Source organism: Dreissena polymorpha, chromosome 1 (assembly GCF_020536995.1).
Source record: "Dreissena polymorpha isolate Duluth1 chromosome 1, UMN_Dpol_1.0, whole genome shotgun sequence".
Taxonomy (NCBI): domain Eukaryota; kingdom Metazoa; phylum Mollusca; class Bivalvia; order Myida; family Dreissenidae; genus Dreissena; species Dreissena polymorpha.
This window is the reverse complement of record NC_068355.1, coordinates 166,993,158-167,126,988: the sequence shown is the minus strand read 5'-3', so window position 1 is coordinate 167,126,988 and position 133,831 is coordinate 166,993,158. Positions and strand designations below refer to the sequence as shown.

General features: G+C 34.1%; 6 protein-coding genes and 2 long non-coding RNA genes across 14 annotated transcripts; 6 read left to right on the top strand and 2 right to left on the bottom strand.

The window, feature by feature from the left end:
• Nucleotides 1-10,149: 10,149 nt before the first annotated feature.
• On the bottom strand, nt 10,150-14,886 carry LOC127859939 (complement C1q tumor necrosis factor-related protein 3-like). The gene is made up of 4 exons (XM_052397579.1): nt 14,608-14,886; nt 14,184-14,380; nt 10,776-10,869; nt 10,150-10,363 (listed from the first exon to the last, which is right to left on the bottom strand). The coding sequence occupies exons 1-4, from the start codon at nt 14,801-14,803 to the stop codon at nt 10,224-10,226; spliced, it is 627 nt and encodes a 208-aa protein (XP_052253539.1). The 5' UTR covers nt 14,804-14,886; the 3' UTR covers nt 10,150-10,223.
• Nucleotides 14,887-17,820: 2,934 nt separating this feature from the next.
• Nucleotides 17,821-44,428, top strand: LOC127859903 (uncharacterized). The gene is made up of 20 exons (XM_052397510.1): nt 17,821-17,899; nt 19,747-19,947; nt 20,415-20,487; nt 20,950-21,123; nt 26,137-26,190; nt 26,999-27,131; nt 28,642-28,820; nt 30,699-30,815; nt 31,465-31,611; nt 31,903-32,073; nt 35,747-35,941; nt 36,482-36,554; nt 36,904-37,077; nt 38,672-38,824; nt 39,653-39,782; nt 40,560-40,701; nt 41,175-41,254; nt 41,364-41,520; nt 43,075-43,154; nt 44,352-44,428. The coding sequence occupies exons 1-11, from the start codon at nt 17,846-17,848 to the stop codon at nt 35,914-35,916; spliced, it is 1,473 nt and encodes a 490-aa protein (XP_052253470.1). The 5' UTR covers nt 17,821-17,845; the 3' UTR covers nt 35,917-35,941; nt 36,482-36,554; nt 36,904-37,077; nt 38,672-38,824; nt 39,653-39,782; nt 40,560-40,701; nt 41,175-41,254; nt 41,364-41,520; nt 43,075-43,154; nt 44,352-44,428.
• LOC127859915 (semaphorin-5B-like) lies at nt 44,373-58,774 on the top strand. Of its 3 annotated transcripts, XM_052397516.1 has the most exons (9): nt 44,373-44,521; nt 46,720-46,890; nt 47,909-48,079; nt 48,360-48,528; nt 52,923-52,993; nt 54,970-55,080; nt 56,423-56,455; nt 57,287-57,419; nt 58,502-58,774. In XM_052397516.1, the coding sequence occupies exons 1-9, from the start codon at nt 44,485-44,487 to the stop codon at nt 58,689-58,691; spliced, it is 1,086 nt and encodes a 361-aa protein (XP_052253476.1). In that variant the 5' UTR covers nt 44,373-44,484; the 3' UTR covers nt 58,692-58,774. The 3 variants fall into 3 exon arrangements, with proteins under 3 accessions (XP_052253476.1, XP_052253496.1, XP_052253485.1); XM_052397536.1 differs by lacking the exons at nt 44,373-44,521; nt 46,720-46,890; nt 47,909-48,079 and adding an exon at nt 51,517-51,659 and having other exon boundaries at nt 48,389-48,528; XM_052397525.1 differs by lacking the exons at nt 44,373-44,521; nt 46,720-46,890; nt 47,909-48,079; nt 48,360-48,528 and adding an exon at nt 49,110-51,659.
• A 4,255-nt stretch (nt 58,775-63,029) lies between these two features.
• Nucleotides 63,030-72,277, top strand: LOC127859925 (thrombospondin-2-like). 3 transcript variants are annotated; one of them, XM_052397562.1, is made up of 9 exons: nt 63,030-63,185; nt 64,488-64,688; nt 65,004-65,076; nt 65,386-65,559; nt 66,917-68,069; nt 69,004-69,157; nt 69,321-69,447; nt 71,453-71,632; nt 71,874-72,277. In XM_052397562.1, the coding sequence occupies exons 5-9, from the start codon at nt 67,966-67,968 to the stop codon at nt 72,050-72,052; spliced, it is 744 nt and encodes a 247-aa protein (XP_052253522.1). In that variant the 5' UTR covers nt 63,030-63,185; nt 64,488-64,688; nt 65,004-65,076; nt 65,386-65,559; nt 66,917-67,965; the 3' UTR covers nt 72,053-72,277. The 3 variants fall into 3 exon arrangements, with proteins under 3 accessions (XP_052253522.1, XP_052253512.1, XP_052253526.1); XM_052397552.1 differs by having other exon boundaries at nt 65,386-68,069; XM_052397566.1 differs by lacking the exon at nt 65,004-65,076 and having other exon boundaries at nt 65,386-68,069.
• Nucleotides 72,278-74,316: 2,039 nt separating this feature from the next.
• LOC127864271 (uncharacterized) lies at nt 74,317-81,512 on the top strand. The gene is made up of 10 exons (XM_052403940.1): nt 74,317-74,385; nt 75,025-75,195; nt 76,314-76,472; nt 76,996-77,188; nt 77,373-77,468; nt 78,079-78,159; nt 78,515-78,625; nt 79,413-79,445; nt 80,305-80,437; nt 81,144-81,512. The coding sequence occupies exons 1-9, from the start codon at nt 74,317-74,319 to the stop codon at nt 80,424-80,426; spliced, it is 1,035 nt and encodes a 344-aa protein (XP_052259900.1). The 3' UTR covers nt 80,427-80,437; nt 81,144-81,512.
• A 10,423-nt stretch (nt 81,513-91,935) lies between these two features.
• LOC127859945 (uncharacterized) lies at nt 91,936-115,690 on the top strand. Its single transcript, XR_008039535.1, has 8 exons — nt 91,936-91,997; nt 93,822-93,953; nt 94,481-94,553; nt 94,874-95,047; nt 96,383-96,567; nt 107,813-107,924; nt 112,771-114,603; nt 115,459-115,690. It is a non-coding gene; the product is annotated as an uncharacterized LOC127859945 (long non-coding RNA).
• A 2,616-nt stretch (nt 115,691-118,306) lies between these two features.
• On the top strand, nt 118,307-133,455 carry LOC127859886 (uncharacterized). 2 transcript variants are annotated; one of them, XM_052397485.1, is made up of 8 exons: nt 118,307-118,640; nt 119,092-119,283; nt 121,431-121,587; nt 121,915-122,080; nt 122,688-122,738; nt 123,128-123,233; nt 123,844-124,235; nt 131,465-133,455. In XM_052397485.1, the coding sequence occupies exons 1-6, from the start codon at nt 118,608-118,610 to the stop codon at nt 123,153-123,155; spliced, it is 627 nt and encodes a 208-aa protein (XP_052253445.1). In that variant the 5' UTR covers nt 118,307-118,607; the 3' UTR covers nt 123,156-123,233; nt 123,844-124,235; nt 131,465-133,455. The 2 variants fall into 2 exon arrangements, with proteins under 2 accessions (XP_052253445.1, XP_052253435.1); XM_052397475.1 differs by lacking the exon at nt 131,465-133,455 and having other exon boundaries at nt 123,844-125,386.
• On the bottom strand, nt 127,213-130,193 carry LOC127859896 (uncharacterized). Of its 2 annotated transcripts, XR_008039517.1 has the most exons (3): nt 130,170-130,193; nt 129,949-130,090; nt 127,213-128,789 (listed from the first exon to the last, which is right to left on the bottom strand). It is a non-coding gene; the product is annotated as an uncharacterized LOC127859896 (long non-coding RNA). The 2 variants fall into 2 exon arrangements; XR_008039516.1 differs by lacking the exon at nt 130,170-130,193 and having other exon boundaries at nt 129,949-130,139.
• Nucleotides 133,456-133,831: the final 376 nt, after the last annotated feature.

The following is a 133,831-nucleotide window of genomic DNA, read 5'->3' as shown; positions in this document are numbered from 1 at the left end:
ACAAACCGGTCTGTACCCGCCGCCGTCTGAATTCGCGATTTAAAAATCTCCGCATTTTAGCATTTACTTTCAATTAATACTTGGATAAATGTAAGCCCCCTCTGACCGTTAAACCACCCTGCCCCACGCGATGGTGAATTAGACGCCTGAGCCGCTTAAAGCGCTAATATACTACGGGATTATCGTGATTAACATTGTTGCGACTTCTGAACCGAGGTCTTGTTGCGACGCGCCGATCTCTGGAGATGTCAGTAGGTCATTTCTTTGATGAACTCCGACAACAGCGTCTCGGATATGGAGAATCGTGGCGTATGGCGTTCTAACAACCAGCGCCTAAAATGTCCCAGATGTGATTTTTTTTAAATTATAGTCACGTATTTAAAGCATGTTAATTTCGTTGTGAATGATAGTAGTTTATTTATGATTGCCATTCATGATACTGATATCTGGTCAAAAGCAGGTAAGTTTTATCACGATTCATGCAAACACGATGCGTTGATTTGCATCACAAAATGTCGGTGAATGATGGGTGATAAAACCTTACATCTTTGTGATAAATCTTGACCATTCTTCCCTTCCGCAGTGACGCCGATGCAGTCCTTTCAGACTTCATTTATCTAGTGCTTTGATTATACCAATTAAATTATATGAACATTCGGAACAACATCTGTGTATAAGATTTCAGAAAAAGTATACAGAATTGCTTGTACTTCGATGGTGTGCTTTTCCTTGAAGGCAGTTAATACACACATCGGCGATTTAAACAAGGGCGTCGACAATGTTGCGACCGACGCCACACAATTTTAGCAAGTGATCTACTTGTACGAAATTCGCTTCCCCTTATCTGAAATGGAAATATTGGGTAGTTTAAAGTTGGTCGGCTTGCCGCACGATCAGTTTATTAATTATCTATCTTAAAGGCGTTTTAAAAAATAAATCGAAAATGTCTTTGGTTGCAAGTTTCAAGAACTAGAAAATTATGCGTTTGGGTAAAGATATTCTATTTTATTTTGTTTCTTGCCAGCATTGGCACTGGTAGGCTTATTTAAACAAGTGAAATCGACTGGGCACTTGGGATCTAGTAGGCAATAGGTCGACTAGGGGCCCGAAAAGTTTCACTGCCTATGGGCTACCACTGTGCTATTCCGGCACTGAAAACGCAATTGCAATATTTTAAAAAGCCTCAGAAGTCGGGGTTGTCATAACAGATACGAAGCTAACGTTAGAATGACATTGTGAGATACGCTATACTTCCTAATAATTCTAGCCAGCGCACACTTCAATGATTACTGAAACAGTTACTCACTAATTTAACATAATATCCGATACTTTGCGCGACAGGGGTTGGCTTTTTCGTTGAGCTATCTTTCGTTTAACATAAACTAACATTTGACAGCAAAATCTCTGCGATGAAATATCATTCACAGAAGCGGCGGAATACCAAAATCAACATCAATTTACTTTTCCCCACCCACGATAAACAGTGTTTAATGTGTTTATTTTGTATTAAAATATATATGCTTATATATAACGTGCGCTCGCAAAAGTGAATACGTGCTCTCTTTCACTATTTTGTGCGCACGTGAAAATAATTCGCGAGCCTGTGAAAGCATTTCTTGCGCACATGAAAGCAATACGTCCGCACGTGTATTCAACAAACTATTTTCTATGTCCCCTCTTTGCCACTGGAAATTTTAGTGTTACATTACAAATTATAATAACACATCACTAATTAGAAAATCAAATCTTAACATGCGTATTTTATTCGGTTTTCTTTTTTTGCGCTTGTATATGAAGTCTTCATTACTTTTTAATAATAATTATGAATCTACAGGATTTATACCGAAGTTAAATTGATATCGGTATATCATCCTGCGCGTAAGTATATTCGAATAAGTATGGTAAATGTACGAACTTTTCACAAGTTCGGACGAAAACATCGAAAAATCAGCCGTTTGCCGCCTTTTTTAACGCCAGTATAAATATTTTTGTCACTTACGTCACACCAGTAACTTGCGTATGATCTACCCCCTGCTCTTGGCTTAACAGTGTGACACAAAACGGACATCCAGCAGATATGTTACAGCAGCATTTAAACTTCTCGACATTTCACTGATTTAGTAAAAAAAACATGCTCGCGTTTTTTTTCCAGTTCTGTTTGTAGTAAACATTAAACATTAAACATTATGATTTACGTGTTGATGAGTGTTCATCTGAAGATGTTATCTTTTAATAACATGAAAACACAATTAAAAAACAACACCAATTTGACGCCGTATCGAAGTAGATATGGTGTACGCATATAGATAGACTTTTATTTTCCTCCATTCATGAAGAGAATTACATATAATACAGATTATAAATAATAACATACAATCGATTATATACACATACAAGAGATCAAAGTGAAGCAACTCAATACATTATTTACAAAGATAAGTAACATAATAGAGTATATATAATTATTTGGTCAATGACATAATAAAGTCAATGATACTGATTTTAGTTCATTAATTCAATAATACACACGCACGCATGCACGCGCGCACGCACGCACCCGCACATACGTACAGGCACCATACAACACATACAACCATAACAAGAGAAAACAGATAAGGACAACATATAAACATAACAATTCAAATATACACTAATGATATAAGAATACCTAGAATAATGCCGCATGATTAAACACCAATGCGCACGTTTATAAAGACCGAGTTTTAGTTTAAATACTATGATACTATGTATTCGCCTAGAATATGTCTTAACGCGAAAACGAAAATAAAGACATAAATAGCGAACATATGTGATTAGCAAATATATGGAATTTTGACACACGACCAACTAAACACAAATCACATGTATTGCCTCCCATAGAAGACTGTTATAGTGAAACGTTTACAGTCAAAGTAGTTCCTCATGGGAATATCATATGTGTCATACACTACATATATACAATCAAATACGCACACAGATATTTGCTATATTTGCAATATAGTAGAAAGATCACATTAAAAAAGAAGAACAACATAAAACATCTGGACATGTTTCTGATCATTGGCAGCACCATCATTGTATTAATGTAGCAATTTGCAAATTGAGACGGCAATATCAAGGTGCAAAAAATGCTTCTGAGATGTTTCAGAGCCCAACTTTAATATGCTCACACCTTGCTCAAAGGCACTGATCTGGATGAAGCGTTTAAAGTCATCAATCCCACAAGTCTCAAGAATACGTGTCCACACTTTCTCACGCTCGGCTTCAATAGCAGTACAATAACACAACTTGTGGATAATCATGCTTCCCGTTCTGAGGTTACACAGTTTGTAGATCAGCTTGAACTGATTTGATAATAATAAGCCGATGCCATTCATTAGGGTTTTGCACAAAGCTAAGAGTTTCTGGGACTGGGAGGTCACACGTTCAATTCCCAATATGGGAGCAGTCTTTAGATCTCCCTTAAAGTACTGTTACTCCACAGGAAACGTACTCGAGAGCGTTTCAAAATGGCTATCCACGCTATCGAGCTAAAAAGGGAAAAAACTAAGCTTGAAATAATTTTCAAACAACACAAACAAGTTCAAAACCAATGAATAGTCCCTTTATTCTTTCTATTTTTTATATTATCATACTATATGATATTTGTGTATCACATATATATAAACCGAAAGCATAGGTTTTACATGTATAATATCGTTAATCATGTATACATATATTAGTGTAGTATATATTTTTGCCATTTTACGTCAAATAACGTATCGTCTTTTTTTATTTTGTTGACTATTTAGCAAAGGGCAACAAAGCCAGAACGTTGATGAAGTTCATACTAAAATATATGTTTTTGTTGATGAAAGTATTATTTATTGGTCTAAATATGTACGGGCCATCAAAATGCAAGTCCAAACACAATTTACACTCAGCTTTTCCATTTCCATAATCCCTAAAATTTATTAAGCAAGTATTTTGTGTATTGCCGTATTAATTCGGGTCACATTACCGAATGTACCCTAACCCAGAGTTTAAGCCGTTTAACGCTAATCTATACAAAGGTCTGGAATTAACTTCGTCATTAGACTCTCAGCGGTGGTCAAAACTGTTGCTGCAAATCCGGTACTAATCTCACAAAGCGGCTCAGACATTGTTCTGAAAGGGCAATTCAGAATACGCTACAAACGTTATGGTCATTGTTTTATAATTGTCTTATATGAAATACGATAATAGAACGAAAGGGGATTTTTTTTAGATTAATCATAAATCGGATTTGAACAAGACTTTGCACGTATTTTAAGACGTTTTCATTGAATGGTGCCCTGTATAAAACCGAGGTCCCGTCGCCCAACGTTTCTAAATTGCTGGATGAGGAAGGAGAAAAGTCACTGTGCACGCCAATTAAGCGCTAGAATACGAGTATTAAAATTAATGTTTCACTTAAACAACTTGAAACTGATTTATGATTTTCACTAGAAAACTTTATTTACTTACTTTACGGAATTCTTCCAATGCCAAATACGAAAATTAATCGAAAAATATGTATCGAATGGGAATGAAATTTAATCGATTGTTCAAAGTGAATATTTCGGATCGGTTTGCTTATTTCTAGAATGACTTAAACTTTTATTGAAGCGACTAAAATAAAGCAAAGCGCTAGAGCGCTAGACCTTTCGGCAAGGTATTCGCGCGGATGCTGCTTTTCCGAGGAAACGGAACGGATGGAGTAGACTTGTGATCGATTTTTGCCGGACTTATACTCGTACCCTGATATTTCCCAAACTCCTTAATGCGTAGGCGTTGTGCACAGAGCTGAGATTCGAACCTGTGTATTTCGTCTAAGCACCACGGAGAGGGTTTTCTGCTGAAAACAACAAAACTCAACAGAAACACTGTTGCAGGAACATCGTAAGTACGATCGTATTGTCAAGAACTTATGTGTAACAAAATGCCTGTATTTTCTTATATTCCAAATGTTTACCAACGCCAATTAATAGTTTTTGTTTAAACAATACAGTTTTAATTAATAGTTGATGCTTTTTATATTTTTTAGCAAATATAACTTAGTCAGCAAAAAATATTAAAGATTAAGATCACAAAAATTGTTATTTTCATTCGTTTCCTTTTAAAAATCGCAAATCCAGTTTATTTAGCATACGAATGGCTTAACAACTATAGTCAGAATAATTATACGTAATCTCGATGTATTTTTACCTCATATTTATATGAGAAGAACAACTGCAGATTTTGTTTTTAAATTAGGGTGATATATATAATGTGTTTTCCCATACATACAACCGTTTGCCAAATTAAATCTCAATTTATTATAATCGCCAACTATTTAATCGCCTTTTTGCTCTTATCATATAAATATAACTAATCATTTTTTATTTATTATATGTTGTTGGTTGCATTGCTATACACATAAACGTGTTGTAAAGTCCGTAATTTACACAGCATAAAATTCGAGAAACACGTGCGTGCGTTTGTTTGTTTGAAAACAGTTACACGTTTGCTTAATTTATGTAAGTTGACGAAAGCGTTTATTTTAAAGATTGAGTATTTATTTTATCTGTTTCAAGCACGCGCTGATTTGTTTTTTAACAACATCCGGTCTGGACACAATCTCAGTTTTCGGCAATCTTCACGTAGAGTTGTCGTTCCATGCTCTCACATACAATCTCAATCTCCACGCAGAGTTGTCGTTCCTTGCTCTCACATACAATAACAGACATCACAAGAAAATAATACCAGATTTAGTAGTGTTTTTTTGTTTAAGTATTGTATTATAAAAGTAGTATAATTTTCTTTTATATTTTGAAAAAAGTGTTAAAGTCTAGGTTCATTATAAAAAACAATTACCTAAATAAAAAAAGTAAAAATAACTACGGTAAAATTATAGTACCACGTGTCTAGGCTATCATCACGTGTTTGATTATAAAGGAAGGGATTTGAACCATAGGTGGTTAGCGTGTGGCTATGCTATTAATTAGTGAAAACATTATTTTGAATGATAAATAATCATATTATAACGAAAAATAAACTTTTCTTAAAAAAAATTCACTATATATATATATATATATATATATATATATATATATATATATATATTTATATATATAAAACAAGGTATCCAACTCGAAATCACCCGAAAACGGGGTGGATCGCTTTGAACAGCCATTGCTTCATCAATTTTGCAGCGATTTTCACGATCTCGGCCTTATTCAACGCAAAAATGAATTTTCTTTCTGGAAATGTATATGTCTTGCAATATTTTCACAAATACTGGGTCAACTTTTAAGAAATAACACGATACACAACTCGTATGACCCACTTAACATCGATCAGACAGTATTCATGACTGAAATCTTCACGGAGTAAAGGGCATTTTCCCCGCAAAGTTCACGGACCTCGATACCATAATTCAATAAAACGTATGCAAAAAAACATTCCTACCGTGCTTGCCGTTGCATTATGCATCAAAACTAACTGTCCAGCGACGTTTGAAACCTTTGTTTACAATACATTTCAACTAACTGACATTTTAAACACACGAGTGATTTCGTTGGTCCAATACGAAGGCGTGTCTTTACAACTGGAGATTTCTTTCATGAATACTGTCTGATCATTGTCAAGTAGGTTAAGCGAATTGTGTATCGTGTTATTTCTTAAAATTTGACCCAGCATGTGTAGACATATAACACATATATACACTTCCAGAAAGGAAATTCATTTCATAAGACCGGGTTAATGAAAATCGCTGCAAAATTGATGAAGTAATGGCTGTTCAAAGCGATGCATCCAGATTTAGGGTGATTTCGAGTTGGATACCTTGTTATATATATATTACGTATATCAATTCCCTTATTATATGTACAATTGTATGATACACCATTATGATGGACAATGCACAGCAAATAGAGATTACTATTCATTATATACGTGTGAACAAACACATTTTATATAAAGCAAATATCAGTCAAAATACATTTCTAACAATCGCAATAGATCTCTTGAAACGAATGTAAAAGGACAAAACATGGAAAGAACATCGATTATCTAACGAAAAGCAAACAAACACAACAATTAACATCTATTACTCAACCATACACACAGGCCCATACAATCTACAACTCGAAGTCAACAATTCGCTCATACTTATTTCTTTCTCCCCGTAACTGTTCCACGTGTTACAATTTTCAGGGGGAAAGTTCATAACTTCACAACACAGTATATATACTTTACATTTTATATGTACCCTATGATAATAATTATATATACCAATTAATCAAATTTCTATATCATTCCATTTCTACGATCAATTCCACTCTCACCAGCCTCTCACTGAACCTGGCTTTTTATATGAATTTGCCCACCCTCCCATATTTGGATGTATATTGACACTGACAGGGCCTAACATTTAATTGATATTTATTATGGCAACTGTTGAAATATCTGACAAGCAGACTCTGCCGGTCAACAGAACAGTCCAGTGTTGCTAATGTATATTTTGCAATGATGACAACATGGTATCCTTTTTTGATAACTGAAGTTAACCATTCCCGGATGGCATCATTGAGATCATATACTCAAATTTACAACACAAGTCGCCCACAACGGTCCCTGTACGACCGGGATTTGTTTCGTTTGATGGAAACTTTTTTCTTTGATGAGCTTGCACATCGTTTTCTTCACACAACAGGGATATTATGAAGTAGCAGAGCCAATTTCCCAAAGTTATACGTGGGTGGCATTGGTATTCACTTCATCTTTTGAAAAATCCATTTAATCGCCATCGTATCGTAATGGCGACATCGCATGCATACAAAAAAAAAACATGTGTGCAAGATTTACTCGTCGCCATATAATTGTTCCGTAATCCCCGAATTTCCGCAACGGATATGATGCTACAAGCGTTGCTTGTCACAAATGTCAGCTCTTGAGGTGGAGTAAGTTCTCTTTCGACAGAATAAACATGGAGGTGTAGGCTTTTTTTTTCAAAGTTGGCAATGACCATGCCATTTCCTGATAGTAATTTTGGAATATACTCGTGGACCTTGAAGTATTTAGGAAGAACTGGTAAACGTATTATTTTATAAGAGTGCGAAAACTTATGCGATAATATTCTCACATGATTTATAAATGTTCCGTAATGCCGTAATTGCGAGAATCAAGTAATATTGATTCACTTCTAAACATTATCAAGTACTGCCCATGCACATATCATGATCTATGACAACACATGAAGTGTTTACACAATTATTAAAATGGCGTATGCAATATTATTGCACTCCTTGTTGGGCTCGGGTAGACTCTCACATTGTTCAAGTAAATATGCCTTACTCTGCATTTTACGTCCCATTTATGCAATATCTATATCACCAGAAAACATTTCAAACTACCGGAGACAGCAAGCACATTAGGCTCTGAAATAACATCTTAATAAACTGCCCAAAGATTACACATGAAAAACATCTTAAAAATTGTTTGCACATGGTACAATATTGCAGAAAACATTCCAGTTCTTTGCTTAAAGTAACACATAGCAAACATTTCCTACGCATGGTCACCTATTGCAGACGTTAAACCACTTGTTTGCATATAGTAAATCGTTGCAGAGGTCTTAGGTCTTATTTAAACAGTTTACATTGATTTGTATTTCAAAAAAGGATTATTAATTCAATAATTCAGACCGTTATATGCATGTTATTATTACTTTTTCATATTGCAATTTATCGTACCAATGCGTACACTATAATAAAAAGTGTGCATTGGCTATAGCTTCGTTTCTAAATTCCCTTAGTGAAACTTGGTGATATTTTAGTTGAAAATGTAATACAGCAGATGGTTAAAAAGTTCAGGTATAATTTATGCTTTATTTTAATATCAATGCTAACGGGATTTGTTCTCATTTCCGCAAAATGGCAATTTAAAAAATAGAACAAAAAAATGTTCGTTAGCATTTTCATCGATAATGTGGCAAAAACGTCCATCACCTCCATGGCGATTAAACTACCGTTTCAAATTTAAAAAAAAAAGGATGGTATACCAGTCGAACTTAAGGTTTTGTTCCCGGGTTCGATAACCAGGACATGCATATTTTGTACTTTATATTTTATTGAAATTCATTTTTTTAACTATTTTAAATATTACAGTTTTGTTAGTACATTAGGTTCATTACATTTAAAAAGGAGAATGGAAGGATGAGTTATAAAAATCAGCATCAAAATGAAATATGGGTCATGTGTGGTAGAAATCAAGGTCCCAGTGCCAAAAAGAAGGTCGGTTTATTAAATAATATGAAAAATGTAGATTTTAAGTTTCATTTTTGAATCTCATTACTTTATACCACAAACTGCATAACTACATTTATTTGGTCAACCTAGATTACAACACTACAACCCATATGCACCCATCACTCTCATTCTCAATGAAATCCATGCAATGTAGTATAAGGAATACATTAAAAGGGACCTTTTCACAGAATTTGGCATGTAGTGAAGAGTGTCATTAAATGCTTTATATTGATAAATGTAAACAGTGAATCTAAAAAGTGCCAATGTAATTTAAGTAAGAAAAAAGGTAACCCTCAACTGGACTCTAACCACCGACCCCTGGAGTAAAAGTCTATCGCTCAGACCACTCGGCCATCCGTGCTCATCCAATGAATGGTGTTTGGTATACCTGATATAAGCAATCATCGTAGTGTCAACAAAATTAAAACAACAAAACTCTCCAAATTATTAAATCGTTTCCCGCTGCAACGCTTTATAATTTTCAGGTTTTTAAATCGTCAAAAGATGCATGTCATGGATATTTTAGAGCATTATAAATGTTCAGTATTACTGTTTCCTCACAAATATCATAACTACAACGAACATTTGCGTATATGACGGAGATATTGCGCTCAAATTGTTGCGTAGCTACTTAACATGGAGACATAGCATGGGATGGAACAGTTAATTAAATTTCGGTAAATTCATTGGTAAAACGTTAAATATCTGTTGTGGTTGCACGATCTCATTACGTGTTATTATCTAGTGTTTGAAATTAGCATCATATAGGTTGCCGATTTTAAAAATTGTCATGGACTTGTACATGTTATGATCTGGAATGGAAAATGTGTTAAAATTTGTAAAATTAAGATGTACGTACATGCACTGAATAAGTTTTTATTTATTATTTCATGACAACAATACACCATAGACTATTGCAGTCAATAGAAAACTAATCTAATCGGCCGTCACAAGGTGTCCGGTGAACATCGTGTAGCCGCCATTTCGTGACATGATCATGTTCGAACCCTGATTGGTCGAGTGCTGAACCCAAACATCATCGCCTGCGTCGAGGTGGGTGTTGATTATGTTGGTTCCTGTTAAACAGTTTTTTGTATATTAAAATATTTGTAAGTCTAATTGAAATGTTTGTGGCATTTTGTTAAGCCAAATTTTGAAGAAGCGGGTGAACATTGTTATGACAGTTATTTGTAAGGAAAGGAAGACGCCTATCGATTTTGAAACCAGTTCAAAGGTCAAGGTCAAATTGTCTTGTTCAATTAGTGTTGGCATTATATTTTGAGACTGCTTTGAATTATTCAAATTGTGATAGTGAGTATACGACAGAAAAAGTAAATGCATATTGATATTGAAGTTGCCTAGTAGAACAGAAGAAGAGATATCAATATGTATGACCAAATATCTGAATAATACCAATTAACAAAATTTAATAGCAAATCAGTCTTTGTTCTTATTCCTATGTTAGAGCAATTATTCGTGTATTTTTACCTATTGCCCAGTAGCCATAGTCTCCAACTTTTACACGCCCAATTACTTTGCCGTTCTTCACTAGTTCGACCTGTATCCACATATTGTTGGTTCCCTGCAAGTTTAGTAGGTAATTTAAGTGGTGTCCCGTAACACAGGTGGTTAGCGTGTGGCTATGATATTAATTAGTGAAAACATCATTTTGAATGATAAATAATCATATTATAACGTGTATCGTGTTATTTCTTAAAAGTTGACCCAGCATTTGTAAAAATATTGCAAGACATATACATTTCCAGAAAGGAAATTCATTTCTGCGTTGAATAAGACCGAGATCGTGAAAATCGCTGCAAAATTGATGAAGATATGGCTGTTCAAAGCGATGCACCCCGTTTTGGGCTGATTTTGAGTTGCATACCTTGTTATATATATATTTGATAGTGAAATATTTTTTTTCAGAAAAGTTAATTTTTCGTTATAATATGATTATTTATCATTCAAAATGATGTTTTCACTAATTAATATCATAGCCACACGCTAACCACCTGTGTCCCGTAAGACTGAAAAATACCTTAGGTGGTTTCCAGTTAATTAAATATTTTTTACCCTCATTAAGTACAAATAATCATTGAGAGGGTAGCAACTATGAACATGAATTAAGCTGGTTCTCTGTATATAGGGACTTTTCAGCTGGTGCCTTTCATGACACAAGATCATTAAGCTTGTTCCCATAGGTTGATGAAGATGTAAGGATTTATAAGATGTTCAGTTAATTCAAGTTTCTTATACCTGCATCCCTTCACATAAACAATAGAGTCTCTAGGCGGCTTTTGCCTTGAGTAATTAATAAATGTGTAATTTTTGCTCCAGATCCCCTTCTCAAAAACGTGGCCAGATTAAAATATGAAAATAAACCCTGCTTTAGGTAAAACTAAAATGTCAGTTGTTTCCAATAAAATTGGTAAGGATAGTTCTGGCTACCATAACTTTGAATGCCGGTTTTTATGATTTTTGACTGGCGCGACAGGTATGTGAATACATGTACTATATAAACTGTACGCTGAAGTTTCTTTAGCTATGCGAAGGATTGGTAGTTTTTTTTATCATACCACCGCCTCATATAACGTTGCCTGACATAATTTTTTTTAAATCATGGTCAACAAGAAGTTCTTATATCAGTCACTGTTTTGAGTTACGTGGGATTTGCAATAAAGTCAACAATTTCTATCAACATGAATCAGGTTTAACAAAACAAACAATTTGATGCCAAGAACGTACATATTTTATTCTCGTTTAAAGTCATCACAAAAACGTTTATTTTTAAAAAATCACCACAGCCCGCACTACAGAAGTTTAACGACTTCATCAATCGGACAATTAATCTTAAATATCGATATAGTCATTGCACTCGCAAGTATTGCACAGAATGTCAAGACAAATGATAACTGTATGCTAATCCTCAACTATTTAAATACACGATTTAACAGGCTTTTTTAATGTAAATATTGACACCATGATCAAACTGTCAATTTCAATACACATCTCCAAAATGGACTCTCAAAACTATTTGGTGAAGTATGTTCCTCAATTAAATTTGTCGCTGCAGTCAATTGGTCTCCATTTCAAGACGTTTATTATTAAAGCGGTTGTACTCTTCCCATTCGTAGTGCAAACAACTTTTTTCTCTTTGCGATGTTTAAAATAAGCGATTATTCGTGTCGTCTTTTCGAACGCCGTTGCTACATGTATGTCAACGTGTAAAAGCCGGATCAGCAAAATCAGCGGGAATCCGTACATTTTAAATATAAAAAATGGATTGTTACGCAGATTTATAGGAAAATGTGGTATGATAATATAAAAACAGGTTACTGTCCCATCGTTTTCTAATATATCAGGCGAGGCTTAGACTAATATGACGGCGAGGCTTGCTGTTATTCTCTATATAGCTTTCTTATGCAACCCTTTGAAGAAGGCAGCATATAATTTTCGCTCAGTCAACCTGTGCGACCGGATGTCCATATGAAAATACCTGTCTTGGCCATAATTTTGCATATATTTTTAGATGTATTTAAATGTCTTTGATCAAATTTAAAACATCATCAGGCAAAGTCTGGCATGAAACACCCGGCTCCCTTCCTGAAAGATCGAAATCTGGCCACTAATTACTTTTAATAGTTGCGCCATTCATAACCTTACCATAAATTGAGGCATTTTAACACAACAAAGCAAAATTGTAAATCGTCAAAAGTAAATTTTCGTGTGTAATATACCGGTACGTATCCCTACATTGAAAACAAGGTCACAATTTGAGGTTAAAGGTCAAAATTTCCTTGAAACATGTTATAAATTCCTACTTCAACCTAACATTTTCCATAAATCGATGGATTTTAAATAATTTTGCACACGTGCTTAGCGCCATAAGACCATGTGATAAAGGAAACACATGTCTTCCAACCTCAAAGGTCATGGTTACAGTGGTAAACAGTTACATTTGATTAAACTACAGAATGCATGGACTGTAACTTTGTCATCCATTATGTAACTATACCACGCATATCCAAAAATGACCAACATTACGAAATGGCTTGTTGGGATAATCATCCGTATAACTACCTCAGAGCTATATTGAAGGTCACATGTAAAACTCTTTTTAAAACAGCTCAGTTTAAATTGACCTTCTTTTAGAAGGAATCCAACACCAATAGGAGTCATGCATGTTTGCGAACTTTTTTAAGATGCATATGTTTTTCATCCTTGAATAAGAATATGCCAAGAATATGCCAGGGCATGAATAAATCTTCAAAATCTAAATAATTTTATATTATTTGTTTAGTTAGTTTCTTTAGCGAATAGAATCGAATGTTAGAATCATAATGGCAAACTCAATTGTTATTATATTAATAAGTATAACGATCACAGGATTTGCATAAGCAAGTAGAGTCCGTTAAGATTTTGCAAACAAACACGTTTGTTTACGCCAAAGTTAACAACTAACAGAAGGGCAATAATAGCTCTTATCCATGTACTGGTGTGTATTTTCTTAAGACTGTCTAAACAAAATGCTTAGGCATTATATACCAATTGTACGTTTACAAAATTAATCAAGTCATGCATTTTTATTATAAACGTCCCATAATCAAGAAAAACAGTATATATTTCATTATTGATTCTATTGTCATTACAGTCTGTAATTATGCTATACAGTTATTATTAGAAGAAAAGAAGCTCTTATAAGTTTTTGTATAACTCAAAATAATATGAGACACCAGTTCATGCTGAACCACACCTATTTTCAAACATTATCAAATGCCTGATTTGTTCTCATTATAATATTTACCACTTTTAGAGTTTCATATTTCAAAGTACTAAAGCAAACTAACATTTGCAAGTATATTTATTACACAAATTTATTATTCATGCTTTGCAAACCTGCAATACGGAAAAGGTGAATTTGTAAGTCCCGCCCACTGGTGCTCGGAAGGTTCCGTGTCTTGAGTCATAAGCTCTGCCTACATTGGTGATGACCTTGTCATAGATTATTGGCTGGCTTTCTCCCAGATTACTGATGTCAACAGTCATAGTTGCGGAAAATGCAACGGCTTTGCTCGGTGGGCAGTTACATTGAGCTTTAAATGGAGAAATGAAAGACGTTAACAAGTGTCTCCAGAATGTTATTATAGTTAAAATATGAATGCATGCATATATTTTACTATGGCATTAAAAAGAACATTACTTCTATATTTGACAGATGTACGAATTCTAGTCAATTCTTTGAAAAAAAGAGATTTCATTTTCATAACTTAATATAATGTTTACTGCGCCAATTAATATAGCTTTAACCAGTAGTACATACATGCCGTGTGACGGGCCGTCAGGGATTTGACATCATTTCGTAGCGTTTCTACCTCACTTTGAAGAGCACTCCTAGCGATCTTTTCTTGCTGCAGGGCACCTAAAAGATTAGTTACTGAATTGTCGTCCAATAAGAATCCATGGCCAGTCAAAAATTGTGCAAAAACATATACCACCAATGTTAAAAATGTTGCCATCTTTGTTTTGTGAATATTAGTGTTTCTTGTGTTGACTGGTATCTTATAATTGATTTGTGTGTGGCTTTTCTCATGATAAGGATGACGTCCTGTCATATATGCTGCATGAAATAGGAACTTTGAGGGTTATTGTGAAACTGTTGTATCTGCTTATCATTTCTATATGAGATACAGTAGTTTTGTGCTCAATGTCTCAATGCGTCTGTGAAATGACCGTGGGCCAGGTTATTGGACAAACAGATAAGAGGGGTCTGTGCATTTACAAATTGCTGAAAGGGGTCGCTGTAGTAAAAAAATTAAAGGGGCACGCCACCAGTTAATCTTAACGCATTTTTTAAAGCGGTCAAAGTGACTGTGTACAAATTCCGAATGAGTATAAAATCATCAAATACTAAATCTTTGTATTGAAGATAACGTTATGATTGCCTATATTGAACAGTAGACTTGAACAATACTACTATTTTCATACATTCATTGTCTGTTCAATGGGCACAATCTGATTGATAAGAACTAACTTTTCTGTGCCACATTTTGGAAATGAAAGCATATCAGAAGTTGAAAGACACAGCTTAAAGTGGCAGATAACACTTTAAATGGTTTTGTTAAAATAAAAAAAATCAATATTCGATACTTCACAAAAGAATCACCTCTGCTTTGGCTGTAAATAATAATAACAAACAGTAAACATGTTTAAAATAAATACACATTACATAATAGTGTTGTTGGAGAAATAATACCCAAGGTCAGTTATTTGCAAATATACATAAATCTTCTGACAACGCCCTTTCATCTGTAAGTATGCATACAGATGAAAGCCGCTTAAATGCCCAAGGAAGTGTGCAGTAATTGCCCTTAATGATCCACAATTGTACATTTTCTCGTCTTAATCCTTCTGCCTTTAAAGGACAAATCATTATAGTCGATTATGTATAGTATTGATTGTTAAGAATTGTCATCATAATTGTTGTATATGTCTCTTCGGGTAACTTTGTCATTGAAACCAAATATGTGTGTGCTCTGAAAACACCTGTAATTATTTTGAATTTGACATCATGGTTTATTTACGTATTGAACGTGACTTCCCGGCTCATATCAAAGCCTGGTTGATAAGACGTGTTCTAGTATTTCTGTTTTTCTCTGTGATTTAATTGTGTAGTCGACATACCATGCCCGTAGCAAGGGTTTTGAAAAGGGGGGTGCGAATTTTTGCCATCGACGATTGTTATTGAGCAATAAAGTGGCGAAGGGGCAATGTGCGGGAGGGGATGTCCCCCTCCTGAATTCGGGGGCTTTGGAGTTCCTCCCCCTAGACAATTTTGAAAATGAAACGTAAACTACTACATTCTGGTCACTTTTTAACTGTATTTAGAGACTGAAGTTATAGAGCATTTTTATATGAAATTTCACTTTCATTGACCATACTCAGTGACTTATCGACATGAATATGATATAACATACATGTATTCCCCCCACGTTTTCAATAACCACCTTTTGTATCAGTCACGGATATACATAATTTTATATGGTGTTTAACCCGACACTAGTATGCGCGCACACACTTTGTTTACATATGCAACAACACATTTATAGAATGTTAAATCAAACAATAATAACTGTATAAAATATCATTATTTATTGGAATCTTGGAATCTTGATAAAATTGGTGTGTTTCACCATTCCAACATTCTACCATTCATAAATCAAGCAAATTAAATGTAAATATTTGAAATTTTTCAAAATAATTGTTTGTCTGCTACTATGGATAGTACCAGAGGGTTAGCATTGCTCTAAAAGTGCTAATAGTGTATTGTACAACACACACTGATTTACAAAACTGGGTCTTCTCTAATCTGCATCAATACTAAACAGAAATTAAAATGGTATGACTGGTTACTTTAATTTTTTAAAACTATTTTTAACAAATAAGTTACCTTTTTCTAAACGAATTTCAGAAAAATATAACACTTAAGGCTTCATTAAGACACTATAACCACAAACTACTGGCCCTATGGTATCAAAGTCCTTAACAATGTATACCAGGACTTCGAAGAAAAAAAATGTACTCATTTGCCCATTATATGCTCAAGGTCCGTCACAGTTGATGAACATTAAACGTTAACGTCCACCTGATCATATGTTATAACGTTTTAAATTCATTATAGCAACTGTTTGAGAGTAGGACATTCCTAGTGTAAAGTTTGACATAATTAAAACATTGTGGAGAGTTATGTATGTGAAGCAGAACAAATGCCATTAAGTGTTTTTAAACTACAAAAAAGCTACATTGCTTTGTAGAAATGATTTGTTTTCTTGTCATTCGACAACAAAATTAGCTTGTCTTGAGCATAGCTGACATTTTTGTTGATGGAAAACCATTAAGGAGATCCGTAAATGGTTGCACGGGGATATAACAAAAAGACAACGCAGTCTGTCGAAAATGCTGTGCACAATGTGTAATTGTTATAAGTCGAGGCTTCATAAATTTGTTATGATATCTATTAAAGTTATTGCTTTAACAGACATTTATAACGATGACAAAAGTTACAAAACAATCATTTAGTATCAAATATCTATACATAAGTATCGATTTTATACGGATTAGAGTGCCAGGTTAATACTTATGCATTATACAGAAAACAAATATCCATTTATAACAAAGATTCCAATTCCATTTTGCGGGGACCAGCTTCCTAGATCTTCTCAAATTTTGCTGTCAAAACTTCTGTTGATTTCAACAATTCTACGGTTAAAATTGTAAATACAAATCACGCGCTATCTTGGGAATGACTTAATCGAGAAATTAATTATATGGTGACCTGTCGTTTGCATATTGAATACAACATTATTTTAACGCTTAAATACGAAGACTCACTGGGTTCCTGGAAAAAATGAATAAACGTTTTTGCGTCAAATACAGTTGGTTGCAACTTATAGTACATTTTTTACTCGTCAAAAAAGATTGGGTGCGAACGCACCCAACGCACCCAACGCACCCCCTGGCTACGGGTATGCATACATATCACAAAGTTGCATAGTGCTGTCATGATTTATCATAATTCAAGAAAGACTAGACATCTGATTGCAAAGATGGAATTGGTATTGTATTTGGAGTAATTTTCTTAGTGCTTTGAACGTTTGTATAAAATGAGCACATGAAGCTTCCTGTATTTGTAATGTGTTGTGGTTAAACAAATAATTTTATCAAGTGATTTTATATTAATAATAATCCATGATTGACAAAGTTTAAAAAGGGTTGACGTAATACAAGTACTTGCAAAAGCAGTTACAGTATTACCAAAAGCATTTGAAGCAGTGACCGTTGAAAGTGCAACATGATGATAGCCTAGCAACGCGGTCCAACAATTAAACCGTTGTTATTTTTACTTTTTTTAATTTAGGTAATTTATTTGTTATCATGAATTTAAACTTATACTATTTTTTAATATAAATGAAAATGAGACTACTTTTCATAATATAATGCTTTAACCAAAAAAAAATCCTACGAAATCTGGTACGATTTTCGTGTGATTTATAGCTTATGTGAGAGAAAGGAACGACAACTCTGCATGGATATTGTTAAAAGAGGTGTTGAGGCAGTTACTTTTGAATGTGGTGTTGAAGCAGTTATTTTTAAATGTTATGTGATGTAAGTACATGTAGGTGTTGTAGATGTGGTTCTTTTGATAATGGTTCATGGCAGTGGTAAATTGTTTAGTGGATGTCTTTCAATTCAAGGGTTTAGACAATTGCCTGACAATCTTGTCTGAAACAGGTTATTTTACTACCGAAAATTTTAACGATTCCTCTTTTCCAAGGACAAGAAAACAAATTTGGCAATCGAAATGATGTTGAATTCTGTAGCTACATGTTTTATATATGGGAACAAAAAATCTGTAAACGCGGGAAGTGTCTTCCCGTATTGCATTTTACGGACTGCTTGATAAATTGTTACTCACATTTAGAGCAACTCAACGAAAACTGAGTGCATCATACGAAGTTGGTTATTGTAATACAACCTCTTTTCGTAAATTCTGACTTGAATGAGCTGTTGTAAACGCAGAAAGGACATAATTGTGGATTTTGTTGATTGAATGGTACGCAATTAGTTGTTGTTCATTCTTTACATCTAAAAAGGTGAATAAGTTGTTCGCCACGTGCAAATCCCAGCAAATCATAGCATATGGATTCAGATACCTATATTGGACAATGCGCACACTTGTTTCGAGAGACCGTTTGAGTAAGTGGCGTTAGTTTTTTATGGAAAAGTGGCGGCATCGTAAACTGACCTAAGCGTGCAGCCTAGAGGTAAAGGTATGGTAAGTTAGAGTTTAAACTCCCTGGTTCTCAGGTTTGTGTACACAAATTGAGAAGTTAAATTGTAATTTAATTGCATTGTTTTCTTTTTTGATTCGAATTATATTGCTTTTGTAGGCTCATTTCATTACACATATTTTGTGAATAATTATGTGCCATGTGCGACATTTGGAACCTCATTAAAAAAAATCAAACCAAAATGAATTTACAGGTGATGTTGGTTGTTTGAATGCAGTATACTTGTGTCTTGTCGAGTAAATTTGTTATGGTTCCTTACTGGATTTGGTTCTCTACTGTAAATAAAGGACCATATGATATTATAAGGTTTCTCTCCTGTTGATACAGTTTAAGGTTCAGTTTGTGTATATTTGAATTTTGTTAGAACTTTCAGTATTAACCAATAACTGCCAATACAATTTCACTCTGAAATTATAGGAAACTATTACAAATAGTGATTGATTTTCTTACGTCTTTTGATACCTTTTGCGTACGAGACATTCTTTTTTTTCTAGAGAAAAAGTCACCCAGATCTATCAAACCAATTGTTATTGGTCGCAATTATACATTGCTTATTTATTGTTTAGTGTCTGTAATTCTTAAATAAGTAAATCATGGTTCCTTTTCTCCAGACCAAACAAGTTTCACTGTTGTTGATGCTGCTACTACAGCTACGCCATGTCAGTGCATCCACTTGTCATTGCACATTCAATGCAAAGACCCCAGTACGGACGGAAACCAACACAAAAGCACATATTGTACAGTATGTTGGGAGTGGTACATGCTTCAATGGAAACATCAACAATGACTGGTTTATTGTCTCTGGACATCAGGTTAGTTAATACAAGTGGAAACATTTTTCATACAGAACCAGCATGTTTTCATCAATAATGTTTACAACCAAGTAAGATTTTTCGGACAAAATTGATGCGTCACTGTTTATAAAAGTGTAGGAACTTTTCCACCAAGTTTATATGGACGTATTAAGCTACAATTGTGTGCATTGGATGTTTTCGTGAAGACCTAGAGTGCAGTCAAGAAATCAAACACATTCAAGAAATAAATTAATGAAATGCTTAATACTGATGTATTGGCTGTCGTGGCATTGCCAGGTTTCTTGTTTTAGGTTTCCATAGGAAATGTACCTTGGTAACATAAGACGCAAAGAAAGGATTTGTCTCCATTTAATTTTCAGAAAATTAACCTTTATATACCAATCTCTAAGGTATTGCTGTAATTGACATGTATATACTGTAAAAGCAAGTGACAGACTAGATAACTGCCTCTTTTGATCTTCTAGGATATGAACATTCAAGAAGACCATCTGTTGGCATATGATAACTGCATACTGCTTGATGCCCGTGAATGGTTGGGTATGCCATTTAGTTCTTAGTGTACATTTACGCCGGCTAGTCCATCCGTCTATTCACCAATCTTAACGTCTGATTGACTGAAAAATCTTGATTCTGCATTAAATCAAAGATAACGTAAGCTAGGTTAATTCAACTCGACACACATAAAGAGGGCCTTGAGGAGAATATGCATTATGACATACATGTGTAAGTTGAAAAACAGGTTCTTTCAGTTTGTTACTTTAACATTCATATGGAGACCCTGATCTTACACCGAGGTCCTGTTCTAACACCAAGATCCTGTTCTTATAACGGCTGGAGACTGGTATTTTGTCTGTTACTGTATTGAGCATAATTCACACACAAACATATTCATATTAAATTATTTGTTAAGTATATTTTTCAAAAGAACAGGCTATCTCAATACCGTAGGTCGATCTTTGGACTTAAAATCAGTTGCTAAGACTTGAGTATGATTTTCAGCTGAAATACCAGCTCTCAGAACTGGCAGTTTCCTTGGATACGATGGTTGGATGCCTTGCCTCGTGGATGGACAGATTCATGCTTGCTTCGCTGCCTCCTTTGAAGCTTGTTTGAAGAATTCTTCCTTTGACGGTTGTCCACCCGTGAAGATTCCGGATAAACGATTTCTGCTTGGTTCGCTAAAAATTTATCTTTGAAGTTTTTTAAAACCACAGGCATGCTGGTTTGCGAGAAGAAATCATTAGCTAACAGTATCCATGATTTGTATATAATTGTGTGTAAAAGTTGAACTGTATGGTCAAAATTGTTTATATATATATATATAACCTAGCAACTGTATCTAACGATGATTTCAAAAGTAGTTCTAAAGATTCTTTTTAATGTCATCAAAAAAAGTGAAAAATATCGAATATACATGCGCATTTCTTTGTTCATTCGCATAAATATATATAGGATCTGGCACGAGTTGTCATATCATACCCTGTTTTATTAAACGAGTTCTTGAATTTTGTTAGTAAGCGGGCCTTTGGCGAGCTTACTAACGCATTTCCTGGACGAGTTTAAAGGCTCATACAAGGTGACAAATCCAATTATTATGCATACAAACTGGTAACTCTTGCATAAAAAGTGAAAATAACACAGCTTAGGTGCAACGTTATCAAGAATTATGGAAGATATACCCGTTTCATAAATGGAAGAAATGTTTACAACTTTGCAACTAACGTGGTATGTAGCCTCAACGCGAAGACGTATGCTAAAAATAGCCGAAAGTAAATTCAATTTAAATTCTATTTTAAACAACTTTTTACCAGCAGAAAGTAACTTATTAGATCGATACACTCGTTTTAACCATTTAGAAGAGACCTACTTTGTGAGTGATACCGGAAAACATTGAAAATCAACGATATATTTTGGTGACCTCAGTCACCGGAGCGCTTGAGCAAACAGCGATGTAAATAAACTGATTGTTTATAAACACAATTGATTTGGAGGACACTTTATTTTGAGCTCAAAACATGTTGTATTGCTCTTTGTTATATGGAAATGTTCACTAGAATATATATATATATATATATATATATATATATATACACACACAGACATACAAATAGAGATACATATTCCCATTTGAGACTTCGGCGTGTGCGCCTAGCTACGGTGCAGAACGAGGCATACATACTATGAAATCCCCATCCCCCAAAAAGGATGGTTCATTCACAGCTATATACCCTGTACTTACACCGCAACACATCTCGACGTGGGAACAATTTTTACATACACAGAATGGACCATGTTACATACATAAACACTTATTTACTAACATGAAACCATAGTTGTATTAGGGCAGGATCCGATAAGGATTCTAAACTACCCTCACACTATGTTAGAGACACCGCGGAATATGTATATATATATATATTGTTTGTTAATAACCTTTATAAATAAAATTCGCCCAAAATATTTAAAAATCGGTAATAATTACGGATTGTCACCTTTTATGAGCCTTTAATAAAATATGGCATGAAATGACAACGAGTGTCAGATCTTTTTTATCACATGATTTTAAATGAGCAACTTAAAAAAAATATTTACGCAAACTTAATGTTAAATCCCGAATGTTGTTTATCTTTCGTGACGTCATTTGACGTTGCAACGTCATTTCAGCAAAAAATAACAAAATGCGATTGGTCAATCGAACGAAAATAAGCCAATGAAAACGCTTAAAAAGTATATTACACATGTGTAAGACATAGAGAATAATAGGTTAGTGTTGCTTATAGATCAGGTTTATCATGCGAGGCTTAGAAAACAAAAAGCACGAGCCTTGGCGAGTGCTTTTTCGTTTCCGTGCCGAGTATGATAAATCTGATCTATAATCAACACTAACCTATTATTCTATTTATGCCACTTTTTATTCAGTAAACTTTTTTTATTTAAACAAAATTAGTTTTCATGAGTGTTTGTCGTACTTTGATAATGACTGTAGTGTAACCAAGGTCAGTGTATTACTCCGCATTCCAAAAATAACCGCTGATCAAATAATCCTTTTTTTTACACAGAATTTAGTTCTGTAACAAAGAGTCGAGCGTTATTAATTACAATTTCAATCACATTTAATTGCAAATCTTAAAGTTTTATAATATCTATATGACATTAAGTTGTTATATACAAGGATCTACATTTGTTTACAACGTAGCCTAACACCACACACAATTCACTTTCGATATCAAACTATCAAGTCGATCACGAGGTGCATAATTTTTGCTTCTTTGTTATAAAACGTGGTTATTTCGTGACGAAATAACAAAGATAACTTGGATTTAAGCTAATTATATACATTAACATTTTGAATGTGGAAAGTGGCACCAAGTTGTGAGGCAAAGTTGTTCGAACTAGAGAAAGACATTTGCTGGTGAAGTGACTGGGTGGGGTGAACATCAAGATCAACTTGTTCGACGGTTGACAATGGTTGTCTAGGCTGCATTTCGGTCAAAGTTTCGGTGGATGAAGGTGAACAAGAGGAATCTGTATGATTGTTACATTTACTGAACTGAGCAAGAATAATTGAACACTTTTGCTGCTGTTCAACAGATATGTTGGAATAATTGGTTATGGACTGGCCATTTTTATGCCCTGTTATGGCCATGGTTTCAGTGGGTGGAATGTTTGCATTTCGAAGTTTTTGGACCAGGAATTTGCGAACTGAGTGTGGTTCGTTATTCTCTTGTGCTTGAGAAAGCCGGCGTCTTTTGCCATGGCCTTCAGCATCTGACCTAGCTTGTTGAAACCCAATTGTTGACGCAAGAACCACTGGGATGCAGTGTCATTTGTGCGTATTGCCAGGTAGAAAAAAAAAGCTAACTTGAAGAAAAATCAGATGGACACATATCCGAGTACAGCTTGTAAATTAACACAGGATTTCTTGGTCGAGACGATTGTTTTCTACGGTCAAAGGGGAGCAACTCGAACTGACTTCTTCAAAGGGGAGCAGCAACAAAAGAACCTATATGCAACATAGTGTTAAATTTACCTAATACTAGAGGTTTTAATGACAATAAATGACAACAAACACGTTTTTTACTACTTTTCTTTGTTTTAAGGTCATTAAGATTGACAAACATTTGAGATTGTTTTTATTATTGATGCACTTGGCAAATACAGACGACGAGGTGCGTGAAAAAAAGTAGTCCCGGTTCGGCAGTTGATGACGTCATTTCGTGCCGTTGATTATAGCTGTGCCATTGATTATATATGATATTTAATCAATGAGGCTTTAATCAACCGAATTCGCTGTAAAAGTTGGATAACAAAATATTCGTAATGGTTATATTACATGGGAAACAGGGTATGGCATGTGATAAATAATTGTATGCTATTGTTAAGGCCCCTGTCGATATCTCAGGAAGGGTCTTAAGGTTAACCAAGGGTCCGTGTAGGGATGTGTGCATTTATCCTGTTCTAAATACGTTATCATTTACCGGGTAAATATACTGTGAATGTTTTTTTTATAAAAAAGCTCCCAGAGGGGGTAATCACGTGATAGTCAAGATAGCGACGTCCATACCGAGTCGGTTATTTTTCGCCTTTTTATACCATTTATTACTTCTGTTTATTTTTTAAATGACGCTAACTTTCCAGCCATATATGTCAAAAGGTGATAAGCGTTTTTTCGTATTTAAATTCGCTTTATATCTCGACTTTACTCCCAGCAAATTTTCTTTGTGGAGACCTAATTAGGTCATCCCGCTAAGAAATTTCGCACCGAGTAAAGTCGAGATATAGAGCGAATATTACTATGAAATAACAGCCAGTAACTTTCTTCCTAATATGTCTGGAAAGTGAGCGGAATAAATGATCATACAAGTAATACAGGGTGTAAACGACGAAAAATACCTGCCTTGGCATGGACGTCGCCATCTTGTTTGTCACGTGATTACCCCCTCTGGCTCCTGGTCTATTTATCTTCCCTATTTCCCTATTTTTATTCAACCACACATGAATTATATACTATTGTCAAAGAACAGCAATTTGATTTCGCAAATTTGCCATAATTAACGTGCATTTTATTTGTATAAACATTTCTAATTGTTGATATTGTTTTATTAAACAGTATATTGAAATACGTAGGGGAGAGACTTCAATATAACTGAAAGTTTGAAACATAATTAATTTCAGTCGCGTAAGCAACACTTATCTCACATTAATACTCATGATATCGAAACGTAAGTGTGATTCGCATATGTTTAGGGGAAATACATTTTCAGCAGAAAAGAACACTCACGTGTACTATAAGCTTACCTGCCGTTGTAATGTAAACTGCCCCGACCCCTTTTGTCACTTTGATTGACAATCAATATGGCATTATGACATGTTATTATTATTGTAAACATCAGAAAGAAAAGCTTTACGTTGAAATGCAAATACACATGTAACATGTTGTAAATATCATTCTTGCAATTAAAATTATTAAAAAATAACACAAAGGGGAGAAAGGTTCATTGATCAAAAGAAGCAGTAAGATATAATCTGCACCTGACAAGTACACGACTAGTAAAATTGTTTAACTATCCACGGACTCAAACAATTCCCTATGCCTTGACGGAATTCATAAACAAAAATCAGCAAAAAAAATGGTATAGTTATTTATGCTTTAGTTTGTGCTACCGTGACGGTTGCAAATCTACATAGATAACTGTAAGATCAATGTCATCCTTAAGCGTCAAAATAATAAATAAATAAATAATAAATAAATAAATACACAAATAAATATATAGCTTGTGCACTCTCTACACCCGTTTGTTTAATGATTTTAGATTCAGTTGACACAATATTACCTATTTAAATATCAGGCTCAATTACCACGCTGTTACCTAGCTCATGGTCATGGGCACATACGTGAACAAAATTTTTACAAATGGGGTATAAAACTGTACCCTATAGAAGTATGGACCTACACAATAGCCCCAGTAGCTTGCAACTGCGCCTTATTTACCTGCTAGCATTATCAACTTATAGCATGTAACTGTGTTTTATTTACTCGTTAACAACAATTGCCCCAGTAGAATGGTTCGGCGTTATGTTAGTTCGTTATCATTATAACATTAGTATCACAAAACTGTACGTTGTTTACTCACCGAATACTTTTTAATCGAGCACTCATTACAATTTGTTCTTTATGTTTTATAGACACTGTTGTCTCCACAACATCGGCTCCACATCGTATATCAACGGCTCCACATCGTACGTTTCAACGTTTTGTTGCATTTTTTAAATGAAATATTGCATTCATTATAAGGTGGATAGAGAGGCCAAAGACAAAAAGTTCCTTGCTCAGCAGAAAAGATTTTAGACCTATAAAAGCAATATCTCATAATACGATAAACGATTGTCTGCCAACCCACATGTCTTAATACCAGACTAATGCCGTTGTATCTTACATTACGGATGCTTTTCAACTATCGATCGTAGTATTCTGTTTAATATATATATATATATATATATATATATATATATATATATATATATATATATATATATATATATATATATATATATATATTCTCTGCTAAAGGACATCAAAACTTTTTTATGAACGATCAATTAAAACTTTTTTCTTAACTTTCGTAATATATCGATTAATGGTTTGAAAATTTAAATTTAAACAATAGCATTACATGTATCACTAAACAGAAATGATTTTATAGCGAGTAGAGTTATACATGTAGCAACGCATCAGAAGAGCGACATATACATTAAAAAAATACTTCGATGGTAAATTGATTTGACTGATCTTTCTGCAATTAAAAGGAGAACTATAGTAAGCTATATTGTTCTCATGTGTGGTACCACTTTATGTATTTCGTACGAGAAGCAGTACAACACAAATGAAGTGTTATCGGTGCTTAACGAAAATCAACGAGTGTTATGTTATAATTATAAATTAATCGATTTATGTATCGATATTTAAGCGTATATACATGTGTAAATGATTCCAACAATTGTGTGCATTATGGCTATTTATGCAACAGTTGTATTATTTATGTTTCAGCTATCCATTGCACAGTGTGTAAGGTCAACCCACAGCTGTGCTTTGTCCTCACCAAGGTAGAGATGTGTCCCGACTCCTACTGTATCAATGAAGTCACAAACAAAGAAGACGGCTCCAAATGGGTTGACAGAAGGCAAGTCATAAAACGCTCTGCTATATCTAGTTCTTATTGTGGATTCCAGCTTACTGTATCATTGAAGTCACACATAGAGCAGTCGGCTCAAAGGGGTTCACTGATTGCAATTAATGTAAAACTATTCTAGAACGCATTGTAGATTTTTTTCTACCATACTTTATAAATGGTTTCTTAAACTCCCCTCTGATATAAACGAGCCCAATACTTTTTTCCCTGCATCATGAATAAAATCACAAATTCTACAGAAGGCTAAAACAGAGTTTGTAGAATGTATCTTATAAAATCCTTTGCTTTAACCTAGTGACATGATGTTTGTGAGAATTAGGTTTCAGATGACATAATCCCAATATAATATAAATGGCTTAACTGTAGCCGTCTTGGATAATGTTTGTTTAATATTTGCTCTTTAAAATTCTTCAATGCTTTTTTAATTTACATGCAGTTGTTCTTGTTTTATATTTTAAAGGACTTGAAGGGCATGTCATACTCTTTTGCCATATTTTATATTCGCATTTTAGAGAATCTGCAAAATGTCTCTTAAAGTTAACACACTTGACTGAAATAATCTTGACACTGTGTGATATAAAACTTTCTTAAAAACAGTTCAATATTGCTAACAGATGGCCATCTTGGATGTTTTAGCCATCTGGAAGCCTTTATGTACCTTTTATTTTCGGCGGTCGACTTGCAAAAACATCTTATGCAGTGTATGAACATAAGGATTTTGAAGTGCCTGACATGATATTTTCTTTGCTAAGTTGAAAATAGCCGTGACCGTCTCGGATTTTATTTGGGTGATTTATTTATACTGTTAATCTATATGATGACGACCACTGAGTGAAATTTAAGTTATTAAGGTGGGTTTTCGATGGTTGTGAAGATTCATTGGTTGTGTGTTGTCCGCCTGCCAGATTGCAATGGAATTTATCTCTCAAAGTTAGTTTACGCCAATTAAATAAATGAAATCAAACCTTGCCATTCAAAGAGCCTAATTTCATTAAGTAAATGTATCGTGCAAAATATATCATTTACTGACGTATTAACGAGACTCGAATGAAACTTCATATACTGATACAATACGTTGAGATCGAGTGCTGAGAACAATAATTAACTATTGTACTTTGTATTGCCATTTGTTTAATTTCTTTGTGCAAAGCAGACATAATAGTGTATACATCATTGTAATGAAAATCTGATATATATTTAGAGAGATTTTTTTTTAAAGACATAAAACTTGTATGTTTTCCACCATTTTGACGATTCAGAACACTAGTGCGTCAAAACAATAGCGTTAGTACTCAGTTTTCGAACACTCTAAAGTTATTTATTTAGTGTGTCCGAAATTTAAGTTTTCACAAATCGAAGTATTCGCAATATATAGTAGACGCGATCATCAAGCAAGACTTAAGTATGTAGCCCAAAGGTCAATGTCAGCACTCAAGTATGCGAATCCTATTCAAATTTTGATGTCCGTCGGTGTTCACAGTCATCTTGAATTTCTAAAAAGGTGTGGAACATTCGACGAGTGTGAACACGACTGGTGGCACAGCACAAGTGATGATACAGACTGTCAGGACTACAAACCAGACCAGAACACGATGAAGGACATCCACTGTACCTACTGTTGCACCACGGAAAACTGTAACCGGGACATCAAGCCCGCTCAAGACACCCTGTACGTGCGTGGTAAGTTTGACAAACATCAATCGTCAGAGAATAATGTACGATGCCCTTTAATGGGAAATGAAGGCTGGTAAGCTTACTTTTTAGAGTGCTAGACCAATTCGTCTAAGGATCGCAAATTCAATTCTAAACGCACAACATACGCTGTGTTGGGAATGGTCAGAAATCATTTTCACGTATTCTCAAGCTTTCTCTGATTTAAGTACAGTCTAACCTGCCCCAGCGACTACCAAAACGACCCCATAACGACCACATCGATTTCCTCCGACCGATTTCACAATGTATTATACATGCGAATAACATCGCCCAGCAAACAACAATCAGCAACCGCCATTTGATATCGAATAATAAATTATGATAATTTACTCTTTATGTTTTATAGACACTGTAGATCACAATGACCACTTTAATCATTACAACGGTTTTACAACTTTCAATAAAACAATGGCCACCATGATACTGAGATAGTCAAGTGTTCAACATCTTACCAGTTCAAGCGTCGGTCGCCATGGAAATTTGGCAAGTTACAGTTTACTGAACTCGATAGCAGTCTATTTGGTTATTTAACACTCATTGCTAATTTGAGGCCGTATGCTTCTTGTATGCATTTGAGAGTTCGTTTTAAATGTGAGAAATTGCATTTTTTATCCAGTGACTCGCGATTAATGTACTTATTTGCCAAACATCAAAGAATAATTTGGGGCTTACATCAACTTATTAAAATTCATTACAATTACGATATCAACTAAACACATACATCTTGATACCCATTCCTTGCTTAAATTGCTCCGTTTAAAACGTACATAGATTACAGATAAATAATTGTCTGACACAATTAGCCGTTATGGCTCTCAAACGTAAGTTCTTGACGTTGGAAGCACGAGTTTAGGTGATTAGTATGTTAGGCAAAGGACACAGTTTTATAAGAGTGACTAGTGTACTTGGTGTAGGCAAAACTCTAATCCAGAACATTCTGAAGCGTAAACATGTATTCGATTGTTAAAATAAGTAATACAAAACAATAAAAAAATCGAAATAATTAATTTAAAATACAAACTGTGTTGTCAATCCTTTATTTCAATATACATGCATTAGTTCTCAAACATTTAAACAATAGAGCACTTACATAGATAAGGTACTTGTTAAAAGCCCACTAGCATATTTTGTAAAAGTTTCAATCGATCATGCGAATAAGGATTACCTGTGAACAAAGACCACAACGACCAAATCCCTTGAGTTGTCTCTATTGGAAGCTTGCATCGTAGTTAATGTGGGCTTGACTGAACTTTACCGGTACGCAGTTGTTTATCACTATCAGAAAACGCGTGGGTTTGGAGGCGGTAGCCCCCGATACTTAGGAAATATATAGGATAAAACGGATTATTAGGTGTTGCGTTAGATGATAGGTGTTGTGCGCTTAGCTACAATGCAATTATACGTTTTTCCATTCTTGTTTACGTACCGGTAAAGTTCAATCGTCCCGTGAATGTGTAAGCTACTGGCATAAGTATGTTAACTTGGTACTAGTAGATCAACTTATCCAGAACTATTGTGTGTAAAACGACCATAATAATATCAATGAAATACTGTTGAAAACGGTGATAAATCTCAACAAACAAACCGACTTTGAAGATGTTTCTACACTTTTCTATATTGTCTTATCTTTTAAACCAGGGCTGATAAATTATATACAATAATATTGGCCCTTTTTAATGTTCTCTTTATTTCTGCAAAGACTCAGTAACATGTGTGAAACTGAGACTTTCATGTAAAGACATGCGTTTCTTTGATTGCTGAGTGTAAAACTCTTTATAGTGTTTCCAATGTATCATACTCCATTGTTTATTACTTGGAACGCTGTTTGACTTTAATATTTTACAGAAGACTCTACATCGACTAGTCCACCCAACAGTCCAACAGCACAAACAACCACTCGTTTGACAGGTCAAACAACAGTGACTGCTGACCCAAATGTCCACACATCAATCACAACTTCAGGTGATCCCGACAAAATGTTTGTTAACCAGATCTCTACGACTTAAGAAAAACACTAATCTTATCCTTATGTTCAAACAATGGTGATCCATATCATGCACCATTGATAGTTGTATTCTTAGAAATCCAGTTAATGCAATCTATTATTTTTAAAGATTTTTCAATGGATCAGCTTGATGTGTAACCACATATAAGTTTATGTGATTTTGTCCCATATTCTAGCACCTGATGACTTACTTGTTCAAGCCCAAATATTTGGATTGTGAAGCTTATAGAGGTCCTCCACACAGTTTGTTCACTTAATTTCTTAGGGATAAATGGAGGAATTTACATGTGAATTTTTTCCATAGAATCGATAGGTCCAGATGCATATATGGTTTGTATGTAACTTAAAGTGACCGTGTATTACAGTATTAATATTTCAATAAGCGTCATTGGGGTAAAAATTGACCACGCACGTAGGGTCAAATGTCTTTAAAAAAACTAACTTTAAATATTAATCTCATCAAAACATCATATCTCGGGTGAGTAACGACATCTCGGGCGTCGTGTTTAAATATAATGTAAATACGTATGGCAAAAACACTTTTCATGTGAGCTGTATAATGTCACCTTAGTCGTCTTCTATACATGAAGTTTCAAACCGATATAGCCTGGTCTACGTGGTTCAATGGCCAGTGTTCTGTGACATGTGGGAACGGGTCTCTTACACGTATACGTCACTGCTCCACGGGACACGCCGAGGATTGTGTGGGTAACAGCAAAGAAGTGATTGACTGTCAGAAAACTCCTTGCAGAGGTAAACAGCTATCTGGTTTGCCCGCTAATAAATCTACATGCACAGATAGCGTATACAAATATCATTTGTGCAATATGTTACTAAGATGAAAATACTTTTACTAAGAAAATGTCTAACCATAAAGAAGTATTTCAATGACAAAGTGTTTGTGTATATTTTTCATTATATATTACTCAATATTTATTTTGATACTTTAAAAACAAAATTGATCGACATTTGCATTCTTAGATTGTATCGACGTACATAAGAATCATAAGATGCAAATGAGTGTATATAGATCTTTTTGGTCAGTGGACGGTGTCTGGTCCTCTTGGTCGCCATGGTCACAGTGTGACGTAACATGCGAAGACGGTCACATATATCGAACAAAGACGTGTACAAATCCATCTCCCGCCTTCGGAGGTTTGAACTGTTCTGGTGCGAGTCTTGAAACCAGCACGTGCAAGCTTGCACAATGTCCAAGTATGACTATTAATTTGTTTCTTGGATGTTCTTTTAAATTATTAACAAGTAAATATCAAACTGGTCGACACAATACAGGAGATATAATAGCAATAATACATACGTGTTTTATTTCCGGTGAGTTGTGTTGCTCGCTCGATTGTTTGGTGTATGGAATACGATATTACATACGCCATTAAGATGAACTATAATTAAAATCACAGTCGTGTAAAATCCAAATAGAACTTTGTCAGATAGATTCAACCTTTAAAAAATAAACAAAACTATGATTGACAAAAATCTTGAGATCGTTTTATTTACACAAATTCCCTATTCTCAATTCTCTATTCTATTCAAGGTAATTTTTAGAATTGTATTAATCATCTTTACAGAAATAACACACACTGAGATAGGGTAGCACATTCTAAAGCCAGGTCACAAGCTAAATGAAATAAATAGAGTGTTTGGTTATTCTTTTCTGTAAGAAGGATTTTATGAGTGTATTTTTCATGTGCTCGGTTGTTTAGTGTTTTGGGCTGAATACGTGTTGACCTCTAACACACCATTAAACCCATGCTATTGAAGAGAGCATTGTTAAACTTAAGCTCACCTGATTGATCCTGGTAGGGTAGAATGTACTTTATAACATATCAAAAGTTTAACGAAATCGAACTCCGGAAAGTTGCTCTTTCAAGATGGCCGCAAAAACCTTTTTCTGATCATTTCTATATAACTATCCACTCCAATGTGACGATTATGGTGTCTATACCTAGGTTTAAGGGGTTAAATAACACTTCAATATCATCAGACATAGCATAAGTGTATTATGTTTCACAAAATCCATCATGGCGTCCAAAAAAGCAACTACTACAATATGAAGTACCACAAGTCCATCACATTTGACTAAATGGTGATGCTTTTTATGTAAAACGCCATAGTTTTGAAGACAATGAATGCTTTCATTGAATTGTTGACATCACTAAGTACATGTTGTTGGATAACCAACATAATTCCATTTAAGACATTTAGCTGTCTACATTCACCTGATACACAATCACCATGGTCCATAACATGTGTCTTAGAGCGTTAAACTCTCGGTTTCGTCATCCTCGTCTTCAGTACAGACCTCTTGTGAATTGTTTGGATTGTAACAGTTTTTAATTTAGCAAGGGCCACATACAGCAGTGCAGGGTAGTCCGTATCGTCTTCAGCTGCATTACGAGGATTTTCATCATACAGATCATTTACAATCGATGATTTTTAATAGTTCTTTTGGTGCAGCATTGCTTTGGGTCATGATTGAAATTAATAGGTCGTTTACCTGACCCATCCCCATTCAGAGGGTTTCATAGTATTTGGCATCTCCATCCATACCATGATTTGATAGTATACGCGTTGGCGATGACATATTGTTGCATGTGATGTTTGGGGCAGTCGCTGAAGAGTTACGAATGTTTGGTTGCAGCCATTTTTCTGTGAACATATTATGGCGCAGTGATTCAAAGGAATTATTAGACTGGCTGCAAACACATTCTCCAAATGAAAAGCGCAAAATTTATGAAAATTAAAAAATGTTGTTTATATCGTTATTCCATGATTCAAATTTTAAGCAACTGATAACAAATAGTAAACACTTGTATAATTAACAAAAATTATTAACGATTTTGTGTATAACATTTGTCAACGACGAGATGTGCTGTTGTGGCCCTTTAATAACAATTGTACATTTTGCGTCTTATTTATGCAGCTTTTAAACCAGCTTTAAAAGTTTATATAACTTATTGTGAAAATTTTTCATCATCATTGTTGTATTTTTTTATTCAGGTAACTTTGTGAATGAAACCAAATAATATTATATAAAGTTGGTCATCACGATTTATGTACTTTCAAAAGAACGCCCGGTCTGTAAATCAAAGCTTGGCTGATAAGACAGTGTTCTAGTATTTTACTTTGGTTCAGCGTTTAAGTCCATCTTTATATTTCGCAAAAGGATCTAGAGCTGACATGATCGTAAATTTCAGGAAAAACTAGACATCTTATTGTAAAGATGAAATTGGTATTGTATTTGAATTAATTTGTGATTTTTTGTTTAATTGTAAGTTCTTTGAATGTTTGTATGTGATAGTCACTTAAACATTCTTGTTCTATTTATAGTTACGTGTGTGTTTTTAAATCATATTTTAACTATTATAAATGGATTTTAAATTAAAGTATTTGGTGGCTAAAATTGTATATGTATGATAGACGTAGTATAAGTTCGTTAAATAGAAGAGTCAGTAGACGAACAACCTGTTAAAGCAGCTAGTTTTTGATGTGACATTACCACAGTTACGTTTTAATTGTGTGTGATATAAGCAGATGTTGTAGTAGTTATTGGGGATGGTAGTAATGTTTGGTGGTCGTGGTCAATTTTTGTGCATGTCTTTCAAGTATTGGTATTATGAAATCGCACATCGGGCATGTACGATACATGTCATTTCACTCTATGACAATTATTTCTGTCTACTTTTCCAAGGACATGTACACATTTGGGGCATGAACTGATGTAAATGTTGGATTTGTTTATTTCTAAACGTATAGATTATAATAACAAAACATGTATGATTTTTAATAAACAATTTATCAAGGAAAGCAAGAAGAAATATTTATATTTATATGATTGACTACTATTTGAAAACCGTTTGATTTTCCTATCATGGTTGTCCATAGACAAGTACAGAACATGCTTAAATATGTTCAAATCCTTGCAGTCCTGAAGGGCTCATAATAGAGTCATAAGTGTTCATCTAAAGATTGAACATAAGAATGTCTGTATAGGATATGGTTTATACGTGTTTTTGTCATGTCAAAGATAGTCAATTCTATGAATCAATACATACCCTGATTTGAACATATTTTCTACTTTTCCCTTGTGTTATACTGATCTGAGTTAGAAATCAGGTGTAAAAAAATTCAGACATTTAGCAATCGTTGAAATGTCCCTTTAGAGAACTGAACTGGAAACAGAAAAAAACATTACTTTGTAGGCTCGAAAAGTGTTTTCCCATAAAACAAAGAACCAAACTATGAAAGGGAAGCCAACCTATTTATAATAAAGTCATATATTGCAATTTGGCTACAGGAAAAAACATCATAAAATATATATACACTTTGCATCATTGTAAATGTATCTTAAAGTTCAAAATTTCCGGTTTTACGCACGACAGTTTTTAGTTACAAGTCCCTGATCATGTGATCTGATTTTAAACATTGAGTAGTTTAAGGGGGCATTTTATTGCTTTCAAAATACCGTTATAATGTTTTTGCCCAATTGATTCTTTTTTGTGGAAGTGTTGTTTAGTTGTGTATTGCCGTATTTTGCTATTGCTCATTGATTCCTTAACATAAATAAAATACCACATGGTATTGTTAGGTTTCTCTTCTGCTGGTAGAGCTAAAGGTTAACTTTGCGTTAACTTGAATTTTGTTTAAGACAGTCTGAATCTATTGAGAACGGTGGCAGACATTTCAGTCTTTAATTACAGTAAAATATGAAACCAGAAACAGAAATGTTGATATTTTTAACGTCTCTTGATAATGTATGCATGAATCCAATGAGACATTCGTTCATGTTATTTTAGAGCAACCGTTTCAAATGTTAAGCATCCCCTTACATCAACTGTTATTAATCGCAAATCATTATTAATTACCTCAGCAAGTTCCACTGCTGTTGCTGATGCTACTACAGCTGCGCCTTGCAAATGCAGCCACTTGTCAGTGCACTTTCACTGCCAACACCCCAGTACGGACGGAAACCAACTCAAAGTCACATGTTGTGCAGTATCTTGGGAATGCCACATGCTTCCATGGAAACATAACAAATGACTGGTTTATGGTCTCGGGTCAACCGGTAAGTTAACAGGGGTCGACAAACATTATCATATAAAACTAGTCAGTTTTCGTCACTTTTTAACTATGTTTTCACAGGTTTTCGACGAAGTAGTTTGCCAAGTTGATTGTTTATAAAAGTGTAAGAACTTTTTTCCAACAAGTTAAGATGGTCGAATATGATAAAATTTCGGGCATTTGCTACTTACATGCAGACCTAGTATGCACCCGAACGATAAAAATAAATTAAAGTGATAAATAAATAAAATGTTGAACATACTGCTGTCTTGACATTGTCATGTTTCTTGTTGTTGGTTTTCCATAGAAAATGTACATTGGTAACATAAGCCAAACTGAAATTATTTTTCTACCTTAAAGTTTATATACAGATTCTTCATTCTGTGTGCAGGGATTTAACTTTGCATTCCATTTGCTCATAATTATTGCTTTACATGCCCTCATATAGGCATAAGTATGCGCACAAAACTGGTTAACTGACCTGTTTAAAGGCTGTCAAAAGCAAAGTTATAAACTTAAACATCTTCCTGTTTTGCCCTCCCAGGATATGTATATTCATGAGGACCAGCTTATGCCATATGATAACTGCATACTGCTGGATGCCAGTGAATGGTTAGGTATGGAATTGCACTTTATTGTTAGTATACATTTACCCCCGGCTAGTCATTCCGTATTTCCATTCATCGTATCGTCTGTTTGAGTGAAAATAATCTATATCCTGTACTAAATCAAAAGGCACGTAAGCTATGTTTATGCAACTCGACTTACAAAAAGAGGGTCTTAACGAGAACATGTATAATGACCTGCAATTGTAAGTCGAAAACCAGGTTCCTTCAGTGTGTTACTTTAACATTCATATGGAGATTTTATGGTTAATCAATATTAACAATATATCAGGCTAGCTCAGTACCGTATGTCGATCTTTGGACTTAAAATCTTGTGCTAAGACTTGGGTATGATTTGCAGCTGAAATACCAGGTCTTAGAACTGTCAATTCCTTTGACTCCAATGTTTGGATGCCTTGCCTCGTGGATGGACACACCATGGCTTGCTTTGCTGACTCCTTTGAAACTTGTGTGAGGCATTCTTCCTTGGATGGCTGTCCCCCAGTGACGATTGAGGAGAAAAGATTTCTTCTAGGTTTGTTACAAATATATCTTTAAAATATTTCAAAACCACAGGCATGCCGGTAAGCGAGTATAAATAATAAGCTAGAAGTATCCATGATTTGTACATTTTTTTTGTAAAAGTTAATTCGAATGGACAAGATTATTTTTATAGATAACCAAGCAAGTGTTTCAAATGCTGAATCCATAGTTACATATTTTGTATAAAGATATTTGATTTGTGTATTAGTCTACACAAAACAAGTGAAAATCTCTCGAAACTTTCACGCGCATTTCGTTGTGGATGCGAAAAAATATTTGAGTGTTAAGGCCCCTGCCGATTTCTCAGGAAGGGGCTTTAGGTTTACCCGGGGTCAATGTAGGGATGTGAAGATTAATCCTGTTCTTAATCCGTTAACATTATTGATAGGGGCTTTGTTTTGTTTTCTAACAAAGGTCTTTGCATATGCCTCTTCCCTATTATCCCTATTTTCATTTCAACACAAATAAATTGTACTTGTATAAAGATTTCCAATTGTTGATTTTTTTCTCCAAACATGAAATAAGAATTAAACTTAAAAATGTCAAGATGAAATGCTCACGGGTAGGATGTTTTAAACAGAATGTTCAAATATGTAGGGGGTCGATTTCTATATACCCGGACATTTTGAACATGATAAATTCCAGTCGTGTAATCAACCAAATGCCACATTAATACTCATAGTATTAAAGCTTAGAAGTAAGAGTAATTAATAAATAAATAAATGGATTTGTTTAGGGAAAACGCGCATTTTAGTAGAAAAGAAAACTCCCAACTACTATTAGCATAACTGCCGCAGTCATCTAAAATTTCCCCACCTCTTTGGGGCACCTTGATAGACAATCGATATGACATCATGACATTATATTTGCATTATTGTAAACAGCAGAAAGAACCTTTACGCTGTAATGCCAATAACATGTTTGAAAAATCGCTATTGCAATTACAATTCTTGTAAAAAAACATTTAATACTTTCTAACCAGTACCTTGACATGTGGGGGAAGGACGGCAGCAAATGGTGGGCATGGTCTTGAAAACCAGAAGCAATGTGATACAATCTGTCACAGACAAATACATGACTATTAAGACGGTTTTAACTTTGCACTGACACAAGCAATTCCGTAAGCTACCACGGAGTGAAAATTCATTAAGCATTTAATTTTCATACAAAATCAATTTTGGTTTAGATATTTCTGTTCTTCATTTTTTGGTTTTCAGATTAACTTCTAACACAGTTTTATTTTATTTAAATGTCAGGCTCAATAACTACGTGGCTACTTAGGTCAAGGTCATGCTTTTAAAGCCAAATACGTGAATATAGCACTGTATTGTTGTAAAGTATTTTCCATTTATAACCTTTACAATTAAATTAATTTTAAATTAACTTGGCACTAATACTTATTTATATGAGTTGCTCTATAATGCACAAGCACATAGCTTTATATAACTTTAAAAAACTTTATTTTGAAAATAAATGAAATACAAACTTCATTATTTAGTGGCTCATGATTTGGTGAGAAAAACACCACATACTAGTTTTTAATTAATATGCGCTCAGACATTTTTAACAGCAATATTTTCTTGCAGACCACACAAACATGTGTGACTTTGAAGCAGACAGCCTATGCTCATAGCAGAATGTTCAGCAAGGTGACGACTTTGACTGGATTCGTTACCGGTCATCAACGCCAACAGATGACACCGGTCCGGATTTTGACCATACCCTCAAAAATGATAAAGGTGCAAGGATGTTTTAGGATACATAACATTGAATGAATTTTGTCATACATTTAACCAAAAAACACGTTTTAAATGAATGTGCTTTAAATATATGAACATATAACCGGTTTCACCAATATAAATTAATATTCATGTAAAGTTATAATTCTTCTTTGTTAATATTATGATTTTTTAAGGGGAAGTACTTTTTAGTCAATGTGCATGTCTTTTTGAAATGGCTGTTTGCTAAGTACTTTGGACTGACAGTTCAGAAGGGGTATATATGCATATATTCGGGCAATGGCTTTTTAGAAGCAGGTAAGCGTAACAGGGCAAGTAGTTTTAAAACTTAGTATGATATTTAAAAAGTGGGTATTTTGTTATGGTGCTTTCGAATACGGTGCTTACAGAAGTTATTTGGGGATGGTTTTTAAGAAATGGCTATTATTTTTACGCAGGCTATGTGGTATGAGGTTAAGAATTGGGTAATATAAATGTAAAATTTTAATTTTAAGAGTGGGTGGTGAACCAACTATAACTGCCGTATTTGTTGCTCTGATATATGTCTGCTGCTCAATGTTCCTCCAGAGAGCTACATGTTTATTGAGACCAGCTCCCCGCGGGTCCAAAATGAGAGGGCCTGGCTGGTTAGTCCACTTATACAGTACCCGGGATCCCATTTCCAGTGCTTTCAGTTCTGGTATAATTCAGCATTCTTTGTCATCTCGGATCGTAGCCTAACTTTTCTTCCTTCTTTGGCATAGAGTTCTTATCAAAACTTGTTTCGTTATGTAATTGGTGATCAATGGTGAAATATAAGCGTCATCCGTGTGCTTTATATTGGTATAGCTAGTTTTGGAGGCAACAGTAGGGATTGGGTACGAGGGTGACATCGCAGTTGACGACTTTAACTTGACGGAAGGCATCTGTTCAACACTGACCGTCAAAGCTTCCAGAACAAATTTAGCAAGCGCAAATGGTTAGACTAAGTTTATTAACATTCAAAGCTTGAAAATCCCCGTTAAATCATCATGAGCTTGTTAAAATGTAATGTATTGATCATTATTATAGATTAATCATTAATCAGCTTAGTTAACAGATTCATCCTCTCATTGTATGCCCAAAAATGGAGAATGGGCACTTGTTTGTCTGTCCTTCTTTGTGCCGGTCAATATACATATATACTTAGAAGTTTCAAAAAGTCATACAATTATGCATCTGCAAAAATAAGTTCTTAGTTTGCAAAATTAGTCTATCCATAGCCAAACTGATATTGCATTTATAATCGAAGTATCCGTTTTTTAGAATTTCTGTCGTTCTGCATGTCCCTTGATTTTTGTGTTGCGCTTAATTCAAAACATATTCCTGTTATACTGATGAAGCTTTACAAACATGTAAGCAACCACGTTAACTTTCGCCCTTCCAGAAGTTATATCGGACAATTAAAATTGTCCCTTTTTGCGCATAAACATGAACAATTACACTTGTGTTGTGGTTACGAAAAGTATTGCTGCTTATGTTGTGGACTTAACACAAATATTAACCCGTATGTGATCTTGTGCGCCTGTGTGAATTTGTGTTTTGATATTTTGAAAGTTTTGAGGCAAAGTGCACTGTCTATTGTCTAAATAATTAGCTATAGTATTTGGCAAACACCACTTAGATCAGAAGTAGTGTAAGTCGCCCAACTGTAAGACCGAAATACTGATATTATAAAAAGTAAAAAAACAAAACAACACTATATTTACTATAATAGAAACATCAACAAGCCCGTCCTACCCGCCAGTCCCAGCTGATCTTGTTCTGCAGTACTTCTGTGAGAATATCAATAATGTCAACTGCAGCCGGTACGCGTATGATGTGCCATGCGGAACTGACGGACGCTTCTACCCCAATATGTAAGCTGTAAATAATTAGTTTGTGTGTATGGCTCAATTATAAAGGGTTGAGTTAACCGTGCAATTATTGAGTTTTACCAAATGTATAATTAAATTAATAAGTTGTGTTTTGAATGCCAGTGACTCTTTTTCAAATGAATGTCACTGTTATTGCCCTTTATTAATTATTTGCAAATATTATATCTGAGACATATTTAGTAGACTCAAGAGTAATAAATTGAAACGTTATGATTGTTTGCAATGCGGTTTTCACCATAAACAATGTTCAATCTGTAAAGAAGGAATATCACTTGTAATAGCTGAGTCCATGAATGTAGGCCAAAATTATACTATGAGGTGAACTTTGTGTGCAAAGTTTGTGGGACGTTGCAAAAATGTAAAGGTCATAATTAAAGATCAATGCTGTTATGTTTTAGTGTCACTTGTAATAATTTTGGATGTTATTACAATGGCATGTATTGATTTTATTGTAGATGCATACTCACTAAAGAGAAATGTTCCAATCCTCACTTGGCAATCCACACAGATTACAAACATTGCAGTGTTGTCCCAGGTATTTCAAATTAAAATTAGTTATTTTTATGTTTGGAGTATTGATAGTTATAATAATGATAACGATGATCATGATGATCATAATGGTGATGGTTTTGCTCTTTCTTTAGGATGGACCACCGTTTCTTCCTTTGGGACCACACCAGTCACGAGCAATCTTGGATCAGAGCCGCCCATATTTCAGCTGTTCTGTGAAAACAAGGACCACATCGTCTGCAATCAGTTCGATGTCGTCTGCGCAACTGATGGCCACTTCTATCCGAACAGGTAAAGTTGAACTCTTAAGCAATATATGTGTAAGCTATTGGTTATGCTTATTAAAAATAGCTGTAACACACTTAAAATAAATTTTTCGTATTTAAACTTGCACGTCGTGTGAGATATCAATTATATAAATAATTTGCAAGATCAGGTCAAAGACTGCGTGTTATGCCATTTTCACAATCTAGAATGCCGATAGTTCTTAAACATTAAGCTATTGGTTATGCTTATTAAAAATAGCTGTAACACACTTAAAATAAAGTTTTCGTATTTAAACTAGCACGTCGTGTGAGATATCAATTATATAATTAATTAGCAAGATCAGGTCAAAGACTGCGTGTTATGCCATTTTCACAATCTAGAATGCCGATAGTTCTTAAACAATATGTGAAATTGAATCTGCCTGGCATACGTGTCTTTTCACATTTAGAACATTTGGAAAGAAGTTTAATCAGTATAAAGGTTTAGTGCGACAAGATCCATCCATATCATTTTTAATATCCTTTTTATTGCAAGTAAGCTTGGCTTAAATGATTTTCAAGCAATTAACTCATAGGTCAGATAGTTCATATATAAGAAAAGCTTGGTATAACTCATTCGTGTTAACAGGTTATAACTCATGGGAGCTCCTAGGTTTTCATTTTATATTATTTTTTCTTTCCCTCTTCCTATAATGAAGGGACAGTTTAGCTTCAGTTTTGTCTTTGTTAACCATCGATGTGTATCCTTGTCAATGGCTTTGATCTTTCCTGTGTATATACCCATCTCTTGACGGGAAATATTTGGGAAACCCTTGATGTGCGGGTGGTTTTCCGCTCCAACAGTGTAATAGTTTACATCACATCTTAAATTAACTTTCTGGAATGTAAATTTGCATAAATTCGAGGCTAAGTTTGATAACCAGTCAATTGGCACAATGCACTTCATTAGTGCGTTATTGCCCTTAATATAAAAAAACAACATTGCAACAATCGAATCTTCCTCAAGCTGTTTTGCGTTTAATTACATAAGAAAGAGGCCAATTGTGATGATGAGGCTATTTCTATAAGGACCTCCTATGTTATTGAAATTCATTCATACAATAAACACGAAAACTGCCATTAACGCACTCTAACTCCAACGGTTTTTATCGAATCTTCGCAACATAAATTTGAAAATCTTGTTGATATAAATTCAAGACAAATTCTGATAACTAACAAATGTGCACCAATTATTTTGGAGTTAGTTCCCTTTATTTATTTATTTAAATAAGGCGAAATTCGCGGTTTCTGCTCTCTAAGTCTTGCATTTTGATCGAATGTTCACCAAATTTTCTGAAAATGTCTACATTAAATGTATGCGAAATTCAACATCTAGCCAATTTTCTATGTATTTCTCTGTTGATACTAACAATACACCATTTTACGTTTCGGATATCAAAGTTCATTTAACTTTTGCAGAATCTTCACCATACTGTCCAGATTTGTTTTTTCCAGTCAAGTTATTTTAACCAGCCAAAACAATATGGGTTTCTATAAGGTTCCTTTCTACGACCCTTGTATTTGTTCGACATTGTTGTAGATGTGAACAGTTGAAAGCAACCTGCACCAATCCTGCATTGACGGTGTCTTCCAAAGTTTCACATTGCTCAGTGAACTCGGGTAAACATTTGCCTCTTGCAAATTTTTCTTTGAAGTTAGAGTAACACAATTTTCGTACAAATAAACTGTGCGAGTACAACAATGCAATGAAAATGTGACCATGCGTGCATAAACAGAGTTGGAATATACAGTGAAAAAGGCTCAAAACGCATGTTTTATTTTAACTTCACATAATGCAGTGTTCTGTTTTTCTCCCACAACAAAATGATCTTGGTTGCTGCCACTGATGATACATAGATCTTAAACTATGGTATATATGGTTTCGATGTATATAACAGAGTGTTAGCATTTGAGCATGAACTATTTTCTTCTAAATTAGTTTTTTAAAATAGTCCTTCATGCGTGTATCGTATAAGAATAAAATGTAAGGGTATCTTGGTATTAAATATTCGAACCGTGTTAGTTGATTGGACTGCCTGTCTGCTTTAGTAAGTCAGTTCGCACACTACTATAAGTTTGTGGAGTGAACTATTTCTACATTTTGCACGAAATTCAATTGCAATTTAAAATATGTTATCATTACGAAGTTACAATTTGTAAGACTACTTTGTACTGCCCGATGATCCACATGTTCCTTACATATATGTCTTTGAACGCACCATTTTTTTATGGAAGAAACATACACTATTATAAGTTTGTGGAGAAACCTACACCTTCGTTTCCCGCATGATTGGATTGAAACTAAACTGTCATTTCCATGTGAAGCACATCTTTTGATTACCCAGTGAGTCAAAACGTTTGTAAGTTATATGCACTCGAACTTCGCCATTTCTATGGCAGAAGGATAAAGTTTGAAGAGTAAACTTCTTAAGTGACTTAAGTGATTGAATATGTCATAACCATTACGTGTACATATGTAAGATCTTTTTGAAGCCTAATGATCCACATATTCCCTTTAATGTTTCCTGTGTGGGGGTATTTGTCACTTTTGTGAGGAAGGTCTAGTTTCAGTTATTTTTTCCAGTGAATTCAACGTTTTGTTGATCGCAAATTGAAATCAATCTTGGCTAAATGTCATACAAAATGCACGTATCTCGAGATACAAACACTAAACATCAAAATAAATTATTTAAAGTGGGTGGAGGAAGACATGATATTTCGAAAAAAAGAGAGTAAAACAATATAAAAAAGACTTTTACCACATGTTTGTGTTTCACGTCGACGATGTAATGCGCCATACTTTATTTTTATTTATAGTGAATGGTATCTGGGGAGCTTGGAGTGACTGGTCCTTATGTCATTGTAACGCTACACAAACTCGGTCCAGATTATGTGACAGTCCACCACCAGCTGGGACAGGTTTACCTTGCAATGGAGCGGCTAGACAGTCATGACATGCAAACTGGATCATAACGAACACTGTTCAGGTAGAAACACATATTTGTGAAAATATTAGTTACATTTTACATTTTCCACAGAAACTTGAAATGCATGCAGGAAACCAACAAGTGTGGTTAATAAAATGTTGTTGTTGTTTTTTATTATAATGCCAGCACAAAGTGGCAGCTTTAACGTACTTGATTGTCCTCGAGAAACGGTCTCTATGCAGTATTCTCATATTTCATAAAGCAATCGCACATTTACAACTTTTTTCTGTAGCTATAAAGTCACACTAGGTTCATATGCCAAATGTTGGAGAAAGTCAGTTTTTATGACTGTAAATATGTCCATTACCTGTCATTTAAGTTCGACTACTCACCGCATAGTCTGAGGTTAATTGTTGAGGTTAATGTGAATTTCCATATCATTGTTTTTACTTCAGATATCCATTTAAAACTTCATACATGTTTTCGTGTTTGTTGTGTTGGGTCAATGATTAAGCTGCATTCTGACCTGGAATTTATCAGATTTATGCCACTTTTTGTTCTTTAACTTCTGGTTAAGTATTTTCGTGCGACTTCTGTATATATGGGTATTTACTATACAGTCCAAGTTGTAACTTGAGCATAGCGGTCGTCTGGCTATAGCGACCAGTCTGGATTCTTCCTGACAAAATTAATTATATAGTACACATGTGTATAACGGTAATCAGTATTGAATAAGCAGGCTATTTTGTCAAACAAGAAATTGAATAGCAACTTTCGAACAATTTTTGGCATGTTTTTTTATTGTTGTATGTGGTTGTAAGTAATTTTTGCGTGATGTAATATTTGATTGTCATTGAGAATGATTGTATGTAGTTTGAAACAATATTGCAATTCACAATTTCCTTTTTAAGATAATTGTGCGAAGCGTGTGCGATTGTTTGAATGAAAATACTGTTTGTGTGATATTTATGTACACATATTTTTGTTATGAGCTTTAGGGGTCTGTTTTTACTATCATCCTACTTACCATCTAACAAATGGTCATCTGAATACAGCAGCCACCTTCCTATAATGGCCATTTTTGCCACCTTACTAGCAGATGTACCCAGGTTGAACAGTAAATTGAATAATACGTTTCATGTGCGTTCCGGGTCTTTATGCACATTAACTGACCAAACTCATATTTGTTATCAGTGTTTTATAATTTTTATTTCCCCCTTTTCCCCGACAAACCTACAAAACTCTGACCTGTATTAAATCATAATTTGGACATTTTGTGCTTAGTTCTACGTAGATCAATCATGTTGACGTATGCGTGACCAACACCATATTTCAATCTCCATTTCTGACATTGAAATAATACTTTAAATATGTGTTTCGTGTCTTTATTGGCAAAATCTGACCAATACCAATAACATTTACCTGCTTTTTATCATGATGAACGTTTGAGTGCAAGTTAAAATTCATAATAAAGTTTGCATGCAACGAGTCTCAACATATCTCTGTACCTAAAACAGAAACTCAATTGAAACTTCACAAATGTCTTCAGGATCATCATTGAAAGTCACCAAACAAAGCAATTTAACTTAATTGTGAGGTTTGATCTACTTTTTTTCATTGTAACTAAAGGTAATTGTGTTCATGCAACAACTCCTTTCTCTAGCTTTCATGTAGACTCAGCTTTGGGCTTCATTTTGGGCAAGTTAGGTCAAACTAAAGGTCCCTGTTGCTAAAATTAGGATACACAGTTTGCACTGCATAGCTTCTGTAAGGGTCGAGATATTATGCTGACTTTTTGTGTGTAAGTAGGTTACAGCCTAGTTTGGAATTTCATGTGAGTCCAGTTTGGTCCAGATCACAGTATATATAAACAATAAGAAAACGTTTTTTTCGCAGGAAAGCTTTAGTTTGGATTGAGGTATTGGGCTGTTAGTTTGTTCGTAGCTTACATGCAGGCAGACCTGAGTTCAAACGTAATTAAAAATAAATAAATTGGTAAACTTTCAAAATCTAGTTTCCTGGCATGGTCATATTTCTTGTCCTAATATGTATAGCATCAGCTTTAGGTTTACATATGTTATATAACTACTAGCTCATTCAACTTCATATATGTCTTTGTGGTAATTGCATGCGGTGCCGGACAGAACATGTACATTATTATATCATAGAGAAGAGCTCTTATTTACAAATAGTGTATGATCACACACAGATGCTAATGTAACTTTTCAAAATTTAATTCGAAATTATTATGTGAATAGTGAACGGTCTATGGAGTCTCTGGTATCCCTGGGCATCATGCAGCGTGACATGTGGTGTGGGGGACCATTACCGACTGAGGACATGCACCCATCCACGGCCACAACATGGAGGCAGTTATTGCGAGGGGGAAGCTGAGGAGCGAGAAGCATGCCAACAAGGAACTTGTGTTGGTAAGGATTGATGTTTAGTTCAACTGTTCATCGCACGGTCCAAAAACTACTCACCCATCTGTAAGTGTGTCAGTGTCTGCGTACCGGTACAATGTTTGTTAATGAATATTTATCCGTTTCATTTGAGTTTAATTTTAAGGACAACTCATGAAAATTAATACCATTCTTGTCTTTCATTAGCACTTGTATTTCTGCACATTGTTATTTTAGTCGTTATATTAAAAATGGGCCATATACTAAAGTAGTGCAGGAAAATATACACTGTTGGATTAATATGTAAGAAAGACTAAGACTGAATGTTTCGTCCCCTTATATTAGATGGCATTTTTAATTGAATTTGTCAGTCCGTTCGTTCGTCTGTACGTACTTGCGAAATTCATCGTTTAATAACCTCAACATTTATATGTTTGTAAAGAAATGATTTTTTAATGTCGCAATAGTTTGCGGAATTTTGCAATTTGTCTGTTGTCCACATCAGATTATTTAGTGAATTTGTATTTGTCCAAATATGTGTTTGCTTTCAAAACATGGAAAACAATGTATATGTTTATTTTATTATACAAATGACTGTTTAAAGATACCCACATCTAAAGTCATACTAGATTGATAGAGTGTCAGTTTGAGTGCATGAACTGTGTTACTATTAATAAAGTTTTTGTATATCTCAGTTAAGAGGTATGTAAAGAGTCACCTTGTCGTTTGGCTGGTTTATTAGTAGGTCCATCGGTCGGACTGCACTCGCTTAACGGGCAAACTACTAGCACATTTCTGAAGTTACAAAGTCGTAACGTAAACATTCGTCTTCACAAAAACTTAAAGATGATCAAGACAAAGTTTTATCATTCTTAGTTATTAATACACTTAATTACCTTTGATAATATTTGGCAACACCGTGCAGGGCTATTAGTCATGTTTGTGATAAAGCTCTGGTTTCTTTAGTCATGTCATTTTATAAATGACTTTTGAATATCTTCCCAGATCTATTCCATAAATTTTCAAAAAAATACTCACTTTGCAGTTGATGGTTCGTGGGGAAGCTGGTATCCGTGGAGTCCTTGCTCAGTGTCGTGTGGCGTCGGTGAAATAGTACGCGCAAGGACGTGTACAAACCCCCGACCACAAAATGGTGACTCGTACTGCACGGGAATATCAGAGGAGCGGCGAACCTGCTCCATGTTCGCATGTGCAGGTGAAATAAATTACTCAGATTATGTTGTGTTCAGTCTTTTTCCGATTTAGCTCAATTTAGCTGTCACAGTTTGGTTTATTTATGTGCATCCACGTGTCTGTCATTGCGTGCATCCATACACGCTAGTCCAGGCAGTAAACTTCGCCATTCAATATATATATTTACAGAACTGTTCACAATATGGACAGGTAAACCTGTTTCGATATCTCTTATTTCGATGTAATGATTGAAAAATTAATTATATACTATTTATAAAACAAAATACAACGAATATGTAAAGGCACGATTGTTGGGCATACCAACCCGCCAGCGACGACGACAATGCCAACAGTTCCAACGACGACGCTTAATCCGGCTCTGGTAGCTTTCTGCGCAGCCTCGCCCCGCCCGAATTGCAGTACGGACTTGGACTCGATATGCGCGTCCGACACATCATTTTACGTAAACAAGTGAGTTGGGATATGGAAAGATTTCATTTTTAGCTCGGCTGTTTTCGGAGAAAACCCGAGGTATTGTCATAGCCAGCTCGTCGTCCGCCGTCAGCGGTGTGCAAAAACCTTAACAAAAAGGCTCTAAAATCAAAGTGCTTCTACCTACAACTTTGAAACTTCATACGTAGCTGCACCTTGATGAGTTCTACACGCCCCACTCTTTGGTCACTAGGTCAAAGGTATAGGTCACTGTGACCTCTAAAATAATTCTTCTGACAACCTTACACGATATACTCCTCGTTAATATTTCTTTACCAACTTCATGCGAAAGGCCTGTTAAACATGAGTTATAGAAGCGGAGAGGCATATAACATACCGGAGCGGCGAAAATGCTTGAGAGATCGGATGTTTGACCTGGTTACCAGTCACAAAATCGGTCTCGTCTTCTCTATGATAATAATAATAATAATAATAATAATAATTATAATAATAATAATAATAATAATAATAATAATAATAATAATAATAATAATAATAATAATAATAATGATGATAATAATAATAATAATAATAATAATAATAATAATAATAATAATAATAATAATGAAATAATAATAATAATTTTTTCTTCTGTTTTACAGTCAAACTTTTTTTCTGTTTCAACGTTTTCATTCATGTCGTAATATATGTATATAGAATCTATTTTCAAAGACATGTACAGGCATTCACTTATTTATCCATATGTCTTGTGTTTTTACTGCGTAATAATGTTTATTCGCTCAAAAATAAACTGTCTTATTCAACGGAAACGCTATTTTCCTAAGGGATCGCCGAAACCCAAACCCAAATTTTATATCCCATCCTTCCCTGTCTACTGTACACATAGACTCGTCCACTAAGTACATAACCACTGCCCGTGCTAATGGTCGGTCTTTTACTAGCTCGCCGCATATGTAACCCTGTGAATCGATGAGAATGGTTTCAAATAAGGTGCGAGTACATGTATTTTTAAAATGAAGCAATCCGCAATCAAATGGTCGATATTTAAATTACTCCATAAATATATATATAGTGATACAAGTGAGTAGCATTAGGAGTGGCGATAATAACGACGATGCTATATGATTATGATTGACGTTGATTTTACAATGATGGTGTTAAGTGATGATGACTAGTGATGATACAGAAACTATTAGGTTGTTAATGTCATGATGATGATTTGTCATTTCTCTTTTGATGATCATGTTGATTGTAATGTTGGTGTCAGATGATGATTACCAATGATGATTAGGGAGATTCAGATTATAATTACGATTGGTGATGACTAGATTCGGTTAAGATATTTCTAAATGATTGATGTCAATAATGTGTTATGATATATAAATTACTGATAATAACTGGTTATGAATTAGATCATGGGACTGGTGATAATAATGGTGGCTTAGGATTACGATTACTTTGAATGTTGGTGATGATGGCAATGAAAAAGAAGGATGATGTCAATGATGACAAGGATGTCTCTTGATGATGAATAATAAAAGTTTTTTGAGTTCCTCAATTTTATGTTTAAGGCAATTATGATGGCATCTTATAAGGGCCGATGATGATTTCTGACGAGATCTACTGATGATTTGTAATGATGATGATGTCACTTATAATGATGATGATTATGATGACGATTATGATGATTAGGGTAACATTATCATGACTTATAATACTCCTTATAATTGATTATCATGTTATTGATGTTGATTTTGTTGATGTCGATTGATGTTGACTGATGTTGATTGTCATTTTGTCTAAACTTGTTAAAAATGACCAATACTGATGTAAAAGAAAGTGGACTGATGATGATTTTATTCAATGATGTTGTTCTGGATATGGTTCTTAGTTGTAATTCATTGTTGTTTCGTAACCGGAGCCTTTATTTTGGCTCATTTTCATCGAAGGTCTGGAATTGTACAGACACTGTTGATGCCGTTTCTTGGGCGGGAACGCTCTCGTGGTGGGGATCAAGCCCATGACTGGCGGAAACGCTCCCGTGTTGGGGATCGAGCCCGTGACCTCCCGGTCGCTGGGCGGGCAGCATATCCATTAAACCACGGCGACCTGTAAAGGACCTGGGAAAGGTTCATGAATAAAATAATGATGACAAGAATTATTCTTTGTATATAATTAAAACTGTTTATTGTCATAAAACACTTAAAGAGTGCACGAAGACGTGCGTTTGGGGTGCCTCAGGCGGGTGTGTGCGGGTTTGTGTCGCCGCAGTTTGTTTTTTATATGTGTTATGTTGTTGATGTGTTATATTTTTGTTGTTGTTGTCGTCATTCTATGTATTTGTTGTTGTTTTGTTGCATGGAATATGTTACAAGTGCTGCAGGATACGCACAAACGCACTAGCCTTTTATTTGAGCAATGTTTCGTTTTTCCAAACCCGATTTTAATTCATTGTTATTGCTTGTCAAGGCTGGCGTGTGTTCGTGGCCGCTGTGTGGCGGAAGGCCCACATCCTGCGGCCGTGGTCCTTTTTGGCATAGTTTCCACGAACACACTTCCCGCTTGTCACGGGGGATAGACATTATGTACTTAAATTTCCCGCCGTTTTCGGGGAACCTGTATAATGTAAATGATCCCAGCCTTGACAATATAATGCCAAACCTTTAAGATAATAAATTGCGTAGTTAAACTATTTTGCGTTTGTCGTTGAATAATAATGTTTATACGCTCAAGAATAAACTGTCTTATTCAACGCAAACGCTATTTTCCTAAGGGATCGCCGAAACCCAAACCCAAATTTTATAAACCATCCTACCCTGTCTACTGTACACATAGACTCGTCCACAAAGTACATAACCACTGCCCGTGCTAATTGTCGGTCTTTTACTAGCTCGCCGCATCACAGTGTTGGTCGCGCTATGGTTTACAAGTTTACATTTTCCACCCACCCTCTCACTTTATTTTTCATTGCAACACGATGCTTGCCAGATTTTTGTAATATTCCAGTGTTGTCGAGAATTACGAGCTCCATTAGAAACCCCCATCGTCATGGCTGGGACTTAACAGCGTACGGCACACCGTCAGTCTGTCCAATGGTCTACTTAGTTCGGCCCCCGACGACGGGTTCCTGCGTAAATGACTGTACCAGTGTTAGAGAATTTGCTAGACTTTGATCAAAACTTGTACTTTTTGGAAATTCCAACCACATTAATAACTTAGTTAAAATGACCAGTTATGTTTGAGTTACAAAATGTCCACAGTTACATGTTAATATTGGTTGTTTTCGGGAACAGTTTTCCAGAGTTATTTTTCATTCAGTGAAGTTTTATCTCTGGTTTTTACTCTGGCCTGGAAAACACCATTTTAGGATAAAGAAGGCATAGTTTCCACGAACACACTTCCCGCTTGTCACGGGGGATAGACATTATGTACTTTAATTTCCCGCCGTTTTCGGGGGAACCTGTATAATACAATTGATCCCAGCCTTGACATTATTATGTCAAACCTTTAAGATAATAAATTGCGTAGTTAAACTATTTGGCGTTTGTCGTTGGATAATAACTATCAATACACAAACTTAATTACTATATGCAAATGTTATTCCTTCTTCCTCGCAAAAAGTACACGTATTACTCTCCTACAATCCCATTTTAAAAAGAAGAGATTTTGTGCTCAATATTCTGTTGATACTCCTAGTTTGTAGCAATTTCATCTATGTATTATTCGTGTTGTTAAATACTTGTCCATGGACTTTTTTCCATTGTATGGAATAATTTGCAAAGTATTCATGCCATTTTGTGTTGCATGTTGGGGTTTCATTCAAATATATTGTATAATAACTTGTTGCATGAATTTATAATTATTGGTTTTATATAGGTCGATAAAGTGGGATATGAATGCACTTTTTACTGTTCTTATTTGAATTTTGTTACTGAGACAAAGTATGCAGAAAGAACCGTTTTTATGCCTTCATAATTCAAAACGTTTTAACTGATTTATTCATTTTGATTTGTAGCTCTTGCAGTGACAAAAACTTCAACAGTCTTTAATACTATCGTTTACTTACTGAATGCCATTATCTTACCAATATTTCCAAAAATGTTTTTATTGTTGATTAATAAACAGTTGTTGAAAAACAGTGGTGTATCCAAATGTTTATCAACAGAATCGATGTTAATACTTTAAAATAGTCGGACTTTATTGTAAAAAAATCGATCCAAAATGTGTTGGTTATTCTTTTTATGTAATAAACATAATTATAATGATAATACTAATAGTATTAATAATACTTATAATACAAATAATTATTATAATAATCTGATGCATACTAAGCTGATAAACATGCTGTTTGAGCACGTGATGTACACTGTATAAATGTACAAATATTCAGATGACGATCTCTTTCTTTACAGATGCGAGTTCTCGAAGGCCTTTTGCATTAACACCAGTTTGAGGATCAAGGATATTGCTTTCTGCACTGGTGGTAGATAAGTTATCCAACTATCCAATACCATAGCAACCAACTATGACGCATTGTTGTTGCCCGTGTTCCGAAACAAAAAGTATTAAACATGTATATACCTTACGTGGGTATGACCTTGGCTATTTCGAAACAAACGAAAACATGAAAGCCGTTCATTTTCGTCAATCTTTTGTTATTATCTTGCCGTAAGATATAATAGCAATTTAGAGCAATAGAAACACAGGGTTTGAATAATTAATAAAACGAAAATCCTTCAAAGCTAATTGCCATGTAAAAATACGGATCCATGTTCCTCATTTATTCATGTTTCTGTGTATAGATTCGTGAACAAGGACTTTTGAAAAATAAAAAAAACTGGCTCAGAATACGATTAATTCGATAAACATAATCGTATTGTTCAACACACAAAAATCACAAATCGCTCAGTCTTAACAACGCTGACCCCTGTATTCCATCAATGATTGTTTATTTGACATTATAATGGTTGTTATGCCTCGCACTAGTGAAAATAAACTGTTTGTTTGTTAACTCATCAACACGATCGCACAAGTAGCACGGACCTGTGTAATATTTAGTCATAAACACCATCGCATATAATGGACATGTACAATGTTTACTTATTAACACCATCATATCAAAATTATGGAGTGTGCAATATTAGGCCATTATCACCATCGCATAAGTTGTATGTGACTTACCAATGGTGAGTCATTAACACCATCGCATCAGTTGTTTGAGACTTAACAATGTTGAGTCATTAACATCATCGCACTAGTACCAATGGGAATTTCATTGTTAAGTCATTGACACCATCGCATCAGTAGTATGGAACTGTGGACTGTTATGGTATAAACACAACTGCGATAGCAGCACGGAACTGTACTATGTTTAGTGATTAAAACCATTGCATCAGTAGTATGGAATTGTACCCTGTTAAGTCATTTACACCATCGCATCAGTTGTTTGGAATCGCACAATGTAAAGGCATTAACACCACTGCCAAGGTAGCATGGAACTTTACAATGTAAAATCATAAACACAATCGCAATAGTAGTATAGAATTGTGTTTATTCGTTAACTTATCGCACCAGTAGCATGATACGTTACGTTGTATACTCGTTCAGACTTTTGCGCAAGTAGCATGGAAATGCGCTTTACTAGATAATATTTTCACACTAGTAGAATGGTACAGCCAAATGACTTTTTCTTCCTAGGTAAGGTTTTACAATGAAAAAGTGTTAACTATGTTTGAAAATTCAGCCGAAGTTCATTGTTGCCCCCTATGCAGCAAAATAAACCATGCGTTGAGCCAGTATTAATTCGAAATCCCTCAATCAAAGATTTGAAATGGTGTCACCGTTTTTTTTGGTCTGTCAGTTGGTCTAATCTGAGTTTTAAAGTACAATTCACCTGAAATTAATTATCTTATTACTAAAAATATCACGAGTTCACGTGTGTTTGTCTCTTGCCACTAAAAATATGTTCATTACTCTGAAAACAGTACAAACTCTCATGTTACGGGAAATTCGTCAACTGGTACGATTTCAGCTACGTGTAGTCCACCCAACAGTTCAACATAATCTACAGCAACTTCTACAACAGGTTTAAGCCACGCCATCGTCACATCGCAAACAACTACAAATGATCGCACTAGTAGAGTCTATTTACTGTTTCCTCCTCGGTCATCATTGAAGATGTATTTACTATGATAATAATTAAGCCGAAGCCAATTTTTATCCCCTAGACCTCACACATAAACACAGCATTGAGCCATTATTTATTCGTATCGACACAAATAACGTTTGAATGGGGCATAATGAAGCCATCATTGCGTCTGTTTTTTCTTTTGGTCCCATCTGTGGTTTCAAGTAAAATTCATCTTAAGCAAAAAAATAATTTAAGCAAAAATAATTTTTGTCTTTTGCCACTAAAACACATATTAACCACTCTGAAAACAGAACAAACTCACTTTACAGGGGGGGAACCAGCTGTTACAAGTTCAACTATGAGTAGTCCACCCGAGACTTCAACACTACCACCAACAACTACTACAACAGGAGCACGCGGCGCATCGGAAACGACTACAGGTGATAATATTTTGTAGCGCAGTACATATTTATGTTAACAACACTCTTTGCATGGAACTGTATGTTGTTTACTCATTGACACTATCGCATCACTTGTATGGACATGTACGTTGTTTACCCATTACTATCATCGCTTCACTAGAATGGAAATGTAGGTTGTTTACTCAATAATACCATCGCAGCACCACGATGGAACTGTAGGTCGTTTTCAGAAGTATACGATCGGATCACCATTATGGAACTGTCTGCTGTTTTCTAATTTATAAATTTGCATCAGTAGCATGGAACTGTAGGCTGTATACCCGTAAACACCATCGCACCAGTAGCATGGAGCTGAAACTTGTTTTCTTGCTAGGATTATCGCATTACAAGCATGTTATTGTATATTGTTTACTCATCAACATCAAAGCATCAATAGCATTGCATTTTGCGATTTAACTTATAAACACTTATTAATTAAAACTGTTACTCAATATCACAAGAACATCAGTGGTATGGAAATGTACCATGAAAAATTAATAATATCGCAACGATAGTATGGAACTGTACCTTAAGAAATTAACACTTTCGAACCAGTCTATGGAACTGTACTTTGACAATCAACACTAATTTACCTTTTTATGAAACTTAACATTTGTTTACTCATTAACACTATTGGACCAGTTGCGTAGATTTATGTATTGATTTCTCATTAATCATCACACTAGTGGAATGGAACTGTACTGTGTTGACTAATTCACAGCATCGCACTAGTAGGAGTGAACTGTGCTTTGTAAAATCATTTACAACAGTGCACCGGTCTTCGTTGTAGTTTGGAACTGTACGGTGTTTATTCATGACCACCATACCTTATATAGTAAGGAACTGAACATTGTATAATCATTTACACCATCACACCAGTAGCATGGAACTGCATCTTTGTTAATCGCTAACATTATTTCACTAGCAGTACTGGTACTGTACGTTGTTTATTTGTAAAAAAACAAACACCGTATCAGTAGCATTAAAATGCGGCTTGTTGCTTTGTTAAACACTATCGCATACGTGTAATGATATTAAACGTTGTTTACTCATAAAAACCATCGCACCAGTAGGTTTAAACAGCCCGTTGTTTTTTCCACTTACATTATGAAACTAGTAGCATGTAATGTAACTGTTGTTTTTTTTAAATTTTCGATGACGCTATTTGCTCGTACACATCATCGCACCAGTGGTATGAAACTGTTTATCATTTTCTCATGAACACAATTGGAATCGCATCAGCAAATACACTTTGTATAATGATTAACTTAATCATGTTAACTCATGGACTCATCAGGATATTCTCTTTTATTTTTTCCAGGAACTGCCGTCCGCCCAACAGCGGCTCCACATCGTACGTCTCAACAATTTTTGGCATTTTATGAAATTTTATATTCAATAAGCGGTGGATAGAAAGCTAACGATCTAGAGATTTCGTTCCTCATCAAATGGGATTTAGCATATATTTAATGTTGCGATTATTAATCTAAAAAGGTTCCCTTTCAATCCACATGCATGTATTTATATATAAAATGGTAAAAAAACGAAATTTCACTATAGGCGCTTTGTAAACTTTCGTTGGTGGTACTTTATTTTGACTGTATTTGTGTACACAAATACACAAAATTGACATTAAGGTATTTATGTATGGAGATACATGAAATGTCATTATTTCAATTTGATAAGCAGGGTATTTACCAAATATATCTGCCAGTTATCATGAAAAAAACGAGAAACAGTTTGTAGTGGAAATTAACAATTGTTTGGATTTATTGTTGTTAATCGGTTTATAAATAACGATTCAGTTCTGGTGCAAAAATACAGATACCGTTATAGCATGAGTTGTAAAATAACCGTGACTCAGAACAACAAAAAATTTCTATGTGGTATATATTTATAACGACAATGCGACAATTATTTCGGATCGAACGTGATTTGAAAAATGTGTGTGCAATGTAAATGAGAACATTATATGATTATGCAGTTGCAATGCTTGAAAGTTCTGTTTGTGATGTTTGAGGGTACTATTATTTTGTGTCTGTATGTAGACCAGCAATTATCATGTAAGAATTATACATTTATCTATTATTACTTCGTGTATATGTAAATGTGTAAATATCCCCTATTCATTATATCAATCATGACTATTCATGCTATGAACTATGACTGACCTATCATGTTTCAGCTATCAATTGCACATTGTGTCAGTTTAACCCGCAGCTGTGCTTTGCTCAAACCAAGGTGGAGATGTGTCCTGACTCCTACTGCATCAATGAAGTCACAAACAAGGAAGACGGCTCCAAATGGGTTGACAGAAGGCAAGTAATATAAGGCTCGGCTTTAGTCTAGTCCATATTTTGGAACTTTTATGGAAAACAGTGTGTAAGGTCAACCCGCAGCTGTGCTTTGTTCTCACCATGGTGGAGATGTGGTTTTACTCCTACTGCATCAATGAAGTCACAAACAAGGAAAACGGCTCCAAATGGGTTGACAGAAGGCAAGAAATATAAGGCTCGGCTTTAATCAAGTCCATATTTTGGAACTTTCATGGGTAAACAGTGTGTAAGGGTAACCCGCAGCTGTGCTTTGTTCTAACCAAGGTGGAGATGTGTTCTGACTCCTACTGCATCAATGAAGTCACAAACAAGGAAGACGGCTCCAAATTGGTTGACTGAAGGCTAGTTATAGAGCGCTCTGATACAAATGCAATAATGTTCACGGCGGAAGGCAATTCATATTACCCTCTGCTATAACCTAGTCTGTATTGTAAACTTGTGATAAAACATTATTGTTACCGTGTTCATATTGTGGATTTTCAACTACTGTATCAATAGTTGCAAACGAAGCAGACGGTCAAAAATCGTTTACAAACGGTCAGACATTTAACCCTCTAAAATAACCTAGTCCGTTGTGTGGAGCAACATCTACATTAAAAAAAATATACTTTTAAGTGACTGAACATCAAAATGAATAAAAAAAATACGTGCTTCAATCTGTTTACATTGTCAGGCTTGGGCCGCCGTAAACCGATTTTAAACTCTCAATGATATGATTTTCTTTAACTGTTCCAACGCGATGATCGGAATTTGATCAGATGGTGTTTGTGTGTGTGTGTGCCATGTTTTTTTCTTGTGTCTCATTGTGTGGAAATTTGTCACGTGCCTTATATAAATGACGTTGTAGTAATGATCAAATGATTTGCTGGAGTTTTAGGTTATTTACAATTACCAAGCTTACATAGTTTCGAAGTATGATATTTAATAATATGCACTATATACAAAACCTTTTCATCACATGGTTCAATGACGTTACTCGTCGAACACATCTTTGTCGATATGAAATTTTCAAGGGAATTACCATTTGGCAGATAATTATGTTGTTTATGTTTTTCATGTTGTAGATGTGGCACTTATGACGAGTGTGAGAACGACTGGTGGCACAGCACAAGTGATGATCCAGACTGTCAGGACTACAAACCAGACCAGAACACGATGAAGGACATCCACTGTACCTACTGCTGCACCACGGACAACTGTAACAGGGATATCAAGCCTGCTCAAGACACTCTCTACACGCATCCCAAGAAATAGACAATAAACTAATTCGTTTTTCTCGAATGATGCTTCCGTTCATCGTTTGTGTGTTCATAGCGCAATAAATGGCTAGGCTTGTTCTTCCATTTTTCTGAATGATAAGTTATGTTTGCTATTCGTTTTTTGTCTTGTTTAGCATTTAAACATTGAAGACTAATTAAAGAGCGTGGGATGAGGATTAATTGAAAATAGTTATCATTCAAAAGGTTAAGAATACTAACTCTGCTGGTATGCAGAAAAAAATAGTTGAACATTTAAAACAATCTTCCAATTCACTTATTTCGAAATTGGATTTTATGACCAAGAAAATTGTTGTTTCTTTAGATCAGTATTTTAATTGTTATTCTATTGTATAAATAATTATTTTTTGCCGTTGATATACATCAAGGAAGAGTGTTGCAAACACATATTCAAATGTCGCTTATGTGCGACTGATGTAAAGTTTTATCAGAATGGCAAACAATACAGGTATATCGAATGCAGTTTTCATACGTACGTAACACATTATGACGACAGCATGTGTATGTTGCTGTTTGATTAACATTCGATATTTATAGCACAGATAAAACAAGCACTTAAAGGATAACACAAATAATGTCATACCGAACAAGTACTATAAGTGAAGGCTTTATATGTGTGAGTTTGTTATTAACATTCGATATTTATAGCACAGATAAAACAAACACTTAAAGGATAACACAAATAATGTCATACCGAACAAGTACTATAAGTGAAGGCTTTATATGTGTGAGTTTGATGATTGTTCTAATTTTCGTCGAGCCCGTTTGCATAAATCTCTATATAGTAGTCAAAATTGTCGGGTGTATGTGCTTTCGTGCTTGCGTGCTTCCGAGCTTGTCTGGACTGTAAATGTGTCGTTCATTTAGTAATTTTAACAATACTTATTTTTAGCAATTTTAACATAACTTAAAACGTATGTTCACCTTGAGGCAGCGTGTAACACCTTTTATCCTACCAAAAAGGCCCATGTCACACTTAAAGTTCAAAGATCTGATTGGACCATAAAACAGCTTGTCCAAAATGTAACGTTTGTTATTCATCATGCAATTTTAACATAACTCACCAAATATGATCACCATATGGAGACGCCGTGTTGCGTGTCCCAAATGCAACTTATAACTGCTGTTCTTTTTCTTCGATGATATTAACCCCGGAAGGGGACTGTTGTTTTCTCTTTAACAAAACTCTTTTTCTATGTGCTCCTATGTAAATTAAATTGCTTATTCTTACTGTACCGTACCCTTTTGAAAACAAACCATCCATGGCAGCTGGTACTTTGTTTGTTACAGCTTCTGGGTGTTTTTGTTTTGGTAACTGAAGTATATTCACATTATCTGGTTCGGAATAATTTTTAGATATTGCAATAATAACATCATACTGTATTTAAATAAATATAAAGCATAATACATTTCCTTAACGTGTAAACAAGGAAACTAGTGCATCAAGACATCGGTTCAGAAAAATGTTCAGGCGGTAAAACATACTAGTAGTGAGGGAAGATAACGCAGTTCATCAAAACAAACGTTAAGATTGATATTTTTGAACCTGTTTAATTATGTCAGTTTTGGAGAAAAAGACAGACGAACGAACAAACTTTTACATTGTCTTCAGACTATTACACGCAAATGCCAAATATTCGATACACCACATATATGTATTTCATATATTCATTAACTTGAAAATGGTAATGTTAATAAAAATCCACAGAAATAGCGTTTATTATATGTTTACAGTTTATTTTATGTTACACTCCGAAACATACAGAAAATTTCTAAATCAAACTCACAGCGCATGCTTCGTGTTGTGTCTCATTTATTCAAGATGCCGTCACTTATAAACGTGAAGAATAACCGAATGTGGCGAAACTAACCTTTCCTACGTCAGGCTGCGAAGATGTAAGGTTCGAAAGGAGTTGGTTGTGATGTTTATTGATGTAAAAGGCATCGAAGCACGAAACTTTGCAACACAAGATAAATATTGCCTACTGAAGTATGATATCCCCCTATTTCTTCCATGTATTTGTACGTGTCGATATACATGTAATCACGATAATGTTCATGTGCTAAGATGAAATAGCATACATCTTTTGCACACTTCTTTTGTTAAAAGATGAGTATGTACTTGTATTGTTGATTTCCGATAGTTTGTTGAATACTATTAATTAACTTCGTCCTCGATTATGTTTAATAATCTCAGTTTACCGCGTCTTCGATTTATGTAGCATTATATCAAGTAATATCTTCATTGATTATGTTGAATACAATCAAGTGAAATCGAACGGAATTATGTTGAATAATATCAATTAACATCGTCCTCAATAAATATATATTAATATCGTCAGCGAATGTGTAGCAAAATATTAAGTTTTATTGTCCTCGATTATGTAAAGTAATATCAATTAACATAATCCTCGATTATGTAAGATACTATCATGTAATATCGTACTTAATTATGTTGAATAATATCATCAAGTAACATTGTTATCAATGATCTTAAGTAATATTAAGTTTCATTGTCATCGATTGTGTACATTAATAGCAATAAGCTTTGTTCTCGATTATGAGGAGTAATGTAAATTAACATCATCATTTATTGTGTCAAATAATATAAAGTAATATCGTCATTACTAATGAAGAATACTATTAAGTAACATAGTCTTCAACTACAAAGATAAGTCTTTAAAGAAAAAGCAAATAATGATGTTTTTTAAATGCATGTTATAGGCTATTGCAACCGAAAATGATTTCTACTGATAAGTTTCAATTTATAGAAATGCATTACTACATATTCATCAAGTATTTAAAAGATAATTTAGAGAGAGGAAGACAAAGGCCCCGTTCAAGACCTGTATCAGTACATTGAGAAAGTTTTCTTCAAAAACACGGTCGTATGCCTTTTGAGACAGACTATATCAGTACTTAGAGACAGTTCTCGTCAATTCTTCGTCAATACAAATGATACACAATAAACCATAGCAACGCATTTTTTGGCAGATTGTGTATTTCACCACGGCATTTCATATCCTCATTCTGATAAAAGCATTGATTAATTGCAGATCAATTAATGTCAGAAATCACTTTAAAATGTGTGCAATCAATATGCAAATATACTCATCGAAATCGAATGAGATAAATGATTCTTATGTTGAATGATATCCTATAATTAAATGGTGTGTATTTTTCTTATGATAAGGATGACGTTCTTTATTGCATCAAATGAGAATGCTAAGGGTTGATTGTTAGAATGTTGTATCTGCCAATCATTTCTATATGAGATACAGTAGTTTGGGGCTCAATGTCTCAATGTGTCTGTGAATGGACCGTTGGCCAAGTTATTGGACAAACATATAAGATGGGTCTGTGCATTAACAGGTTTCTGAAAGAGGCCTCTGTAATAAAACATAAGTATAAGGGCACCTTACCAGTTAATATTTAATGTAGTGATTAAACATAAAACACAATGTTATACATGTTGCCAACTTTGTTTTGTGAATATAAGTATTTCGTACATAGACTGGTATCATGTGATACGTGTTTGTATGACTTTCATTATGATACGTAGGACGTCCTTTATGCTGTATGTGATCTGACATAGAGTAGTATTGTTCTGAATGATTCAATATGTGTCTGTGAATGGACCGTGGGCCACTTTATTTGAAAAACAGATAAAAGGGCCTGTGTATTTACATATTGCTAAAAAGGACCGTTGTAGTAAATATTAATTATAAGGGCTCTTAAGTAGTCAATTGTTTCAGGGAAAAATGTCAACGCGACTGTATTATTAATACCAAATTACTTTCAAAGTATTACAACTTTGTTTAACATTATGATTGCCTGATGGTAACAATTAACGCGATAAATAATTTTATTTTGATAAGATCATGATCTGCGCACTTTGCAAAATCTGATGGTTAAGGAATTACATTTCTGAACTTGTTTTGTCAAAGGTTATCAGAAGATAAAATACACGACCCAGCTTCTTTTTATGGTTAGCTACGTGGTTTTTGCAAATGTAAATAAATCTTTTGCTAGGAAATTGTTTTTTGCTCTGTACATAACAAATATTTTCATCTGTTAATAGGCATAATCAGCTTAAAGGCTCAAGGAAGTGTGCAGTTATTGCCCTTTAATATTCCACAAGCCTGTAAACCATAATTTATCTAATTGATATTGTTAATTGTGAACAACTTTCATAAACAATGTTGTTAATGTCTAATCAGACTTTGTCAATATAATCAAATATGTATTGCTCCTTTCATTTTTCTGTCATTATTTGCCCATCATGGTTTATGTACTAATGAAACGTTATCGTCGGTCTGCCAATCAAAGCCTGGTTGATAAGACGGTGTTCTGGCATTTATCTGTGATTTAAATTCGCAATGTGCATGTATATCATACTATATTGTCTAGGGCTGACACGATCTCATCTCATTGTAGGAAAACAAGACACCTAGTTGCAAAGATGGAATTGGTATAGTATTTTGCTGACTTTTTTTCTGCTTTGGACGTTTTCATGTTATGATATCATGCATGTTTCTGTTTCGGTTATAGTTTATGTGTTCTTGTTTGTATATCAAATTATATTCAATTTTTTTATAAAGAGATTTTGATCAATAGCCATTCATAGTAAACATAGTGTAATAAGGGTCGACTTAGTATAAGAACGGTCAGAAGCAGTTACAGTAGAAGTACAAGTAGTCGAAGCAGTTACTTTGAATGTTGTGTTTTGTTAGTAGGTTTGCATCGGTAGTGTTGTTGGTTGTGGTTTTACGAAATACATATACCAGTAAGATAGATGTCGTAATTTTATTCAGTTATGAGTCCCCCGCCAGTAGTCGTTATTACAAAAGAGACATATATTATAATTTTAAAATGTATCATTGATGTCGCTTAAAACATTCTCTGAGAATGGTTCATGTTTGCATACTTGTTTCATTAAATACTTTTATATTTAAGACCAAATGTATTTGATACTCATTTTGGTATCATTCTATCGTGTCTAAGAAAGTTATGTTTCTGGACCAACTTACTCAAAGCTACCTTAGCGCCTAACGTAATATTCATGTTTCCTTAGAAAAATTAGTTGCTTACTAATCTAGAAATTATTGAATAAGGTAAGTTCACACTAGAACTAGGTGACTCTATCGAACTATTAATGCTTTTGTAGCTAATTTGTAAAATAATGTAAAAGCAAAAAGCACAACATATATTTTTGTTGTTTTTTTGCGATGTCAATGTAACACTCAATGTTATATATTTTATCACAATATGTGTGTCCTACTTTTCATGCTCACTACCGTATTAATGTATTTATTTCCTTTTTAAACGAACAATATTTTGGTTTTTATACGTTTAATTTTTATCCGTTTTGGACGGATCTTATCTTGCATTCATTGAGGCAACAACTATTGTTTAACGCGTGTGTACAAGCTTGTTTTAATGGGTTATAAAGAAAAGTTCGCGATACTGGACTTGACTGTTTATGACAATCTGCAAACTGCATTTTTGCTTAAATATATAATAAACAATAGTGGGTTATACATTTAATCGTTAAATGTAAATTATATTCAAACGAAAAACATGAACATGTTTCTTTATTGTTTTAGTTTTTTTAATCCTTTGTGCATATATAGATGTTCATGTTAATCCAGTGCAACAGCTACACAATTACCCCTCAAACCAACTGTTATTTCCCGTAAAACTATATAAAATACGTGTATAATGTTTAGTGTTTTTTATTCCTAAAAAGTTAATTAGTTTCCTTTTTCTTCAGATCCACCACATTCCACTGTTGTTGCTGTTGCTTCTACAGTTTCATTATGCAAACGCATCTTCTTGCCACTGCACATTCAAAGCCACGACACCAGTACGAACGGAAACAAACATAAAGTCGCATTCCTTGCAGTATATTGGGAGTGGCACGTGCTTTCATGGATACATCAGCAATGGCTGGTTTATTGTCACGGGACATCCGGTTAGTTTACAGGATTGGAAATATATTCTCATGTCAAGAACACTCTCTATGACCAATACATCTTTTAACCAGGTAAATGTCAGGTTTCCGACAAAGTTGATGGTCAAGGTCACTGTTTATAATCACGGAAGAACTGTTGGCACAATGTTTAGATGGACATATAAGTGTGTTCATATTTTGTCTACAACAGGCACCGTGTTGAATTGTGCATACAACTGGTTAACTGACATGTTGATTGCTACTTGATTGAAAATAAGTGAATTAATATCAAAATTAAAGTTACAAACTAAACAATTACCTCTTTCGCCCTACCAGGTTATGAACATTCAAGAAGACGATCTGATGCCATATGATGACTGCAAACTTTTTGATGCCAGTGATTGGTTAGGTATCGAATTGCTTGCTCAGTATCGTAGGTCGATCTTTTGGATTGTCAGTCAGATTATTCTGACTTTGAATCCCAGCCTTGCAATGCAATGTAACTTGGGTGTTTTTTTTTCATGAAATCATTTCTTAATCAATTCACTCAACGGGATGTACTGTTAAAACGTTAACTACAGGAAGAATGATTGTCCTAGTACGGTGTATAAGGTCAAAATATATTAGATTTTTCCATACGGATATAAATATAATAAAATTTTATTTTTTAAACCCACACACAATATTTTAAGTGCTAAGACTTTTGTATGATTTTCAGCTGAAATACCCAGTCTTAGAACCGGCAGTTCCCATCAATCAGTTGTTTGGATGCCTTGCCTCGTGGATGGACAGCCCAATGTTTGCTTTGATGCCTCGTTCGAAGCCTGTAGGAGAAATTCGTCCTTGGATGGTTTTCCCCCAATTAAGATTGCGGAGAAAAGATTTTTGCTTGGTTTGTTACAAATTTATATTGGCGTATTTAAAAACCAAAGGCATTCTGGTTTGCGAGTAGGTAACATAAGCTAGCAGTATCCATGATTTTTAAATATTTGTATATAAATGTGTGTAACAATTGAAACGCGTTGACAAAAGTGTTTATATAGATAACCTAGCAAATGTTTCTTACGCTGATTCAATAGTTAAATATTTGTTCAAGATATTTGTATTTTTGTAAAATAAAATATGTGAAAATCTCTCGAATTATTCATGTTCACTTCTTTGTGCATGCGCATAAATTTATGATCGGATGCCTATGTGAATACCCATGCCGATTTCACAGGAAAAAACTTTAGTTTTAGCTTGGGTCCGTGTAAGGATGTATTAGTTTATTTTATTTTCTTAATCTGTTTACATTAAACTGATAAGGTACTTCTGTTTTGACAATGCTGTTGGTATATTTCACTTCCCGACTTTCAGTTTACCATTTATGATCTGTACATTACCTTGGTAGACAATCGATATGACATAATGACAACAGCAGAACGAAAAGCTTTACGTTGTAATGAAAATAACATGTTTGCAGTAACGCTTTTGCAATAAACATTATTGACAAAATAACATATGCAATATTGTAAAGAAAACCAATAGAAGGAGATGCGATGAAAGGGATGCAGCAAATGGGGGAAGCAGAATCCTTGAAAAAACAGAAGCTATCTGATATAATTTGTTTCATTCAAATAAATGACTATTTAAAGACATGTTTAAACTACGCACTGACACACAGAAGTGTGTATGACTTCACGGAGTGGAATTCATTTAGCATTACATTATCACAGCCGACCGTTTGGTAACGTTAAATTCTTTCTTCAAATGTTGGGTTCCGCTAGCGTGATTACCGCGAAACCTCCATAGTTACCTCTAAGGTCGATGTCATACTTGAACGTCAAAGGTAAACAAAAATTGTAGTCAATACCGACCTTGTCCAATACTTACAACAGATCATTGAATGAATTCAGATAAAGTTTACAAAATTTTAACCTTTTTTGATGTCAGCCTTAATACCCACGTGTCTACCAACGTCAAGGTCGTGTTTATAAGATCGAATTCGTTAATGGAGCACTGTATTATAAACAAGATGCCCCATTCTTAATCAATTAAAATAATGTAAAAATAATCGGCACCAATACTAATGTATTTGAATTGCTTTGTAATGCCAAAAGCATGACATTATATAATTGCGTTTGAAAGTGATTAAAATACAAACTTCATTTTTTAGTGGCTCATGATTTGTTGAGATAAAAAAAAACTATAAACTTATTTTCCATAAATGTTCTCTCTGATTTTTTTTCTACAGAAATACTATTTTGCAGACCACACAAACGTTTTTTCGAAGCAGACAACCTATGCTCGTGGCTGAATGTTTATCAAGGTGACGACTTTGACTGGATTCGCCACCAGTCATCAACTCCAACAGATGACACCGGTCCGGATTTTAACCATACCCTCAAAAATGTTCAAGGTTTTTGCAATGATATTTTAGGATACAATATATCAAATGAGTTTTGTCGCTAAAAGTGTTGATGATTATAAATACATATTCATGTAAAGAATTTATTCTGATGTGTTAGAATTAGTATAATATTTTAAGGTGAAGCATAATTTAGTAATTGGGCATGGCTTTTAAAGTGGCCCTTTGCTCAAGTATTTAGACATAGCAGTTAGAATGTGTTATTTATGCATATATTGGGGTATGGCATTCAAGTGAAAGGTAAGTATACAAGTTTTAGAGTAAGGAGTTTTAAAAGTTGGTATGAAATTTAAGAAGTAAGTATTGTGTTATGGAATCTTCGAAGAGGGTGTTTACAGAAGTAATTGGTTGAAATTAAAGAAGTGACTATTTTCACAAGTGTTTGAGCTTGCGTTTTAGAAGTGGGTATTTTCACACGTATTATTGCATGACAATATAAGGAATTGTGTTTACACGAGGGTGTTAAACACAAGTATTGGCGGATTGGCGGATTACTAAAATTGGTAATTGAGCATATATGTGGACGCGGCATTTAAAAAGTAGGTATTTACACACGTTTGCGGTATGTCATTTAAGAAGTGGGTATTAACATATGAATTGGGACATGGTGTTTTAACAGTAGGTATTTTGAAAAGACATGTTAGTAGTGTTTTTTTACTGTAACTGTTGGGTGATATCTTTTTTTAGAAAATGGTATTTACGCAACTATTGGGTAATGGCATTTTAGAAATGGGTTTTTACTCAAGCTATGGGGTATTACATTTCAGAAATGGGTATATACAAGTGTACATATGATTTTAGAATTTAAGTAGTAGATGGTTAGCCAGGTATGACTGCCTTATTCGCTTCTCTGATGTGTGTCGGCTTCTTAATGTTTCTGCAGGGAACTACATGTTCATCGAGTCAAGCGCACCTCGGGTCCAGAACGAGACGGCCTGGCTGGTGAGTCCACTTATACAGTCCCCGGGAACCCATTTCCAGTGCTTCCAGTTCTGGTATGATTCAGCACCTTCTGTTATAAAGGGTCGTAGTAACATATTAAACTTACCTGTATGAAATGCTCAAGGTATGTTTGTGTGATCACCCTATGTCAAGCGTTCTGCGGCGTCAATGTCTAGGTTAACAACACACTATAGGCCACATTTAGTATCAGATCTTGATAAAACCTGGTCAGAATGTGTTATTGGTAACCAGGTCAAACCGTAGAAAAACTGTGTTACTTATCTAGAGGCAACGGTATTCAATGATGATGCAATTTAGTCAGATATTTTTATATGGACAATATCTAGCCTGAGTTTGAATCTTGGCCACGTATGCACGAACTAAAGCATCAGGTTTAATGTAAGATTAACTTTGTAATCACTCCAGATGCCACATGTATTGCTTAATATTGATGACATTTGAGAAAAAAAAAATTATCACTATAGAGGCCGAATGTATAGCTTTATCGTGATAAAATATGGTAAGAATGTTAATCTGGACAGTGTCAATGCTACGTTTGAACATGGATAGACGGTGGTCGAAAACTAGATCACCAGATGAAGTAGTCATCAATGAGTGAATTTGAACTCAGAAGTGCATTTCAGGGCCATCTTATTTGTATTATATGAACAGTCTCATATATTTGGAAAATGACAATGACACCGTTATATTTTACATGAGATAGAAGAACATGCACTCTTTAAAATTGATATCTCGAAATCAACGAAAACTCCTCTTTGCAGAATCTTTCTCCAGAAAATTTTCTTCTTTAATATTAACAGATATACCAGTTAAGTAATGTGTCCTTTAAACAAATATATGAATACATGTCAGCTATGATTTAATTCAGAAATATAAAAGTTTAAATAGCATAAAGCATGCCAAATGTCTGTGGAGTAAAGACAAAGTTTTGAAATGTTTGCAAAAGAATATGTAATATGACCACAGGTATCACATGAAAGGTTTGTCGGTGGGTCAGCTGAATGTGTACCAGAAACAAGATGGCCGATTCCCAGGCAATCTCGTCTGGAGTTTGTCCGAGCAACAGGGCCCAGATTGGTTGTCTGGGCAAGTTCCACTGGACGCAACAGTGGGATTCAAGGTATTATATGATGTGTTTTAAGTGTCTTCGCGTTGATAGCGTTTTAGGACGTTGGTAAGAAGATAGTTTTAGACAATCTGCAAAGTCAATATCAATAATGTTTGTATTACGAGATTGTTAACTTTAAATTAGTTAAGGCTTTTTGTGTTCTGCATTGGTACAGCTGGTTGTGGAGGCAACAGTAGGGTCCGGTTACGAGGGTGACATCGCAGTTGACGACTTCAACCTGACCACAGGATTCTGTTCATCACTGCCCGTGAAGGCTTCCAGAACTAATCTTACAAACACAGGTGGGACACGGCCACTGTATCGCATAATAATCCTTTAGACATATTTGAATTTTTATTGAATATCTTCAGAATTAACAGTGTGTACTTGTTGCACGCAAATTCAACCTGTAGTAGTTGCAGAGATGTGAACATGTTGCAAACTTGCAAACTTAAGCCTGAAAATGCACGCACACACACGAACACATCCGCACACGCGCGCGCACGCGCACGCGCACAAACGCACACGCGCACACACATACAAATTGTTATATGCTTTATAAGCTTAACTAGATTGATAATCTTCGTATACAATATTGGTATCAATCGTGTTAGTAATAACATATTTTCCTACACAACAACTACTACTACTACTACTGCTACTACTAGTAGTAGTAGTAGTGCTACTACTACAACTACTACTACTACCACTACCACAACCACTACTACTTCTACTACTACTACTACTACTACTACTACTACTACTACTACTACTACTACTACTACTACTACTACTACTACTACTACTACTACTACTACTACTACTACTACTACTACTACTACTACTACTACTACTACTTCTACTACTACTACTTCTACTACTACTACTACTACTTCTACTACTACTTCTACTACTACTACTACTACTACTACTACTACTACTACTACTACTACTACTACTACTGCTACTACTACTACTACTACTACTACTACTACTACTACTACTACTACTACTACTACTACTACTACTACTTCTACTGATACTATTACTACTACTTACTACTACTTCTTATACTACTTTTTCTTCTACTACTTCTACTACTACTACGAGTACGACTTCTACTACTAATACTACTACTACTACTACTACTTCTACTACTACTACTACTACCACTACTACTACTACTACTAATACTACTATTACCACTACTACTACTACTTCTACTACTACTACTACTACTACTACTACTACTACTACTACTACTACTACTACTACTACTACTACTACTACTACTACTACTGCTACTACTACTACTACTACTTCTACTACTACTACTACTACTACTACTTGCTTTGTGACATCTTAAAATTGACCTCTTTTATATTGAATTCAATCGTTTCCCTGTTATCAAAACTTGACTTACCAGGCGTTCAATAGTTTATATAGACTTATATAGAAAAACAATTTAAACAATGTTTTCTTTTGTAACCATGAAACCAAAAGCTTTAATTGGTATATACGAATTTATTTTTTATCTTTCAACACATTTCGTTCAAATGGTTCCCCTTTTGTTCAAATCTTGCATTCTTAAAGGGATCTTTTAACAGATTTTGGCATGTATTGATTTTTTGCATTAAATGCTTTATATTGATAAGTGTAAACATTTGATTTTAAAAGCTCCAGTAAAAAAAAATTAAAAAAAAGAAATAAAGAAAAAAAAGTAAACATCAACTTGACTCGAACCACTGACCCCTAGACTAAAAGTCAATTGCTACGACCATTCGGCCATCCGTGCACATACAATGAGTGGTGTATTTTATACTATATACTATATACTATATATATATATATATATAACTATTATAAAGCAATCCTCGTAGTATCATAAAATTACAGCGACAACACGATAACTCTCCAAATTTTTCAATCGTTTCGCATTGCAACGCTTGATACTTTTAAGGTTTTTAAATCGTCCAAAGATGCATATAATGGATATTTTAGAGCATGGTAAATGTTCAGTATTACTGTTTAATAGTAAGGTCTAAGGGTAGTAGACGAACGCAGTTTCTTGTAACAAATATTAACTTTAGATGACAATATTTCAAATAAAAGTTTAATACGTTTGAGTGCCTCTACAAATGCTGTGTACGTGCATTAAATGGTTAAATATCGACAATATCAATTGCAATATACGCATACCCATAAGATAAAACGTCCAATGAATGAAAATGAATGAAATGGCTTCATTCTTGTAATCGAAGAATAGGAAAAAATCATTACCTTTATATACGGATTATTTAATTGCAGTGGATGGCAAGTGGGGAAGTTGGTATCCTTGGAGTGTATGCTCTACGACCTGTGGTCCTGGTGAAATGTCACGGCACAGATTATGCAACAACCCGCGCCCACAAAATGGGGGTCTATATTGTGATGTTAATGACAAGGGTGAGGAGGACCTTATTGGTTGTCAAGGACCGCCCTGTCCAAGTATGTGTATAAGGAGCTAAAGTTCTTGCATTTCATTGATAAATTGATGTTTAGCATTCAATCGCATGTTCAACAATAGTGTTTGCCTTAAACAAGTGGAACGGTTAAAATTTGTATTCACGCGTCAGTGGCTTACAAACTATCAATATTGTCTGACACATAAATCTCAATACCTATATCAATTATAGTCACCTTATGACGTTGAATACACTTTGATACGATGAATTTATTTTCAAATCAGTCAAAGGAAGCTGGTCAGACTGGAGCGCGTGGGCCAAGTGCAGTGTCACGTGTGGATTTGGTTCCCACTATAGGAACAGGTCATGTGACCACCCTGCACCCGCCCACGGTGGAGTTGACTGTGAAACTGAGAGCTGCACGAAGGAACCTTGTCCAAGTAGAGTCGTGCATGAAATATGAATTCGATACCATTTTTGGAGTGCGAAGTAAACAATCACCTAGCCTTACTCGTGCGTTTAAACCTTCGCTATTTCTATAAAGATTTTAAAGCTATTTTTCTTTTTGTGTTGCTAATTTTGTTGTGAAATTAAAGCCAAACACCTTGATATGAAATGCATATAAATCAATACATATAGATGCAATTTGAAAGTGTGCAAAATTGTCATTAAATCTATAGCCTAGTTAGCAAGTATATTTTTTTTTATTTTAAAACCAAAAGTAGGATTTCTATACGTATACGTCCATTTCGACAAACGCTATTACTTTTAAGTTTTAAACCGCAAAATAGACGGATTTCAACCTTGTTACCACCAGATATATTCTAATTGGTATAGATAAAATTAAATCTATAGCCTAGTAAGCAAGTGATTTATAATTTTTTTTAGTTTTAAAACCGAAAGTAGGATTTCTATACGTATACGTCTATTTCAACAAACGCGACTATTGTTAAGTTTTAAAGCGCAAAAAATACGGATTTATACCTTTTAACCACCACATATATTCTTATTGGTATATATAAAATTAACTGTATAGCCTAGTTAGCAATTAATTAATTATTTTCAAACGGTACCGCTTTTAAAACCGAAAGTAGGTTTTCTAGACGTATACATCCATTTCGACAAACGCGATTATTTTTAAGTTTGAAAGCGCAAAAAGACGGATTTCTTCCTTGTTACTACCAGATATATTCTAATTGGCACAGATAACATACGTTTCTTAATTACACTTAAATTTACTAGGCCAAATAAGTTTTTAAAGTGAAATATAAGTCGATTTTCACGGGTTATAAGTAATAATTGACCCCGTATGGGGTGATATAGGTTCATTCAATTAATAATGGAAGAGAGCGTTGCTTGATCCCAATACAATTTACTTTGTTAAAATCCGTGTAACAAATTTATCTAACCAAAAACTATTGGAAGTATACTGTATTTAATTAAGTGGCCTTGTTTGCTTATGACGTCATTTATGTTACTGACCTAAAAAGAAATGCTTCTTACCTTATTTATAAAGAATAACTTGTCGAGCCTTTTTGTTTATTCGTGCCGAGATTGATATATTAAACAACGATAGGGTAGTAACTTGTTGATTTTAGTTAGCATACCTGTAAGTTTCCACTTTAAAATAAATAATGAAATATAAACGCCACTACGCTGCATTTTAAGCGGAAAACCTGCACTTGCACTAAATATTTGTAGCATAAGTGTTTGCCGTTTTTGTTGCTCAAATATTTAACATCTTGGTATCAAATTGTTTGTTCGTTTAATCTCATTGTAATTTACAAAAAAATGAAGACTTTATAGTTGGTTCCGAGTAACATGAGCTTCCTCCAGATATTGACTAATTTAACAGTTTCCGGTCGACGTGATACATAGAGAATAACAGGTTACTGCCTGATCTTTTTGTAATGTATCAGGCAAGGCTTAGAATAATATAACGGCGAGGTTTGCTGAGTGGTATCAAATTGTTTGTTTGCTGAATCTGATTCAATTTAACTAAACAATATTACTTTATAGTTGAGTCCGAGTAATATGACCTACCTCCTATCATCGACGACCGATATAAGAACTTCCTGTTGAACTGATATAAAATATATATATAAGGCAGTGTTATATCAGGCAGATATCAATACAGCGGTATGATAAAAAATATATCAGGCAACTTTATATCAGGCAGTTATCAATGTAAAGAACAATACACGTGATTTTTCAAGCAATGTGATTCTGAGTTATGTGCCCCTGAACTTTTCCGCGGGAATGCTTGCAAACCATGTGGCAATGCTGTTATTTCAGTCACGTTGTGCCAATTGTCTGCGGTTTAAAAAAATCAGCACTTATCTCTGGAAAACACTGTTTAAGGAATTACTTAATATTCAAGATGCTTATAGCTTGTTATCCTTTAACTCTCAGCACCCTTCAAACATTAAAGTAATTGAAGTTTAGCAGTAATCACTTCAAATATGTAACTACGTACTAAACTTTATACAATTGCTTAAAATATAGTCCAGGTGTTTTTCTTACTTTTCTGAATCATGTTATGAAATCATAATGCTAATATTTTTTATTGTTCCATGATATTCTGCGAATCACACATGCTTGTTTATACTCATACACAAACAGTTTACGGTATGTGGGGGAGTTGTCAGTTCTGGAAGTCGTGTTCCGTCACGTGTCTAAAAGGTACCCGATCTCGTACCCGCCTCTGTGACTCCCCGGCACCACAACATGAAGGCAGCTACTGTACAGGACAACAGAACGGCACTGAGACGTGTGTATCGCGTGACAACTGCGATCGTACGAAAATGCCCAGAATATTTTCGGATCAATCATCATGAAACTCCAAGCGATTCTTTCTATTTATACATGTTTATGGTTCGAGTTCAAAAGTGGGTTTCTTCATATGGCTTTATATGGATGAATTCACTGTCTTAAAGTCACATTTTTGCCAAATCATCATCTCAGAATAGTTGTTGTAACGATAGCTCAATTGAGTTCAAAAATGGTTCCGGGTTGTTGAACAATATGCTTTCCAATTGGTTGATTGAGTTTGGCTTGTAATTGTAGCTAAATTTCAACCTTTAAAGACAGGTTTCAGTTGCTTCTCTCTGAACATGAATGCAACCACTTAGGGGATACTATGGTAGTTTGATATTGCAGTTGTTATTGATGATAGCAAATATAAAAACAACAGACTTCATATGTAAACGTTATTACAGGGTGTAAATCAGAAAAATGACCTATCTACTGCGATGTTCGTTAAAGTTGCTTAGTAACTCTATCAATCACAACAAACTTTATCACGTGATAAAGAAAGAACGTCTAAAACACGAAACAATTAGTGAATGTCTTCTTTTCTTATTTTAGTTTAGTGGAGTGCAAAACCTGATATATTTTATATTTTATTTCTAAGACATAGTTTATATTATTATTCAGTTGATGGCGGTTGGACAAAGTGGGGCCTTTGGAGTGTGTGTGATGTTTCGTTTGCAACCGGACACCACGTCAGGTACAGACTATGTGAAAATCCGACGCCAGAAAACTTTGGCTAATACTGTGAAGGACCTGAAAACGAAGTGGGAGAATGCTTCGACAAGTCTCGTCCAAGTGAGTGATGTATTTTACTAAACGAATTCTGCAAAAAAAATAGGTTATACTTTTCAGAAAAGTCCATCGTACTCAGGCTCGTGAAACTAGTACTTTAGTCACTAACAGGTTGTAAATCTGCTAGGTACAATCTTTTATTAGAATTGTTAAACTGTTCAGAATTTGTGAAAATGTTGCTTTTTTCATCATACATTTTTTTATAAATTATGATACCAGTATTAAAACTGACTCTACATATATAAACAGGGCTAGTACTTTATATATTGTATACAAATGGTGTAGTTTTGCATGGAACCTTGGAACGATGTAGTTGAAACATTCTTACCAAAATCGGTAAGTACCACTGTATCTTGTATCATAACCTACAATTGACGGTGGATTCGGTGCCTGGATGGCGTGGGGTTCGTGTTTTCCTTCCACTGGTAATGGACTTCAGACGCGTTCAGGTCTCTGTGACAACCCACAACCAAACAATGGAGGCCGAAACTGTCAGGGAAATTACACAGAACAACTCCAGTGTTGCGAAAGCGACTGTCCAGGTAATTGCTCTCCAGTTGAACCTGCTGATATGGCATCACCTATAGATGTTTGACGCGCATGGTTCAAATATAGGATTTAATTGCAGTTTATATAACTCAAAAACGTATGAATTTGTGTGTGGTGCTTTTAAATAATTCAGGATGATGCATTTAAATATAACCAATACATCTAGTTGATAATTTGAATGCCACACATCATACAATATTTATGAATCGATAATTAATAAAAAGGATGTGTATCCAATTGCGACTGAAGAAGTAAACAATACAATTATTTAAACAGTATAATGAGGTGCAGTCGGTTTTCCGCCCATCAGTGAAAGAAAACGTGTTTTGTACATTTCAAATTATTATTTAAATACAAAATATGAGAAGTATCTATGTTATTTTTAATAAATGCCCTACTTCAAAGTACAGGTGTTATTTTTCCTTCAATGCCATACACATTAGACCGATGTTAAGATTATTTCTGTTTAAGTGCTGCGTCACTTTTAACCTTGTAGGATGTATATAAGCTTCCATTTATTGGTTTCAACAAATACAATTATTAAAGTGTATGGTGAATCATTTCTTTTTCAGTGGATGGTGGTTGGTCCGACTGGTCTACCTGGTCCGACTGTCCTGCTGACTCCCTTGTTAACACGACCAATTCTAGAATACGCACCTGTTCCAAGCCTTCTCCACAATTTGGTGGAGCCAATTGTACCGGAGATAGCGTGGAAACGGACTGCTGTCCAGGTATCTAAACACGCATTGCTCTTAGTACAGAATTTCTATTAATGTCTGACACAATGCTATTTTAACATGATTTTGGAAAAAGTCTGGTCACGGTCAACGTAAGAGAACAGAGAATCGGTCTACGCGGAATAATTTGAGTGTAAATGGAGGTATTGAGTTGGGTTAGGTTGTTGAAATAATTGTTTTGTGATAACATTAAGGGTCAGTCGGGTAAAGGTCAAGACTACCGTAACTTATAAAAAACAAACATCTTATATGTATTGGGCTTCATCCACACTATACTTATTTTCGCCAAACCCATTTGCAATATTTCGATGTTATTGTAGTCTATTCATAATATTTAATATAAAATCTTTGAAAACGAAATTTGTTGAATGGGAAGACATTGATTATTGATCATTTATTCATAGCTCAATCGATTAAACGGCTAAACAGTTTTTTCATATCTATATGAATTGTGTTTAAGTCAATGGCGGCTTCGGTGCATGGACAGTCTGGTCGGTGTGCAGTGGCAACTGTATAGAGGCACACACGCAGAGTGCGTCAGTGTAATAACCCAAGATCTTACTGCGGTGGTAGATACTGTGGGTCTGGAAGAGAAGTTGACCGAACTTGTATACCTGATCAATGCACAGCAACAACAGCTACACCATCAGCAGGGTCACAAGCAATCATTGCACCAAGCTTGAGAGAAGCAAGACAAAGCTACCATTTTGGTTGGTTTGTCATTGATTTCATTTTGATTTGAAGTTAAAAATCATCTAGAGTAAATTATACTAATAAATAAAATCACTGCACCGAGTTTACATTTGTCTCTCACCACTGTATCGCCTGTTTATCACAATGGAAACAGATATAATTCTTACTTTACACGTAGTTCTCCAACGGATATATTTTCAGCTACGAGTAGTCCAGTCTTCAGTGCAACATCGCCTACAACAACGTTTACAACATGTTCAAACAACGATGACGGCAGCACATCAAAAACAACTATAGGTGATCAAGTCATAATTATTTTAATAGCATGGTAGCTTTTGTCACATTTTTGTAGACTGGACTTTAAATTCATATTGATTAAAATGCATACGTATGTTGATAGATAGAGACTATAATATAATATAAATGACATGACTTTTCGGCTTTGTTTTGTTTGTAATGGACTAATTTTGGAATAAAACAAAGCTATAGCAGACGCGAGATTCGAATTTAAGCATGTTTAAACGGGTGTTTTCTAGTATTTTGTAAATTAATGGTGATCTATAAATGAATTTGATTTACGCATCAACGCTCGAATATGTTTTACCTTTCACATCGTTAGTCTTTTGTTACAAATTTGTAACAATTAACAAACATGTCTTTCGCTTTTACTTCAACGTCATGTAAAATAAATAATATACATGTATATATTCTGTAGTTGTTTTAGGGGCAATACCGGTGTCAGCGTTTTGTTTGGTCTGTCAGTTGGTCTTATCTGAGTCTTAATGTACAATTCATATGAAACAAATTATCGTATTACTAAAAATAACACGCGTTCACGTGTGTTAGTCTCTTGCCACTAAAACTTCTGTTCATCACTCTGAAAACAATACAAACTCTCACTTTGCAGGAAATTCGTCAACTGATACGATTTCAGCTACGAGTAGTCAACCCAACCTTTCAACATCATCTACAGCAGCCTCTACAACAGGTTTAAGCAATGCCATCGTCACATCGCACACAACTTCATCACTGTTCCTTCCTCGGTCATCATTGAAGATGTATTTACTATGACAATAAGTTAGCCGAGGCAAATTTTTATTCCCTAGACCGCACAAATTAACACAGCGTTAAGCCATTATTTATTCGTCTCGACACAAATAACGTTTGGATGGGACATAACGAAGCAATCTTTTAGTTATTATTTTTTTCTGTTGGTCTCATCTGCGGTTTCAAGTAAAATTCATCTTAAGCAAATAAATCTTTTAAGTAAAAATAAGTTTTGTCTTTTGCCACTAACCCACCTATTAATCACTCTGAAAACAGAACAAACTCTCACTTTACAGGGAGTTTACCAACTGGTACAAGTTCAAATATGAGTATTTCACCCGAGACTTCAACATTACCATCAACAACTACTACAACAGTATCCAGTGGCACATCGGAAACGACCATAGGTGATTATGCAAGAATATTTTGTAGCGCATCACTTGTTTGGACATGTACGTTGTTTACTCATTAATATCATCGCATCACTAGAAAGGAACTGTAGGTTGTTTACTCAATAATACTATCGCATCACCAGTATGAAACTGTAGGTCGTTTACTCAAGTAAACAATCGGGTCACCATTATGGAACTGTCGGATGTTTTCTAATTTATAAACTTGCATCAGTAGTACGGAACTATAGGTTGTTAACTCATAAATGTTCACTAATTAACAACATCGCACTAGTAGGAGTAAACTGTGCTTTGCAAAATCATTTACAACAGTGCACCAGGCTTGATTGTAGTTTGGAAATGTACTGTGTAAATTCATGACCACCATACCTTATCTAGGAACTGAACACCGTTTACACCATCACACCAGTAGCATGGAACAGCATCTTTTTAATCGCTATGATTATTTCACTAGCTGCACTGTACGTTGTTTACTTGTTAAAACCATCGTACCAGTAGCATTAAAATGCGGCTTGTTGCATTGTTAAACACTATCGCCTACGTGTAATGGTATTAAACGTTGTTACTCACTTACATTATGGAACTAGTAGCATGAAATGTAAGTGTTTGTTTTTTAACGGGACGCTGTTTACTCGTAAGCATCATCGCACCAGTGGTATAGAAGTGTTTATCATTTTCTCATGAACACAATCGGCATCGCATCAGCAAATACACTTTGTTTAATGATTAACTGAATCATGTTCACTCATTGACTCCTCATGATATTCTATTTCATGTTTTCCAGGCACTTCTGTCCGCCCAACAGCGGCTTCGCATCGTACGTCTCAACATTTTTTGGCATTTGATGAAATGTTATATTCAATTAGCGGTGAAAAGAAAACTGACAGTGTAGAGATTTTGTTCCTCATCAAAAGGATTTTAGCCTTTATTTAATGTAGCAATTAATTATCATAAAAGTATGGCCCCTCGATCCACATGCACGTATTTATATAGAAAATGGTCAAAGGAAATTAAACTAATGGTGCTTTGTAAACTTCCGTTGGTGCAACTTTATTTTGACTGTATGTGTGTACACAAATACACAAAATTGACAATTATGTATTTCTGTATGGAGATACATGAAATGTAATTATTTCAATTTGATAAACAGGCTATTTACCAAATATATTACCATGACGAAAACGAGACACAGTTTGTAGTGGAAATTAACAAAATATGTTTCTATGTATGTATTGTTATAAATCGGTTTATAAATAACGATTTAGTTCTAGTGCAAAACTAAAGAAACCATGAGGGCGTGAGCTGGAGTTGTAAAATATCATGCCTCAGAACAACCAAAAAGTTAATAATTGGTATATATTAATAACGACAATTCGACAATTATTTCGGATCGAACATGATTTGAAAAATGGGTGTGCAATGTAAATGATAACTATATATGAGTATGCAGTGGCAATGCTTGAAAGTTCTGTTTGTGTTGTTTGCGGGTAGTATTACTGCAAAAATTGTGTTATTTTGTTTCTGTATGATGATCAGTAATTTTCATGTTAGAATTATAAATTCATCTATTAATAAATCGATACTTCAAGTATATGTAAATGTGTAAATATCCCCTATTCATTATATCAATTATGACTATTTATGGCATGAGCTATGACTGACCTATCATGTTTCAGCTATCCAGTGCACAGTATGTAAGGTCAACCCGCAGCTGTGTTTTGTCCTCACCAAGGTGGAGATGTGTCCTGAATCCTACTGTATCAATGAAGTCACAAACAAGGAAGACGGCTCAAAATAGGTTGACAGAAGGCAAGTAATAAAACGCTCTGCTACAAATGCAATAATGGTCACGACAGAAGGCAATTCATATTGCCCTCTGCTATTACCTAGTCGGTATTGTAGACTTGTAATACAACCTTCTTGTAACCGTGTTCATATTGTGTATATTGCAAATACTGTATCAAAAGTAACAAACGAAACAGACGGTCAAAATGGTTTAGAGAGGTCAGACATTTGATCCTCTAAAATAACCTTTCCCGTTTTGTGGAGCGACATCTACATTTGAAAAAAATGCTTCAAAGTGACTGAACATCAAAATAAATTTAAGAATTTACGCGGCTTTAATCTGTACACATTGTTAAGTTTGGGCACCCGTAAACTGATTTTTAACCTCCAATGAAATGTTTTGCTTTAACTGTTCCAACGCGGTGATCTGAATTTTATCAGATGGTGTTTGTGTGTGACATGTGTTTTAGTCTTGTGTCTAATTGGTCATTTGCCTTATATAAATGACATTGCAGTAATGATCAAGTGATTTGCCGAAGTTTTAGGTTCATTACAATTACCAAGCTTAAATAGTATTGAAGTATGATATTTAATAATATGCATTCATATTGAAAACAAATTCATCTCATGGTTTAATGACGTTACTCGTCGAACACATCTTTGCCGATATAAAATATACAAGGGAAGTATCATTTTGCAGACAATTATGTTGTTTATGTTTATGTTGTAGATGTGACACTATTGACGAGTGTGAGAACGACTGGTGGCACAGCACAAGTGATGATCCAGACTGTCAGGACTACAAACCAGACATAACCACGGTGAAGGACATCAATTGTACCTACTGCTGCACCACGGACAACTGTAACAGGTATATCAAGCCTGCTCAAGACACCCTCTACACGCATCCTAAGAAATAGACAAAGAATTAATTCGTTTTTCTCGAATGTTGCTTCTGTTCTGTCTGCGTGTTTATAGCGCAATAAATAGCTAGGCTTGTTCTTCCATTTTTCTGAATGATATGTTATGTTTGCTATTTGTTGTTTGTCTTGTTTAGCATTTAAACATTGAAGACTGAATAAAGAGTGTGGGCTAAGGATTGATTTTAAAATATGTATTATTTAAACGGTTAAGAATTCTATCTCGGCTGGTATGCAGGAAAAAATAGTTGAACATTTAAAACAATCTTACAATTCACTTATTTCGAAATTGGATTTTATGACAAAGAAATTGTTGCGTATTTTTAGATCAGTATTTTTATTGTTATTCTATTGTGTAAATAATTATTATTTTTCGTTGATATACATAAGGAATAATGTTGCAAACACACATTAAATGTCGCTTATGTTCGACTGATGTAAAATTTTATCAGAATGGCAAAGAATACAGGTTTATTGAAGGAAGTTTTCTGACCTACATTACACACTATGACGGAAGCATGTGTATGTTGTTGTTTGATTAACATTCGTTATTTATGGCACAGATAAAACAAACACTTAAACGATAAAACAAATAATATCAAGTCTCTTTCTCGTTTTTCTTATAACAATCGACGTGAAGTGAAATGTTTACAATAAGTTAAGCTTATGAAAAATTGGCGGTATCATTTATTATAAATTAAGGGAAAGTTTACAGCTGAACACCCTGTGTGTATCTTGTTTCTTGAAAACAAAATAAGTACATTCACTTTACTTTATATTTCTTTTTGAAATTGGTGACCCCTTTTTACAATTTAAAGGCTGCTGACGCGTTGTCAAAGGTTAACAGATAAAAGGCATATTTATACATGACAAAGAGTCATTAATAAGAATAAGCGTTTTTCAGATACCTTATATACAGATTTAAAATGGTATGTGGCCTACACAGGAAGGAACTTAATATAAGCGAATACTATTATGTTATTAATTAGTTGAATTCATATTGGCTTTGTTATTGAGCTGAAGACAGCCGTATCGCGGCCTCAGGACAATACGGCTGTCTGAAGCTTAATAACAAAGCCAATATGGAATCAACTAATTAATGACAATTTTATTAATTAACTTTATAATATTATTAAGCAAGAATAGCTTGAATTTCACTTTCGAATTAAATGGTTTTGCTATAAAATGAAGTATGAAGTTGTGAGAATTAGCAAAATTTTAGTTCTATACAACTTTTTCCCTGTTAATATTCCCATGCAAAATGCTTCGAAAATGTTATGTACACCCAAATACCTTTAAAGAGATACATTGTTAATTTAAAACGAAACTTGAATATTGTTGCAAGAAGAAACAAATGTTCTATGCATTTAATTACAGAAAATAATTATTATTTCAGTAATGTTGTAATATGAAGGCGATATTACTGAAAAGCATAGGAACAATAGCATTTAATCTTAGTATATGACGAAAAATACTTTCAAGACATTACATGATGCAGGAACACAATTTGACAGGTCGCGAAATTATGCACAATTTACCGGAGATAGGTTAACAACGATAAACTCACCCAGTTAGAAACATGTCGTCAAGAGCGTTGTCACCGAAAAAAACAGCTGGCTTAATGATGTCGGAGTATTGACAAGATCTCCAGTAGTGTCATCAATCAAGTTTAAGTAATTAAAAGTTGTAGCAGGATCCATATTTCAGTTTACAATTATTTCTGTAAACAAAGCAACCACAATTTGGCCTGAGGAAAAAAAGTAACGTGCACATTCCCCAAAAGACACTCTACCCACACGCCGAGTTTTATCAGCATAGCCTGAGAAAAGTTTGAGTTGACCCAAAATCAAAGTTTTAGTTTGCACTTATTTATGTCACCATAGCAACCACGATGATTGTCTGACGAAACAACTAAAATATTTTATATTTGTATATGACTCTCTATCCACATACTGAGTTTCATCAACCTAGTTAATTGACCTTTTAAGTATTCACATGATCTACATTATTCGGACCGACGGATAGATAAACGGACACGACTGAAGGTATGTGCATATTACCAATTATGACCATGTATCAATCTCGGATTTTAATCTTTCTAGCCAAAGTTCGTTTTCAGTTATCGCAGGATCCTGATTTTTTTCTGACATACAGAAAGACGGACCGACACAACTGAAATAACTTACCTGTTGCTAATATGGTCATGTATCCACCTATAAAGTTTCATTTACCTATCTATATACATGTCAAGATATTGATGGATCCAGATTGTATTGTTCAAATTGTTCTGTAATCAAAGCAAACAAATTGTTTGACGAATGAACTGATTATAGCTCTATGACCACTTTTCGATTTATTATCAACCTAGCGTAAGAACTTTTTAGTTATCGCATGATCTCGATTAGGACGGACAGAATGAAACACGGATAAACTGACGAGCCTCCGGTTAACTTATTGTCTTCTCTGGTTTCGCAGGTAGGGGACTAACACAACGAGGACGAAATGTAAGTTGCGAAGGAACGAAAAAAAGTCCACACGCTAATCTATAGTCGTCAACCAGTGAAACCGGTATACAATGAATCACTATATTGTCATTCCGTAATTGATTTATCTGAATAATAGTTCATGATAACTTACTTGTTTTGTTGATGGTATATTGTACTTAAAATTTCGGCCGATGCTGACGCACAGATGTCGTTACAACCTGTGCCTTTTGCAGCGCAATAAGTCTGGGCAATCTCATCGAAATAATTGTAGGTTAAGGCATAATAGTCAATCGCACAGGAAACGTTAAGGACGCCTGAAAAATTGTTTCATATTACTTATGTAATTTGCATCTGTACGTATTAAATACTACAATGTACAAGCAATGATGTATATCAGATATCTCCATTCAAAATATCAATATCAATTACTAGATCACAAAAATACAATATAAAAAACAATGAACTCGCACCGAAGAGCACCGACAACAAACAAAAGCGTCCGCATCTTATGTAGCATATGTTGGTTTCTAGAGACCATAATTGTTTGAGAAGCATCAGTGTTTTTTTACCTTATATATACAAGACGCAATATCGAAGGGCACGTGGTTAAACACAGCATGGAACTTAATATTAGCTGTTGAAAATTAAGTATCAAATTGTACGTTTGATTAACGATGCTTAACAGGACCCACTCTCTTATCATGTGAATACGAACATCACAGAATCATGACGAAAATGCGATAGAGAAATAATTGATGGAGGTCTTAAATTAGTGTTGAAGAAATCTTGATTAAATTTGTTCTCGTTTCTCTTTTGTTAAATCTTTCACGGAAAAAATCCCCTACATATGTTGCCGCGAGGCATAAAAATGTCAAGATTTATGTACACAAAAAGCACTCTAACTTGGTATTTAAATATACAAATATCTTCAGCCCGGGAAAGACGTACAGCAGTTTCGAACAATACAGCATGAAATAAATTTTCGTAAACATAATATTTCAATGCCTATTCAAAAAAGATAATAAGGCAATATCACAAAAAAATGCTCAAAGATCATACAGAATTTTATTGTTTCAAAGCTCACTGTTACTGATGACTGTAAAACATCATTGATTTAATACGATCAGTAATAATTGCGAATGAGTTTGTTCGTCCTTCAACTGCTTAAATAAGGTGTTGTAAAATGAAGAAAATCGCGATTGTGTAGTGGATATGGATTCCGCCTAGCGATCGGGAGGTCATGGGTTCGATCCCCACTGTGGGAGCGTTCTTTCGACCTCCTCCAAAGACAACAAGTACTGGTTCTATCCAGGCCCAAGACTAATTAAACAGTCAAATTGCGTCGATGATTCAGAAGCGCCCTGCAATTAATGGGAAGAAGAAGAAAAATATCGTTCTTTCCACAAAGACAGCCTTGTGCCCATAGACAATAAGTGTGACTCATAAGATCCCCGTCTCCAATTTGTTATTCAAGCCTGCTTCAAAACATATGGTTCATTACTGTCTAGTTAACGGAACTTTAATAAGACTCCCCGTAAAATAATTGATAATAATAATAATCATAATAATAATAATCACAATCATAATAACAAGATTAATAATAATAAGAGTAGTAGTAGTGGTAGTTAAAGGGGCCTTTTCACAGATTTTGGCATTTTTTAATTCATTCATTAAATGCTTTATATTGATAAATGTAAACATTGGATCGTAAAGGCTTCAGTAAAAAATCAAGAATAAAATTAAAAAAAGGAAAAGAACATTGTCCGGAGCAGGTTTCGAACCATTGACCCCTGGAGTCCTGCCCGAGTTCTGAAGTAAAAACGCTCTAGCCTACTGAGCTATTCCGCCGAGTATACATACTTGATGTATTTTATACCTTATAAAAGCAATCTTCGTAGTTTCACAAAATTTAACGACAAAAACAGAACTCTCCAAATTATTCAATCGTTTCGCGTTGCAACGCTTTATAATTTTTAGGTTTTAAAATCGTCAAAAGATGCATATAATGGCTATATTAGACCATGGTAAATGTTCAGTATTACTGTTTCCTCACAAATATCATAACTAAAACGAAAATTTGCGAATCTGAAACAACTTTTTTCAATTTTGTCAATTTACCAAAGCGTGAAAAGATCCCTTTAACGTATATGAGGATATAACGTAATGATGATGATGATGATGATGATGATGATGATGATGATGATGATGATGATGATGATGATGATGATGATGAAGATATCCTCTCTTTGTACAATGCCACCCTCGAAAATTGAGTTGGTGCTGCTGTAGCTTCTCTTTTTTAGATGTATTTCAAAACATGGTCGGTGGTTCAAATGCTAACAGTTGTTGGTACAAATAGTTTTAGCCGAATTCCAAGATCATATAGTCTGTCTTTTAAACATTAACTCTGTGTTTAGAGATTTTAGAGATATCATGTATATACATGTTTGATGTCCTTCTTTATATTATTTAAAAAAAAATGTTATTCTTGCCCGTGTCTCCGTATAACACAACTCTTCTATTAAGCTGTTTAGAAGATAGGTTGAGTTGTGTGCTTAGAATGTTGTTAATCTGATTTCCTAACAAAGCAACATGCAATGTAAATTCCTTATTTCGAACCAATTGCAGCAATTTTTGTCTGTTGGAACTCTTTGTTATTGAACGCCACATTATTGTTGTTCAATAATATCATCACAATGTCAATAACATCAATACTTGATTTTTTTCTCTCTTTGTTAGCGTTTCTTGACATGCTTATATTCTTTTTTGTTTCGGTATTGATGGAGAAGCTCCGGTACATCAGATCATAATACAATGATACAAATAGGTAAAGGTTATTACGTTCATCCTGTTTAACTAGGAATCAGATGTATCGGACGTATCACGAGAATAACATGATTATTTCTTGTAATTCGTGCAGCGCTTTTTCTGCCACACAATTCTTATCATCTATGTATGTTTCTGGAATTTTTATTATAGGTCTGAATGGGGTACCTTAATGGTAAACCTTTGCGTTGCCTTGTAGTTTGGCATACTCAGGTATTCTGGATTGAGGTATAGTTCATGATAAATGTGTCCGTCTCAATATAATTTAATATCTACCTTCTTTTCTATTTTAATTGCATTTTGCCATCTATTGCCATTCGACAATATTTATTAATATCACAATCCTTGTTGGTCTTCAATGTAATGTATGTATCAGTATCAATAGCCAAAACCACATATTGTTTAGCAGCTGTTCTTAAGTAATTTAGGGTTTAAATGGCATTTGGGCCCGTTTTTTTTGGTGTGTAGCAACGTATAATGGTACTAAGTTTCTAAACATCATGCAACTGGCAAAACTGTCCACGCCCCAAGTGTAACATGATTAATAAATACGGAATATTACAACAGCCAATTGTTCCATGTGCTTGTATCAGTCGAGTGGCTTGTGTGATGACGTATCTCGCGAGAGGCGGAGCGCAAGCCACGAGACTTTCAAATAATAATGAAAAAATAACGATGTATCAGACCTTCTATCACGGTCACACATTATTTCCCAGTAAATATATGGAAGATAATGATATGTATTTTCGAATTTCAAATGTGTATTCTCTACTTACTTTTTTGCTGTTAACCTCCCTATTAATTCATCGATCCGAACAAGTTGCAATTATTACATAATGGCATGTTGATTTTAATGTGTTGCTTAAGAAATAATATTTTTCTATCATGGTTTGTTGTCGAATAACCCACAGTAAGGAGTAAATATGCATAGGAATTAGATCACGAGCGCGAAGCACGAGTGATTTGATAACACGCATCTATACTCCTTAGTTTTTTTCTGTATTACGTTTCCTATCAAATAACATTCTTTGTAGGCGTGGTTATGCCACTTATCACCAAATATACAATTTGTTGTTTCATTACATCTATATACATGCTGCATTTATTACATTTCCTTTAGAGCGGGTTTTAGCACGTGCATTTTACTGCAATATAATCGTAATTTATTCGGAACTATTTTCGAAACATTAAGCTCCGCCCATAATTATTGCAGAATAACCAACACTTGATTTCGTTCTTTGTCTATTGAAAACAAGTCGCGTGTAGTGTTAGAATAGTTAATATGTGTTGCCTTAAACTAATAATTACTCTTTACATAAATCTCAAATATTTCGACAACAATTGTTGTTGCTGTAAGATGCAAACATACATATTTATTAAATTTTAGCAGTAGTTATCAGCTATTATAGAAAATAATAGTTTATTCACGACTTAAGCATATACAGCTCATCGTCAAAATAAAACTATAGCAATAATAAATTCACATAAATACTCATGCGTCAAAATAACAACAATTTGTTTATGCTTTTTACTAATATATGACTTTTGTGAGAAAGTAATATGTTAGAGAAGGCTCTTTAATTTTTAACAAAATAGATGGGAAATCGGTAATATATAAAAAGCTGATACGTTAGTATTTTTCACAAATAGACAATTATTTCACCGACATTTTGCCGGAGCTGATTTAATCATTTTTTGTGCGTCCGTTCATTCTTTGTTACATCACTTCCGCTTGTCGTATGTATTACATTTCTAAGTATTTAGTGCAAATTGCTTCCATTAATGAAACGGAAACGTATCAATTAAAAGACGGAATAACACGGTCTTCTACTGGTCCATGAATTTTGTACATACGAACGCAAACAAATGTATACTTTACCTGACAGTATGACTGAGAAGATAATTCGATTTGATAGTTTTCGGATTTTCCCACTCCATGCCTGCTTAAACACTTTCGTCCAAAATCTTTGAATAAAACCATGATTTTGGCTAAATATGTGTGGTCTGCATTATATCGTTACATTGAAATTGCATAGTTCAAATGCCTCTATGGGGAGCAGAATTATCGTTACTGTATTTTCCGTCAATCAGCCACTTCCTCACCTTGCCCGCACTTTTTATTATCTGCGCTGTAACTCTACAAGATTTTTATCAGATAATTACCTAACTTCAAGGATAAGTTTATTAAGAAAAAGTTAAGCCCAAAGTTAATAAGCCAACTCCCACCTGGAACGTTGTAGTTCATGTCCTTGAATGTTTGTTCCTTGTTAATCTTTATACTTAAAACGAAATTTTGTCCAGAACATATCTCAAAACCGTTCAGACCTACCATCCTTGGAATTCAGGGATGTGCAGTCCATTTAAAGGATGTGCAGTGCACAAGAACCATACCTCGTGTTAACATATTTTATGATATTTGTATTTGTTGTTCTTAAATATTGCCCTCGTCATATCACAATTAAAAGGTTGTCAATAGGTAGATAGATCTTATTAAGATGATGCAAAGTTCGTAAAAATAAATATACTGACACTATTGTTAGCTGTTGTAAGTTTGTTTTTTGTTTTTTAAATCGGTAACCATGCAAGTTTTATAACATCAATATAGCATTTAGTTGTTATATACAAGGAACAACATTTGTTTACAACGTAGCCTAACACCACACACAATTCACTTTCGATATCAAACTCGATCACGAGGTGCAAAATATTTGCTTCTTTGTTATGATATGTGGTTATTTCGTGACGAAATAACAATGATAACTTGGATTTAAGCTAATTGTATACATTAAAAATTTTGAGTGTCGAAAGTGGCATTCTAGACTCTACGAAAATATACAGGTGACAAGGTGCGTTGGAAAAAAAGTAGTCCCGATTCGGCACGTGCCGAGGTTTATAGCAGAAATTTTATCAACGGGGCTTTAATCAACCGACTTTTGCTGTAAAAATGGGATAAAGGTTGTTTGATGCAAAAGTAAACAATTAACAGAATAACATCTCATCCATGTACCGGTATGTATTTACTTCAGCTTGTCTAAACAAAAATGTTTTGGAATCATCTATCAATTGTACGTTTCTTTTAATTAATCAAATAATGCATTTTTATTATAAACGTCCCATAATGTAAAAATCAGTATTTATTTTAGCATTGATTTTGTTGCCATTACAGTCAGTACTTTAATTAAAAGAATGGAAGCTGTAAGTATTTTTTGTATTGCTAAAAATAATCCGAGAAACCAGATTATGCTGAACCACATCTTTATACAAACATCAGCAAATGCTTGATTGGTTCTCATTATAACAATGTCCACTTTTTTCAGTTTTATCTTTCAAAATGCTAACGCAATCTAACATTTGCAAACAGATAAATAACTCAAATTTATCATTCATGCTTTGCAAACCTTCAACTTTGTAAGTCCCGCCCACTGGTGCTCGGAATGTTCCGTGTCTTTAGTCATAAGCTCCGCCTACATTGGTGATGACCTTGTCATAGATTATTGGCTGGCTTTCTCCCAGATAATTGATGTTAACAGTCATGGTTGCGGAAAAGGCAACGTCTTTGCTTGGTGGGAAGTTAGATCGAGCTTTAATCGAGAATTGAAGTACATGATACAAATATGTTCTGAATGTTATTAGAGAACAAATATTATTATATAAATATAGTGAACTATGACATAAAAGAGAGACGTACTTTTATATTTGACAGCTGTGCAAATACTAGTCAGTTATTTAAAAAAAAGACATGTGATTTTCATAACTTAACATAATCTGAACTGCGAAAATGAATGTAGCCTTAACCAGTAGTACAAACATGCCGTGTGACGGGCCGCAAGGGATTCTACGTCATTTCTCTTAGTTTGAACCACACTTTGAATAGCACTCCTATCGATCTTTTCTTGCTGCAGGACACCTGGAAGATTAGTTGCTGAGTTGTCGTCCAATAATAATACATGTCCAGTCCAAAGTAGTAAAAACGCCTATGACACCAATATAAAAAATGTTTTAATACTTGTTTTGTGAGTACACGTGTTTCTTATGTTGACTTTTAACTTATAATTAAATAGTGTGTCTTTTTCTTATGATTAAGATGACGTACTTTCCTGTAAAAAATGATAATTATCAGGGTTAAGTGTGAAACTGTTTTATCTGCCTTTTATTTCTATATGAGATACAGTAGTTTGGGGCACAATGTCTTAATGTGTCTGGTAATTGACTGTGGGCCAGGTTATTGGACAAGCATATAAGATGGGTGTGTGCATTAACAGATTGCTGAAAGGGGCCTCTGTAATAAAACATAAGTATAAGGGCACCTCACCAGTTAATATTTAATGTAGTGATAAAACATAAAACACAATGTTATAAATGTTGCCATCTTTGTTTTGTGAATATAAGTATTTCTTACATAGACTGGTATCATGTGATACGTGTTTGTATGGCTTTCATTATGATACGTAGGACGTCCTATATGTTGTATGTGCTCTGACATAGAGTAGTATTGTTCTGAATGATTCGACATGTGTCTGTGAATGGTTCGTAGGCCGTGTTATTTGAAAATCAGATAAGAGGGCCTGTGTATTTACAAATTGCTAAGGACCGTTGTAGTAAATATTAATTGCAATGGCTCATAACGAGTAAATCGTTTCAGAGGAAAAGGTCAACGTGACTGTATTATTAATACCAAATTACGTTCAATCAAAGTTTTCAACTTTGTCTAACATTATGATTGCCTCTATTTAACAATAAACGCGATAAATAATGTTATTTTGAAATCATGATCTGCGCACTTTGCAAAATCTGATTTTAAAGGAAATACATTTCTGATCTATGTTTTGTCATAGGTTATCAGAAGATAAAATACATGACCCAGCTTCTTTTGATGGTTAGCTACGTGGGTTTTGCAAATTTAAAAAAATATTTTGCTAGGAAATTAAATTTTGCTCTGTACATTACAAATATTTTCATCTGTTAATAGGCATAATCAGCTTAAAGGCCCAAGAAGTGTGCAGTTATTGCCCTTTAATATTCAACAAGCATTCAAGCCATCTAATTGATATTGTTAATTGCGAACAACTTTTACAAACAATGTTGTTAATGTCTATTCAGACTTTGTCAATATAATCAAATATGTATTGCTCCTTTCATTGTTTGTAATTATATGCCCATCATGGTTAATTTACTAATTGAACGTGATCGTCCGGTCTGCCAACCAAAGCCTGATTGATAAGACGGTGTTCTACTATTTATCTGTGATTTAAATTTGCAATTCACATGTATATCATTCCAAAACGTCTAACGCTGACACGATCTCGTCTCATTCAAGGCAAAACAAGACACCTGGTTGCAAAGATGGAATGGGTATAGTATTTTGCTGATTTGTTTCACTGCTTTGGACGTTTTCATGTCATGATATCATGCATGTTTCTGTTTCGGTTATTGTTTATGTGTTCTTGATTTTGTTATATCCAATTATATATAAATCTCTTATAAAGGGATTTTAATCAATAGCCATTCATAGTTAACATAGTTTAATAAGGGTTAACTTAGTAAAAGTACGGTCAGTAACAAGTAGTCGAAGCAGTTACTTTGAATGTTGTGTTTTGTTAGAAGGCCTTGCATCGGAAGTGCTGTCGGTTGTGGGTGGGGGCATCGGTCGATTTACAGTGCCTGTGTCTTTTAAGCCCAGGGTTGAGAAAACTTCATGTCAGGCTTGCCTTTAACATATATATATATGTATATATATATATATATATATATATATATATATATATATATATATATATATATATATATATATATATATATGTATTTATCCTACCACTTTGTCTATGGGAAAAAACAGAAATTTGTTTTAATGTTTGTGCTACAATCCAGGTATGAAGGTGACTGTCTTTGGACGTAAAGGTACTTTTTTCTGTGCGATCAGGTATTGTTGTCATGTCAAAGATAGGCAATTCTCTGCATCAATACAGAATTGTTCTCACATGCTTGCTTCATGCTCATTTTGTGATTTATTTTTTACTTATCACAATTCGAAATAAATTAAGATCATAAATGAAAAGGGTAATGGGCTCTTTGACGGAATGATCTTGAAACGGATCAACGCACATAGGATTGTGTTGCTAATATGGGACAATGCGCAAAAGTGCAGTTACATGGCTACTACAACAATGGCTGCAACATAAATTCTCAGGCAGTTTAAAAGCACACCTCGTGTTCCTATCTATTAAAAAAATGTTTATCAGAAAATGATGCAGAAAAGAGTATAACATATGTTTATCAATTATAATGGAAATATGTATAATATAACGAACAAATTGAATTGTAACAGCTGGTTAACAATAATCGATTATGTTCTCAATAGCTGTTTACTTTGAGCCTTTTCTATTTTTTTAGTACGCATAAACAAATACTACTCCAATTGTTAGATAGGCTTACGTAAGGTAACGTTCAGAAACCATTCGAGTTTTAGGAGTAACTTAGCTGCATCATAAATTGACCTTAGAGTACAACCGAAGCGCTTTACTTGGTATAGGTTTGAGTTAAAAGGCCCGAAGGCTCTGGTCTGTTTACAAACATTGAGTAGTTAAATGGTAATTAAATCGGAATGTATTTAGTTATTCCTAGTAAATTTGGTTATGATGCTATTTAGGTTATTACAATTAAATATTTTGTCAATAAATCTGGGCAAATTGTGATGTTTAACACGGTGTCCCAATCCTTTCCACCGACGGTTCCATTCTTTGAACATTGCTTCTTTACCAAAACGACAGGATCATATAGTTTTATAAGGTGTATGTCCTGCTAGAACCGCTGAAGGTTCACTTTGTGTATATTTGAATTGTGTTAAAAGACTTATTGTATTAACTAAGCACTGCCAAATGAATTTCAGAATGTATTACAGAAAAACATTAAAAAATTTCTTAATTGGTTTAGTTTTTTTTTATTCTTTGTGCATATATATAGATGTACATGTCAATCTAGTGCAACAGCTACATCTAACATAATTACCCCTCAAACCAACTGTTATTTTCCGCAAAACAATATAAATTACTTGTATACTGTTTAGTGCTTTTTATTCCTTAAATGTGAAGAATTTTCTCATTTCTTCAAATCCACTAAGTTCTACTGTTGCTGCTGTTGCTTCTACAGTTACACCATGCAAACGTATCTACTTGCCAGTGCACGTTCAAAGCCACGACACCAGTACGGACGGAAACAAACTCAAAGTCGCATGTTGTGCAGTATATTGGCAGTGGCACATGCTTTCATGAATACATCAGCAATGGCTGGTTTATTGTCACGGGACATCCGGTTAGTTTACAGGATTGGAAATATATCCTCATGTCAAAAACCCTCTGTTTGTCCAATACATTTTTTAACCAGGTCAATGTCAGGTTTTCGACAAAGTGAATGGTCAAGGTCACTGTCTGTTTATAATCATGGACGAACTGTTGGCACAATGTTAAGATGGACATATAAGTGTGCTCATAGGTTGTCTACATGCAGACCCAGTGTTGAATTGAACAATATATAGAATAGTTAAATAAGTACAAAAAAAGAAAAACAGATGTCCTCGCATTGTTATCTTGTTTTAACATCCCTCATGAAATATGCCTTGGTAACATGAGACAAAAATGTTCATATAAAGATTAAGGTTTTCGTTTTTAGGGATTAAACAATTTATACCGTTTGCTCATAACTATTGCTTTACATGCTCTCACAAGTATGTGCAAACAACTGGTTAACTGACATGGTGATTGCTACTTGATTGAAAATAAATAAAAAAAATGTCAAAATTTAAGTAACAAACTAAACAAGTGCCTATTTCGTCCTACCAGGTTATGAACATTCAAGAAGACCATCTGATGCCATATGATGAATGCAAACTGCTTGATGCCAGTGATTGGTTAGGTATTGAATTGCTTGCTCAGTACCGTAAGTCGATCTTTGCACTGTCAGTCAAATGATTCTGACTTTGAATCCAAGCCTTGCCAGCCATGTTACCTGTTTTTTTCTTCTTCATGAAATCACTTCTAAATCAATTGACTCAACGGGATGTACTTTTAGAATCGCATGTTACCTGCAGGAAGAATGATATTCCTATTTTCCTAGAACGGTATATAAGGTAAAAATATATAAGATTTTTCCAAACGGACATAAATATAATATAATTTTATTTTTTTAAACCACAAACAATATTTTACGTGCTAAGACTTATATATGATTTTCAGCTGAAATACCCAGTCTTAAAACTGGCAGTTCCCATCACTCAGTAGTTTGGATGCCTTGCCTCGTGGATGGACAGCTCAATGTTTGCTTTGCTGCCTCCTTCGAAGCTTGTACAAGAAATTCGTCCTTGGATGGTTGTCCCCCAATGAAGAGTGCGGAGAAAAGAGTTCTGCTTGGTTTGTTACAAAATTATATTTGCGTGTTTTGAAAACCATAGGCATGTTGGTTTGCGAGTAGGTAACATAAGCTGGCAGTATCCATGATTTTTAGATAATTATATATAAATGTGTGTAACAATTGAAACGCGTTGACAAAAGTGTTTACATAGATAACCTAGCAAATGTTTCTTACGCTAATAGTTAAATTATTTTTTTAAGATATTTGTATTTATGTAAAATAAAAACATGTGAATATCTCTCAAATCATTCATGTACACTTCTTTGTGCATGTGCATAAAAATATGGTTGGATGTTAAGACCCCTGCTGATTTCTCAGGAAAGCACTTCAGTTTTAGCTTGGGTCCGTGTAGAATGTATGGGTTTATTTTTATCTTAATCCGTAAACATTACACGTATAGGGTATTTCTGTTTTGACAAAGCTGTTGGTATATTTTACTTCCCGATTTTCAGATTACCACATATGGTTTTTAACATAACTTTTGGAGACAATCGATTTTACATCATTATAACAGCAAAACGAAAAGCTTTACGTTGCAATGCCATAACATGTTGGCAGCATCGCTTTTGCAATTAATATTATTGACAAAATAACACATGCACTATTTTGCAAAGCAAACCGATAGAAAGAGATGTGAAGGAAAAGGGGAGGGGGTAGGATCCTTGAAAAACAGAAGCAATATGATATAATGTGTTTCAGTCAAATACATGACTTTTTAAAGACATGTTTAAATAATGCACTTACACATTGCAGTTTGTATGCTTTCACGGAGTGGAATTCATTAAGCATTACATTATCACAGCAAACCAATTTGGTATAGTTAAATTCGTTCTTCAAATGTTTGGTTGTGGTAGCGGGATTGTTGCAAAACCTGCATATATACCTCTAAGTTCGGTGTCATACTTGAACAATTGTTGTTAATGCCGACCTTTTCTAATTTATACAACAGTTCATTAAATGAATTTATATAAAGTTTACTCACATTTAACCTATTTTTATGTCAGGCTTAATAACCACGTGGCTACCTACGTCAAGGACATGTTTATAAGATCGAATACGTTAATAGAGCACTGTATTGTAAACAATACAGATGCCCCATTCTTAATCTTTACAATTAAATAAATATAAGGTTAATTTGGTACAAATATTAATGTATTTGAATTGCTTTGTAATGCCAAAAAACATGACATTATGAAATTTTACTTTGAAAGTGATTTAAATACAAATTTCATTTTTAAGTGACTCATGATTTGTTAAGATAAAAAAAAACTATAAACTTATTTTCCATAAATGTTCACTCTTAATTTTTTTTCTACATAAAACTTACCTTGCAGACCACACAAACATGTGTGATTTTAAAGCAGACAACATGTGCTCATGAAGAATGTTCAGCAAGGCGACGACTTAAACTGGATTCGACACCAGTCATTTACTCCAACAGATGACACCGGCCCGGATTTCGACCATACACTAAAAAAAGTTTTTGCAATGATGTTTAGGAGGATACAGTATATAAAAGGTTTGTCGCTAAATTAATAAAATACATAATTTTTGAATGAATTTGCTTTAAATCCATGAACATATTTGACTATTATAAATAAATTTTCATGTAAAGTGTTTATTCTGATTTGTTAGAATTAGTATACGATTTTAAGATGGAGAGTAAGTTGGTTCCTTTTTCCTAGTTCCTTATTCCTTATTCGAATAAGGAATAAGGAACAGTTCCTTATTCCTTATTCACGATTTCTTATTCGAATAAGGAATAAGTAACAGTTCCTTATTCCTTATTAACGCTTAACATATTTGACTAAGCTTTTTAAGAAAAATAATGCAATCAATTCTTAATTAAATCAAAACTAAATAACAAGAATACATTTAATTTGTGTATAACGATACATATTTATGTTTCTTCTTAGCGTTTTAATAGGATTTCTTGTATAACCCGAGCCGGCATTATCTACTTCGAATTCTAGCTTCAAATCAACCAAACCTTAAGCCTGTATACTTATTTAACGTTTATGTAATATAAAAATGCAATCTAGTACATTTCCTAATATTTGTTTTCATTTAAACTCCATTTCCTTTTTCGCGGCCGAATACGGAAAAGGGAACCAGTTCCTTATTCCTTATTCATTCCTTATAAGGAGCCTGCATTTTCTTACTTAAACATCAATGACATTGATAAAAATTGTTCAACATATACATGAACATCATTATATACATGTATATACATAGGTTGGATATTTAAAATACATATATCAATACATTTCTACTAAGTTTTAAGTAATGATAAACCAGTTCCTTTTTCAGTTTGAATAAGGAATAAGGAACTGCTTCCCTATTCCTTATTGAAATCGAATAAGGAACTGGAATGTTCTTGCTATAAATGATAAATCAAAATCGAATAAGGAAGGGCATTTTCTTACTAAACAAAAACATAAATAGGAATCAAAGAGATCAATAAATCAATGAAAATCACTGTAAATATAGGTTGGGTATAACACATATTTACTGAGGTACATTTCTACTTATTTTAGTTTACTTATAACCCAGTTCCTTATTCGATTTCAATGAGGAATAAGGAACTGATTCCTTATTCCTTATTCAAATCGAATAAGGAACTGCCATTTTCTTGCCAAAAAAGATAAATTAAAGTGAACCAAAGAGCTCAATACATCAATGAAAATCATTATTAATGTAGATTGGGCATCACAAATATGTATTATAGTACATGTCTTCTTTTTTTTATTTAATTATAGCCTAGTTCCTTATTCGGTTTGAATAAGGAATAAGGAACTGATTCCTTATTCCTTATTCAAATCGAATAAGGAACTGGCGATTTCTTCATTAAAATAAGTGAAAATGAATCACTGAGATCAATAAATCATGAAAACCACTGTTAATGTAGGTTGGGTATAACAAAATAGCTATTGAAGTACATTTCTACTTAGTTTCATTTAATTATAACCCAGTTCCTTATTCGATACTCAGCTATCGGATAGTCTTGGCCAAAGGTAAGGTCCAGATAAAACTTCAAAAAATGTATCAGAGATATAAATTTAAAAAAAAACTCACATTTAACATAGCCAATAATTACGAATATAAAGCTGCGCTATGATAGAATGATCCGAATTAAAGTATCCGAAATTATGGCCTCTGAATAAGGAATTAGTAATAAGTTAGTTCCTTATTCGGAAGCCCGTATTTCGGACAATCACTTTCAGATATTTTATTTTTTAGATGTGTGTGTGTGTTATTTAAGCTTGATTATGTTATATGTATGTATTCTGTCACATTTCTATTGTATATTCTATTTGACGAAATACGCTGAAAACAAATATTATTAAGACGATATTAAGGAAATGGCATTGTTCTACTCAAACATAAATTAAAATTTACCAAAGAATACTAAATGTCAATGAAATGATGGTACATGTAAACAAATATTTATTGAAATACATTGCTGCTTAGTTTTATTTAATGAGAATCCAGTTCCTTATTCGGTTTGAAATAGGAATAAGGAACTGGCTCCTTATTCCTTATTCAAATCAAATAAGGAACTGGCGATTTCTTAATAAAAAAATAAATGAAAATGAACCAAAGAGACCAATAAATCAATGGCAATCATTGTTTTTTACGTTGTGTATCCAAAACATTAACTGCAGTACATTTCTACTTTTTATTTATTTCATTATAACCCAGTTCCTTATTCGATTTCAATAAGGAATAAGGAACTGGTTCCTTATTCCTTATTCAAATCAAATAAGGAACTGCCATTTTCTTACAAAAAACAACAACAATAAATCAATAAAAATCATTGTAAATGTAGGTTGAGTATCGCACATATGTATTCTTGTACATTTCTACCTAGTTTTTATGTGTAATGATGACCAGTTCCTTTTTCGCGGGTGAAAAATGACAAAGTAACCAGCTGCACTAACTCGGAAAAATAGGACTGGTAACCACCGATACCAGCGCCATTTTGTCGCGTCCCACGATCTTTTATTGTGTGCCATTATTGAAGGTCGCCGGATGTACGGATGCATCCAAGATCGGGAAGACGCGTTTTCGGAGATATAAAATGCATTTTAATATATAAACACTCGTATACCATGTATACGCATTTGTTTTTTTATGGAAAAACAAAATACGTAGGCATCTCGATGAAACTTTCCATACTACTAGAGGCACCTGGCCGCTGCTTCCGGTGCATTATCGCCTGTATGTTGACGTCAGAGACGTCGAAAAGACGACAACGATGTACGAAATATTGGCATTCGGTACGAATACAGAGCGCAACTGTGACGCTAAGATCTGCGAGGGACTGTTTACCATCGAGGCCATCGCCGTTTTGTAGATCCCACGGCCGTTTTGTAGATCCCACGGCCATTAATCGTGTGACGAGGTTGAAAGTCGCCGGATGTATCGTTGGTCTGCATGAGCGAGAAAACGCGTATTCGCACTAAAACAAATCTACGAAGAAAACACTAGTACAGCTAGTATTCGCGCAGGTGTTTGAATATTAAATAAAATAAAATATTCAGGCCTCTCAATTAAACTTAACAGTCGACTAGTGCTTCCGGTGCAGTCTTGCTTTAATGGTGACGTGTTGAAATCTCTTTAAATCCTTAATCATATCCCTTCGTAACCGTTAACGTATGAGAACGGAATGAGCTATCTAAAACATGCATAGTAATGAGATATCGTATAGTCTTGGCCCAAGGTAAGGGTCAGATAGAACTTAAAGAACTGTATCAGAGATATAAATAAAAATCTTACATTAAACATAGACAATAATAACGAATATAAAGGATGCGGTATGCGAGAATGATCCGAATGTAAGTATCCGAAAGTATAGCCTCCGAATAAGGAATTGAGTAATAAGTTAGTTCCTTATTCGGAAGCCTGTATTTCAGACGATCACTTTCGGATTTTTTATTTTTTAGATGTTGTGTGTGTTATTTAAACTTGATTATGTTATATGGATGGATTCTGTCACATTTCTATTGTATATTATATTTGACGATACACGCTGAAAACAATTATTATGAAGACTGTAATAAAGAAATGGAATTGTCTTACTCAAACATAAATTGAAATTAACCAAAGAATACTAAATGTGATAAAAAAAACATGGTATATGTAGGTTCGAAAATAAAAATATTTATTGCAATATATTGCCACTGAGTTTTATTTAATAAAAACCCAGTTCCTTATTCGGTTTGAATAAGGGATAAGGAACTGGTTCCTTGTTCCTTATTCAAATCGAATAAGGAACTGGCATTTTCTTATTAAACAACTTAATTCAAATGACCCAAAGAAACTAATAAATCAATGAAAAGTATTTAAATGTAGGTTGGGTATCAAAAACTGTAATTGCAGTACATCTGTTCTTCGTTTTTATAATGATATCCCAGTTCCTTATTCGGTTTGAATAGGGAATAAGAAACTGGTCCCTTATTCCTTATTCAAATCGAATAAGGAACTAGCATTTCCTTGCTTATTGAATCAATTAAAACGAACCAAAGAGACCAATTTATCAATGAAAATCATTGTTTATATAGATTGGGTATCAAAATATGTAAGGCATTACATTTCTTCTTCGGTTTTGTTAAATGATAACCCAGATCTTTTTTTGCTACCGAATAAGGAAAAAGTAACCAGTTGGACTTACATCGCAAAAATAGGACTGGTTATCAAAAAGACCAGCGCCATTCTTTTGGTTCTCGCGACCTTTAATCGTGCGCTAATGTTTAATGTCACCGGATATACCGCTGGCATCCAAGATTGAGATAACGCGTTTTCAGTGATAGTTAGTCTATTTAAAAAGAAACACTCAATAACAGCTTGAGTACGCTTTTTTTTTATTGAAAAACAAAATACAGAGGCATCTCGACGAAACTAAACAGACATCTAGAGTCACCTGGGCCGCTGCTTCCGGTGCAGTCCCGCTTTTATGGTGACGTCAGTGACGTCGCACTGACGACAACGCTGTACAACCTATTGGCATTCGGTTCAAATACAGAGCGCAATTATGACGCTTAAAACGGCGAAGGACTATTAACCATCGAGACCATCGCCGTTTTTTTAGGAACCCTGGTCAATAATCGTGTGCCGAGTTTGAAGGTCCTCGTATGTACCGTTGGTCTGCATGAGCGAGAAAACGTGTATTCGCACTCAAACAAATCTCTGAAGAAAAAAACTTGTACAGCTAGTTTGCGCGCAGGTTATTGAATAATAAATAAAATGTTAAGGCATCTCGATGGAACTTTCCAGTCTACAAGAGACCGATGCTTCTGGTGCAGTCTTGCTTTTATGGTGACGTGTTGAAATCTCTTAACATCCTTAATCATATCCCTCCGTAACCGTTAACGTATGAGAACGGAATGAGATATCTAAAACATGCTTAGAAAAGAGATTTCGTGTAGTCTTGGCCAAAGGTAAGGGTCAGACAAAACTTTAAGAACTGTATCAGAGATATAAATAAAAAATCTTACATTAAACATAGCCAATAATAACGAAAATAAAGCTGCGCTATGCGAGAATGATCCGAATGTAAGTATCCGAAAGTATAGCGTCTGAATAAGGAATTGAGTAATAAGTTAGTTCCTTATTCAGAAGAGCGATTTCGGATAATCACTTTCGGGTATTTTATTTTATAGATGCTGTGTGTGTTATTTAAACTTGATTATGTTATATGGATGTAATCTGTCACATTTCTATTGTTTATTATTTTTGACGATACACGCTGAAAACATGTATTATGAACACGATAATTAGGAAATAGAATTGTCTTACTCAAAGATAAATTAAAATTAACCAAAGAATACTAAATGTCAATGAAAATCATGGTATATGTAGGTTCGAAATTAAACATATTTATTGCAATACATCGTTACTGAGTTTTATTTAATGAAAACCCAGTTCCTTATTCGGTTTGAATAAGGAATAAGGAACTGGTTCCTTGTTTCTTTTTCAAATCGAATAAGGAACTGGCATTTTCTTATTAAACAACTTAATTTAAATGAACCAAAGAAACCAATAAATCAATGAAAAGCATTTTACATTTAGGTTGGGTATCAAAAACTTGAATTGCAGAACATCTGTACTTAGTTTTATATAATGATATCCCAGTTCCTTATTCGGTTTGAATAGGGAATAAGGAACTGGTTCCTTATTCCTTATTCAAATCGAATAAGGAACTGGCATTTCCTTGCTAAACAAACCAATTAAAATGAACCAAAGAGACCAATTAATCAATGAAAATCATTGTAAATATAGGTCGCGTATCAAAATATGTATTGCAGAACATTTCTTCTTCGGTTTTTGTTAAATGATAAGCCAGTTCCTTTTTTTGCTTCCGAGTAAGGAAAAGTAACCAGTTGGACTAACATCGGAAAAATAGGACTGGTTATCAAATAGACGAGCGCCATTTTTTTTTTGGTTCTCGCAACCTTTATTTTCCGCGCCAATGTTTAAGGTCACCGGATATACCGTTGGCTTCAAGATCGAGATAACGCGTTTTCAGTGATAGAAAATCTATTTAATTAGAAAAACACTCAATAAGAGCTTGAGAACGCATTTGTCTTTAAATTGAATAAAAAAACGGAGGCATTCCTACAAAACTTTTTAGACTACAAGAGGCATCTGGGCCGCTCCTTCCGGTGCAGACATTTTTTATGGTGACGTCAGTGATGTCGCACTGACGACAACGCTGTTCGCAATTTTGGCATTCTGTTCGAATACAGAGCGCAACTGTAAAGCTAAAAACGGCGAAGGACTCTCAACCATTCAGACTATCGCCGTTCTTTAGATACCACGGTCAATAATCGTGTGCCGAGGTTGAAGGTCGCCGTATTTACCGTTGGTTTGCACGAGCGAGAAAACGCGTATTCGCATTTAAACAAATCTATGAAGAAAAAACACTATAACAGCAAGTTTGCGCGCAGGTGTTTGAATGTTAAATAAAATAAAATGTTGAGGCATCTCGATTGAACTTTCCAGTCTACTAGAGACACCTGGACCGCTGCTTCCGGTGCAGTCTTGCTTGTATGGTGACGTGTTGAAATCTCTTTGCATCCTTAATAATATCCCTTTGTATTCGTTTACGTATGAGAACGGAATGGGATGTCTAAAACATGCCTTGTAATAAGATACCGTATAGTCTTGGCAAAAGGAAGGGGTCACATAAAACTTCAAGAACTGTATCAGAGATAGAAGAAAAAATCTTACAATAAACATAGCCAATAATAACGAACATAAAGCTGCGCTCTGCAGGAATGATCCGAATGTAATTATCCGAAGTTAAAGCATCTGAATAAGGAATTGAGTAATAAGTTAGTTCCTTATTCGGAAGCCTATATTCCGAACGGTCACTTTCGGATATTTATTTTTTTAGATGCTGTGTGTGTAATTTAAGCTTGCTTATGTAATATGGATGTATTCTGTCACATTTCTATTTTATATTCTATTTGACGATACTGAAAACAAGTATTATGAAGACGATAATAAGGAAATGGCATCGTCTTACTCAAACATAAATCAAAATAAACCAAAGAATACTAATTGTCAAAGAAAATCAAGGTATAAAGATGAAGGTTGGAAATAAAAAAATATATATTTATTGCAATTCATTGCTACTGAGTTTTATTTAATGATAGCCTAGTTTATTATTCAGTTTGAATAATGAATAAGGAAATGGCTCCTTTTTCCTTATTCAAATCGAATAATAAAGGAAGTGGCATTTTTAAATAAAAAATACAAATAAATGAACCAAAGAAGCCAATAAATCAATGAAAAGCATTTAAAATGTAGGTTAGGTATCAAAATCATTAATTGCAGTACATTTCTACTAAGTTTAATTTAATGATAACCCATCTGCTTACTCGGTTCGAATACAGAGTGCAACTGTTACGCTAAGAACGGCGAAAAACTGTTCACCATCGAGGCCATTTCCGTTTTGTAGATCCTTCGGTTAATAATCGTGTGCCTAGGTTCGTACAAACTTAATTAAACACTTGATCTGGGGAATATTTAGTACGTAATAAAATGCGACACAATTTTGATTAGTTAAAGAAAAAAAATCATTATTTTGCTATCCACACTTCATCCCAAACAATTAAACATTTTTGTTTGTGACCAATCATTTTCCTTTATATTTTACTGTTGTTTATTGGAAAATATAATTTAAAATGGGTACGTCACAGTGTCAATCACACAGTACATCGTTGTGAAAGTAAATTGACATTTTGTTAGTTGGTTATATAAGCAAATCAATAGACGTTATTAAAATATGTTTCGTTTTCTATTCTAACTGTAATTGGCAGATACTAGGTAATAACTTATTAACCACCTCGAACAACCTAGAATTTGGCTCGTCTCTGCTTTGCTTTTACACCTGAGAACTAAACTTCATTTACTACTTGCGTATTTGATACCACTTCTGTATTCCAGAAACACACATTCGGATGGTCGATACCTAAGCCAGCTATAAATAAAGAGTCGAAATGGTTACGGTCATTGACATGGACTTTGTCCCTTGTTCATGTTAAGAAATAACTGATTAAGAGTTGTTTATTTAATCTCTGAAGTTAACGGAAGAACTAACGTGAAAAAAAGAGAATCATACTAAAAAGGTGAAAGCAAATAAAATGATTCCAAAACAGATTTGGTATATGTTAACTGTTAAAGTAAGCATACTCCGATCGGTTTGAATATGCATGTGATTAATTATTATAATGCCGCGAAAAAGTAAACTAAACAATACTGAATAAGGAACTGGTTTATCATTACTTAAAACTTAGTAGAAATGTATTGCAATGCGTATTTTAAATATCCAACCTATGTATACACATGTATATAATGATATTCATTTTTATGTTGAACACTTTTGATCATTTTCATAGATGTTTAAGTAAGAAAATACCGTTCCTTATTTGATTTTGAATTATTATTTATAGTAAGTACATTCCAGTTCCTTATTCGATTTCAATAAGGAATAAGGAACCAGTTCCTTATTCCTTATTCAAACTGAATAAGGAACTGGTTTATCATTACTTAAAACTTAGTAGAAATGTATTGCAATGCGTATTTTAAATATCCAACCTATGTATACACATGTATATAATGATATTCATTTATATGTTGAACAATTTTGATCATTTTCATTGATGTTTAAGTAAGAAAATGCCGTTCCTTATTCGTTTTTGATTTATTATTTATAGTAAGTACATTCCAGTTCCTTATTCGATTTCAATAAGGAATAAGGAACCAGTTCCTTATTCCTTATTCAAACTGAATAAGGAACTGGTTTATCATTACTTAAAACTTAGTAGAAATGTATTGCAATGCGTATTTTAAATATCCAACCTATGTATACACATGTATATAATGATATTCATTTATATGTTGAACAACTTTGATCATTTTCATTGATGTTTAAGTAAGAAAATGTCGTTCCTTATTCGATTTTGATTTATTATTTATAGTAAGAACATTCCAGTTCCTTATTCGATTTCAATAAGGAATAAGGAACCAGTTCCTTATTCCTTATTCAAACTGAATAAGGAACTGGTTTATCATTACTTAAAACTTAGTAGAAATGTATTGCAATGCGTATTTTAAATATCCAACCTATGTATACACATGTATATAATGATATTCATTTTTATGTTGAACAATTTTGATCATTTTCATTGATGTTTAAGTAAGAAAATGCCGTTCCTTATTCGATTTTGATTTATTATTTATAGTAAGTACATTCCAGTTCCTTATTCGATTTCAATAAGGAATAAGGAACCAGTTCCTTATTCCTTATTCAAACTGAATAAGGAACTGGTTTATCATTACTTAAAACTTAGTAGAAATGTATTGCAATGCGTATTTTAAATATCCAACCTATGTATACACATGTATATAATGATATTCATTTATATGTTGAACAATTTTGATCATTTTCATTGATGTTTAAGTAAGAAAATGCCGTTCCTTATTCGATTTTGATTTATTATTTATAGTAAGTACATTCCAGTTCCTTATTCGATTTCAATAAGGAATAAGGAACCAGTTCCTTATTCCTTATTCAAACTGAATAAGGAACTGGTTTATCATTACTTAAAACTTAGTAGAAATGTATTGCAATGCGTATTTTAAATATCCAACCTATGTATACACATGTATATAATGATATTCATTTATATGTTGAACACTTTTGATCATTTTCATTGATGTTTAAGTAAGAAAATGCCGTTCCTTATTCGATTTTGATTTATTATTTATAGTTAGTACATTCCAGTTCCTTATTCGATTTCAATAAGGAATAAGGAACCAGTTCCTTATTCCTTATTCAAACTGAATAAGGAACTGGTTTATCATTACTTAAAACTTAGTAGAAATGTATTGCAATGCGTATTTTAAATATCCAACCTATGTATACACATGTATATAATGATATTCATTTATATGTTGAACAATTTTGATCATTTTCATTGATGTTTAAGTAAAAAAATGCAGGTTCCTTATTCGGCTTGAATACGGAATAAGGAACTGGTTCCCGTTTCCTAATTCGGCCGCGAAAAAGGAAATTGAGTTTAAATGAAAACAAATATTAGGAAATGTACTAGATTGCATTTTTATATCACATAAATGTTAAATAAGTATACAGGATTAAGGTTTGGTTGATTTGAAGTTAGAATTCGAAGTAGATAATGCCGGCTCGGGTTATTCAAAAATCCTATTAAAACGCTGAGAAGAAACATGAATATGTATCGTTATACACAAATTAAATGTATTCTTGTTATTTAGCTTTGATTTAATTGAGAATTGTTTGCATTATTTTTCTTAAAAAGCTTAGTCAAATATGTTAAGCGTGAATAAGGAATAAGGAACCGTTATTTATTCCTTATTCGAATAAGGAATCGTGAATAAGGAATAAGGAACTGTTCCTTATTCCTTATTCGAATAAGGAATAAGGAACTAGGAAAAAGGAACCAACTTACTCTCCATGATTTTAAGGTGAAGCATAATGTAGTAATTGGGCATGGCTTTTGAAGTGGCCCTTTGCTCAAGTATTTAGACATAGCAGTTACAATGTGTTATTTATGCATATATTGGGGTATGGCATTTAAGTGAAAGGTAAGTATGCAAGTTTTATAGTAAGGAGTTTTAAAAGTTGGTATGACATTTAAAAAGTTGGTACTGTGTTATGGAACCAACACAACACAAATTTATTCAATTATTTGGGGTGAAATAAAAAAGTGGTTATTTTCACAAGTGTTTGAGCTTTGCGTTTTAGAAGTGGGTATTTACACACGTATTATTGCATGAAAATATATGGAATTCAATTTTGACGTAGGTGTTTAACACAAGTATTTGCGGATTACTAAAATTGGAAATTGAGCATGTATGTGGACATGGCATTTAAGAAGTAGGTATTTACACACGTTTGAGGTATGTCATTTAAGAAGTGGGTATTAACATATCAATTGGAACATGGTGTTTTAACAGTAGGTATTTTGAAATGATGTTTTAGTAGTGTGATTTTACTGTAACTGTTGGGAGATTTTTTTTTTAAATAGTATTTACGCAACTATTGGGTAATGACATTTTAGAAATGGGTTTTTACTCAAGCTATGGGTTATTACAGTTCAGAAATTGGTAAATACAAATGTACATATGATTTTAGAATTTTAGAAGTATGTGGTTAGCCAGGTATGACCGCCTTATTTGCTTCTCTGATATGTGTCTGCTTCTTAATGTTTTTCCAGGGAACTACATGTTCATCGAGTCAAGCACCCCTCGGGTCCAGAACGAGACGGCCTGGCTGGTGAGTCCACTTATACAGTCCCCGGGAACCCATTTCCAGTGCTTCCAGTTCTGGTATGATTCAGCACCCTCTGTTATAAAGGATCGTAGTAACATATTAAACTTACCTGTATGAAATGCTCAAGGTCTGTTTGTGTGATCGCCCTATGTCAAGCGTTCTGCGGCGTCAATGTCTAGGTTTACAACACACTATAGGCCACATTTTGTATCAGATCTTGATAAAACCTGGTCAGAATGTGCTATTGGTAACCAGGTCAAACCGTAAAAAAAACTTTGTTACTTATCTAGAGGCAACAGTTCTCAATGGTGATGCAATTTGGTCAGAGAATGTTTATATGGAAAATATCTAGGCTGATTTTGAATCTTGGTCGCGTATGCACGAACTAAAGCATCAAGTTAAATTCGAGATTAACTTCGTAACCACTGCAGATGCAACATTTATTGCTCAATATCGATGACATTTGGTGAAAATAGTAATCTATTTTAATACAATATCTGAGGGCATTTCAAATCTGGTTCACGTTTTCAAAATTAGGTCACACAGTACATCTTTAGAAAAACAATATTATCACTATAGAATATAAAGAAGTGAAACTCCAGCTGCTGGAGCAGTATTGAATTTTTATTAAAAACAATTAGTTGGTCCTTTATTTAAGGCAAGTGACCGATTGCCCAAACAGTACAAGACAGCACAAAACAGCACAATACAAACCAACATAAACACAAAATATGAATAAAGCTGGGGTCACCGCCTTGGAACGGTCAATGCAAAGCATTGGGGGTTTAAACCTGGTTATAGAGCGCTCAACCTCACACTTGGCCCAGCAATATTCATAATACATTTAAGTGTAAATAAAATTTAACGTCATAGCATTGTAACTTAAATTAAACAATAATAAAAGGGAATTAAAACGCATTCAATTTAATTACTATTTAATTACTCAATTGCATTGAAGATACAAGAGTAACAGAATTACAACTTTTTGACGAACGATCAAATAAAACTATTAACAATTGTCAACTACATTCCTTCTTTATAGAAAAGATTTGAGAATATAGAATCATATAGTTAATATCTCAGATAATCATCGCGCAAATACAGGAAGAAGCAGCAATAATGGGTGTAAAAATTCCATATTACATAGCTTGGTTGTTTATGTGACTGCTAAACAAATTAAAAATAATTAAATCAAACAAGAAACGCCTATCAGAGAGAAAATATAAATAAAATGGAACGTTATAAACCCAATGACCTATGCATGTAGATTACAACTGGGAAAGTCGGTCGTATGACGTCACAAAAATCCATAATGACATAATGACGTGAACAAATTCCAAGGGCAGTATATTAATGGGGCTGTGCTACTAATAGAACAAGTTTAGGTGATTTAATATTAACAAGCAAATGAATAAAAATGGTAATTACATTAAAGCGACATTATTGGAATCAAACAGTATATAGGTGTTTTGACAACTGAAGACAGAAATGATTTGATGTACGATTTGAGTCCAAATGTAGTTTACATGCAGATTTGTTCATACGACACAATGACACAATTTTATTCAACAGTGAAAAATGCCTATAATGTAGTATTCATGCAGATTTGTTCATACGACACAATTACACAATTTTATTCAACAGTAAAAAATGCCTATAATATCACTAATGATTCCAAATTTTAAGGGAAGAAAGATATAGTGAATCGAAAACCATCAAACACGTGTTTTTAAGTACATAAGCATCGTATCCTTTTGATAAAAACAAGTTAATTAAATTGAAAAGTTTAATAACGTTATAAACATTTGGTTTAACATATTTTAATTTGCGGACACGCTTCAAAACATCTCCGTAAAATGATGGATGGGAGATTCCATTATTTAAATGCCATTTTAAAGAAACATTATATTTTGAAATTAAATCACCATACTTAGAGTAAAATCTAGCAAATTTATTTCTTAGGTTATGATACAAAAAGCCTTGTTTTAGCAATTTTTTAGTTAATATTAGATTACGATCATTAAAATCTTTAATACACGAACATGCTCTGGCATAACGTACCAACTGCAAAATGTAAATACCATAGGAAGGTCCTTTGGGGATGTTGCCATCTAGAAACGGAAAATTTACAATTTCAAAGTTAAAATCGTCCCGTTTGTCGTATAAATTAGTTTTGATCAAATTATTATTAATAGTTAAATGTAAGTCTAAATACGCAGCGTCTGTATTGGATATACACGATCTATTTAAGACTAGTTCTTTTGGGTAGATTTTGTGAATATATTGTTCAAATAATGGATTATCTAAATTAAGTATGTCATCAATGTACCTACTAGTAAGGTTAAAACAAATAATCACATCTACTTGCTTAGTTTTAGATAATTCTAACATAAATTCGCTTTCATAACAATATAAAAAAGGTCAGCTATAAGTGGCGCACAATTAGTACCCATAGGAACGCCAATAATTTGTTTAAATATTTTACCATTAAATTCAACAAACAAGTTATCCAAAAGAAAAGTAAGTGCTGCACAAAAGTCAAGACCAGTCCAAATGATGTAATTATCTAATATCTGATTAGTAAAAAAAGCTGTTTTAGTGTTTAAAGCTAGATACAAAAATTTCTCTCTAGCAAAAGTTTTTTCAATCAAAGAAACAAGTTTGGATTTTATTAAAGCGTGAGGAAGCGTTGTATATAGTGTCGAAAAATCATAAGTACTTACCTGTGACACCTTATATTTTTTATTTTCAATTTTATCAATAACTTCTAAGGTGTTTTTTATTGACCAAAATAGGTTAATATTACTATTTTCATAAACTTTATTACAAAATTTAGCTATATGATATCTAATAGCACTCAATGCAGATGTAAGATACACTGATAATTGTTTGGTGGTACAAGACACTGAATTAGCGATAAAACGACTTTTATATGGCGTCTTATGTAATTTAGGTATCCAGTAAAGTGATGGCAATTTCTTGTCAGTAATATTGACTATTACATTTAACTTTATGCATTGGGCAATATGGTCGGTAATAATTTCATTAGGTTGCTTATTGTACTCACAATATGATGTAGTTTGTGAAAGTTCTTGTGAAATAGTTTGAACATAAAACACTCGTCATATTATGATAACATTATTAGCAGCCTTATCAGCAGGAACTAAGACGAATTTAGATTTTAAGTCTTCAAGCAAGATTTTGTTTATTAAATTTAGGTGAATGTGGTAGGGCCAAAGGATGTGTATCATAAAAACTTATTTTATTCATGGCCATACTAAATATTTTTGTTTTCCAATCATTGAGTGCAGTAATTTCAGCATTTTCCTTCCTGCACCATTTAGTGCAATAATCATGTAAGGATGTTACGATATTCTTAATGCAGTCATCAAAATCAACAGGAATAGGCAGTCTGTACTTAGGGCCTCTGCGTAGCAAATTTCTAAGGTTTTTATTTTGAATGAAATTAAGGTCCCCAGTAATAACATGTCCAACTGGACCATATATATATTTAGAACTAGTACAGTCACATAGTGTAGGACAATTTCTTATTACATTTATATCTGTGGAAATAGAATTATAATTAAAAACGATACTTCTTACAGGTTTACTATATTTGTAGCAAATAAGCGGTGATTCAGTATTGCGGAAATAAGGGGGAATCAACCGACGTACATTTTTATCATTGAATATTTTAGGAAGGTCAATTAAATCAAGACCTTTGTTACAAAACTCAATTTTGATACGATTTCTAGTTTTGTTAAGTACATTTTCAATAAAAGGTTTAAGATAGTAGTCAGTGAAAGATTCAATAATACAAGCACATTCATATAGAGGGTCAGATTGAAGTAAAATAAGTTTACATTCCTTATCAATATGCGCCAACGAAGAAACAGAAAGAGAGCAAAGTGCACTTAGTAATTTATGTTTACCCCCATTTTGTAATACTGTGTAGCAATCATTTAAAGAAAGCAGACGTTTAAATTTACGCCTTAAGTTACCATTTTTCCTAATGCCATGTGAACGTTTATTTCTTAGACGTTTACTAAACAGAGAAAATGAATTAATCGATTTATTTTTAGAAATTGTTCCAACATTTAGAATATTATCATTTAATCCAAGTTGGTAAGCTAATTGCAAACGTTTAATCCATTCAAATTCTGACATGCACCTTGCTTTTAATTGGCACTGACTTGAAGTACTATCATTAAAAATAGGTTGAATTGAAATATTTGTTACGCTATGACCTGTTTTATTAAAGTGCTGGTAAATGAAGTTATAAAATTTATTGTTATTTTTAATTTAAAAAAAAAAATTCCCTAAAACGTGTTTTAAGTGATCTACCCGTCTGCCCAACGTATTGCGCACCACAACAGGGTACATTTAAGCCGAATGTATAGCTTTATCGTGATAAAAAAAATGGTAAGAATGTTAATCTGGACAGTGCCAATGCAATGTTTGAACATGAATAGCAGGTGGTCTAAAACTAGATCACCAGATGAACTAGTCATCAATCAGAAGAATTTGAACTCAGAAGAGCATTTCAGGGCCATCTTGTTTGTATTATATGAACATTCTCATATATTTGGAAAATGACAATGACACCGTTATATTTTTCATGAGATGGAAGAACATGCAGTCTTGATATCTCGATATTGATATCTCGAAAACTACGAAAACTCCTCTTTGCAGAATCTTTCTCCACATTTTTTTTTCTTCTTTAATAATAACATATATACCGGTTAAATAATTTTTCCTTTAAACAAATATATGATGACATGTCAGCTATGAATTAATTCAGAAATATAACAGTTTTTACAGCATAAAGCATGCCAAATGTCTGTGGTGTAAAGACAAAGTTTTGAGAAAATGTTTGCAAAAGAACATGTTATATGACCACAGGTATCACATGAAAGGTTCGTCGGTGGGTCAGCTGAACGTGTACCAGATACAAAATGGCCTCCTCACATGCAATCTCGTCTGGAGTTTGTCCGAGCAACAGGGCCCTGATTGGTTGTCTGGGCAAGTTCCACTTAACGCTACAGTGGGGTACAAGGTATTCTTTGATGCGTTTTAAGTGTCTTCGCATTGATAGCGTTTTCGGATGTTGGTAAGAAGATAGTTGTTGACAATATGCAAAGTTAATATCAATAATTTTTGTATTACGCGATTGTTAATTAAGAATTAGTAAAGGCTAAAGGGAACGGTTACGAGGGTGACATAGTAGTTAACGACTTCAACCTGACCACATGATTCTGTTCATCACTGCCCGTGAAGGCTTCCAGAACTAATCTTACAAACACAGGTGGGACACGGTCACTGTCTCGCATAAAAATCCTTTAGACATATTTGAATTTTTTTATTGAATATCTTAAGGAGTTTCAGTGTGTACTTGTTGCTTGCAACCTCAACCTGTAGAAGATGCAGAGATATGAACATGTTGCAAACTTGCAAACTTAAGCCTGAACATGCACACAATGTTGAGTCATGAACATTAGCGCATCAGTTGTATGTGGCTTAACAATGTTGAGTCATTAACACCATCGCGTCAGTTGTATGTGACTTTACAATGTTGAGTCATTAACACCATCGCCCTATTACCATATAGAATTTCATTGTTAAGTTATTGACACCATGGCATCATTAGTATGGAACTGTAGACTGTTATGCTATAAACATCACTGCGATATCAGCACGGAACTGAACTATGTTTAGTGATTAAAACCATTGCATCAGTAGCATGGAAATGTACCCTGTTAAGTCGTTTACACCATCGCATCAGTTGTTTGGGATCGCACAATGTTTAGTCATTAACACCACCGCCATGGTAGCATGGAACTTAACCATGTTAAGTCATAAACACAATCGCATCAGTAGTATTAAATTGTGTTTATTGGTTACATTATCGCACTAGGAGCGTGATACGTTTTGTTGGTTACTCGTTAAATTTTTGCGCAAGTAGCATGGAAATGCGCTTTACTAGTAAATATTGTCACACTAGTAGAACTGTACAGTTCATTTACTCTTTCTTCCTAGGTAAGATTTCACTATGAAAAAATGTTTTAACTATGTTTGAAAATTAAGCCGCAGTTAGTTGTTACGCCCTATGCCGCAAAATAAACCATGCGTTGAGCAAGTGTTAATTCGAAATCCCACAACAAAAGATTTGAAAGGGGCAATACTGGTGTCACCGTTTTGTTTGGTCTGTCAGTTGGTCTTATACTAAAAATAACACAAGTTTACGTCTGTTTGTCTTTGTTTATTTATGACCACCAAACCTTATCTAGTAAGGAACTAAACATCATTTACACCATCACACCAGTAGCATGGAACTGCATCTTTGTTAATAGCTAACATTATTTCACTAGCAGCCCTGGTACTGTACGTTGTTTACGTGTTAAACCATCGTACCAGTAGCATTAAATGCGGCTTGTTGCATTGTTAAACACTATCACCTACGTGTAATGGTATTAAACGTTGTTTACTCACTTACATAATGAAACTAGTAGCATGAAATGTAAGTGTTTGTTTTTTAACGGTACGCTGGTTACTCGTAAGCATCATCGCACCAGTGGTATAGAAGTGTTTATCATTTTTTCATGAATAAAATCGGCATCGCATCAGCAAATACACTGTGTTTAATGATTAACTGAATCATGTTCACTAATTGACTCATCATGATATTCTCTTTTATGTTTTCCAGGCACTTTGTCCGCCCAACAGCGGCTCCGCATCGTACGTCTCAACATTTTTTTGCATTTTGATGAAATGTTATATTTAATTAGCGGTGGAAAGAAAACTGACAGTGTAGAGATTTTGTTCCTCATCAAAAGGGTTGTAGCCTTTATTAAATGTAGCAATTAATAATCATAAAAGGATGGCCTCTTGATCCACATGCACGTATTTATATAGAAAATGGTCAAAGGAAATTAAACTAATGGTGCTTTGTAAACTTTCGTTGGTGCATTTTTTTTACTGTATTTGTGTACACAAATACACAAAATTGACAATTATGTATTTCTGTATGGAGATACATGAAAAGTCATTATTTCAATTTGATAAACAGGCTATTTACCAAATATATGTGCTAGTTACCATGACGAAAACGAGAAACAGTTTGTACAGGAAATAAAATAAAATATGTTTCGATATATTGTTGATAATCGGTTTATAAATAACAATTGAGTTCTGGTGCAAATACAGAAACCATGAGGGCGTGAGCTGGAGTTGTAAAATAACCATGCCTCAGAACAACTAAAAAGTTTATAATTGGTATATATTTATAACGACAATGCGACAATTACTTCGGATCGAACATGATTTGAAAAATGTGTGTTAAATATTAATGATAACTATATATGACTATGCAGTGGCAATGCTTGAAAGTTCTGTTGTTTGCGGGTAGTATTACTGCAAAAATTATCTTAGTTTGTTTCTGTATGATTATCAGCAATAATCATGCTAGAAGTATACATTTATCTATTAATAAATCAATACTTCAAGTGTATGTTAATGTGTAAATACCCCCTATTCATTATATCAATTATGACTATTCATGCTATGAACTATGACTGACCTATCATGTTTCAGCTTTCCAGTGCACAGTGTGTAAAGTCAACCCGCAGCTGTGCTTTGTCCTCACCAAGGTGGAGATGTATCCTGACTCCTACTGTATCAATGAAGTCACAAACAAGGAAGACGGCGCCAAATGGGTTGACAGAATGCACGTAATGCACCCCTCTGCTATAACTTGTTCGAACGTTAGACCTGCCAATCTTAAGAAAAATCGTGTTACCACTCGAGTCATCAATAAAGCGTACGTTACATGTGAAACAACTGTTATTCTTATTGAATATTGGTAAACACTATTTGACTGCATAGTTATTCGGGACGGTTTAGTTGATTTGAGAGTATAATATGTGAGTAATTGCTAATTGAAGTTCGATGTTTTATGCCCCCTTTCGAAGAAGGTGTTATATAGCAGTCCCATTGTCCGTCCGTAGTTGTGTGCGCAATTTCCGTTCTCAGCCATGACTTTACTATATATTGATTGATTTTGTAAAAATAAACCATTTTGACTATCATTAGACTACGTTTTTAATGTAACTCATGTCTCGCTGATTCCAAAGTCAAGGTTACACTAAATACTTAAAGATTAAGTTTGGCCATTAACTAGCTTTACAATTCCTGTCTTCTACCTTTTTGTCGGTGTTCTGAATGAAACTTGACATAAAAGTAAACCATAATTGGACGACGAACCGTCTCTCTGCCTAAAAAGCCATGGTCACACGTAGAAGTCAAAAGTCAAACTTAGCAATAAATAGGCTTGAACATTTCTTTCTTTTTCATATCGATGCCATATATGGATGTATTTTGAGATAACTAGGTACAGATTATCAGAAAACTTGACACAATATGGATGGATTTGGATTAAATTGGCACAAATTATAAGATAACTTGACAAAACAAACAACTTGATAGATGATGACAAGTCGCTAGTCAAACTTGCCTTCCAACCTCACAGGTCAAGATCACACTTAAGATCTCAAAGATCACATTTTCAAACAAACACAAAATGCTCAAGGTGAGCTATTGTGATCGCCCTTTGACCAGCGGAGTGCGTCGTCAAATTTGAACGTTTGGATTCTTGGAGCCGCATGTTGCGATGAAGCTTAATAAAATTTGATAAGTCTGTAGGAGAGATTCAACATGGGCCACCTAACTCCAAACAATATTTCAACAAATTAAATCTTCGAGAAAATATTGTATCACTCTAACGCCCACATTAATTAGACAGATTAAATAAAACTTCACGAGAAAATTTATCTGGACAATATGAAGCACATATTTGAATAATGGAAAAGTGGCGTCAAAAACCAGGTCAAGTCTGTAACAACTTGTCCCTGTTAACTTAGGTGAATTGATAATGACCATGATGGCCCTACTGTCTAACGAAGTTACGTTTCTGTGTCAGATCAAAGTGATTTTAATGATACGATTGTTATGAAACGTTAGTTGCAGTATCCCTATAGGATTGACATGCGCACATTGTCATATCATCTCCCTGCATTGCGTTTTCATGAAATTATTTCCCCTATTCATACAAGACCTTGATCAAATGCGCATTTTCAAGTCACCAATGCAGGAATGTATTGCCCTTTACCTAATAATAAACGATGTTCTTATGTTGTTCGTAAACGCGCGATATCTTTTGAACTAATGATCCGAATTTGGTTAACATTTTATTTGCGGTCTTCTCAATGGATTTTCATGCGCATTTTTCAGGTAATTCCACTTGAGCGATTTTATGAAGTTATTCAATTTCAATTATGTTCTTTGACCCTAATGATCTCAATTTGAAAACTTACATGCAGAATAGCTTGGACATGCAGATCATTCGGCTTCAATGTAAGGTCAATGTCATTTTTTATCTTTTAAAGATTTATTGGCTCCATTTATTTTTCAATTCTTTAAATACACCCATAGATTGACATTGATTGACACAGCCCACCATCATCTTTTAGTTTTACGGAAATTCGTGTACTTTTCATGGATATATTTACAAATTTACCTTTGGTCAGAAAGACGCAACAAATGTAATGCTGCAATTACATTTATCAACACAAAGATAATGTAAGCAACAAGCAATATATAATAACTCATTTATTTTTATGGAAACACATTTTGATATTTATCGTATAATTCGTCTACATGTTGATTGAATATAGGAACCATCATCCGGTCTTTTGATACAAAAAAAATCCTAGTGTGGTACCAGTTTGTTTTCTGCTTAGTTTAATTTATTTGATCAATACGTTTCATTTTAAACGATCGTATTACCTATACCGTAAGTATATCTAATTATTTATTAATGCCTTTCATTATATAAATATTACATGGCTGACAGGGTGACAGTAAATTTGTCAATTTGAGGAAATACTGTCAACCAAGGCGAAGCCGAGGTTGACAGTATTTTTCCGAAAGTTGACAAATTTACTGTCACCCTGTCAGACATGTAATATTAATTTTATTATACCGAACAAACTATTCAAACATAAACAATTTATATGAACCATGAACAATGTAAATATTCAAAATTTATATGAACCATGAACAATGTAAATATTCAATAATTGCACTTAAAGTCAGCAATGAACAAGTTTTTCAACCATTAATATGTTGAGTGTTTCAGATTTTCGGGCCGAGCAAAATGAACTTCGCTTAATTCGGAACCGACCTAGTAATCGATGTATCCCATCAATTGTCTTAGTCGTCAATTAGTTGTTTTAAAATATATTACCGAACTGCTTTCCGTATTTTATTTTTATCACTTGATTACGCAATTTATGACGTACTCGTGTGACGTCATTATTTCGGTGACGAAACATTTGGGACAACAATATGGACGTGGTGGATTTTTAACAGTAAAATATTTGTTTAAAGAATCGAACGAATCCTAAACGTATTTCGGATTGCATGTTTTGTCATGCATAACACCTTAAGAACAGACACTGGAAGTTGTAACTTTATTGTTATTAGCATTGGATTAAAGTTGCCATTGAGATAAGCGTGTCGTTTATACTAATTTGATCGTTTTATGACTCCTGTCAAAGCTTAAATAATGGCATTAATCTATTCTACAGCACAGTTTTCAGCTGCAATCGATATTTTAATTATCCATATCCAAACACAACGTGGTCTGGTGCCCAGCTTCTATTGTAAACAAATAGAAGTCTGGCATGAGCGGAATAATGGCCGACGCGATGATAATAGTAAGTTAACCAAATATTTTTAAAAAGTGGTTCGTCGGGCTCTCATTCATTTTTCAATCGAGATGCATATATTTCATTCTGTAAACGTTCTTCCTTTTTTTCGAGTTCTTCCGCATATAAGAGTTAATTAATGTTCCATAACCTGAGTATGTTTCGGACAAGTACACAGATAGTGTTATTTCGGATGTCTGAGTAAATTTGTAACATACTGTATTTCTGACGTATGTTTGAGTAGTGTGACAAATATGAATGCATTGCGGTGTGGTTATCTTTGATTAACATTGCATCTTTATGTATTCAGGCCTTTTTCCAGTTTAACCACAGTCGAATTTCAGACCTGCTTTTCCCAGATTAACAAAAATGCTTCTAAAAATCTTTTCTAAACTCCATTAAAAATGGTTCATGGTTTTCAAGACAAAGTTATTTTATTTATTCATAAATCATATTTCAGATGGATCATACTTATATAAAAGGGGAGAGAGTGTCTGGGTTTCAAGTGATCGGGAGTAGGTCTGGCCCAGATCACATATACAGTTCCTGTGCCCCCAAAGACTCAAGTACCCCTCCGAAACGAGGAAGCAAGAGGGCAGTGTCAACTCCCACAGGACAAACACCTACACATGAACATAAAAGGATTGAACTGGTGATTATTTTTCACTTTCTAGTACTACTTTCTTTTCTATAATAATTCAATTGTATTTTTATAATTGTGAAATCTCTTCAACCAATTGTAAAATTTGTTGAAAACACAAAATATAACTTATTAAGTACCATCATTTGGTAAATATACTATCTTTTAACATAGGCTTGCTTATTAGAACACTGTCTTGTTGTTTATTTATTTTATTTATGCCATTAATATTAAGTTCTTTGCATTAGGACATGGGCTAAAATTTTAATTCAAAGATCAAATAAACCACTCTTCATTCATATAAACTATTTAAGCAAAAGCCCATCAATCATTTTTAGCTCATCTATTTTTTGAAAAAAAATTATGAGCTATTGTCATCACCTTGGCGTCGGCGTTGGCGTTGGCGTCGGCGTCCGGTTAAGTTTTGCGTTTAGGTCCACTTTTCTCAGAAAGTATCAATGCTATTGCATTCAAACTTGGTACACTTACTTACTATCATGAGGGGACTGGGCAGGCAAAGTTAGATAACTCTGGCGTGCATTTTGACAGAATTATGTGCCCTTTTTATACTTAAAAAATTGAAAATTTTGGTTAAGTTTTGCGTTTAGTTCCACTTTTCTCAGTAAGTATCAATGCTATTGCATTCAAACTTGGTACACTTACTTACTATCATGAGGGGACTGGGCAGGCAAAGTTAGATAACTCTGGCATGCATTTTGACAGAATTATGTGCCCTTTTTATACTTAGAAAATTGACAATTTTGGTTAAGTTTTGTGTTTAGGTCCATTTTATTCCTTAAGCATCAAAGCTATTGCTTTCATACTTGCAACACTTACTAACTATCATAAGGGGACTGTGCAGGCAAAGTAATGTAACTCTGACTGGCATTTTGACAGAATTATGTGCCCTTTTTATACTTAGAAAATTGAAAATTTGATTAAGTTTTGTGTTTAGGTCCACTTTATTCCTACAGTATCAAAGCTATTGCTTTCATACTTGCAAGATTTATGAACTATCATAAGGGGACCGTGCAGGCAAAGTTATGTAACTCTGACTGGCATTTGGACGGAATTATGGGCCCTTTATACTTAGAAAATTGAAAATTTGGTTAAGATTTATGTTTTGGTCCACTTTACCCCTAAAGTATCATAGATATTGCTTTCATACTTGGAACACTCACAAACTATCATAAGGGTACAGTAAAAGGACAAGTTTTATAACTCTGGTTGTCATTGTTACGGAATTATGGCCCTTTTTTGACTTAGTAACTTTTAATATATGGTTAAATTTTGTGTTTCGATCCACTTTACTTCTTAAGTATCAAGGCTATTGCTTTCAAACTTCAAATACTTACATGCTATCATGAGGTTACTGTACCTGGCAACTTGAATTTTACTTTGACCTTTGAATGACCTTGACTCTCAAGGTCAAATTGTTAAATTTTGCTAATATTGCCATAACTTCTTTATTTATGATAAGATTTGATTGATACTTTGATGAAACTACTCTTACCTGACATACCACAATAGACTCCACCCAAACCATCCCCCGTGCCCTCCCCCCCCCCCTCCCCCCTCCCCCTCCCCCCTTCCCCCCCCCTAATTTTTTTTTTTTTTTTTTTTTTTAAGATCATCTCACAAATGACCACCACACCCTCACATTATACCCCCCCACCCCCCCCAATAGACTCCACCCAAACCATCCCCCGTGCCCTCCCCCCCCTCCCCTCCCCCCCTTCCCCCCCCCCATTTTTTTTTTTTTTTTTTTTTAAGATCATCTCACAAATTACCACCACACCCTCACACTATACCCCCCCCCCCCTCCCATTTTTTTTTTAAAACTGTTATGTTTGAAATACCGTCCAACCATCGCACCCACCCCCCCCCCCCCATCGCCCCCCCCAACCCCCCCCCCCCCCCCCCCGATTTTTTTTTTTTTTTTTTTTTTTTTCGCTTTTTTGGAAGATAATGTAATAAATGTCCACAACCCCACACTATACACCCCTCTTCACTCCACTCCTCCCTCCTTTGTGATTGAAAATGAGAGTCCCTTCACCTTTAAAAAGAAAATAGATGAGCGGTCTGCACCCGCAAGGCGGTGCTCTTGTTTCAGCTTTGCCATTACACACTCAAATTTTCATGTTTCATCGCTGATCTAGGATGAAAAAACCAGACACAATAAATGGTCCCTTGATGAGACATCCTTTCTGAGAGAATACAGTCAGACATTACGAAAAGATGGCGAGTCAGAAAACAGTTTCTGGAACAACTGCGCAATTGCAATGAACAACATGTTTGGTGGAAAAAACAGAACAGGTAAATAATGATTCTTAAACAGTGATAACATTAGTATATTTTCCTTATTTTGCTGGCATGGCACTCAATTTTTAATTTATGTATGATATAATGTCATATGAATCATGCTTATTAAATTGAATTTAGAAAACTGTCATTACTATATGTCATAAGCTGTACATATGTCTTTAATGACTAGGCCAGGCCCCAGTATCTGTTGACTGTGGTTCATTTGTGCAGTAAAGCAGTTATTGTTAAAGGTTATTATTTGATGTAGTTATAGTAGGTATGGTCTTTGTTTCATTGCAGACTTAATTACTGTGTACTCATCTCATTTGCTTTATATAGGGAAGTCCTGCAAGATGGCAGCCTGGCGGTTAAATCTTTCTGGTACATGTAACAGCACCATGTGTACTTCTGTTAATGAAGACTTTGTGGATTTTACGCCGCTGTCAGAGACAAAAGGAAACAATGTGGGAACCCAGACTGATTTGTCTTTTAATAATAAGCAAAGGCAAGTAAAATTTAATTCTGAAAGTTAATTTGATGATATTGTCTAAAACAATATACAGCTAGGAAATCAGTTACCCACCCAAGTGGTGAAGTCATTGTTCACCCAATTATTTTCTCAAAAATGCATTGTTTAAAGGCTGTTTTTGAACCCGTTAAATTTGTATTTCTGTTTTAACTGAAAGCTGCTTATATTATAACTTTATACTGCCTTGTTTGATTAATAGTCTTTAATTACCATTACCATATTTTATCAGAAGCTCATTCTCATAATTGTGAAAATTGCACTATTAAAAATAATTGTCCCAGACTTTGAAATTTGTATCCAATATCTTTATAAATTTGATTCATATTTTCTAACTTCACTTGGTTTTTGGTATTTCTTTCCAATACCAATAATGTTAATTTATTGATAGAAGGGCTCTGAATCATAAATTCTAAATTATATGACAACCACAACTAATTTAATAGTGTAAATTTCACAAGTCTGTGAACCAACTTCTTTAAATGTTTAAAATATGAATAATATATTGTCAGAATGTTTAAATGACTTGCTTGGTAGAACAGAGATATATTTATAGTTTTAAGTAAAGGAATATTAAATGTTTCAGGTCTAACAAACAAGACTGGGTTTTTTTGAACCACGGAAAAATCTGCAGGGGGTAAGTTAAATACAATATTTTATGTACAAGCTACTGATAATCAACTTCTCACTAGTATGTAAATGTAAGTTTATTTGACAATGTGATTTGATCTGTTTTTAAACTGTTATATGATGACCTGAAGTTAGTGCAACATACTGATGCGCCAGATTTCTTTTCAGTGTTATTGTATGGACATGAATAGTTGAAGTAGTTTTTGATAAATCTAAATTGTGTTACCGATACACATGATATAGTTCACACAGAATTTTATTAATACTAAATGGTTTATATGGTATCTTTTGTCGTTCAATTGCTAGTCAAATTTATATAATAAAACTAGAGTATTGCATGTTGCCTCAAACAACAATGTTCAACCCCAAATCAAAAACTGATAATGGTCATTTCAGACAACGAATGTGTGTGCTGAAACAGTAAATACGGCCGCACTAAGACGTTTAAGGACCTACTCTGAGCTAAAAGAGTTTGAGATACAGGAGATCATACAAAAAATAAGTGAGTATTATTATTAATGTTTAATTGCATTATGCACCAGTCATTTGTATCCACTGCACCCACCATCCCCTGGGAGTATAGAGCCGTGTTTTTACATTTCCAGTGTTCCAGCACTGCAGTGGAAACTGCATCTGGGGAGTGAAGTTTTAAATTAGCTAAGCTAACTCTTCAATCCTTAACAAATATGTATGATATTGTATTATATATGTACATGGTATATGTATATGTTTTCAAAATAAATATTGTTTAAACTAAACTGCAGTAATTTTGGTAACTCAACAGAAACAGTGGGAGATGATAAATGTAGCAAAGGGGTGGGTGATTTTATAAAATATAAAATCTAAAACAGCTATCAATAAGATATTTTGTTATTGTAAAATATATGACTAATTTTTATTCAATTTGAACAAATTAATTTTTTGAAATGACTACTAATAATGTATAAAACACTTTTTAAGAAGTCTATGATATATAAACATACATTTATGTTTGCTAAAATATAATTATATTGCATTTCTTTAAAAGAAAAAAAAACTGATTTATCAAGCAATATTATCATGTATTTGTTTTATTTATTTTTTTATTATTTTACTTTTTTTGCTTCAATCAGGTTCCAGCTCTCCAAGAGAAGTAGCAGGGCATATATTGTCTTCTCCATTGAGAGGAAGTATCATTGTTGAACTTTTAAATGAAATTGAATATGCAGCAAAAGAATGCTGCAAAAATGACAGTGTTTTGGCCCAAAAGGATTTCTGTGACCTGGCTGAATTTAAATGGCATGAACTCATTGATGAATTATTAGAGCAACAGCCATTGCTAGCTGATGTTCTCTTGGCTGTGTCTCTACCAACTTCTAAGATAGGGAATACAAAATCTGTTCAGAGCCTTATACCGGTCATATCTACTGTGTTTGGAATGTTGATGAAAACACGATACCAGGAGTTGTCGTTAGTTCAAAAGATGATCGCAATGACTTTAGCTAATGAACAAACAAGCCAAAAAGTACAATTTGTTTCAACTGTGTTTGGTGTTTTTTTTCAAATGTTATGTTAAAGCCCAATAGCACAAAATATGAGTTTAACACCTTGTGTATAGAATGCAATATTGTTAAGTGTGCAATTTATATTAAATCATTGTATGAGTAACTCAAGAGAAACTATCATTAAAGAGTTGCCCAACTCAGCTGTGAATGAATGTTTGTTTCATAAAATATTCAATGTATGCATTTTGAATATATCTTTATATGTTTTAAATATTTCACAATATCTAAATACACATACAGATAAAAACATACCAGTTATTTCAACAAAATCTTTCTTAACTAGAACTTTGCAATATATAGTTTCTTGCAATTTGATAAAAAACCAGTAATAAATCGTGTTATATTTTTTTAACCTCAAGTTTGTGAAATTGGGCATTTGAATGTTTATGTTCCTGTTACTGTTCATGACACATGTTTTGTTTGGAAATTTAATAAATCTTTTGGAACATCTATTTAATAGCGCTGTCCCAGGCACTTAAGGTCCTTGATGTTTTAGCTCAACTGAGCTCATAGGATCGATGAATGTCCTTCTTCTCTTAACTCCCATTTGATGTTTTGTTCTGCTTATATATCCAGAAACTTTGTCAGGATTTTTGTTTGGAGAAGTTGTAGGTCAAGTTCAAAGACGGGTCAACAGGGGTAAAAAACTAGGTCACTATGCCATTAACAAATATTGGCTACCTGTACTTAGGTGAGCGATATAGGGCCATTATGGCCCTCTTGTTTTAATTCTACCCTTAACACAATCAGGAATAAGTTTGCAAATCTGCAAATCTTGCAAATTTGTTATTCTTATGTCTTGTCCATTTGAATTGTTTTTGTAGTTCTATATGTAATTAGAACTTCAATTTCATTAATATACCTTAGGTAAACATGTGTTAAATTTGATGTCAAAAGTGATTTCCCAGCAGGATTCTCAGGGTTTGTAATTCTTCACTAATAAATCATTTTAAGCCTTATATAGAAGCCAAAAAAATGTTCCTGTCGATTTCATGAGTCAGTCAGGTATCTCCAAACAATAGAAATTTTAAAGTCAACATTATAAAAGATAAATTGCTCTTCTACACAGCAGATGTCATAAATAAGAAATAAAAAAAATGTACCTTGTGAATGTTAGTTTGTTGTTTTTTGTTTATACTTTGGTTATGTTTATTTGTTATTTATCCTTAAAGTATCATAGAGCTTCAAAAACCAAACACACTGAATTAGTTAAAGCTGAAAGTTGTTGCTTCAATCTTGTTTTAATATTACTTTACATTTAATGACAATCATCTTTTGACCAAATTGTAAAGAAGAACCAATGGAATGTTTTTCTGTTTGGAGTCACTGTGACCTTGACCATTGACCTAGTGACCTGCAAATCAATAGGGGTCATCTGCAAATCATGATCAATGTACCTATGAAGTTTCATGATCATAGGCGTAAGCGTTCTTGAGTTATCATCCGGAAACCATTTTTCTGTTTCGAGTCACTGTGACCTTGACCATTGACCTAGTGACCTGAAAATCAATAGGGTTCATCTGCGAATCATAATCAATGTACCTATGAAGTTTCATGATCATAGGCGTAAGCGTTCTTATCATCCGGAAACCATTTTACTATTTCTAGTAACTGTGACCTTGACCTTTGACCTATTTACCTCAAAATCAATAGGGGTCATCTGCCAGTCATGATAAATGTACCTATGAAGTAACATGATCCTAGGCCTTAGTGTCTGAGTTATCATCCGGAAACCATCTGGTAGACGGACGGACCGACGGACCGACATGTGCAAAACAACATACGCCCCCTTCTTTGAAGGGGGGCATAAATATGAATTATTCAATGACTACATTTGTATATAATGTATCCATATTTTTTTATTTTCACTTAATAGAATGCCTTTCAGTTAAATGGAAATATAAGAGTATTACTTAAATGTGTTTGGTTTAGCTTTTCAAACCCATTTTAGTTGATTTATTCAAGGTAATATTAAAATAAAAAATAAAAACTTCAAATGAATCATAGACAAAAATATTTGATCATTGTAGGTGTATGACAGACTTCAACCTTTGGGTGTCACTCTGAGCCATTCAGGCATGTTGTATACCATGGATCAGATATCGGGACACTTTAATAATGAACTAATTGATGCCATTGCCAGTGGAAAGAAATTCAGAATTGTTGGGGACAACATTAACTTTCATGTAGGTTTAACCCATGAACGTAAATCAAGAGAAAATGCAGCTCATATGGAGCATTGGTTTGGGTCAATGGCTATCATACAAAACCTAAGTTTTAGTCACCTTTCCCACCATACACCAAGATGTGACCTGCGAGCACTGCCTGTGTCAGTATTCTTGTTAGAAGAAAAGGATATTCAAATACTGAAGAAGAATATCTCCCAGCTGATTTCCCGAGTCATGACAGAGTTCTTCCCCTGGATGAAGTTCGCAAAAGAAACGGCAAACAAACCAATTCTAGGCGAGTTTGCTGAATTTCCAGAGTTTAGAAAAAAAAATCAAGTCATTCCTCTCCCAGTGATGTCGAAAAAATGAACAGAAATATTCAGATGTGGTAGAAATACTAGACTCCTATGAACATCTTGTAATATCTGTTTGCAACCAGGCAAATGTTGAAGCAATGGAGGTGCACATTGGTGGAGACCAACTCACTCGAGAAAGATTTTCAGGAGCTAAGCGCTTAAGAGCAGCAGCACTTACTGAAATGGAGAGATTTCACCATTTGACACCAATTACATTTGAGCTTTTCCATTTACAGATGTCTGTTCTCACTTTGTTTTATCAACAACTCTATAATACAACAAACAATTCCCACCCAATCTTTTTGATTGACACTTTCTTTAAATATGTCAAAAGTCAATTATTTATAAATAAGTTCTTTTTAAGGTATATTTGATTTTTTTTTAAGTAAAATAAGCATAGAAGCACAATTAAGAACAGAACAGACCTTTATTAGGTAACTTATACTACATGGTATATCGTTACAATCAAATGTTAATTTATAATCATAAATCACGAAACTCCCGTACCATTCTCACACATTTTCACCCATACGCACTCTCCTTACTAACATTTGCATTAAGTCAACATAGAATATATAAATTTTCATCAAACATAAATGATAAATAAATCAACCTAATCAAATATATTTAAGATATTTAAAATATTCGAGGATAGACTTTCCTAAAAAGATGTGAAAATTCAATTAAGCAACAAATCTTATTTTTAATAAAACTTATTATTTTTTGCAGAACAGATTAAGCCAAATTTAAGACTTCAATCTTTACAGTGAAGAAAAAAAAGTAAATGATGCTGATAGTGTATATCACGAATCAATACTTAACAATAAATACACACAAAGTGTATATAAAATAATAAATGTACTTAAATGTTTCAAGAAGGTTCTATTCATATAGAACCGGTAAATTACTTTAAAAAATTCATTTACAAGATTTAAGCTTATGCTTTAACAATGAAAAAGTTAAAACAAATATACTATACTCGCTGCTATTTAAACAAAAATGCAAAGACACATTATGCATAAATTACAAGATTTAACTATGTGTTAGCAATGAAATCAATAAAAAATACCAATCTTATGATTTATAGTTTAAAAAAATAAAATGTCACGCTACATGTTAAACAAATAATACTTTGCAATATGAAACAAATAAAAAACATGGTTTAAATTTGATACAAATACTATACTTTTTTGTAACAAAGTCTAAATAAGATTATAACCTTATATGTTGTTAAAAATGGCAATATGAATGTTAAGAATGACTTGCAGATACACTATTGGACCAAGATTGATTAAAAACATCTACCACTTGTTGCCTAAAAATATGCCCGTACATATTTTGGAAAACTCAACTATCTGCCGAAGAAGTTTAGTGAGCTATTCAAAACTATCCCTCAGTAATTATTTACATTATTAACATTTTTTTTGTGGAGAGGAAAAACCTTACCTTCCATCCAACAGTTAGGAAAAACACCAGATTTCAAAATGGCATTAAATAAATCAGGTCAGAGGATAAGATATCAAATGATTCTACAAAATATTCGTTCGTTAAGCAGTACAATCATAAAATACAATTTTATCATCCAAAAATAAAAATAGTTGCCAACTAACCAACCCTATTTTAAGGGGATGGTGTGACCAGCAACAGTAATTGTAATAAAAATTAAAAAAGCTTTGTGCTTACGAGTCATGGTGAAGTTTAAGAAAACTAAGCTATGTATGCTTTTAGTTAGCTGACAGTTTACTAAAATCATATTCTATCCCCAGTTCATTATTGCACAAATCACAACAAATTGAAAACTGTTTGACTTCCTGAGTTTCAAAACCAAAATACTGGTTAAATAAACTTCTTCGGCAGATAGTTGAGTTTACACAATAGTCCTTCATTTCTCTGGTCATATGTTCAGATGCAATGTCTGATTTGTTAAAGAAGAGAATGGCCAGGGCATCATCATGGCTTCTTCCTGCTCTGCCGATCTCTTGTATATAAGCTGCAAATATAATGTGTGTATATATCAGGGGTGTCAATTTACCGAAATCTAAAATCCTGAAAATCATCCTAGAATTTGGGGACCAGAGTCAAAAGAGTTTTAATGATTCATTAAATTATGTTTCCTTTGTAAACAATATGCCAAAGGTCAATAATTTGTGTTTAAGAGTGACATTTTGTGACAAGAATGCTTAAAATAACCAAAACAATCCTTGGATTTATATCAATATCAAAAGTTTTCCTTGAGGGCTTAAATCCTGAATTCAGGAATAATCCTGAAAATTGACACCTCTGATATATTAGTGTTTTTCCCAGGCCCTCTTAGCGTGGCGATGTGCCATGCCGCCCTCCCGGATCGCCACCCTATTCAAAGGCAAAACTGGCCACGCGCCCTTATCGATAACATCTTTATTGCCTTATGACCTTATTTGTCTTCAACTTAATGATAAATGTTGTAATCACATTATAATTGATAAGTAAAAATAACCTATACAAGTATACCCATAGCCGTTATCATTGATAAGTAATTATCTATAACAGTACTTTCATAGCTTAAAAGGAACCACGAGTATGTCTGCCCTTTTTTGCATAAACGGCGCGTTAAAATGCCCTTTTTGAATTTACTGCAACATGGCCCTTCGCCCTCCTGGGAAAAACACTATATACATATATGAAGATTTTCAAGATATTCATTGGTTTACAATTGTACATTTTGGTAAAAATATTAGGAAAATTGTTTCTAGTTTTAGGAAAACTTTGTTAAAAGGTAATAAACAGCTCCAGAAAAAAATAGGATTATATGTGACATTATGTGTTATGTTTGAGCTGAGAGCACAGAATAGAACTTAAAGCCCAAAATAAAATTATATAAGCTCGGGTCAGTACTGAGGTCAGTTTGTTTGCATCAGCAGATCAAAACTTTATTAACTTGTTTGTGCTCAATGCATAATTCTGTGCTCATTGCTCAAACTTCAAATTGTTTTGTTGACTTTTATATCTAATATTGGAGCTTAATTATGCTAACATTATGACCAATGTTGTTGAATGCTGTGTTCGTTACACTACTTTTGGTATAATACTCACAGCATTTCAATGTTGATAAATATCTATGAAATAAACTTTTTTGAAATTGTTTAATATCTTTAAATACCTAAACTTACTTTCTAAGGAAGTAGGAGGTCCAGCATGAATCACCCTCTTAACATGCCTCAAATCTGCACCCATGCCTAGAGCCACAGATGCAATTATCAGTCGGATCGTAGACCTTTCAGTCTGTAACGTCTCAACAATATGTTTCTTCAACTGAAAATTATTGAAAAGAAACAACATATAAATACTTTGTATACAAAGGGGCAGGTAATCCAGACTAAACACAACGTACCAATCTCCATGCAGAGTTGTCGTTCCTTGCTCTCACAAGCTATGCTGGTTCCCGTCAAATCACTGCGCGGAGGTTGACAACGTACATGCAAAACTGCGTACTGCGCATGCTCGAATGGGACAGTATAGTTTTCGAACTTTCCGCACGTGATTGCTAAGGCAGCGGGATACAGTATTTTTTTGGACAGTAAATTTTTTCCCGCTGGTGGCACGTGATTTCCAAGGTAGCGGGCGACAGTATTTTTTGGACAGTATTATTTTCCCGCTGGGACTGACAGTATTTCTATGTCACGATGGCCTATGGGAGTTTAGCATTGTGAATAAAAGTGAGGTATAATAAAAATGAAATATTCAATACATTTCCTAACTAAGAAACTAAATCTCCATAATTAGACCGTTAATGCTGATATTTTGGATATCATGTTCGAATATCACGAAAATGAATTTTCGCATCTGTTCACATCTATACTAAAATGCAATTACATGTTGTACTACACGAAATGAAAGTACAACATCTAAGACGTAATTTCTAGGTAGCCTAAACACATGAACATCAAGTGTGGTTTATGAGCAATTGTTTTGACCAGCGGTTAAAGCCACATACCTTGAAATGAAGTACATGTTTATCAATACATATAGATGCAATTTGAAAGTGTGCACAATTGTCATTATATCTATAGCCTTGTTAGCAAGTTATTTAGTATTTTTTTATTTAGAACCGAAAGTAGGATTTCTATACGTATACGAACATTTCGACAAAAGCGAGTTTTAAGCACAATAAAGAGAGATTTCTACCTTGTAACTACCAGATATATTCTTATTGAGATAGATAAAATTAAATCTATAGCCGTAATTTATTATTTTTCAAACGGTAACGCTTTTTAAACCGAAAGTAGAATTTCTAGACGTATACGTCCACTTCGACAAGCGCGATTATTTTTAAGTTTTAAAGCGCAAAAGAGACGGATTTCTACCTTGTAACCACCAGATATATTTTAATTGGCATAGATAAAATATGTTTCTTATTTATACTTAAATTTACTATGCCATGTATTTCATTTCAAGGTGTGTCGCTTTAAACGTCAATAAAGGTTATACAAACAAAACACTACTGCTGCAATAGTTTTAATTTAACTTAATCATAAAATGTAATCATGGGAAGTATGAATGTAAAACAATCTTCATATACTTAACTACAAACTTCAAATCGAATATCAAATTTCACAAAGACGCCAATATGAATGCTGTTCTATAGAATTGATTAATTTTCATTAACCATGCATTGTCTTTTTACAGATGTGGCACTTTGGACGAGTGTGAGAACGACTGGTGACACAGCACAAGTTATGATCCAGACTGTCAGGACTACAAACCAAACGAGAATACGATGAAGGACATCCACTGTTCCTACTGCTGCACCACGGACAACTGTAACAGGGATATCAAGACTGATCAAAACACCCTCTACACGCATCCCAAAAAATAGACGAAATAGACGGACAGGGTTTCACATACAGATATCCGGATGCGATTGAATGTAGAAACTGCAATAAAGGGAAGAACAAATATGCCGTTGTTTACAGTAGTGATATTAAAAGCGTTATATCAATAAGTATTTAGCACACACAAATAATCTATATAAAAAAGAATGTTATAAGAATGTTATTCATTTAATGACAATAAAGATTCAAGTCCAGCTTTGTCAATCTGTTGACCCGCAAATCATTCAACAGACCTTTTATTATAGTTTTTACTTATAATTCAAATTTTTAAAATTGTGAATTGGGAGGTTATTGTGTCAAACGTAAAAGTGACAGGGGTTGTAACATAAAATGCCTTCATTTTTTCTTTTCCGCATCATATCGATGTGGTTACGATTTTGATAATTGGTATGAGGGTTATTTGGGAGGAGAAGGCCTATCGATCTTGCAATCAACAGATCAAAGGTCAAGGTCACAAGGGTGTGTTATATCAATGTGTTTACACACACTGTCTTGAGATTTTTTAACTGATGGTCATAATACACTATATGGTTAATTGAGAGAAAAAAAAGACACCAAAGGAGTTTGAAGTCAACATTTGTTTATGCATTATATCTGGAGAACGCTTCGAAGTAATATAATGAAGATAAGCCTGATGTTTATTTAGATGCATTATATGCCGCCTAATGATTTTTAGGTGACAGGTCAGGGTCAAAAATGACTTCAAACATGAAATTTGTTTCGCATGATATCGTAGCTTTTAACAAGATCATGAACAATTATATGATGGGTAATTTGAAGAAAACCAAGACGCCATTTCAGTTTGAGGTCAACAAATCAAAGATAGGGTCACACTGGCTTATAAATGACTTCGTAATGTTTCATTTTCACATCCGATATCTAGTGAACTCATGGATAATAAAAATAGTTTGATTATGTATATGACTTATATTGTAGTGTATTCTATCTCTATACTTTTTATATACTGCACTCATAAAATTGTAATTCTTTCTCTTGGTTTTGATATTACAAAGCAATATCGCATCGAAAACATGCAGATTTCATATTTGTAAGATACAAATGTTTATTGTGAACTTAAATGTCAAAAGCCTTCCCCATCTAGCTCAGTTGATAAAGCACTAGTAGTAAATTAATGTCCAGGGGACCGTTTCAATAAATATCGTTGTACACATTTACGATACGATACATTTTTCAAGGATTCATAATTGCTAAAGCCCATATCATATGATTAAAAATTTTCAGTACTTAATTAATTGCATTGGCATCTCAAGCGCCGTTCATATTTGACGAGCATGGCGAGCTAGTTCGTCTACTTATTAAGATTACAACATTGTCTCGTAAGTAAAAATTGTCGTACGATCTTTTATGAAACGGCCCCCTGGATGTTTATTGTTCTGATTATTTTAAAGACTTAACCAAATTAAGTCATCGTGACAATACGCCCTAGACTTTTGAAAAAGATGATATAATTATTTGCCAGACACAATCGCTTTATTTGTGATCTTACAAATGGGCACAGGTTTCCAGTGTTCACCGTCGCTGGACTGTTTTTTCCTGGTCGGTCAGTTCACATTAAGAAATATGTATCCATGTTTTCCATAAATTACATAGAGGATATTTGTTGGATTCGGTGGATTATCGATTTTAATTCACGAGTGATCATAGAAAATAAAATTTTCACGAGTGGCGCAGCCACGAGTGAAAATATATATTTTCTATGATCACGAATCCAACGAATCCAACTAATTTTTTTTTTATTTTATGCTTTTTTCACAGTTTATATGCATTGTTAAAGAGTTTAACAAAAGAATTTCGCTGGAATAATGACGTCATTTCGTCAAAAAAATGACGTCATTTCACAGTAAACAGTGAGAATTATCGATAATTTTCACTGATAATTTTCATTGTTTGAAACAGTGAAATTATCAGCATTAATTCACTGATAGTTCTCTATAAACCACCGGAAAGCATAAAATAAATGTATTTAGCTTACGCTTGTCAAACTGTTGTTGTATCGCATATTTGTTGTGGCTGCACTGCACTCGTCTGGCATTGCAAAGATAGTGCTGTTGCTCTGTATTGTAAACGGGTATTAAGCACAGACGTCCTTTTCGTATCTTTTTCTTTTTTGAGGATATACATAACATTTTTCTTTCACACA

What these genes read in the sequence shown, in the direction of transcription:
- LOC127859939 (XM_052397579.1), bottom strand. Translation starts at nt 14,803, where the DNA reads ATGGCAACATTTTTAACATTGGTGGTATATGTTTTTGCACAATTTTTG. An exon ending in GACGGCCCGTCACACGGCAT is followed by an intron (nt 14,381 to 14,607) that starts GTATGTACTACT and finishes CTCCATTTAAAG; the next exon opens with CTCAATGTAACTGCCCACCG. An exon ending in TCACCTTTTCCGTATTGCAG is followed by an intron (nt 10,870 to 14,183) that starts GTTTGCAAAGCA and finishes CTAAACTTGCAG; the next exon opens with GGAACCAACAATATGTGGAT.
- LOC127859886 (XM_052397485.1), top strand. Translation starts at nt 118,608, where the DNA reads ATGAGCGGAATAATGGCCGACGCGATGATAATA. An exon ending in TGGCCGACGCGATGATAATA is followed by an intron (nt 118,641 to 119,091) that starts GTAAGTTAACCA and finishes ATCATATTTCAG; the next exon opens with ATGGATCATACTTATATAAA. An exon ending in AACATAAAAGGATTGAACTG is followed by an intron (nt 119,284 to 121,430) that starts GTGATTATTTTT and finishes TCGCTGATCTAG; the next exon opens with GATGAAAAAACCAGACACAA.
- LOC127859915 (XM_052397516.1), top strand. Translation starts at nt 44,485, where the DNA reads ATGACATGCAAACTGGATCATAACGAACACTGTTCAG. An exon ending in TCATAACGAACACTGTTCAG is followed by an intron (nt 44,522 to 46,719) that starts GTAGAAACACAT and finishes TTATGTGAATAG; the next exon opens with TGAACGGTCTATGGAGTCTC. An exon ending in TATTGCTTTCTGCACTGGTG is followed by an intron (nt 52,994 to 54,969) that starts GTAGATAAGTTA and finishes CTCACTTTACAG; the next exon opens with GGGGGGAACCAGCTGTTACA.
- LOC127864271 (XM_052403940.1), top strand. Translation starts at nt 74,317, where the DNA reads ATGAAGGCAGCTACTGTACAGGACAACAGAACGGCACTGAGACGTGTG. An exon ending in ATCGCGTGACAACTGCGATC is followed by an intron (nt 74,386 to 75,024) that starts GTACGAAAATGC and finishes ATTATTATTCAG; the next exon opens with TTGATGGCGGTTGGACAAAG. An exon ending in TACAGCAGCCTCTACAACAG is followed by an intron (nt 78,160 to 78,514) that starts GTTTAAGCAATG and finishes CTCACTTTACAG; the next exon opens with GGAGTTTACCAACTGGTACA.
- LOC127859903 (XM_052397510.1), top strand. Translation starts at nt 17,846, where the DNA reads ATGATTTATCATAATTCAAGAAAGACTAGACATCTGATTGCAAAGATG. An exon ending in TATATCAACGGCTCCACATC is followed by an intron (nt 26,191 to 26,998) that starts GTACGTTTCAAC and finishes TTTATGTTTCAG; the next exon opens with CTATCCATTGCACAGTGTGT. An exon ending in CACATCAATCACAACTTCAG is followed by an intron (nt 30,816 to 31,464) that starts GTGATCCCGACA and finishes AAACCGATATAG; the next exon opens with CCTGGTCTACGTGGTTCAAT.
- LOC127859925 (XM_052397566.1), top strand. Translation starts at nt 67,966, where the DNA reads ATGTTCATCGAGTCAAGCGCACCTCGGGTCCAGAACGAGACGGCCTGG. An exon ending in TTCCAGTGCTTCCAGTTCTG is followed by an intron (nt 68,070 to 69,003) that starts GTATGATTCAGC and finishes ATATGACCACAG; the next exon opens with GTATCACATGAAAGGTTTGT. An exon ending in ACGCAACAGTGGGATTCAAG is followed by an intron (nt 69,158 to 69,320) that starts GTATTATATGAT and finishes GCATTGGTACAG; the next exon opens with CTGGTTGTGGAGGCAACAGT.